General features: G+C 45.2%; 7 protein-coding genes across 9 annotated transcripts in view; 3 read left to right on the top strand and 4 right to left on the bottom strand.

The window, feature by feature from the left end:
* LOC146198808 (methyltransferase-like protein 25B) overlaps positions 1–14,371 on the bottom strand; it is a 16,855-nt gene extending 2,484 nt beyond the window's left edge. The window contains exons 1-11 of the mRNA XM_084594295.1: positions 14,249–14,371; positions 14,042–14,154; positions 13,711–13,835; positions 13,509–13,624; positions 11,390–11,554; positions 10,428–10,553; positions 9,793–9,837; positions 9,554–9,681; positions 7,309–7,445; positions 3,395–3,524; positions 1–15 (exon numbers count right to left, since the gene is read on the bottom strand). The exon at positions 1–15 is cut by the window's left edge and continues 173 nt beyond it. Of these exons, the coding sequence (XP_084450421.1) occupies positions 1–15; positions 3,395–3,524; positions 7,309–7,445; positions 9,554–9,681; positions 9,793–9,837; positions 10,428–10,553; positions 11,390–11,554; positions 13,509–13,624; positions 13,711–13,835; positions 14,042–14,154; positions 14,249–14,359 (1,211 nt within the window). The 5' untranslated portion in view covers positions 14,360–14,371. The remainder of the gene's footprint in view (positions 16–3,394; positions 3,525–7,308; positions 7,446–9,553; positions 9,682–9,792; positions 9,838–10,427; positions 10,554–11,389; positions 11,555–13,508; positions 13,625–13,710; positions 13,836–14,041; positions 14,155–14,248) is intronic.
* An 11,669-nt stretch (positions 14,372–26,040) lies between these two features.
* LOC146198809 (polyubiquitin-C-like) lies at positions 26,041–28,352 on the bottom strand. 2 transcript variants are annotated; one of them, XM_084594297.1, is made up of 2 exons: positions 28,238–28,352; positions 26,041–27,443 (listed from the first exon to the last, which is right to left on the bottom strand). In XM_084594297.1, exon 2 carries the CDS (start codon positions 27,431–27,433, stop codon positions 26,288–26,290), a length of 1,146 nt encoding a protein of 381 aa, XP_084450423.1. In that variant the 5' UTR covers positions 27,434–27,443; positions 28,238–28,352; the 3' UTR covers positions 26,041–26,287. The 2 variants fall into 2 exon arrangements, with proteins under 2 accessions (XP_084450423.1, XP_084450422.1); XM_084594296.1 differs by lacking the exon at positions 28,238–28,352 and adding an exon at positions 27,953–28,127.
* A 4,603-nt stretch (positions 28,353–32,955) lies between these two features.
* LOC146198810 (serine/threonine-protein kinase 16) lies at positions 32,956–41,094 on the bottom strand. The gene is made up of 7 exons (XM_084594299.1): positions 40,701–41,094; positions 40,388–40,622; positions 39,916–40,058; positions 36,811–36,931; positions 36,018–36,113; positions 34,410–34,534; positions 32,956–33,553 (listed from the first exon to the last, which is right to left on the bottom strand). The coding sequence occupies exons 1-7, from the start codon at positions 40,808–40,810 to the stop codon at positions 33,427–33,429; spliced, it is 957 nt and encodes a 318-aa protein (XP_084450425.1). The 5' UTR covers positions 40,811–41,094; the 3' UTR covers positions 32,956–33,426.
* A 211-nt stretch (positions 41,095–41,305) lies between these two features.
* Positions 41,306–56,013, top strand: DCTN2-p50 (dynactin subunit 2). The gene is made up of 13 exons (XM_084594300.1): positions 41,306–41,465; positions 41,633–41,707; positions 41,987–42,077; positions 43,153–43,220; positions 43,785–43,877; positions 46,280–46,440; positions 47,993–48,110; positions 49,313–49,378; positions 49,639–49,677; positions 50,308–50,457; positions 52,358–52,460; positions 54,093–54,184; positions 55,802–56,013. Exons 1-13 carry the CDS (start codon positions 41,430–41,432, stop codon positions 55,886–55,888), a joined length of 1,179 nt encoding a protein of 392 aa, XP_084450426.1. The 5' UTR covers positions 41,306–41,429; the 3' UTR covers positions 55,889–56,013.
* Positions 56,014–56,064: 51 nt separating this feature from the next.
* RpL27 (ribosomal protein L27) lies at positions 56,065–72,196 on the bottom strand. Of its 2 annotated transcripts, none has more exons than XM_084594302.1 (5): positions 72,097–72,196; positions 71,669–71,752; positions 70,656–70,825; positions 58,432–58,542; positions 56,065–56,150 (listed from the first exon to the last, which is right to left on the bottom strand). In XM_084594302.1, exons 2-5 carry the CDS (start codon positions 71,747–71,749, stop codon positions 56,102–56,104), a joined length of 411 nt encoding a protein of 136 aa, XP_084450428.1. In that variant the 5' UTR covers positions 71,750–71,752; positions 72,097–72,196; the 3' UTR covers positions 56,065–56,101. The 2 variants fall into 2 exon arrangements, with proteins under 2 accessions (XP_084450428.1, XP_084450429.1); XM_084594303.1 differs by having other exon boundaries at positions 72,014–72,105.
* An 18-nt stretch (positions 72,197–72,214) lies between these two features.
* schlank (ceramide synthase schlank) lies at positions 72,215–106,359 on the top strand. Its single transcript, XM_084594301.1, has 9 exons — positions 72,215–72,427; positions 80,669–80,899; positions 86,060–86,117; positions 86,928–86,978; positions 89,827–89,919; positions 90,763–90,891; positions 100,607–100,713; positions 101,516–101,672; positions 102,995–106,359. The coding sequence occupies exons 1-9, from the start codon at positions 72,243–72,245 to the stop codon at positions 103,109–103,111; spliced, it is 1,128 nt and encodes a 375-aa protein (XP_084450427.1). The 5' UTR covers positions 72,215–72,242; the 3' UTR covers positions 103,112–106,359.
* A 17,149-nt stretch (positions 106,360–123,508) lies between these two features.
* Positions 123,509–124,444, top strand: LOC146198814 (uncharacterized). The gene is made up of 2 exons (XM_084592657.1): positions 123,509–123,672; positions 123,849–124,444. Exon 2 carries the CDS (start codon positions 123,900–123,902, stop codon positions 124,374–124,376), a length of 477 nt encoding a protein of 158 aa, XP_084448783.1. The 5' UTR covers positions 123,509–123,672; positions 123,849–123,899; the 3' UTR covers positions 124,377–124,444.
* Positions 124,445–143,149: the final 18,705 nt, after the last annotated feature.

The raw sequence follows: 143,149 nt of genomic DNA on the forward strand, positions 1-143,149 counted from the left end.
GCCTTTTTGGCATATCTGAAAATATGGCCATGGTCTCATCAGATATCAGCAGCACACTGTGCAAGTGCCACATACATATGACAGCACCTGTTCCTCCAATAAATCAATCACCTTCCTTCACAAAGGCTTTGCAATCTTGAACTCAACTCGTTTCTATTCAATCAATGGAAGTGGATAAAGAATGGCGTGAAAGTGGCACTGTGATTCTTTCTGCGGTATGCACTGCACAATGTCACACAGAACACTGCCCTTGCTGACAAGTACAGCATAAATGCATTCAAAGTATACGAGATGGCAGCTTTCTTTTTCTCATTCAAGTAAAGTTAGCAGAAAATAATGGCACATTAGAAAATTGCACATTAGAAAGTTGCAAAAAAAAAAAAAGGCATATTTCACCACAAGCTGTTCTCCCCTTCATTTCCTTTGAATATGTTTGCCAATAACGCAAAGTCAAATCTATGCAAACCAAAAGTTGCCAGAGCAAGGTTGCTGATATGCACCATTGTACTTCTCCAACTGACCAGTCCACTAAGAGCAGGATAATATCACCGAAATTTGCACTTTCAGAATACAGCCCCACTAAGCTGCTTGTCATTTCCTCTACATCAATTTCTATTTTGCAAAATGTTGACTTGTTAAAGCTATCAAAACTATCACTGGTAGATCTTTTGTCATTCTATTATACATTAAAAGGTATATTTTAAGAATCTGATGAATTCTAATAAGTGAATTAATGTACTGCTAAACAAAAGGCTTTCCCTCACCATTTTGTAGGGAAAGGTACATGTAAAAGAATGTAATAAATTCTTTAAAAATTGAGAAACATGACAAACATCACAGCTCAAAAATATATGCATTATATTCACTCAGTGTAGACTGCAATAACTGCTTTTAACTACAGTTCTGTCAGTTAAAGCGCTGCCACAAAACCTACCGCAAGATATGCACCATTCCTTAAAAGGCATAACTTTTGCCGTTACACCTTAAGCTGTCATATCGTGTTCACATGTATAATGAATGCCCTGTTTTTCCTAAGAAAACTTTGAAAATTTTGACGGTGTGTGCATCATGTGGGTCAAAATATCCAGAAACAATCTGTAGCAGCAAAAATAAGATACACATCTACATCCACATGTGTATGAAGATATACATCTTCTAAGGAATTAAAACAAAAAGCAAGCTAGAGAAATATACACCTCATTCAGTATGAATAAACTTCTCAGTGCAACGTCAAAGTACCCCAGGTGATTGAAATTATCCGGAGCCCTCCACTATGACGTCTCTCGTAGTCTTAGTAGCTTTTGAACGTGAAACCTCATGAATCAAATCAAATTTAACTTCCAAGTAAAGCAAAACATGCTTTCCAGCTTGCGTACTCAAGGGCATGGCCGAGAAATTTTAGCCCAACTCTGCAATTAAAACTCGCCTAGCAGCCTCGTAAGTCTTTCTGAAGAGAGCACAAGTAGAGTTCACTCTAGCACAACTTATTTATTAATTTATATATTTATTTATTTATTTACTTATTTATTTTTGAGCATTAACTGCAAATCTAACCGCAACAAAATCAACAAGGGAACCCTAGATGATCTATTGGTTTCCGCTGGTTCTCAGATGTCTCGCAAAATGTTATTAATGGCAGTTTGTCTCGTATGATGAAGTGTAGTAGGCTTGACATGCAGCAGACTGAGCTTTATATTGTTATGTAGTTGTTTCTTTTTTCAGCATTCAGAAAGGGATGACTGTTCGCATTCACCACCGCATCGGCAGCTGCATGCCAAAAGAAAGGGGTGCGCATTCAAAATGTGACGGGATACAAAAACGAACTTTTTCACCACAAAGTAGAGGCAGGTACTAGTGAGGACAAAAGGAAGGAGACAAACACAGTGCCGAGTTCATCTCCTTCCCTTTGTCTGTGTCTGTCTGCGCTACATGTATGTCTCAATGGATTACACACTAGCCCAACAAAAGAGTATATACTAAAGTAGGGCCTGTGTTCATTATGTAAATGCAGTAATTTCTCCTACAGAAACATCTAGCTCACTCAAGTGACCTCAAAGATTCAATGTGTAGACATGTAGAACTCCCTACATGTATGACAGCATCACAGAGCAAGTCCACAGAGCATTTAACTTTATTCCTAACTACTACCAGGTAGGCAAATAAGAGAAAATATGGTCCATGCAGACTGTGTGTCATAAAGGGCAAAATACTTCTGCTCTTGCACCTACACAAGTCAAAAGTAAAACCACAACAAGAAATAATTTTATTTTATTTTCCAAAAAGGTCAAGTCAATTAAACAAAATTAAGTGATAGTGTTATGTTGTAATGGGATAAAATCCATGCTTCTGCTTAACAATAACTATTAAAGGAGCCACAGAACACCTGCGAAAGCTGCATAGAAAACTAATTTCAAATTAAAAAGATATATGTCAAATTCTGCTAACGTATGAATCAAAATGAGTCACATCCACAAATGTACGCCTTCTAACAAATTTAAAGCAGCCGCACAGCATCTGCAAAAGCCTTCACGCAAAACTCAATTTATATTTTAAAACATCAAATCTTCCTAATGTAAGGATCAAAATAAGTCACATCCACATGTCAGCTTTCTTGTAAGCTTGGGTCTGATAACTCCGACTGTTTTGAGTGTTGTTGCATCCCTTCTGTCCCCAGCACTACATTCTCAAACTGCGATTAATACAAAGAGGTCAGCGGAAAATCAGAACCCAGAAGACGATGATACCACAGGGATCATTAACCACATTCCAAAAACAGCAAAGATGTTCTTGCGTCCCATTCACCGTTAAAGCGTTTGGTTTATCTAACTGCTACTGGCTTCCTAAATTCATTACTATTAGTGAAATGGCAGATGAAAAGAGAAAAGAACAGGATTAGGAGCTTTACTGTTGTTTTGCATCCAGCCAAAATTAGCCACTTCACTACTAATGATGAAAATAACATGCTAGAGAGAATTAAAATATATTATAGTTTCAGTACATTCGAGTTCAACAAGTGCAACAATAAGAAAAACAAAAACCTGTTGTACCATGGCTTAACACTTTTTCTGCCCATTGGTATTGTTGTCAAAGATATAATAAATACACAAATATGGTATCTGTATCTAATGCATAAGAAATGTAAGTGAAGGAATTGAAAATTTTCCTTTGATTAGTTCAAAAATATATTAGTTCAAATTAGTTCAAGTTCCCCCAAAGCTCAATTTGCCCAATGAAACTAGGTGACAACCACTATTCAGAACCATGGCACCTAGCTGTGCTGACAAAAAACAGTTTCTAGTATTGGGAGCTGCAAGAATGATGTGCCCTTAAAGGCAAAAAAAAAAAGTTGAACATCCCCGTAAACGGTTGACAAGCAAGTTAGGCTACCACTCACTCTGCAAATGTCATGCTGGAGGCATGCTTCACACAACCCAGTCCACAGTGTCGCTGGTCGCTGTAGCGATTCACAATAAGCCTCTCCAGCAAAGCTCGGTAGCAGTGAATCTTCAGTGCCATCGGTGAATCTGTTCAGAAAGCAGCCATGGATGAACTTATGACAGTGCATAGCAATATGGTTCTCTGACTCAGACCTGCACTGGAAATAGCAATTAGGAAACAAGATAGCAAGGACAAATGAACAGCACTGTGCTCAATACCTGATGCCCAGAGTACATATAAACTTATACACAGGCCAGAGTAAAATCAGCTTGCTAAATTATACAGGGCACCCCATGAATTTAATGCTTGCCACGATCACAAAGTAATATCAGGTAGGCATTGTAATATTTACAGCAAAGCCACCGAATTACCACATACAACTAATAACTGGATTGCATTGGAGAGCTTCTTACACAGGCCAGAGCAGTTCTTGCCTTTCTTTTGGAGTGGAAAATTCCACTTACTGGAAATCGAAGAAATAAACCCGGTAGCACATCTACAAATCACGACTGGTAAAGCGTGCCGCCTATTGTTCACACAGTGTGTGCTGAGGCTAAGCAAAAGAAAATTAAACCCTTTTAAATGTCTATGAAAGTGCATAGCACCAATTTTTTTTATTAAGAAGTTTTTATTAAGAAGCAACCGGTACGAAAAAGGTATTGCTAGAAAAAAATTGTAACAGGCAACAAATCTGGAATCAAACCAAAACAAGTGCGCCAAAACAAGTGTGCTTTCCCTGGTCATCCATGTGGGCGGAGAGGAGTCACAGTCACACTTTAATGCAACAGCATTAGAATCTGCATGGGGGGAGGCTACCTTTGAATACCAACTTTGTTGTTTCTTGAGATAATTGAATGAACTTTTCAGGGTAGACTCATGGCACAGCCATTTGAATAACTGCAAAGTTTCATGAAGCTGCGCACATTGGTACTCAAATTAGAGAAGTATATCAGAATGGTTCACATGGGTTCCTTGTTCCATGCCTGGTGAACTTGCAAAATGTGTTGGCACTATGAAATTCATTATGAAGGTTCCTGAATAGGTGCCACAGGGCAAGACAGAGCCCTTTTTTTTAATTTCCCTGCCGAAAACTTTTAGCAGTGCATTGAAGTTAGTGCCACTAATTGGACTTGCATTAGCCTAATTTTGATTGTTTGTTATAAATTCCAGACTCAATAATTTGAAAAAATGAGCTTGTCTTGCCCTCGGAAATTTATTCAGGCACACAATAAAAAAAAACCAGGTGGGAATCCGATTAGCAGTTCCAGAAATATTGCGGGAATAAGCAACCATACCATGAAAAAAATTCATTCTGAGAAAATGGCCCTTGAAGTTTAAAACAGCATTTTCAAGTCTAAAGTTTGTTTTTCACTGCAGCACGTTGTGCCTCCCCCTCCCCGATTCCCTCGGAAAGTGCATTTTCATGCGAACAGCGGACGACGCTGACGACGCGTTATCGCTTGCGATGACAGACGCGATACAGGAGGCCGAGGTTGATAAGGTCGGTACAGCAGGCAGGCTTCAAACGCCGGCTCCTTACGTTGACGCGAAAGATACGCAGTTGGAAGTGGCAGCGCAGTCGGTCTAGTAGTGATGTAGCAGAAGCAGCACTAATAGAAGCGTCTCTGCGCCCGTTGACAACGCTTTTCGATAACTTCGCGATTCGGACGGCATTCACAGAACGACGACGTATGCAGTGTTTTGAACTTCTTAGCGCGCATCGTGGCCGACCGTGCAATAATCCACAAAGTGCACATAACCGTTCAAAACACGCCACCAGAATTCGTAACGAGCGATGATCACGGCGATCTCAAAATGGTGAAACGTGGTGCGATTCAGCGAGCGTACAAAGAACGCCACGCCAGCTCAGTAGCAAGCCGGAGCAGACGACGCGCCGGGGAGGGGCTACCGCGTCAGCGCGCGCAGCAGCCAATAGCAGTCGCGCGATCCCCCGCGTTCTCACGGAGCGCGCGCTTTGTCCAATCTCAGCCCGAATTCGAGACGCGGGAAGCTCAACAATCCCTGTGAGGCCCCCAATCACAAGCGAGCCACGCTTCTGCTACGCCGCGGACGCCGCCGGCGAAGGCAATATGGAAAAGGGCAAGCATTCACAAACAAAACAAGACCAAGATGGCGGTGCTCGGTTCAGCGGCAGAGAAATGGCGCGCGCGCGAAGTTTGGGTACTTTTGCCGTTCGCTCGCGACTCTGGGGCTGCCGCGCCCAGTTGTATAATTAATTTAAAGCAGTTCCGCGATGAATTAGGCGTTTATAATTATAGGAAAGGTAGTTTATAACATATACAGCCGAGATATGTACTTTTTGAAAAGCCGACTTTTTCGCGATTTTTCGACTTTCAAAGCCCGCGTCCCCCCTTAAGGGAAAAACTAGGTGGCACCCTGTGTATGTCGCAAAAATCCTTGACTGGTTGAGAGCTGTCGCAACCTTAGGATGTCACACACCCAATTTACCAACCTGCACATGGCCAGTTATCAAACATTCAGAGAATTTCACAGCAAAGTTGGCAGGTTCTCTAGCAGGTGACATGGCCTAGCGCTGACTGGTCAGCGGGGTGTGTGATGTTACAAGACAACGTAACATGGTCGAGTTGGCGGGTGCTTTGGCATGGGTTTCTGCAGGGTTGCGACATCATCCACAGAGTCACATCACCTAAACAACATTAAAAAGTGATTCTGAAGAAATGAAAGCACTTTTGCTGAACAGGGTGGCTAAGCAAAATCGAACCATTGCCCTTTGGGTCGCGAGCCGGGTCCATTGAGCAGCGTCCATTCAGAGCGATAGTTTAGCGCCCTTATGCAACTTCATGAAATATAAAGTAGACAGCAGCCACACATTACATGCCGGCAATGATTTAAAAATCAATGTTACTAAATAGTGCTTACTAAGGAATCGTCTTAAGTAGCTACTGCTAATGAGGGCTACTCACTAACAACTAATTAAGGCATTTATTTAGCATCGATGTACAATGTCCATACGGCAATACTATCTCATCAACTCCTAAGATTACTTAAGCATTCCAAAGTTTTTGTTGAGAAGGGAGAAAATAATGCTTTGCAAAAATGGCGCATACATTAGAAATTCAAGCCGAATGATCATAAATAAGGTGTCTGGACGAGCACAGCAGTCCATCTTTATACATAACACTTATCTTTTTGTGCTAGAATACATCTGAGCACAGAATAACCATATATATCTACCTTACCTTTCATAGTACTCACAGCCTTATAGGGTGGACACTGTTTGTGACGTGTGCTGACGTTTACTTTTCAATATGAACAGGAACTAGATGTAGTATGTGGTACACATAAATTAGAGAAATGCTGTTGCTACAGACACCTAGCAAAAGCAACTCTGTGAGCCTGATGTAAATTCTGGCTTTGAGGCCAGCCTTGCTGGCCAGTTTGATTCACACACATCTCGTGGCAATACACAATGACGCACTGAACAGTCACAGGAAAGTATACCCCTAGATCCAAATAAGATGATAAACTGAAAAGACATGAATGCTAGTATTGTAAATGACCTAACAGATTGAAGATCACTACCATGGCTCATGTTCTTTGAATTGCTATGACAGCATGAAGAATGTCGAAGAATGAAGAGTAGTAGTTAACAATACTGGCAAGATTCAAACCTGCCTGCAAATTGCTGACAGCAGATAATTGCACCCAAAGCATTATCAAAACAAAACTGCAGCTGCTACAGTATAGTATTTGAATACATACCTCTGTTACCTGAGCTTTTATAGCTTATTACGGGAAGTATAGGAAACAGGCCACCAGAAACAGAGCGCCACAGAGAAAGGGCATCAAGAGCATGTTCTAGAGTCACAATCGGCACAAAGACTGCACCTTTCAATTTCTTGGCATACATTTCAATAGCATGGCAGGCAACTTCTCGTGCTTGGTAGCTGAGCGTAGACCGATTCCCCATGGCACGTACATGGCTGCTCATAGGGTACGCCTGCTTCATGTCTGCTCCTTCGTGCCTGGCAATGCAACATTGGACACTTCGTTTTAGACAAGTTAAGAAAGAAAAGCAGTACAGTTCCAAACTGTATCTCACCTGCATAAACCTGTTTTATGGACGGCGCAACTACCATGCGTTGTCGTGGTTGTTTCGATTTAGGGCATTAACTGGCACATCTTACAACCCAGCACTAAATCTCAGACAACTATGTGACCTAAAGACATGTTCAGAAATGGCCAAGAACCAAAGACAACACAGGAGAACTTATGCAAAAAATGAGAAGGCTACAATTAAGTTCTCATGATCAAACATAATGATACATGATAATTTTAAACTGGCACAAAAAGAATGCAAAATCAGAACAAGGAACACACCGCAGAGAAATGCTGTTACAGATGCATTAAGCCTGAAAGCACTGTAATTGATATTATCAAAGAGAATTAACCAGCCAAAAGCTATATCCCAAGGACATTTGCTAACGTAAATACGACCATTCAAACAAAAATTTGGTTTTTCTCCAGCTACACTTTTCAGTTTCCCACTTTTTCTGATGGTCTGCAAAATCAAATCAAATCAAACTTCTATTTCGTTGCTAAAGTCGGAAGTGGGTAATGGGTATAAGCAGCATGAGTGCAGTTTCACAAGGCTTACCTGTACAGCCCCCAATACATTTTTTGCAACCAACTACTACTGGCATTTCAATGCAGACTACCGGAAGAATTCTCAGATAAAGGAATTTTCTGTATATATATATATATATATATATATATATATATATATATATACAGAAAATATATATATATATATATATATATATATATATATATATATATATATATATATATATATATATATTTTCCCCCAGTGTTATCATTCAAATCGGTGCACAATCATATACCGTGGATGGTAGGGTCCTCGTTCTGCTACGAAAAAAAAAACATCGTGTCCCATCAAAAATCTGTAGGCAGCTATTCCATTTCTCATGCAACACAAGCTACAAAACTCGAGAGATAGGAGCGATTATATCAGAAAAAAAAAACAACAGCAACTTCAGTATTCTTCCCAACTTTCGTTAACGCAGCCCCAGTAATTGTTTCTCATGGAAATACTGGTTCATGGCTTGACAGCACGGGGAGATACCACAAAAAGAATCCTCACGTAAGCATTAACTTGCAACCGACCATTCTAAGCAATGACGCTTACACCTAGTACTATTGCAAAGCAGCCGCCACAAGGGCAGCAGTCAGGTAAAATCTGGTCGACATGATCATGACGTCAAAACCACATTATCTCACATGGGAAATTCAAACACCCCGCATTTAAATAAAGCTAACAAATGGGGGGAGGATCCAAATAATGCCAAAAATCGAGAAAAAGGTTCCGCTAATGGGGGCATTTCAAACAACAGAGCTAATTCAATAAAATAGATATGTTGCCAGTTAGGGTTTTAAACTAAGCACTCTGCATGCTAGGCGGGCACACAATGCGCAGGCCATGCAGGGTCGCTGGATTGTGTTTGAGGAGCATCTAGCATATGACTAGATAACATGTGTTTGGTATGTGTACTGATGATACAGTAATACTAATTCAAACAAAAAAAATTATTTTAAATATTTTCAGAATGAAAAGGCAGTGTTCAAGGCATTCTCTAGTCTACCTTTACAGTGAAGCTTAACCGTCCTCCTTTACTTTTTATTAGAAGAAACAGTTGACATATGCTTTCCTTTCCATCGTGGACAAAATTGAAAGCAAAACAAAGAAAAGAAAAAGTTGCTGTTGTTGACAAAGGACAGAAATGCAGCATGTAGCTGTTTCTTCTAATGCACAGTTGCTTATACGTCAAAAAACTCCATATAACTAAATAACTGTTTCTTCAAATAAGAAAGCCGATTGCAGGTCAGAACTTGTGTTGTCTGTTTTATTTTTTTGTTGTTGTTGTTGTGTCCTCCTGCACTAATAAACCATAAAAGAAAAAGATCAGCCAAAGTTGCAGACTATCCATGTACTGTGGGCTCACTTAGCCCATATGGTTCTGGAGGTTGCAAAAATAGATTAAGTGTCAAAAAGAAAAAATGATGCAGAGCAATGAATAACGCTACAAACTGTGGGAAACAAAAATAATCGTACTTGCTTTCATTCAGCTTCATGTAACAGCAGCCGACAGAAACAAGACCTCTTGCAGCAGGCGAGTCAGCAAATAGCCGAATCATAGATGGCCCTAGATCCCCGCATGTATGAAGGCCAACGAATATGAACTGAAAAAAAAAAAAATATTCTATTACATGTTGCTCCAGAAACTACATCTTTATAGCTGTTAGCAATTTCGTTTTTGAAGCAGAAGAAATATTAACACTGCAGCGACTCACATTGTGCACATCTGACACTCCAGTTCCCCAAGCTTTCTTGGCCACCTTGAAGCAAGTCATACAAATAAACAGAGAAAAAGGACAGAAGTGGTTGTACTGCGCTGACTGCTGACTTCATAGTATGCACATAGCATAGAGGACTGTATAATATTTGGTTGACAAAATACAGTTAACAAGATGCTTGCTATAAAAGCACAAGTAAGAAAAAAGATGGGGGGGGGACTTTTAGCTTACACTAACTGCAACAATTCACAATCTCCACCACGGAGCTACTATATAAAACATTTTGCAGCAAGTTCTTTTTAGAAATCAACTACAAAATTGACTGAAACCACCATGCTGCAAAAAACCTGCCATTGCATTCAGAGGCTGCCACAAAGGCATTAAGAGGTCACAATCACAGGCTTCCAAGTGACATCTGAAATACATACCGTCTATGTAAAACACACAGCAGTCTTTCAAAGTTTGTATTAGCAGCAGAGATCAGCTCAAACATGACCAAAGAGCTGAGCACATCATCTCTGAAGAGACATGAGCAGCCAGTGAACTATTCCCACAACATTACAAAAAATGAACACATGAACTGAAGCCAAGGGGAAGCCAAAAAAAGAACAATTCATAGAAAAGAAAAGCACCTGTTCCAGTTCAGTGGGTGTTGTGGTCATGGAAACTTCCAATTCTACATGCTGAGGAAGGACACCAGGTGGCTCGCTTGTTTTCGACTCTTCACCTGCAGCCTTTTTCTGTACATGCAGAACTGCCTGCAAAAAAGAAAAAGTTTAGTTTTCCCATTTTCAAACATTATACAAAAGCCCAGTTTTATAAAGGGGAAATGTCTACAAATCTGGATGAATGCTGTCTCACTTGCTTACAGAATTGAGAGCACATATCACAGCCTGTGAGTAATTGAGAAGTGGTAGAGGTTAATGAATGATGTCAATCGATGAAGGGTGACATAATGTTGTCACCGAAAAAAATAATCAGTCCAATAAGATTTTTAGGTAATTAATTAAAATAACTGTTTCACATGAAAGAAAAGGCGCAGTATCTGCCACACTTGTTCTGTGGACACCTGAACCGCATGTAAGGGCAGGGAGGAAGTTGGGAGTGAGTGAAAGCGGAAAGAGAGAAAGGGGTGTCCTAGTGGATATAACGTCAAGGATGTGACGTCACGCAACCGAAAGTAGAGCCGAAAAAAGGGCATAGAAAGGGATTGGCACGCAATCTGAAAGTACTAAAGACTAAGATGGGTAAACAAGAAGTGAATTAATGTGAGGTAGATGATGTGACGTCAAGCAACCGGAAGTAGAGCAGAAAAAGGGGCATAGGAAGGGATTGGCTCGCAATTTGAAAATACCAGACACTGAAATGGGCACACAAGAAGTGAATTAAGCAACTAGGAGCAACCAACAACAGCATCCGTGCTTTCGCATTGCTCCAATGCAGATTCTGCAGTGCTCTTTAATTTTTGATGCCATTTTGTGTCAATTCTTTTACTTGAAATTTGAGAGGTATGGATTCCCTTTTCCATTTTGTGACAGCTCTCTGTGCTTAAGCTGGAAATCCTGAATGAGTAAATGTAGCCATTGGCACATACCTGGTGGTCAAAGCGCTGCGCTGATGCCAGGTGGCTGCCCACGAGATCTACAGTGGCAACACGCAGCTGCTTATCAAGCGCCAGCAAGCGAGCCAAGTGGCCCTGCCCCGACCCAACATCCAGCACGTGCTGGCAGCCACACTTCTGGGCTAGTAACTCAACCACCTGCAATGCAAGGACAACAGCAAATGCATTCTAAAGCTGGCACTGCTCTCTTGTAAGCAATGCGCAACGACCATCTCATAAGGCTGTCAAGTGCTATCAATGCCCCCTCTATTTTTAAAATGTCAACCGAATCAGCCGCTTCGAAATGGGAGCTGTTGGTACAACTCACCTCAGTTAGTTAGTCAGTTAGAGGTGGCTTTGGCGATCGCTCCACCTATCAGTTTTGGTCGCTTATTACTGTTCCTTGCGAGATGAATAAAGCGCTGCAGGTTGTCAAGTTTGTTCGTTTCGCCTACAAAAGCATCTCACTTAGACAGTTCTTTCTTTGTGTCTCACTTGTTCTGCACTTGTCTGCGTCTTTGCCTCTTCTTCGTCCGCGTCTCGCTTGCGCTGTTATTTCTTTGCATCTATTGTGCATCTATCGTGCATCTATCTTTGCATCTCTGAATCTATCAACCAACTAGCCCAACCAGACCACAAATGAATCCTCTCAGCGCTGCAGTTACAAGAGAGATGCCAAGCCGATAACTTAATTAGCCGCCAGTAAGTGCTTTGGCCTCAGCCGCAGCACCATGCATTTGAATATGGAGTTCACTTTCCGCTTCCTAAAGCAATCATAGCTCTAGGTGACCGTGGACAGAAAAAAATCTTTCTCACCGTAATGATGACAGCTTATCCTGGCAAAAGTAGAGCTGCAACCTGAAATCTATTGATACCTGGTAGTTTAAAAAAATGCCTTCTCAGAGAAGATTCACTGTGTCTTTTTTATTTCATTCTCCTACTTTCTTTACTAAACTTGATTGAATCAAAAACCAATATAGCTAAACTTATGACTGCCTTTACCCTCTGGTTTCATATTTCTGCTCAGCAGTTTCAGTGCCATTGCTGAAATGTTCCATTTTGCAGCTAAAAGTCATACATGGTCCCAACAAGCCACCAGTACCTTTCACAGTGATGCCAAACAATAAGCAGAATCATGAACAGCGCACTCCATGACACGTCAATACCTGACAGGCAGCCTGATGACCACGAGGGATGCAGAGCCCTGTCCCATGAAGAAAGAGAGAATGTTACAAAAAATTGTTTTTCCCCCTTTTTGCCATGTGGCACGGCTCGACTGGTATCTCTCCCCAACAAAGGTAAAGAAGGTGCGAAAGCTAGCCAAAGGGGAAAGTAGGAAAAAGGACAAGAGAGGGCCATGGACAATCGGATCAGCCGCACTCGGCAGGCATTTTAACAATAGAGGAGGCATTGCTTGTATAACGCTGGCACATTCACAATGATGGCATGCTCTAAGCCATTAGTTGTCTTCCTGTAGTTGTCATTTTCATCATCAATGGCCACCCACCACAGGTGTATTTATGGATCACTCATGAAGGTGGTAATTAAGAGTAGTAATCCCATTTGAAAAATGAATTTTTTGGACTATGTACATCTGGAAAAAGGGTTCAGCATATTTTTCCTGTGTATAAAATTCCTCACTGGGGTGAGACGAGGGACTTCCCCAATTACCCACCTTTAAATCAGTTCCAGCCATCCGCGGTAGCATATGACAAATGGCATATTACATCCCACTGTGGTGCTATGTGGGACCTAATGCCCTGGAGCTGCGTACCTTTAAAGAGAAATGTGACTATCATGGCCAGAAATAAATCCGATGACCTTTGACTTAGCAGGCCAGTTGCATAGCCATTGAGCCACAGTAGCAGGTAATGCCATGCTACGTCAATAATAAAGTACAGCAATGTTTCACGGGCACTATGAGTATTATCGGCTTGCAAGGGCTAGAAAAGCAGTGTTTGCTTGTTTTGAATACAACACAACATACAACAATAAAAAATTCTCATAAGCTTATATTACAGGTAACAATTCTTTAGCATGTTAATTTCTATTTGAGTGATAATCAGCACATACTTTTCATTAAAGAGTTGAAGAGTATAATGGGCTTACATACCATTGCCAACCTTGTAATCTCGTGTTGCTTCTTCAATTTGACGTGCTTCCTGAAAGCATGGCTCAAGTTCCTATTGCCATGGAGGTCAAAAGTTGGCCACTCTAGATCTTTATCATCTGCAGATCATAAAGATTCCCTTCAAAGCCGACATATACATATGTGCCATACTGCACATCTTAGCCTACAAAAATGTTTCCCTTACCAGTGCTGCTCTTAGGTGTGAGCAGAGGGACGTCGGCAGGAGATGCTACGGGGCAGCGGCTCAGCGTGAGCATCTTTGCAACTGGAGCAAGACACATGAGGGACAGGGGCCAAACAAGCCTTCCCCTGTGGTAAGCAAAAATATGGCCAATGGATTAATTAACCTGTCATTAAATATTATACAAATGTGACAAATTAGCATGCAATACAAACTGGTTCAGTCGTCGATCGTGTTGAACTACATGAGCATGAGCACACATATAAGTCGTTGATATAGTGGTCCTAATGAACAAAAAATGAAAGGCACAGCTGCGCTGGTTCGAGATACTCACTGTACAGGCACCCCAGACTCCAACCATGTGGAAAGGTCGCCTAAATCAACACCCGAAAGCACCGCCTGCCACGAAGCAGGTAGCTTGAACCACTGTTGTTCAACGAAGTAATCCTGCGAAAAGATCTCGGCGTGTAACACACCTTCTACAACAACCCTGCACACACAAAAAAGTCACAGCTGTCACCTCTGAAGGTGCTGTACTTACGAGCACGTAAGCGTCATTCAGCCAGGAGTAGTGGGAAAGAAAAGCACCCAAAAGAGAAGCATATTTCTTGACATCCTCCACATGTCGCGCATCGCAGACGAGCGGACGCATGGCAGATGAAAACAGGAACTAAGTAAAGCTGATACAGCCGTAGCCGCGCTAGGTACGCCGTGGTGTGGATATTGTTTGAGGTCAGCAGTAAGTCATTGCAAAAGTAAATAAATAGCATTTAAATATAATTTTTGTTTGTTTTTATTATTATTCTTGGTTTTTCTTTTATGAACCGTTTTTGTGGAAAACTACGCGGGTTTGCTGTTTCCACTGGTGTGGTTAGCGGGTACTTCGATTTACCATTTTGGCTTTCTGAGGGGACCCAGAGGCTTGCAATCTCTGCAACGTACCTCTGAGTCAAAATCATCTAATCTGGCAATGCCCCGATTCTCCGGGAGCTAAAGAAACTGATCCCCTTGATCAAATTACCTGGGAGTCCTACGTTCGCAGCCCAAATGCGGATGAACAAAAGATCGTCTTACGCCTGGCGGAGGAGGCTTATTCCAAGACCTTCTCTGCGGTCACGGCGCAGGAGAGCCGGCAAGGAGACCCTCCACCTGGCTGAGTCCCTGCCCCGAGGTCCATGTCGGTGCAAATAAAGTCTTCTCACTCACTCACTCACTCACTCACTCACTCACTCACTCACTCACTCACTCACTCACTCACTCACTCACTCACTCACTCACTCACTCACTCACTCACTCACTCACTCACTCACTCACTCACTCACTCCCATCATGGGCTTATTTTAAACAGTATATATGCCCATACTACTAGACTTTAGCTTAACTATATATTTAAATGTGTTCAGAAATATTGTTTCATTTCATAAAGTGAGCATCACGCCCACAATGCAATACGTTGGGTTGCATAGAAATAATGGAGCTGGCATGCTGACTGCCCACTAGCTCAGTGCGTAGCGTAGCATTAAAAGCACGGCACGCGGTGCGATTGAGGATGTCTTTTACATTATTTCAAATATTTATGCGTATCATGCTAAAATTTATACAGACCTGTGCGAACAGTATCATGAAGCTCATCTAAACAGCGCGCGCATTGCAGCCGTCACATATCACGTAAGCCATGCATGGTGCTTTGAAACTCTGCAAATAATAATAATAATAATAATAATAATAATAATAATAATAATAATAATAATAATAATAATAATAATAATAATAATAATAATAATAATAATCGGTTCACAGGAAGGGAAAGACGCAGTATCTGTCACATTTGTTTCTGTAGACACCTGTACCGCGCCGTAGGGGAAGGGCGGAAGGTGGGAGTGAAAGTGTAAAGAGAGAAAGAGGAGCCGTAGTGGAGGGCTACGGAGTAATTTCGACCACCTGGGGATCTTTAACGTGCGCTTTATAAGGCAAATTTCTGCACGAGAGGATTTATGAAAAAAAAAAAAAGCAAATTGACGAAGCAGAGCAGTGAGCACATGATATTTTTTTTTTTTTTTTTTTTTGGCGAAGTTTATTGCCTCAGGGCATAAAAGGAATGTTATGATGGATGAAGGGTGTGGTCAAATAAATGAAAAAAGGTTGGCTGATGCAATGAAATCGAGGAGTGAACGATGATGCGGTCCCAGTGTCCAAACAGCATATGACTGCGGATTATGGGGGGAGAGGCCAGCTGCCACCAGGTGCCGGATCCGCGTTGGCTTCAACGCTGGACAATCCCACAGTAGGTGATGGATGTCAGCTTCTATATTTCTTGACTTGCAGATGGGGCACCCAGGGTGTGGATATAAATACCGAAATTGTGGCCACTTTCGGATCACTGCTGGCGTTAGGGCCACCCCAACTCGAATCCTCCGAAGCGCCACCTCCTCTGCACGGGTTAGACTGCGGGGGAGGCTTACCGTACACATGATATTTAATGCGAGTGTTTTTTAAATCTTGAGTGTGACACTGTGTGACATTTTTCGACCTCATGCATGTGGAGGCAGAGAGATTAATGGAAGACAGTAGTAGACTGCGATCGATCAGCAGTACTGGAGAGCGTTTTTCCCAAGGAGGCCATAGTCCACTTTGACGCTTCCCATGCGTCTTGAAAACAGGCAGCTGCCATCATGCAAATCATTTGATGGCTGATCCTGAGGCCACTACAAAAGTGCACCGCTCTCGTATTTTTTCCAAATAAAAGCGCGCTTGCACGGATTCGCTCGTACGCATGCATAGACGTGTCAGGGATTTTCTTGCAGTCATGCAACCATAATTTGTTTTAAACTCGAAAGAACCAGTCAGTAACTCAAACACAGTAATGCTCATCTTGACAGTTGTATTTCCACCCTTATTACGGCGAAAGCTAGCCTTGCTATGTTGGCACCACATATATATAGTTGGCACCAATTACGTACGTCCGCAAAAAGTGGAAGCACGCGTTATATGACATCATCAGATGGTGGAGTTAGTAGTAATCTATGAATGCGTATGACGTGGTGCACAAACGGCCGATATATATCATGTGTCATTGTAGTTTAGGTCGTGAGTCATGATCAATCATGACTATAGACATTGTTGGGTCATACCAAAGTCATGAGTCATAGCCATGACTTGTTGATCACAAGTGCTGAGTCATGGGTCCCAAATTCGGCCAATAATTGAGTACTGAGTAATGGGTCACAGTCATATAACTCATAAATGTCCCGCTATTTCCCGTTAATGTGAGAGTGGTGGTTACTGCACAGTGTGCAGTGGTTAAAAGGGTCATAACAGCTAACGTTTGAGCATAAACTGATTATAGGATTTCACTCCTCACACGTTAAATGATAAATCTTCGAAATTTGAGCTCATTCGGTGAAGTAGATAGTTTTAAAATTAATTTTTATTATTAATATCAAAATCAGCTTTCTGGTCTGCCAACCATCGGCCGTTGACGTCAAAGCTGTTGACGTGTGTATACTTGTTGTTTTTATTATTTTGTTTTCTTGGCTTTGCCACTCCGACAGGCGGAGGCGACTCGTTAAAAAGGGGACAGCCGTCATCACCATCACGTTGGGCTGTTCGAAACTAAAAGCACACACAAAAAAAGTGTACTATCTGGTGAGGTGAAATAGGCGTGTGCACATTTTTTTGTGTGCTATTTCCAACAATAACGGCCGATCGCCCACGACAGCCGTCAGTGTTTTGTACAGTGTGCCAGTGCGTGCGTTGTGAACAGTTGCCTGGACGCAGAGCTATTGCGGATGCCCGCCCGATGTGCCGAGTGCTAAGTGACCTAAGACATATGAGGGTGGGCCTCAAGAAAACTACTGTATACTGTACCATAGTGTATATATTTCTTTTATTTTTACCTGCCCTTTTCTTTCTCCCTATCACTCACCTCTTTGATTTCCTCTACCTTCTCCTCGCTATCCCTTTATTTCCGCCGCCCCAGTTCAGGTGCTTCAGATATCAGATAGCAGATATCGGGGCTGGCAAACATCTTTTCGTTTCTTTTGTACATACAATAAATAACCACTACCACCACCACCACAAAACAATGTGTCCGAAGCGTCGGTGCCGGTCTACCGGCGTAACAAACTGTTCATTTGTTTGACATATATTCGTTTGTTTGTAAAAGCTGTTCATTTGTCGGACACATGAAACGCCGTTTGTAACGCCGTCCAACCAGAGCTCGGATTTCACCGAGGCCGTTTCATGATTCGCAGTAAGCCCCCTCGCTCTCTTTCTTTCCCCCTCTCCTACGTTGCCTACAACAGATAAACGCCCCGCCGGGGTGGTGCAGTGGTTAACTGTGCCGGAGCACGGCCGGTCTCGAGGGAGAGAGCGCGCGCTCTTTCTTACGGCCGTCTCAATCGCCGCGTGAACAATGGGAACTTTTCTCCTTGAGACACGCTCTCCGCCGCCGCAAGGGGCGCGACCTGCTCACTGTTCGCTCCGCATCTGCTTCAGTGGCGGCGGGTGGCAATTGCCTGGTTTCGCGCTGTCGCCCGCTGGTTTCGTGGTGAGAGCAGCCCCTAAATGAAAAATTACAGAAGGTAGACGCTGCAGCGGCATCCTGTCAGCGTGCTACACACGTGAATGGAGTCTTTATATTAAAAAACACTGTCGCTCAGCAAACGCTCGACAAGCATATGACATGCGGCATGGTGTCTACTTTTGTTCATTTTAATCTGAATTTTTGCCCAAGCCTGTACAAGAAGATGAATAAAAAAAGTGAATGAGCAGTGATCACATCGAAGCTTCTTCAAGGCAAACATAACAGCAACAATGGCAAAACCGTCTTTCAGCGCTAGATGAGAAACCATCGAGGTAACACCGAAGATGAAAATAATTTTATAAAAATGTAATGTAAGTTGCACAATGCTTACATGGCATAAAGTGTTAGTAGTATAACGTCAGAGTAAACAATTTTAAGTTTTGTTTTCAATTTTGCCATAATTTATAGACCAGCAAATGTTTTATGTTGTATTATAAACATTATTTTAATTTTGCAAATAAACGTTGGTTTAATGAAATGTTTACATGATATCATGATTATTTCACGAAAAAAAAAAACAGGAAATCTATTTCAAGCACTAATTCCTAGCAATATTTTCTTTCTTTTTCTAGTATGTTTTTGAACTAATAGTTCCTTGTAACTATCTGTGCAGTAATGCCTGCCTTAGAGAGCAATCGCTGCCCCATTATTTTGGTAGAATGCGTTGCTTATTACACATTCGGCACTGTTACTCAAGGGACACTCCTCAATAATGGATATAAAAGTTTTTCTCTGTGCTATTTATTCAGAGGTGACTATAGGAGTTGTATGTCGCGCTGTATTGCGCGCCCAGGCACCTAGTGTCGACACGGACGAAATCATTTCAGCTCTGCCGCAATCAGTAACCGAGGGACTGAAAGAATTGTGATGGTATCTCCTGTCATCCCATTACCCACTGTCACGTATTCTGGTTTAGCTCACGTCGATGCATGGGTACGTTGTGAAGTTAATCAGTGACTTCGGGTGTGACCCTTGTGCTATCCTTCTTGAAACCAGCGAAAGAAGCAGCCCCATGTACACTATTCTGCGAGGACAAGATTCTAGCGGACTGCATTATCAAAAACCGGAGTTTGTAGCTCTCTTGGACAAGGTTGTGTCTTTTTTTGAAAAAGCTGTCGTGCACCTACCACACACAAATGTCCTTGAAGTCCTTCAAATCTTAATCCAGCCAGCACAATTGAGAACTCACCTTTGCTGAGTTGCCCGGAAGGCATTGACAATAGCCAAGGTCCGCTTCTTTAATATGTGAGAAATTTCTCAGACTCCTTCTTGTCAATTATGCTAAGAAGGTGACAGACAGGAACGAAAGGCCAGATCGATCTTATGCGCACAAACCGTCCAGAAAGATTTTGAGACTTTAATTTTCTAGCCGCATGTACCGTTTTGATGAATGAGTGCAATGTGTTAACTTTGAAGGACATTTCTTTTATTGCTTGCTGCTCTTTTCAATTATGCATATCTGTTTATGCCCATTTCCTTGATTAAATGTTTTTTTTTATCACTGGTATTAAACTGACTACGACTGTCTACGTGTGCGTCAGTCGCGAGACTACGTATACATCTGCTGTCTTTCAACCTACTGATTTGTTTTAAACGAAGCTAGAACAGCCCACTTCACTAGACAACTGAAATTTTAACTGTATGCGTAAAGTTTTGTTCCTTACTCTGAATCTGAGACGTGCTATGAATTTTCGTCAGTGCCTCTTTTGCTCTATAAACGAAAACGGCAGCGGTTGACAGAATACTTGGAATATCCACCGAACAGTTTGCCATGCATAGCGTCAGGTCGCACTACACCTGCTTGCAGCTTTCAAAGGCACACTGCATAAAATGGTACATATAGTTTTGTGAAAAATTTAGGGCCAAAAAGTGTTGATGTAAGTGCACCCGAAACTTCATTCGACCGTGCGCGACAGCACTGACGAAGGCGCGCGCGCTCTCGCGCGCGCGCATTATTGACTATTTTATTGCTCATACACGATAAATCAGACGCTGATTACGGCTTCTCCTATAAGCCATAAGGGGTGAAATATCAGGACCTGCCGGTTGCAACCGATGCGGGCGGAGCGAAGAGCGAGCGCGCGTTTCCCTTGCGCGTGAACGGCTGTAGCGAAGGAGCAGCAGTGGGGCGGTGGCGACCCCACCGAGGCACGGCGGGCGGTGGAAACAGACCCCATTGGAGAGGCCGTAAGAAGAGAGAAACGCGCTCTCCCTTGAGACCGGCCGTGGCCGGAGTACCCTGGTTCGAACCCGACCTCGGCGGCTGCGTTTCGATCGAGGCGAAACGAAGAGGCGTCCGTGTGCTGTACGATGCTGTTGTTGTTGTTGTGGCTGTAGGAAGAGGAAAAAGAAAAATGGCTGAGGCTTAGCTTGGTTAAGCCTGGTCAGATGCGAAGCATATTGATTGCTAAACTCGGCTTTCCATGGTTACACTTGGCTAAACGTTTCTTGCTCGTATCAGTGGAGCATCTTGTCGCCGAGCCGCATGCCGAGCACGCTCCTTGGCCAAACGTTCTTCCCGCTCTTCTGGGCTCTCTGCAGCACGCCGCAGCCTTCGCTTTTCATTCCACCGCTCGGCTGCACTCCCTGGAGGCATCGCCACCTTTTGTGAGGGCCTACTGGAGGCGAGCTGTTGTTGCGGCTGTAGGAAGAAGGTAAAGAAAATGCACGGGCCTGCTACTGGCTCTAGCTGAGCTACCTCCGCTGCCTCGTGCAGATAGAATAGAATATAGAGAAGAAAGAAAAGCAAGAAGGGAAGAAAGACGCGCGCCGCAACAACAGCCGTCGTCCACCACCAGCGGTGGCGTGTGCAATGACGGCCTACAACAGATAAAAATTCGGTGCCAGGCCAGCCCCCGCCGCAAGCAGCGGTGACCCACCTGCACCAGCCCCATCAGGGCTGAGCACCCCTGAAGGGTCTCTGGAGGCGAGCGCAATTGTCTCCCCTTTTATATATTCCCCTTTATATATAAACCTGCGCTATAACACGTGGTCCGCACAGCGTGCAACCGCAACAACACCTAGGTGGTGTTGGCAACCGCAGCCGACGGCGCGAGCTGGACCCCCGTCTCTCCTCTGTCGTGACGTCAGCGTATCACGTGGTGTGACGTCACCATACCACGTGGTCCGCACGGCGTGCAACCGCAGCCGACGGCGCGAGCTGGACCCCCGTCTCTCCTCTGTCGTGACGTCAGCGTATCACGTGGTGTGACGTAGCATTCCACATTCTTTGCACGGCGTGTAACCGTCACGAAGGGCTGTGGTTTACCTCTAACAATATACTTCGCATAAAATGCACGGGCCTGCTACTGACTCTGTAGCTGAGCCACCTCCGCTGCCTCGTGCAGACAGAAGAGAAAATAGAGAAGAAAGAAAATGATGAGGGAAAGAAAGACGCGCACCGCAACAACAGTCGTCGCCCATCACCGAAGCAGTGGCGGGTGCAATGACGGCCTAGAACAGATAAACATTCAGTGGCAGGCTAGCCCCCGCCGCAAGCGGCGGTGACCTACCTGCCCCGGCCCCATCAGGGGAGTACGATGTCAGCGCACGTTAAATATCCCCAGGTGGCCGAAATTACACCATAGCCCTCCACTACGGCTCCTCTTTTTCTCTTTCCACCTTCACTCCCATCTTCCTCCCTTCCCTTACGGCGCGGTTGCGGTGTCCACAGAAAACAAGTGAGACAGTTACCCCGCCTTTCCCTTCCTATAAATAAATCAGTTTTTTTGTTACAACAGATAAAATTCGGTGGCCGGCTAGCACCGCCGCAAGCGGCTTTGATCTACCGTACCAGCCCCGTAGGGCTAGGAACTACCACCCTTAACCACCTCCCTCGCTAGAAAGACCTGGAATTTGCTAGAAGCCAGTGCAATGACGGCCTAGAACAGATAAACATTCAGTGGCAGGCTAGCCCCCGCCGCAAGCGGCGGTGACCTACCTGCCCCGGCCCCATCAGGGGAGTACGATGTCAGCGCACGTTAAATATCCCCAGGTGGTCGAAATTACACCATAGCCCTCCACTACGGCTCCTCTTTTTCTCTTTCCACCTTCACTCCCATCTTCCTCCCTTCCCTTACGGCGCGGTTGCGGTGTCCACAGAAAACAAGTGAGACAGTTACCCCGCCTTTCCCTTCTTATAAATAAATCAGTTTTTTTGTTACAACAGATAAAATTCGGTGGCCGGCTAGCACCGCCGCAAGCGGCTTTGATCTACCGTACCAGCCCCGTAGGGCTAGGAACTACCACCCTTCACCACCTCCCTCGCTAGAAAGACCTGGAATTTGCTAGAAGTCATGTTCAGCACGTGAGGCCTTCTCAATGACGCGAAGTGTGGAGGGCCAGGTATGGCCAGGTCCGCGTGGTGGGATGCACGCGTGAGTCAGTGCAACGTAACGTTGAGTCAGCGTGCCTTTTCGCTCATGGCGGCAAGGGCGAGGAGGCGCAGTGCGGTAGCCGGGATTGCGCAATCGGTCGCGCTTCAGTCGGGAAGCCGCTCGGTCTTCCCATCTGCGCCGCTTTCTCCGGCGTGCGCGCCAAAAAATGGACCACCGCGGCCTTACAGATGCTTAAAATCCAGTGTCTGGTTCATTTAACAGTAAACACATCGCACATCTCTCAATTATAGGCACTTTATTTTCGCGTTTTTCTGAAGGTTGCATGGGTAAAGAAAACGTGACATTATTTCCAATTTGTGATGCAATATTTGGAAACGTGCAACAGTGACTTCTCTCCAGATTCCACTGTGTGGGTACGTAGTACGTCTTTGTGCTGCATACCTAGCAGTGTGGTGTACTTATTGATTACACAGGAAGGAAATTAGCTCACGTGCAGGTATCACTAGCGATGTGTGGGGCAGTACAACTGATGAGCCTCTTGGTACATGCAGGATTCAACCTTGGCAGTCATAATCTCGTACCAAGAGGAAATGTCGTGGCAAACGAGTCATGAAGGTAGTTAGAGTATCCAGATAAGTTATCACTGCCCAGCATTCTTAGCAAACCCCAAAATCTTGAGGGACATTTTTGTATTCATTCCACCAGTTGCTCCTTTGTGAAGTAAACACTTATTTGAACCATGCATATATACTAGGAACAATTTCACAGGGGCTTAGCTGTAGTTAAGCCTAGGAGATTGCGAAAACAACTGCTTCGGTGACTTGAGAAGAAGCACGCATTCGTCGAGCCGCATCTTGAGCACGACGTCTGGCTCGACGCTCTTCACGTTGTTCTTCTGTCTCCGTAGCTCGCTGTCGCTTCCTGACTTTACACTGGCGAGCCGCTTTCTCCTTCTGCTTCTCAGCCAGCATGACTACAGTGGCTAGCCACTGTAGCATGACGGACTGTTGTTGTGGTTGTAGGAAGAAAGAAAAGGAAATGCACGGGCCTGCTCTGTAGCTGAGCCACCTCCATTGCCTCGCGCAGACGCAAGAGAAAATAGACAAAGAAAAAAGAAGAGTGAGAGAAAGACGCGCGCCGCAACAGCCGTCGTCCACCACCACCGAAACGGTGGCGGGTGCAATGGCGGCCTACAACAGATGCGTTCAGAAAGCTACTACTAGAAGAACAAGACATACTACACTGCACACGCTAGCTCCAATTTTCGCAAAAACAAACTCTTATAAGAACAGTTTTTTTCCCTAAAACTGTGAACGATTGGAATGAACTGCCACCAAATGTTTATGAATCAAACGACTTCCTAAAAGAACTGGAATGTCTTCTCGGAACAAAGGCTCCTTAAGTTGAACTGTGTTCTTGAATCTTGTCAATTTCATTACAGTGACCAGAGTTGAACTTTTGTCCTTTTTGCTCTGTATTGCTCTATTTTCCAATATTTTTGTTGTATTGCCCCTCCTGCTTGGGCCAACATATTGACCTGCAGTATGAGTAAATAAAATGAATAAATATTCAGTGGCAGGCTAGCCCTCGCCGCAAGCGGCGGTGACCTACCTGTCCCAGCCCCATGAGGGCCAGGATGAGCCACCCTTCACCACCTCCCCGACTGTCTTACAAGCGCTGAAATGGCCTGCTTTATACAGCGCAGCCTCCCCTCCTCTACTTACCGAAGAGAGGTGAAGTGTGCCCCGCCGGGGTGGTGCAGTGGTAAGACGCCCGACTATTGTGCCGGAGCACCCGGGTTCGAACCCGACCTCGGCGGCTGCGTTTCGATGAAGGCGAAACGAAAAGGCGTCGCGTGCTGTGCGATGTCAGCGCACGTTAAAGATCCCCAGGTGGTCGAAATTACTCCGTAGCCCTCCACTACGGCTCCTCTTTCTATCTTTCCACTTTCGCTCCCATCTTCCTCCCTTCCCTTAGGCGCGGTTGCGGTGTCCACAGAACACAAGTGAGACAGTTACCGTGCTTTTCCCTTCCTATAAATAAATCTTTTCTTTTTTCTCCAATGGAAAGGATGGATAGAATATAGGAGCGTCCCCTTTAAAACTGGTGGTAGCAGTAGCTATCATGCTCATTTTTCTCCCTATATCTTAATTATCGTTTTATATTGGTTGACTATACCATCATTCTATTTATTAAATTTTTGTTTCTACATTACTAACATTAGGTCACTTCTCTGCTTTTAAGCCACCAATCTTCCAGTCGTTTTTTGCTAGCTTCCACCGCCGGTTTATTCACCCGGCCACCGATATCTCTAAACTATATCTAAACCCCAGACGATAGACCACAGCGCACCTAGTGGGAGAAGCGCGAAACGTCCGGCGTGGCTACGAACCACGCTACGCTGATGGTTTGATTTGGTTTGTGGGGTTTAACGTCCCAAAGCTACTCAGGCTATGAGAGACGCCGTAGTGGAGGGCTCCGGAAATTTCGACCACCTGGGGTTCTTCAATGTGCACTGACATTGCGCAGCACACGGGCGCCTTGCCTTTCGCCTCCATCGAAAAGCGGCCGCCGTGGCCGGGATTCGGTCCCGCGTCTTTGGGAACAGTAGTCGAGCGCCGTAACCAGTGCGCCACCCCGGCAGGGTTCGCTATGCTGAAGAGCCGACTTGGTAGCCCAGCTCTCGCGCTGGTATGACGTCACGTGGTGTAAAGCGTAACTACCGAACTACGCTACGCTGAAGGCTCGAAACCTGGCGTAGTATTGCTTTCGCAATAAAACACCGCCATCTTGAAGTATTTCTTCCATCAGAGCACGTACACCCTGGACTGCAGCTTCAGGACCCACCCTTTTATCTGTAAAGCAAAGGCACTCTCTAAATACACATCCGATGAGTTTTAATTATAAGCAATATTATGACAAAACTCTTGCAAGCAGCTAGTTTCCATGGCACACACTGAAAACACAAGCAGCCATATCAGTTTATCCCCTTGTCATCAGCAGTGCTGCTGCAATAGCAGTTGTCAGCCTACGAGCACATCTGCACCAACCAATTGTCAACCCTGCAGGACAGGGCGATTCAGTAGTTTAGTTTGTGGGGTTTAACGTCCCAAAGCGACTCTGGCTATGAGAGACGCCATAGTGGAGGACTCCGGAAATTTCGACCACCTGGGGGTTCTTTAACGCGCACTGACATCGCACAGCACACCGGCACCTTGCTTTTCGCCTCCATCGAAAAGCGGCCGCCCAGGCAGAGATTCGATCCCGCGTCTTTGGAAACAGTATTAGAGTGCCGTAGCCACTGCACCACCCCGGCGGGGTGGTGATTCAGTAGTGGTTATGCCAGAATGCCAAGGCCAAGGCTACGAATATGCACAAAGCATCATTTGGCAAACTTTACAATAAACACACTTGAAAAATGCATCCAATTTTATTACAGCTGCATATGAAAACAAAGTGCAGGCCCTCAGAACTACTGATCATTTTGCGAGGCTGACAATAAATCAGTATAAAATAAAAAACAAAGCAACGTGGAGCCTCAAGGCGAAAGAGTGAACAAATGATCAACAGAGGATCAATGTAAAAAAAAAAAAAAAAAAAAGTCCACTAGCCATCCGGAGCTTCACAGCAATTTTGAGGATAGACAACGAAAAACAGTCTACTGGCCACCACGGAGCCTCAGGACAAGGTGAAGGGTTGACTCCTTCTGAATATTGTAGTCTGAGAGCGTGCGGCCGTCTTCAAGTTGTTTGCCAGCAAAGATGAGACGCTGCTGGTCAGGCGGGATTCCCTCCTTGTCCTGGATCTTGGCCTTGACATTTTCGATCGTGTCGCTGGGCTCGACCTCAAGCGTGATAGTCTTGCCAGTGAGAGTCTTGACGAAAATCTGCATGCCACCGCGAAGACGAAGGACGAGGTGAAGGGTCGACTCCTTCTGAATGTTGTAGTCCGACAGCGTGCGGCCGTCTTCAAGCTGCTTGCCAGCGAAGATGAGACGCTGCTGGTCAGGCGGGATACCCTCCTTGTCCTGAATCTTGGCCTTGACGTTCTCAATCGTGTCGCTGGGCTCGACCTCGAGTGTGATAGTCTTGCCAGTGAGAGTCTTGACGAAAATCTGCATGCCACCGCGCAGACGAAGGACGAGGTGAAGGGTCGACTCCTTCTGAATGTTGTAATCGGACAGCGTACGGCCGTCCTCGAGCTGCTTGCCAGCGAAGATGAGACGCTGCTGGTCAGGCGGGATGCCCTCCTTGTCCTGGATCTTGGCCTTGACGTTCTCAATCGTGTCGCTGGGCTCGACCTCGAGTGTGATAGTCTTGCCAGTGAGAGTCTTGACGAAAATCTGCATGCCACCGCGCAGACGAAGGACGAGGTGAAGGGTCGACTCCTTCTGAATGTTGTAGTCGGACAGCGTACGGCCGTCCTCGAGCTGCTTGCCAGCGAAGATGAGACGCTGCTGGTCAGGCGGGATGCCCTCCTTGTCCTGGATCTTGGCCTTGACGTTCTCAATCGTGTCGCTGGGCTCGACCTCGAGTGTGATAGTCTTGCCAGTGAGAGTCTTGACGAAAATCTGCATGCCACCGCGCAGACGAAGGACGAGGTGAAGGGTCGACTCCTTCTGAATGTTGTAGTCGGACAGCGTACGGCCGTCCTCGAGCTGCTTGCCAGCGAAGATGAGACGCTGCTGGTCAGGCGGGATGCCCTCCTTGTCCTGGATCTTGGCCTTGACGTTTTCAATCGTGTCGCTGGGCTCGACCTCGAGCGTAATGGTCTTGCCTGTGAGGGTCTTCACAAATATCTGCATGGTGGCAGATCTGGTGGGGGAACAAAAAACAGCACGGTGAGCCACGTAACTACGTAGGCCCGACAGTCCGCATTCGAAGCCTAGCAGGCGGCCTTCAGAACGTATCAGCCGCACGTAACATGATGTGCATATATTCAGTTAGAAGCAATATAAATGGCGCAATTTGACAGCCTATCGCCGACAAGGAATAAAACATTAATTTAATCCAGCGCCTCCTTACTGTTCAATCACAGCGCATTAGGCTTACGAAATCCAATGAGCTAAGCCAACTCCTTCGCACGTAACGGCGTATTCGCTTACCTGAGAGCCCAAAGATGCCACTGTGCTAGTAATGTGGAGCAGGCGAATATGCAAATCAAACCATGTAATCCAACTAACCAGATAATTTGAAGCCAGCTACTGCTGCTATCTGTGCGTGCACGATTTGGAACACTCCCGCTGGCAGGCACCACTCCACGCGAGGCTCGCGAACGTTCCGCACTTCAACTTCATCACCTAGGAACAAGGATTTGCACCTACCTGTAACGATCGAGTCTGCAACACGGCAAAAAGCGTAGTCAACGACCAGATATGGTGCTACAGCAGTTCTGTCGCGATGTGTGGTGCTTCGACAGTCAACACCGATGCGGACCGAACCGAACTGACCGAATCTCTTTGACCGAACACCACACCACCGACCCGAACTAACCGATAACTCGATTACTCCGCTGAACAGTAAATGACAAGATTTTTTGAAATTTCACCACACCAAAGAAGCCAGAAGCATCATAAACTCTACAGCTTGCAATCCGGTCTGATGCTTACCTTTTTATATAGGTATCTAGAAAAGCTTGAATACTGCACTACTTTCTATGACGGAGATAACGTTTGAACCAGGTTTGAACCGAATCACTCATGCCGTAGATCCAGCCATCCCGTGTCATCGGCGGGCGCACGACTTTGTGGGCGGGCTTTACAAACTTTTGCCAGTGGCTCAGTTTCGCAGCTGCTTCAGTGGGCCTATCCGAAACTCGCTGTGGGCATTCCTAGACACGGAGATCTGTGAAAAAAATACTTCCGCAGAGAGGTGGGCTTGGAACCAAGAATAGAAAAGGGGGCAATTTTTGCATGTCAACTTTCTTTTTAGAACAACTACATCGAGCAATACTGCGGTGTTTCAGCAAAACAAATTGCTACATTCAGTTCGCCACGGTCCTTAAAAGTTGAAGACCCACAGTTTGAATGCTTTTGCAAGTGCTTCAGCTGAGCATGTTGGCGCATATTCTTCCCGAGTTTGAATGTTCTTTGTTTTCACACAGATTTATTGTATAAGTATCAGACTTGTACACATTACAGAGAATAATAATTCTGAAATGTAATCGCAGTGGCCGATCGATTAGAGCCCCAGAAAAAAAACTTATTTATTTATTTATTTATTTATTTATTTATTTATTTATTTATTTATTTATTTATTTATTTATTTATTCATATACCCTCAGGGCCCAAAGGCATTAAAGAGGGGAGTGGGAAAGATACATTGGTACAGGGTACAGTGCAGCATAAAACAACATAGGAGAAACAATAACACGGCGAAAAGTGATCAAAAAAAAAAAAGGAGGATTGGCGCAAAAAAAAAAAGAAGCGGAAAAGCACTTGAGAAAAAAAAAACAAAAAAAAACCATTTCCGACAGTCAACAATGTCACCGAAAACAAACAAAAACAATTGACTACCATCTATAAATATAGATTACATACGGCAGTCTTAAAAGAATTTGTGTCCGTAATATCAGCAATGTGCCTAGGAAGGCACATTGCTGAACAATTACAGAAAAGAAATTGATTACTACTGCATTGCTTTCCGTGCAACCGTTATTGCCGTACACAAATTACTTGAACAACGATGCTAGAGCAGCGTGCTTGATATTTAGCTGCATGTTGTTTGTTTTCAAGAGTAATTGTTTTTCCAAGTTGTCATTGCTAGTTTTCTCGTCTTTCCTTGTGAAGATATCAGCCGCTGCGGCATAGAGCTAATACAAAAACTGTGCTGCAGTGCACACTCTCTCGTATTGTATGTGTCGGAGGGAAGAGCAGTATTATATTGTATGAACATCTTGCAGTGCCGTACTTCCTTGTTAGTTATTGGTCTGATAAGGCACTGCGGGTAAGGTCGAGCAAATTGAGAAGCTGAAAAATTATCTGTTGATGACTTCTTCAGAACACTAGACGCGGCCTGCGGTGTGAAACCATAGCATGGACGGTTCAGCCCGCTGGTCGACAGCTGGTGGAGCTCCTGTCCTCACCCTTCATATGAGTCACCTATTTAGCCTCAAATCACGTATTCACAAACGCCATCACAAATTCTTGTTTCTCGAACAGGTTGACAAACTCATAGCATAAGTGCAAAAAGAGGAAGAACCGTCGGTCACTTGCTCAGTCGTTCACGTAAAGAAATGATCGAATAGATGGCATATTACATTTGCAGAGGCACCATCAAACAGAATGGGGCAGATGCATCACATTTCTTGGGAATGAAACTGTCGTGGGAAATGGCAGCATGCCGGATGTGGCCCAAACATCATTGTGCACTATTCCACTCTGCAGCTGGTTGGAACACTTGCTCTGTCATGACAAAAAACATCTCCACTTACATCGGTGTTTACCACCAAATTCAGGTTTACAAAATTGCACTTTTGGTTGCAACTGGTTGCAGGAAAAAAAGGAAACTAATTGTCAGTAATCGATTGCAAGAAAAAGTAACTGAATTACCCAGGATGTTACTTTTCAAAAAAAAATAATCCATCAATAATATAATTACAAACAATGAAATTGACTGCAAGTAATGAGTTACTCATAATGCATTATAGATTACTCTGATGAGTACAGGAGATATCAATACCTACTGATAACAGACAAAAAGAGTTACCAACTTCCGCAGTATTTGTGCCCCATTTTTTTAGACATGTCTCAATGTCCAAACCTCTTCAAATGGAGAAGCCTGGCTGTCAGAGATGCGTTAACAGGCAGCTAAAACATTTCACCATTAAAGGATGCATTTGTGATCCTCTACTTTCCACAAGCTGCAAATCAATCTAGCCGCAGACATTGGTGCTGGTAGCCAAATGAAATAAATGTGTTCTCATAGTAATTGTTTGGATGTCAGCATAAATCCTTGCAGGTCGCTTTACCGTTTGGTTTGATGTTTATGAAGGGAGGAGGAGGTGTGTGTCCTTTAATGGCGACTAAATATCTGACTGCCTGGCAACATATATCTGGAAGTTAGGCTACACTACACGAGCAGGTTTAAGCAACGAGACAGGCCAATGCTGCGAAGTCATTAATCTTTTCAGGTTGATGTCAGCATTGCTCTTTAATTCCTATACTCTGAAGTGCATATACCTCTGAAAAAAATAACATAAATAAAGCTATCAAACCTAGAGTATTGTGCTGCACATAAATGTAGCCGTTTGTTTTCTGAAACGCCGTTCTACTTTATAGCATAGTTATTCTGAAAATTTAAAGTTGACAGACAAAAGCATTGACACAATAATACCTTTTTCTCTTGTATGCAGGGTAATCTTCATAATTTGTTTCTTCACCAGCTAGGTGAAAACGAGTGATAGTCCATCATGGGATGACGATAACAGTTATGAAAATATATCTGTCAGTGTACAAATAATAAGTGATTCACGGGAAGGGAAAGGCACAGTACCTGCCATACTTGTTCCCGTGGGCACCTGACAGCGCTGTGAGGGAAGGTGGGAGTGAAAGTGGAAAGAGAAAAACAGGAGCCATAGTGACGGGCTGCGGAATATTTTCGACCGACAGGGGATCTTGAACGTGTACAACTGCCAAAAGTAAGTAAGTGGGACACCTTGCAACATTCAGACCTAACTTAGTGGTGCATGCATCCGCAGTAACACGAGACATTTTGACATTACAATTTTCCAAAACTTAGTGGCACATCTATTACAGCAAGATTTGCTTAAGACCTGTGGATTCTGACCTGCAGAATTTTCAAGGTTGAGATTCTGGGCTTTCCAGAATGGACTAGATCTGCTGTTTTTCATAGTATCTGATTTCTTGGAGTGTTCATATAAAAAATCATTAATCTAATTATAATGAACTGCATTTAACCTTGTATGCTTGGTGCAATCATTCTCCAGCATTACTACTTGTGATAGCTTCATTGGCAGTGCATAATTACATGCAAAATGGGACTGTTGAAGTGAAAGGCTAAAACATTTTAGTCTGTGCATTCAGACGCATTCAGTGAAAACATGTTTGTTTAAAATGAAAATTTAGCTGGCATGTTTTTTTGGCCTGTTCAAATAATACTGAAAATAATGTTAGTGAAAACATTAAGGAAAACTGTTTCTATTGAAAGAGTGTAGTAAAATCTCTAAGCATAGATGCTGTTCTTGTCATCTTCAACTGTATATCTGTTTATCTACTCTTTTGGAGTCATAAAAAAAGTTTAAACTAATCAGTGTCAGACATTTCAAGCAGTCATGCTTACTTCAACTGACATTATTGCATTCATTGGGTCCTCAACAGTTAACAGTACTATCACTGCAATGGGGCATCTCAAAAGTAATGTTTCTTGCAAAACACAGGACTAAGTAGATGTTGACTCGGTTTTATGTCAGCCTTGGAGTATGATGCGGTGTTCTGGGGCACTGTGTAATAGATGCATAAGTGCTGCACATTTGAAGCCGAGCTACGTGCTTCATCTCAACACTTTGCATCAACTTTCTCATTAACGAACACATGGTAGCCATGGACGGGACTGAACATTGTGCATGTTTGATGACAAGGTAGTCTGGAGACTACAGTGAAGTGTGGTTTGCCAAAAGACACCCATTACACCCGAGTTTGACTGTGGCTGCAAAACAAAAATACTTGTGTGTAGTTCCACCTTAGCATGCAAAATAAGGAAACCCAGATAGTCGGAATTAATTCAGAGTTGTTCACTATGACAATCCCTCTTTTCAGCTTTGGTTCCATTTTTTTTTTTTTCCTTACAGCGTGGTTTGGGTGGGCATTTTATTAGTGCAGCAATTACAACACATTTCTTCTCCTCATAACCACCCCACCTGACTGTCATGTCTACCACAATGCAAGTTATCAAGGATCATATCACCATATTTTATGTGCATTTATTATTTTGTGCTTGACATTTTTAATGGACATGCTTTCTTTGTGCCGTTGGTATGATTCCTCCTCCTGCTTTCAAACAATGCCGAGCCCTTAATATTTCGTCAACAAGAGCAGCATACAGCCCTTTTCATTTTAGAGTGACACAAGTATACGGAAAAAATGATGCCTTATTTATACCGCCTAAAATATGTTATTTACATTGTAAAAATGTGCTCATGGGAAACCAAGCTGTATGTTTTTGTGTTTGTCTAGTTGCTTGAGTGCAGGAAGCTACACTGGTGTGAAAACAATTTTCATTACTTCAGCACCAGGCTGTATTTGCATTTGCAGGATTTACTTTTTTTTTTCTGTGTTGTCCTTGTTGATGGAGGTCGTAAACACAAGGATGCAAAACAAAGCTCCCTTTATTAGCATGGCTAAAAAGGGAACACAATGCGTACCGGTAGGCACAGCATTGCAACAGAAAACTGGGCAGTAATGCTCAGCAAAGGAGCAGAATGCAACACAACCGTGACACCAGCATATAAAACAAAAAAATACAGAACTAGATGCAGGCAAACATCTACCTCAACACAAGGAAAAAGTGGCTTTTGCTAAAAACACCAAAAGCACTCCAAGTGCACTTGCTCCGCTGCTTGTGTGCTGCACCATTGTCCCCCCCCCCCCCCCCCCCACCCCCCTTATCACCTCTTTATTCCATGCACCACCTGATGACATTCTTTGCACCATTCTTCCACATGCCTAGCTCAGTCAGGTGATGACACAGTCGATGCTTTTGCCATGGCACTTGTAGGAAGGGCAGCACGTGAGTGCCCTTAATGTGCGAAGCATCTTTCTGGTGACACGCTGCCTGGAGATCACACTTTGTGGTTTGCAGAAGCAGCAAGAGCTGTGACCTGCTCCAAGACGCTCTCAATGAATGGCCTCTGCAGGCAGTCCACCTCCAGCATTGTGCGGATAAGTCCGTGAAGCCCACCAGAGTACCTGAAATGTGATTTAAGAGCATGCAACAAATTAATCTAGAAGCCGAATCTTCACCTTTCTGAACGTACAAGAAATAAAAAAACTTGGATCTGAGTCCTCTAGTTATAAGCTAAACAGCTTTCTTCATACTCAGCCGCAGGCGTGAAGATAAAATCTTTGTAAAGGGGATGAGCAACTAATCTTTAACTCACTCTTCACACTCGCATCAAAACTTAGCCGCCAATCTCAAAATGAGTGCATTTTTGCGACTCACAGTAAATGATCGGAGACCAGAAGTTGAGCAGAGCAGTCTAGAAGCAACCAACACTAACCACATTCTGCTACTGAAGCAACTATATTTGTAGTTCACGTTTCTGGTTAGTCAAATGGCTGGCAATATTAACTGAAAATCTGAGCCTAAAGAAAGCACATATTCCGGTGCACAGGAGCTGAGAGAAAACATATTACATATAAGATGGGGGGGGGGGGGGGGTTCTTGTGCACTGATGTAGTTACAGTGGATGTGTGTTATGCTAACTAACGATCCTATTAAGACAAGGCAATGCGAGCTGTTTGCACCAATGTGACATGTTAAAAATTTTCAAGTGGTATGTTTCACTTCGATACACACTGTCACGTATGTTTGACTGAAACATTTCCCTGAGCAGTGGAGAGGAAGAGCCAGAAACATTTGGGGTGAGCACATAGTTTGAGCACTCAGTTTTCAATATTTTTGGCCATCGCTTGAATTTGCAGAGCCATAGCCTTGTGCTCCTCTACGTTTTAAGCATTTTACTTACAAAACAACAGAGTTTTCATTAGAACTCGCGGCTTCTAGCATAACTGACTAGTAGCACACAGGAGCTGCCAAACTTACGGGCTGTCCGAAGGAATGTCAACGTGTCCACTGAGCACAGCCAGCGCCACACTGTCGCCCCGTTCATGGGCTGAATCAAATGGCGAACGGAAGAAGCACATGGCATACAGGCAGCAGCCCAGGGACTGCAAGGACACCAATTATGCCATTATTGTGACATAGTTATGTAATACACAAGTAATGGCTATGCAAACTAATGAAGTATGTAACCATGCTCGAACAGAAGCGAAAAATGCAATCCAGTAGCTGTTATGATAAACAGTGAGGAAGGTTTATGAAAGGAAAGGCAGAGAGGCTGGCTCGCAGAAACGGCCCCCTTGCTTGCTATGCGAGAAGAAAAGTAGAAGTCCAAATGGAAGGTGTTGATGTCTTAACACAATGAGGCTGCCACTCGTCTCTTGCAGAGATTATAATGCATAATGCACAGCACATGTAGTCCACGCGTTATACAAGCACAGATGCGCATCATTTACTCGTGGTTCAGGAATGGGCTTTCATGCTCATACAACTTTGCGCACTCAAGTATGGTCACACAGTCTGCACAGTGTTAATGATACAGTTCACATAAAACTGCAGTGCTCAATAGGTCAAAACAATTGCAACGTGTATCCTAGCACCTTCTATCATTGTAACTGGGCAGCATTGATAACACTGTTCTTTAGCAGCACCTCTTCAGACATGTCATTCCAAACTAAGACTTCTGTATTCAAAACTTTGTTACTTCACGGGTTACCGTTGGTTGAACACTGCAAATAGTTAGAGCTCAAGAATGGGGATGGCAGTGAAAGGACAGCCCAGCTGTCCACAAACTTCTCAGCTGCCACTGCATTCAGTTCAGTTCAGTCGTTCAGTCGTGTCCGACTCTTCGTGACCCTATGGACCATGTCACGCCACGCTTTCCGGTTTCTTACTATCTTCCTAACGTTACATAACTTCATCTGCCACTGCATTAGATAGATAATTTAATTCCCATACGTGGCAGTGAAGCCACAATTGAGTCACAAAAGGAAACTTGCTCATGAATCTCAACACAAATGATATATAACTGAAACAATGCTTGCTATAGAATTCTGAAAGGCTTCACACCTGAACCAGAGTGCATGCATGAGACAAGATAAGACTGCCTCTACAGCAGCCAAACTTTAGCCGGGGCTTCTTAACCTTTTTTTTTTGTGTACCATCATGTGGATGTCCTAATGCCTCATTGCTCCTGGATGTATTTCATTTCTACTCTTGGATGCTCCCCACAGCTCTTTAGCGCTACAGCAAAGACCTTGTGGTTATGACTTATGAAAATCTTTAAGCATAACAGCGGGAGAATGAAGGCCATCGATAAACAACAGTTCCGCTTGCAACAAGCAATACAGTGTAAATCTTTTAAAGTAGCTACCGGACTAGACCATGTAGTATGCCCCTGTAACAGGAATGTACTTAGTGCTACACCTGTGGGAAGTGCGACTCGGGACCAGCTTTGCTGGGATACATATTACAGCTACCACTTCTACTGCATTCTTTTCGTCCGGTGTCCGAAATGAAGGGGTATCTGCTCAATTTTGGCAAACTGATGTTGGGCTGGCTGTTGTCACTCTACACTGCAGAGGCACGTACCCATATGTCAACACGCTCATCTATGGATGTGCGGCTCTCCACATTGAATAATTCTGGGGCCCGGTAGGACATGCTGCATTTTTCAGTGGCCAGGTCCTGGATGAAAACCGAAAACAAAATGTAGCCACACCTAACAATCACAAGGTCTACTGCACCTGTTGGGAGGCACATGTGTCGCTGCGCAAGTTTCTCTACTACACTAGGACACAAACTGTGTAACGCCTTAGAACAATTCCTATGTTGAATGCTTTCAGCATCATAAGTAACATAATGCAAGTGTCAGTGAATGTCCTTCAAAAAAATATATCCTGAAAGCACTACTACAGCCAGCAGAATGTTTCCCTTTTTTTATGTTCCCTCGGCCAAAAACAAGTTGCAGATATGCTCTGCTCACCGCGACTGCAACATTAAGTGACATATCTAGAGCATATCTATGAATTATCAATGCTTGCAAAGTTTAGTGTTTTAACTAGGGCCGAGCAGTATGCCACACATGCAAAAACCAATACCGTGCCATTATAATCACAAAAAATAGATAAACATACGAAAACCTGTGCACGACACTCAACATTACAATTCGATAGTTGGGATTCTTACTGTGACTTGTGGTGATATGTCAACCAAAATACGAGGTAAAATATGCCTTTATGAGGCAACCTAATCATAGCTGAATGGCTTGGAATGATGCCCAGTGTTCATAGAGAAAGTTATGAAAGAGCATTGAAAGACAACACTGCTGCAGTAACATAAAACAAAGCGAGCTACACATTAGTGCACAAGAGGGAAGTCCCACCTGTAGTGCTATGGCCTCACTAGTGCGTCCAATATCCAGCCGTGCTCTACCCATGCTGCCGAAGTCCATCCATACAGGCACATCATCATCCGCAAGTAGAACATTGGCAGGCTTCAGATCCCTGAAGCAACAGCAGCAATTTGTCACAGTTTGCAGGCGCCATAAAACAGGCAGCAGGTACGCACAAGTTCCTCACTTCAGCTCTGTAACACCTACTGGCATGCTGAGGTGCAAACTCCCTGCAGTGCTTGAGTATGTACCCGCCTGCAAATTAAGCGGATGTGTTTTGCTGTTCTGGCGTTCACTCATGTCAAATAAAGTTTTGCGGACACATCTTGCCACTCGGGCAGGAATCATCTAAACAAAAGTAACTTGAAAAACAGGCAGAGCATATTTTCTTACTGGTCAGTGGCCTTCTGCGATTTGTGCTCGTAGCACAGTCATTGAAAACCAACACACCAATTCTATGCATGGCATCACAAACAATGGAATTAGTGAATACTCAACTCAATGGTAATATAAATGACACAAATTTGCTGACTCAAAAGGCATCACTGAAACATTTTTCAATTTCATGGCAAGGGTTGTAAAGATACCAGAATATAAACTTGGAGGAAGAAGAGCCAACAAAATTGTCACACAGTGGATATGGGAGAGGCTTTTGCCCTGCAGTGGGTGTAGTCAGGTTGATGATGATGACTATGGCACTAAAAGGAGTGTGTGATGAGGGGCTAATTGGTCGGGTTAGTTGTTAGTCTACGCTCGTCCTGTCTGCCTCTTTTCTGTGTCCTGTCTCCTGCGCAGTTTTATGTCTTCGGTATAATGGCACTATAAAAGGCCTCTAAGAGAATCTTTTTTCTGACTGACGTGTTCAAAATACATCTATTGTTCTGACTCTACATGCTGAAAAATCGTCTACAAGCTTATTATAGTGTGAATGCAGTAGTCTATTGGTAACAATAAAACATGAGCAGTCGCAAACCAGTGTAAAATTGGTAGAACAGTAATGCAAAAATTATGTGCCTAGCAGCATAGTTGGTAGGTAATTAAATACTCAAGTGCAAAGAAAGCAAAGGTCCAAATTTACTAAGTTAGTGTTTGTCCATAATAAATCTTTAGGGGTTCCTGTCTTGAACTGCTACATGCAAGAATGATCAAAGAAATGAGTTAGCTATATCTTTAAATTATTGGAGTTAGCAGTATTGAAATGGATACAAGATTCCACTGTAAGAATATGGCTTGACAATTCAGAAAGCTCAGCTGAACTTGTGCAATGTTAATTCTGTATTTAAATGACAGTGAGTGAGAGTTAAGGAATAAATTAAATCCACTGATGAAAAATTCTCATTTGCCCAAGTAATCAAAAAGGATGCACAACAATGATTAGATTTAAGGTATGCACTGAGTCCGATAAACCACCTTTGTTTGTCAAAAGGCCCCAAGCTATTGTCAGCATGTTACCTGAGTTGTTGATTGGTGAAACTGTAGTAGCCAAGAAGGTTGTAGTAGTGATACTGGAGGCACATTACAGCAGTTGTCGCAACAGTGTAAATAGGAAAAACATCAGAGGTGTCAGAGACCAGGGACCAAACTACGCAACGATCACATTGCAAAACCTGTCCCAAGCCTATCAATTAGCCCCGCTCCTATGATGCATCCATCGGTCAGGATTGATCAGGAGGAGCAGGGCTATTTCCAGGAACAGACACGCCGATCAATAAAATGAAATTTGATGTAGATATTTTGGCGGCCAGAACAGGTGCCTTGTTAACAATGAAATCACATCAGAAAGGCTCGTATTTTGAAGGTTACAGTAATCACTGCAAGGACTGCGCGTAAACTGGGTTAAGATAATCATCATTTCAATTAAGCGTATGTGACGTGTGAATTTCAAGAGATTTGAGATGAAGCTGTGACATTGTCAGTTTTCCTTTTTTGACAATTCTTGCCTTGTCCCAATCAATCTCGTGTTTCTGCATGCTCTGCCAAGGTGTTATTGCCAGTGTTTTCATTCTGCATATTAAAAACATGTCACAGTTATAAGAAGTGCTTACAGCAACATGCTCGTGATGTGCAGAATGAAAGCACTCACAATAACAACTTGGCAGAACACTTAGTCACGCAGAAACACAAGATTAATTGGAGCAACATGTTTGTGATGTGTAGAACGAAAATACTCACAATAAAGCCTTGGCAGAGCACGCAGTCATGCAGAAACACAAGATTGATTGAGACAAGGCAAGAATTATAGAAAAAGAAAAACTGACTACAGCTTCATCTTGAATGTCTTGCAATACAAACAATGTCACACACGCTCAGTTGCAACGAGGGTACTATTAGCCCGATTACTCTAGCTTTTAAAGGCGAACCTTTTTGATGCAATTCCATTTTGAACAAGGCCCCCGTTCTGGGGGCCGAAATGTCAACATTAAATTTCATTTTACTGGCTGGCATCTCAGTTTTTGGAAATGTATCCCCCGTGGCCAGATGGGACTTCGCCGTACTTTTGACTTCAGGAGCAGGGCTAACTGACATAGTTTTTGAGATGTGATCATAATTCGACCCCTGGCATTACAACCTATGGACAAATATATATATAGCCATGCATGCAGACGCTTGCACTCTTTTGACAATATATATCCACATGGGCACACTTGCTTAAATTGTAGGCCAAAACAACCTGCTTTCGATTTACCATATCCATGAACTCAAACTTGTGGCTTCCTCTGTACTGCTGGAGAAGACGTTGTTCTTTCTCTGAACTAAAATACACACTATCATTACACAACCATTTGGGTCAACAATCAAAATAAAACATGTAAAATCAGTAAACCAATCTGTATACATATTCAAGACCTGGAAAACAGGGGCGCTTTAAAAGCCTTGACTTACTGATTAGTTGCTACTGCAATGCACACAAGTGTATTTGTTGCAGGAGCAGCTAGTGACTACACCTGTTTAGTTTGCAGGGTTTATAAGGGACATGACTGAATGTACGACACGAGGAATGCATACCATGTGCGCCTCATGCCGGAATTTGGAGCTAGAATTTTACGCTCGGCAGCTGCTTGGTGCCCACAGAAACACGAAGACAAACTCACACACCTGTGCGCCAGGGCGACGGGTGTGGCACTGTGGATGGCCTGTACGCCTTGGCACATGCCCGTGAAGATCTCTAGGAGCCGCGACTCAGGCATGTGATCTCGCGACCGCGCGCGCATCGTCAGCTCGTCCTGGAGCGTCCCTCTCTGCACACACAGACAATGCGTATGTATGCGAACTGCGCAACCGCTACAAAGAGAACAGAAACAGCTGTGCAGATCGTTTCCGCGGTCCTTTCGCTCAGCTAGGTTCAGACCCTTGCAGCAATTGTGTACAAAATTCTTGTTTATGAGCACACAAAAACTTTGCAATATGGAAAGCCCAAAGGCAACCTATACGGTGTAAAATATGCAAATATCGCAGCCGCAGCTAAAACCATGCAGTGGATGCTGCATGCGCTCCAACTTGTATTTCTGTTTACAATTAGACATGACAACGGCATCACCATGCTGCTTGCGTGGCTGGGCTAGCTTACTCGAAAGTAAGGCAGCAGAATGAGGACCTCGCTGGAGAACGGTTTGGATAGATCGTGGCAGGGAACCAGGGCCGCGTCCACACAGCGCACAAGATTCGGGTGGTCGAAGGACTTGTACAGCTCGGCCTCTCGCATGGCGTCCCGCTCGGACTCCCGAGTGTGGCATGGAATGCGTTTGAGTGCATACATGCGCTGGCTGTTCGCATCGTACACCAGGTCGACCACGCTAAAGCCCCTGCGCGCGAGCCGGAGTCAAAGCGTTATCTGCTGGAAGCACTGCGAAACTGGTCGTCTGCTGGATGACAATACATACCCTTCTCCAAGCCTGCTCTTGACCACATATCGTTTGCCATTGATGCAGACGCTTTCTTTAGTACATGTGCAGCCCATATTAAATAGAATGCCGAGGCCCAAACTATTCATGTCACGCTTTCAGCGGGACGTACAGCACACACCCTGATACATGATCAACAACTTGGGCGCGGATCGCGTCGGCGTACTAGTGAGAATATCGGATCGACCGTTCTCAGGACAATAACAAGTAGTATCTCGTGTCAAGCGTAGGGCCTTTGAAGGTGAGCTCGTTCCTCTGCGCCGTCACCCATCCTGCAGCCAACAAAGCAACTCCACACCGGCGCCGGTGTGTCGTCAGCTGCTCTGTGCAGCGATCCAGCTGAGCGCCCGAGCCGACGACAACTCATAACAGATGATTCAGCCAGTACGACCGGTACGACTGTTTCACTTTCCCATTCACCTTCAGTTTGCGCTTTAGTTCTGCAAATTATTTTTATATAAGTTTCTGATTTATGCGGCAATATTAAATAATTAAAAAAAATAGCCTATATTTATAAACAATGTCTATTAACAAACGGACAGCATTTTTATTTTATTATTAATCCACGCGTAACAATATGGATCTAAGCTGAGCCAAAGATGCAGCCAAAGTCAATATTATTTTGATGTGTGTGGTTGTATATTAGCATTCATTCTAAGCAAGCGGTTTAACTTTCGTTACGCCCATCTCACTACTAGCACATAAGCAATGGCAAATCCGAAATACGCCGACCTTCCTGGGATTGTGAGTAAACTAGACGACCTGCTTTGTTTTCTCTGTATTGATTAACGCCAGTGAGCTAAATCACAGATGCTACGCAGAGCGATTGATTGTGTTGACTGAAACCTTCGCCGGAGAACAACGCATCTAGAGAAAACTAAGCGTGCTGATCACTGCACTTTTGTCTGCAGGCATACGAACAGCCTGATGTTTACGAGACTGAAGATTTGCCAGAGTCGGACCAGGTGGTCTCAGACGTGGGTGTGGTGAGTGAACTGTTGATGTGCAAATCGGTTCTTGTTGCTGCTTTGGAGCGTGTTTTCGACTGCGGCAGAAGATGGTGATCGTGTTGCCTAGTTTCTAGAGGCGATCACGTAAGATTCCATTCAACCATGCATCACTGCAAAGCGAGTCTTCGTGCATAAGCTTCTCTATTGAACGTGGGGCTCTTAGGTGCAGAGATTTCTTCAGAGCGCTTCGTTACCGAATTTTTCAGAGGCGTTGCAACATTTATTTTAATGTTAGCGCTTTGTTTTTCGTTACAGGACCAATCTGAGAGCGTTAACACGCTTTCGGTTTCCGTCACAGACGCTTATGACAAGTTCAAGGGCTGCTCGGTGGATGCCTCAACTGTTGGTAAGTTCGTATGAGTATAACGACAGCTTTATCTCACATCGATGCGAATTTTGGATGCTTATATCTGCCTACCAAGTACTATTTATTCAAATGTATTGTATTATTGTATAATATGTTGTTATATTATATTACATTACGTTACATTACATTATATTATTGTGGCCTTGTAGTAGTCATGATAGATTGACATGCCTGTTCTTTGAATCAAAACTAGTTCTGAAAAACCTGCGCTTTTTCATTATGGTCAAATAAATGAAGCAAGACTGGTCTGGGTTTAACACTTCTGCCTATTCTGTGCACCGTTTTGACTTTGTTGTTTGAAACTCCAAGTTTCGCTCGAAATATTAATCAGGAACCTTCTTTCTCAAGTCACTAGGGCTCCCATCTGTTGGTTCATGAAGGCCATAAATGATAAAGTTCCTTCGTTGTTTTTGGTCTTCTAGGTTATTTAACTTCTGTTGATTGATAATGATTTCATTGAGCGAACTGCACTCTGACCATAACTGACCAAATTCCTCTCTTTGGACTGTAATGACACTGAAAATTTAATTGGTTTGATTGGATCTGTCACTGTTTTGGAGAGGGATGATTGCGAAACAGACGCGCTGTTTATTGACACTTGCAAGGCCTCTTGCATGTTTTTTAACATTTGCTCAATGTCAGGGAGCCTGGGATTCATCTCCACATTTCCAACAAGCGAGCATAGCAGGACAGTAATGAATCCACGAACCTATTATTGTTATGAAAACTGCTATATGAGCATCGCACACCGACCTGTACGAAAAGGAGCAACAGATTTATTGATGCGTCATTAATAGTTTCTCTGCATCAGCAATCTGAATGAAGTGGCATAATGCATGTGCTAAAAATTTTTATTGGAATTTAGTGAATGCTTACTGTGGCCTGAGTAAACGTAAGTCTATGCTAAGCTTAGCGTTTTGTAAATCGTTCCAAGTCATCAAAAAAGTATTACTTAATTATTGTCTCTTATTTGGTTAGGCAGCAAGAAAACGTTGCAATTGTTGTTTGCTAATCGGTGTATTTCAGCATTCTTAAAGCCCTTAAACTTCTGCAGATTTCACCGAAGGAATCTCAAGGCAGCCAAAAAAGGGCTACCATGTCACCTCAGGTGAATGGGAGATGGTGAGTGAAATGTGTGCTTAAATGACAGTCAATGTAGGGAATGCGCATGTAGATTTGATGTGACAAGCCATAGGCTGTGCTTGCTGTGGAAAGATGAGCTGCACTACACCCTCTGTGCTACCGTGATATGATGTGGATGGGAATACGCAACCAAAAATGTTGTGAACATTTTATGACAAGCAGACATAATTCTGACAGTTTTATCAAGCATGCAGTCTGCACCTCGTTCATGACAAAGAACCAATGCAAAGTTGCCATCAATTTCTGTGTTAATAAAGCAGTGGAGCTTTTTTTTTGTTGTTGTTGTTGTTTTTTTTTTTCTTTAAAAAAAAAAAAAGTCTTTACTTTAGTACAACTGAGAACAGTGATCTCACAGTGGCAGTGGAGTTATATAAGTATGCTTGATGATGCAATTGGGGTGAGCTGTCTGCTGTCCACACTGTATTGCTAATTGCTTTATGAATGCCTGCTGAGGCTGATGTAGCATGGTTGCACATTGAGCTTTTGTGACTTGCACATCATCTGTCATCTGTGGAGTACTGTAATGCATCTTGTCCTTCATAGGCTGGGGATAAGGAACCAGAAAACCTGCAGCAAAAGTACCAGAGGCTCCAGTTTGAAGTCCGTGAGCTGCTAAATGAAGTGCAGTCCATAAGGGTAAGTCTGTTTATGATCTGCAAAGTAGTTTTCTGATGTGAACTGTACATCAATTAGAGCTGATGCCAGCAAATTCTAAATGCCGGCTAAATTCTCAGTTTTTCTTATAGGATTTCTCTCTCTCTTTCGAATTATTCTGGGTGTTTTTTCCGATATGACATCTTCTACCTTGTGTGTTTCTAACATGAACGGGTTTGCTAATTTCAAGTGGCTGCCGAAGGTCATGACGAAGTATCAGAATATTGTGACAGATTAATGACAGCCGTAATGTGCTGTTTTTCTTACAATGAACAGCAAAGGCTTCGAGAAAAATAACCATCACCAGGTTTCAGCTGTTGCTGTATCACCTTATAGTATTTGCACTTTGTACATGTAGTATACCGCCGCAGTTGGCACACATCCTACTTTAATGAGGCCAAGGCATGTGGCAATGGCATTTTGTGTGCTTGGAACGCATTTGAAGATTGCACACGCAGTTTTTAACCGATGGTGGCACTTGGCGTTACCAGTGTAGGTGGCAGGATGCGCAATAATAGAGCACTTGCCATCGCTGTAAGGAATGAGCACAGATAGTTTAAAAGGAAGCAAGTTCACCTCAGTTACAACACACCAAGAAGACCAAGGGGGAAAAAAAAAAGGGAGAATAACAGTGCTGGATACAGCTTGACTCAAGTGGCTTGATGCATTAAAAGATAAGCTGTAGCACATACCTGTTTAAATGCCCACCCACGATGTCTGAAGTAGTAATGTCTCTGTACTACCGGTCTGCCTTCCTGCATGTGGGCAGACACACACACATGCACGCACACAACTATGCACACTCACATTCCCTCTCTCACTTACTCCGCCTCTATGCGCTGCATGGAGGTTCTGAGACATTTTGCACTAAATGTGCTTAACCTAGTTAACATAGAAAGACGGGCTAGTTGGTCTTGATAAGTAGAGTGCATATTTTGTCAGCATAAAATTAAAGACAGGACTAAAGGAGAAAGACAAGGGACAAACGCTGAACTTCAACTAATAGTTTAATGAACGTAACATCAATATATACAAAAATTTTACAACGCCATCACTTGAGCGCATGCTCCCAAACCTTCGCCTCTGCATTATCGTACAGATTAGAGCCTCATCACCTATGGCCACGTGTCATTCTCCTCTTTAAAAATTTCAGCTCTTTGGGTGACAGCACAACCGAGCTACTGCTAACACAATTATCACCTTGATTGTGAATCTCAAGGGCCTCAAATATCTCCCTGCTCAACTGCTGCTTGAAGCTGCGCAGCACACGTGTGTCGCTCAACGCAGGGGTGCATGATGGACTGGTAGGGCTAGGGCAACGACTGCAGTGCAAGGATAAATGACTACTCTTTACAAGGGATCCTACTGCTCTTTGGTGCTCTCGCAATCTGTCGTTTATGCACCTGCCCGTCTGTCCGACGTAGGTTTTCCCACATGACAGAGGAATCTTGTAGACTACCGCCGTTTTACAGGGGACGAAGCAGGTGTCATGCTTCTTCGTGCATGCATCAATGCCGCTCCTTTGCCCATTCACTTTAGGGCAAAGCCGCGACAACTTTTCAGGAGCAGAGAAGATGACAGGGACGCCGCACTTTCCTGCAACCTTCTTCAGACGGTGGGAGAAACCATGAATGTAAGGAACGGCAACAGGCCTTGCTTCCTGGCGTCTGGATTGTTGTGATCGCCCTCGTTCCTCACTCTCCACTTCCCGCAACAGCTTATTCGCTACCGAAGCCAGGAGTTCATTCGGGTAGCCGGCGGCTTTCAGGCGTTCGATCTGGCCCTGCACGCTGATGGTCATAAAGTGTGCACACGACTTTGCGAGAGCAGCACGTAGAGAATTAACAACGATCCCTCTTTTTACCAATTTTGAATGGGCAGAATCATACCTCAACACTTCTTTTTTCGACCGCGGCCTGTAGCTCCAACACACATTCACCTCCTTGAAGATCAAACGCACATCCAAAAACTGAAGTCCGGTGTCCTCTGGCAATTCAAAAGTAAAACGAAGCCCTTTCGAGCAAACCTGAACCTGAAACCTATTGTAATTTTATGCTGACAAAATATGCACTGTGCTTAACCTAGTTGGTCTTAATTGAACTGTGCAGCAAACAGTTATCCTTTGTTCAGAATTCTTGTGGGCATTGTGGCAAGAATATTCTCTTAGTTGGATTAAAAGCAGATGTCACAACCGTGAGGCAGCCATGAAACAGGCAATTGTAAAGTGCAGGCGAACAAATTCAGGGTGGGTGGAAAAATGTACCCATGCTAGTCTTGCCATTGTCTTCAAACAGCATGGCAAGCTTGAGGGCTTTGTTGACAACTGCAGTGTGATTATAGGTACCTCCTGGGGTTGAGTGTGATTTCGGAATGTTTCTGTGCAGGAGAGTGCGCAGGAAGGGGACCAGGGCAGCCTGGCCGAGCCAGCCCACCTGCTGCAACAGGCTGAGCTTGTGCAGAAAATGCTCCTGGACTTGGACTTGGAGCGTGTGTTGGGGGCACCGACCCTGCACGCACTCAACGACCCCCAGGCAGCCCTTCACAGGTGCACAGTTGATAAGAAGGAAGCAACCGCAGTGGCTCAGGGGTTACGGCGCTTCATTGTTGATCTCAATGATGCAGGTTTGATCCTGACTGAAGCAGCCATGTTTTGATGAGGTGAAATGTTAAGCATCCATGTATACTGCGCAATGTCAGTGCACAGTAAAAAGACCCAGGTGGTTGAAATTAATATGGAGACCTCAATTCTGGCATTCCTTATAACCTATCTTGCTGTGGGACATTGAACCCCATAATTGAAAGCAAGCCAGATTTGATACCTTATTTTGGTAATCTGCATAGTCTGTATGTTACTTACATAGTAGTCTGGTAAAGGGTTACCGAGTCAAGCTAGACTGGCAGGTTAGGGTAACATGATAGCAGATATGAAATTTTTGTTAAAAGAAAAAAAAGTTTTGGTAAGCCAGAAAATTGCGCAAAAGTGAAGTACATATGGCGTCGCCCGTCGTGGATTCCTGCAGCTGCACCTGGCATGTCTTTTGCTGGTCACAATTGCTTTATCACTTTCTTGAGTAATGCTATTGGGCTGTTAGTGGGCAAGTAATGAAGTAAGAGAAATACAGTGGGACAAATGTAGCCATGAATGTCAGGTGTCTCATAACCACAAATCAGATGATCGACAGAAAGACGAGACACCGGCATGAGTGTAAAGTCTTTCACCTTTCATTTTGAGATCTCTGGCTATGTGCAGCCATTGCACGCAGCAAGTTCAGAACCATTAGCTCTCGGCAGTGTTCACATTCGGAACTGATGTCTTTGATTATCCAGTGACCAGAACATGTCATAAAAAAAGACATAACCTTCTCCGAGTTTAGGGGTCTGTGAATTCAGGGGAATATTGGGGATCTTGTTTATGATTTTTTCACGCAGAGAAAGCATTGGTAGTGTTCCAAAACAACAGTATATCTGTGCCTAATGTAAAGCATTGCCATTTCTTTTTAGTGTCCCTTTGCACAGGTAACTAGTGCAGTAATTGCTGAAATTTTAACTTTTATAGCTGCTATTTTAGGTGACCTTATAAAAGCAGCAGCTTTCATTTATGCAATCTGCAGCATTACAATCGTTTTCCATAGCTAATTTTTATCCTACATATGGTTTATATACTTACCATCTCTTTTTCGATGGGGCAAGTGAGAAAGGCAACAGAAAAGTTAGTGTGGAAGGAAGAAAAGTTATGCAATTTCTCTGAGCCAGAAACAGGCACATTTCTGCTTGAAAAAGTATAGGAAATGATTACTTCATGCTTTGCACCATGCTTCTCCTTTTTTTATTTTCCTGTGACCTTATAGGTTCTTGAGGCTTTTGTAGCATAACACAAGTCTTAAAGTAAGGAGAGGACAATCGTATAGATGACACTAATTTGGGAATTAACATTGTGTCTTTACTTTCTCTGGTTAGTCCGTGGTGGTGACATGCTAAAGAAATTGTTGCTAGCAAGGCCACATTGCAGGCTTTTTTTCCTGTGCCAAGCATAGTGTAGGCTTGAGCCCTGTGTAGCGTAGTATCCTTGCACTGATCATGATGCTACTTCAATGCAGGACGCTGGTCAGCCAGCTGGAACGGCTGCGGGCTGGCCCACCTCCCGTTGCTCCTCACGTCCAAGAGAAGCAGCCACCAGCTGAGCCTGCTCAGGACAGCGTGCAGACTACCATCAAGGTTGGGGCAGTGATTTGTTAAGACAATTGCTCTGAAGACGGGTTGTAAGACCACTGTGTCAGGTGCCCCGAGATCCCTTTGAACTGGGCTTGCTTGCTAGATTTATTTATTCAGATGTGCCTTCAAGAGCTAAAGGCTGGAATTAGTAGGGAGGGATTGTGGCATTGTCCACATGTCATCTGTGCCATGCTAGTACACTTGTTTAGCATTCCCTTAGTGTTTGTATTGATGCTCCTCTGCCTTGCATTGCATGCACTGATTTTCATGTGCATTGTCCAGAAAAACCGATGTCGGTGTTGTGAGTGAAACATTATCGGCTTAGCCTTGGTAGGTGGTAGCTGGCAGCTGACACAACCAGACACTGATTGGTCGTAGGGTTGTGTGGCATGACACGAATACCTGATGTCGCCAATTTGTCAGGAGCTGCCAACTCGAGCTTCTCATTTCAGATGGGAGGGTGTCGGGAATCCTAACCTTTCAGGACCTTTGCATTCAGAACCCCTATGCCACTCGGACAGATTCATGCGGCTTTGCGGCGCTTGATATCTATGTTAGGTGGCCTTTCACATAATGTGGTGTGTAGCACATGACTTGTGTTAAAGGTATGTTTGAGATAACAGGGGTACAAATTCAGAGGTTAGTGAAAAGCGAGTTTTATGTTGCATGTATGTGAATGAGTATCCACAAGGGGAGCCGTGGATGGGGATGGGCCTTTATTGTCGCTTCATACCGCTAAAGGCAGAGCTATAGTGTCACCCGCAATGTTTTGCTCACTGCTATGCCCTGATTGAAATCAGAAGTGAAGATTGTGAAAATATCGCCAGTGTTAAGGACTTATTGATTACCTAAGGGTAGAACTACTGAAACGGACTTCCTTGTCGAACTCTCGTGGACATGTCAGGAATCGGGAACAAATTTGCCTTAAGTTTAAGGTCACTTTTTGAGGCAGAAAAAAGAAAAAAAAGACTTGCAAGGCTTTAGCCTTATCCTGCATTCTTTATTATTGAGTTTCATAGTATGCATTCATTTTTCAGAACGTAGTATGGGTCCTTTAAAGAGACGCACAGAAATTTAAAAAGTCTCTGTGTTGTGGCTGTCATAGACATACACTTACCGGCTTGTGCACACAACTTGAGTTCATTGACATTTGCATATTATCTTAAGAGTAATATAAATTTGATCGGGTATTCTTGTTGATGCAGGTGGCGAGCTTGGAGGAACGAATCAAGAAGCTCGAGAATTTAGTTGGAAGTGACCCCCAAAAGCTGGTAACTGCTTTCCTTCTCTCTTTCCTACTTACTTTTTTATGGCAAACTGCTGCATCTTGCTTAGAGCTGAGTAGACATTAAGAGCATGCAGTTCAGCCACATACCACTGCGCAGGCTACCTGTTCCAATGTACAGTTCTGCAGGTGCGCTTTCATTTAGCATTGTTGTGAGCATCTGGTGACGTTGTGTGCCGTAGTGCGACCGTTTGCTTTCCGGCACGTTCGGCTCATGCCGTCCCCATTCTATCATTTCCTTTCCAGTCGATGCTGACAAGTCACACGAGTGGCAGCTGCCTCACGGTGAGTGATGCACGCTGGGTGTTTACATAGCTCTGAATGAACTTTGGTTCAAACCTGCCGTTCAACCTGTGCGGGCAAATCTCTACATGTAGCACTGTGTCGTCGGTGCTGTTGCTTGGCATGCTTTGTCACCGTACTCCTCCCTCTTGCCACACATCTTTGTCACACATCATTCAAGTGCAAATCTGCATCGATGCAATGTGTGTGTTTTGAATTGCAGCAGAAGTTTGAAACGAGAGATAGAATAAGCAGACTTAAATTCTAGGCACTGGGCGAGAGAAACAAGCTGTTTTTTTTTTTTTTTGTTTTTGTTAGATGTCAGACTTACTGTTTAGCTTCTGGCAAAAATTAAGAACGAATAGACACAACCCGTGCATGACATGTCACGTGGACATTGCATGTAAGGCAGCAGAGATTCCATAGAGCTGAGCTAATAAACGGCTTCTTTATCTGTGTTTTTACTTGGCAAGTCTACGGTTGTGCCTCATGTTCTGTGGAAAATCAGCACGTGCCACCTGCCTTGACAGTTATTATTTTACCGATACATAACAATGGATGTTTCTGTGCTGCCTGTTTGGAGGTCAGGTGCGAAGCAGCAGATATGACATCATGGTGGTGTCTCTTGCGTAGGATGTTGCTCAGCTGCTGTCGTCACGGCTGCACCTACTTGAGTCGTCACACCTGGACCAGGTGGAGGCCCGGCTATCGCTGCTTTTGCAGAAAATGCAGCAGTGTGCGGAAAAGAAGACCGCTCTGGAGGAACTCGACAAAACAGGCAAAGTAAGGGGGAAAAGGAATGCGGGACTCAACCTGATGATGTTGGGGATTGTTCTGAATGCCAGCGCCTTTACAGTGGCGCTAACAATGCAAAAATTTGAGGGAAGGAATTTTCCTGCTTCCTCTCTCGTGAGTGTTTCCAGAGTAGGCATTTTTGATTAAATCTTCTATTACAAATTTTGAACGCGTCAAATTACTGTGCGGTTGTCCTATGTGATGCAAATGAGGTTTGAACGTGGGTAGTGTATGGTGTAGTTGGAGCGCCCAGCAGATTCACAGTTTGGTGCATCATCATTGCCTGCGCTGTAGGAGCACAAATGTGAAGGGCAGAATTCATTGTCCTCCTATGACTTCTCCTCTGTGACAGATCATTTTCAGCCAGAAAGAAAATTTATTATGTGCCCTCCCCATTCACAGTTAATCATATGCTATGGCTTTTCCAGAATCCTGCATGTTGATGGTGCTTGGAAGTGCATGTACACTCATCCTTACACACCCAAGAGGGCTGTAGATCTTCGGTGTGAGGAAACTGGATGGGCAGGTGGATGGGAAAAGAAATGAAGATGATTGATCTGTGCTTTCAACTGCGATTTGTGGTTATTTGCCTCTTAGGGTGCTGTGATATGATACTTTCTGACACAGTGGATGGCTGGGGGCAGAGTAAAGTACTCCTGCATACAAAACCAAACACTGCTTGCCCAGAGAGATGAGTGATGAAAATTTGCTGATGTTCAGAAGGCAAAAGATAGTAAATTTTCAGGCATTCAGCATACATACACGAAAGATGCAAGTAAGTTATGTCTTTTTGTGCTAAACTCTCTGCAAGCTTAAAAGTACACTCAAGAGTGGTGGGAAATTTATTTCGTATTTTGGGTTTCATGGTCGCAAATTGAACCTATGAAAGTAAAAATATGCTTGTACTGTTTGGCATCGCGAGACTCAACCTCACCACTCTGCGGTGGCCAATGAAATCCGGGAAGACACCCAAAGTAACCTTTATTATTGTTTTTAGATGCCACATAAAAAATATTTTGATAAAACCGCTACATATTTGTAGTTTAGGAAACATATTGAGAAACAAGCCCGAAGCAAGCAGACTATGTTCGCAAGATCATATAGTATTACTTCACTGACGGCAGAAGGGCAAGTCACCACGGGAATGCCTGCAAGGCATTTTGTTAGTTGGTTGACTCCTCTCACTATCTGCTGCGAGTGAAAGAAAAAAGGCGGGAGCTGGGATGTTCATTATCCGATTTTAATAGAGAAATCGGCCATTTGAGATATTAATTCAAAATACGCTCCTAGTGAGTAGATCGAGCTCCGGTGGTAAAAAAAATGAGCTCAAGTTCTCTTTTATGCACTTTTAAGCCCGATTAAGTCACCGGACTTACTAATCATTTTGACAGGTGTTTAGCACAGAATAGATCTGCAGAGATGCTTTGGTCCATGTTCTGGATATGCTGAATGTAGTTAAAAAGATTGACTTGGAGGAGCAGCTTTTGAAGTAACGAACTGGCTAGCAAGTGCCTCACTTGAAAGTAGACACCTGAAATGCAGCAAAAGGAATTTAGTGTGCTCTATTGCAGGCTTAGCTAATCTGCTAACTGTACATTTACTCCTGGTATTATGAACCGCTGGCTTGACCGCATCAGCATTTTGAAACTTGCATGTTATTCTTGTAAATGAGTACAACTGTCTGCATGACTTATATTCCCTACTGCATTGCTGAGTCATGCCAAATTAATGGCATGAGCAGAAAGCAGTTGATGATCAGCTGTTTTGTTGAGGCTTTTACGCCGCAGCTTGCTTGTGTGCTGGGTATTTTGCAGCGTTTTCTTCTGGAGGAAATGCACCCTTCCATTTGCTTCACACAAAAGCTGATTGTGTGCAATCTCATGTACAGGTCAATGAATTGTATGAACTGCTGAAGAAGGCAGATGCCATGGGAAATTCACTGAACCAGGTTGTAGAGCGGCTGGTTTGCCTTCAAGGCGTGCATGAGCATGGTGAGTGACATTCTGCGTATATTTTGCTGCTTCTGTGAACCACTGCAGTTTAAGTATGTTGTCTTGCTGGGCTGTAAATATCTAACAGCAGTGACGGGGTATAAGCATAGGTCTTGCTTTTTGCGACTGTGCTTATTAAATGCCTACCACGGCTTGTAAGCTGCTGCTAGTTCGGTTGTCGAGGCTATTTGTGAATAATCATTATAGAACTGTTGGTGAAGTTACACGCATTTCTGCAGTAGATGCCCATATGTGGCTTCATATGCTTTGTTGATGTGATAGAGTCGAATGCTGAGCTAGTTGGTCACACATCTCTTGGAAGAAGGAAGCAGAGCAGGTAACAGCACAAAGCATAAGAAGCACACACACGCACACAAGGACAACTGCGTGTGTGTGCTTCTTATGCTTTGTGCTGTTACCTGCTCTGCTGACTTCTTCCAAGAGATTTGTTGATGTGCTTGAGGAGATTGTGGAACACATCTTTGGGACCACTCACGTGTTTGTCTGTGCCAGCACTAGCAGCTATACTTCTTCTCACAAGCACTGTGAAAGGCAGGAGAGCCCTTGCATTTTTGCCCTCTCACTCCTGCACACTATAATAGAGAATTGTGCTTCTACTGTCACCCCCGCCAATTCGGGGGGGTGAGAGGCGCAGCGGCGCAGTGCTGCAAACATCTTGTGAGACAAAGTATAGACCATTTTGCGACACTTGCTGGTTTGACTGGGCTGTTAAGGGGGGGAAGTCGTCCACACTTCCCTGTGCCAAGATAGCAGCCCAGCTCCCCAAAATGGCAGCACCCTTCACCCCTTTGTAAAGTTGTGTATAGGCACAGATTAGTTTCATTAGCTCTCATGGTTAGTGCATCAATAAGAGTGACATAAAGCAGGCATTAGATGCTGCAAGGCATGATGGCATATTTTCTTGCAGTATGGTTTTGGTATAAGTCTGAACTTGGTTAAAACTTATGCTTGGTTAAACCAGCATCAAATTAACTGTGGTTCATTTGATAGCTTCAGATTTTGTCGTTTCAGTGGTGTGAAGTCAGCAGTTCGGTGTCGCCATCCTAGGCTTCAGAGAGATGCTGCAAGGCATGATGGCATAGATTTTCTTGCAGTACGGTTTTGGTACGAGTCTGAACTTGGTTAAATTAGGTTACACACCAGCATCAAATTAACTGTGGTTCATTTGATAGCTTCATATTTTGTCGTTTCAGTGGTGTGAAGTCAGCAGTTCGGTGTCGCCATCCTAGGCTTCAGAGATATGTGACAAGTTGGATACATAAAAAAAAAAGTTTCATAAGGACCATAGCAAACTTAAATCTGCACAGAATTGTGCAGTGTGCAGGTTGTCACCCTTATGACATGGGCCTCTCATACCCTTCTTGTCCAACATATCCACACTTAACAAATGTAGTAGGCCAAAGAGTTTTATTGCAGGCTATTGGGCGAATGTCAGAAAGTGTAATTGTATTCCGTGAGCAGTTGTGATACCCTGCCGTGTACTTTTAAAAATGGACTGAAGTAAGAACAGAAGGCCAGTCATTACGAGGGCTCTCATGCCCTGTGCACTGGCAAAATTGTGCTGCTCTTGGTAGCAAGTACTACATCACTTGTTTGTGTGGGGATTTGCAGCCTTGCAATTTTCCAAAGCAGTCTCTCAGCTGGACCTTGTGCAGCAGCACCTCTCCCTCGCGCTCAAGAGCAACGAGAAGAACCTGACAGAGGTGGGTACCTGAATTTCAGTAATTTGAAGGAAAAATTAGTCTGTATAAAACATTTATTTCACATAAAATTAAGAATTATCCACTTCTTTGGCAGAAATATTGTCCTCGATGTTAACTGTCGAATCCTGCTACGATGTAGGATGCTTAGGCAGATTCAGGTCTTATTATGAGCGGTAAAGGTTCAAACATTTGACATCCACAACAAATTTTCTGTCCCTTTCAAGTTCAAATTATTAAGGAGATTTGCATCCAAGCTATCATGGAATGATTCTTGGTTAACCAATTTGGTGTCAGTCAGGGGCTCCGGTGCCTCACACTGGCCAGAAAATGAAAACAGTAGGCAATAAAATAACAATCTAAAACATTAAGTGGCACATGCTGAATTCTGCCTAAACACTGGACTGATTTTGACCGGAACAGCGCGCACTAAGACACAGACAAGAAGAGAGACACGACACACACGAGCGCTCGTGTGTGTCGTGTCTCTCTTCTTGTCTGTGTCTTAGTGCGCGCTGTTCCGGTCAAAATGAGTTATCAACTTGCCCAAGCATCTGTTTTAACTGGACTGATGCTACTTCAGGACAGCTCAGAGTGCTACTGAAAGGGTACAACATTTAATAAATATCAGTCTCTTATCTCCACAAGGAAAAAAAAAAAAGGGTGTATTGTTCGGAGTCTTGCTCTTGGAGGTGCCGGCATCCATGCAGATGTAACGGGAATCTTTTTATATCCAAGAAGAATGTGTACCATTTGGGGACAGGGCATTGATTTTAGCTGGGAAATGAGTCAGGTGGTAACCCGTAAAGTGGACTCGTGAAGCCGACGTGTGTTTTTGGAGCTAGCTTTGCATCACAGCCCCACAGGCCACACAAGACCTGTGCTGTTCAGGTTTTACATGCATGTCTGCACTGCAGAATTGCAGTATTTAGTACTTGCTTTTAAAAAGCATTTATGCACTGTTACTAGTATATAATAAATGGTTAATTTATTTTGAATAATGGAAGTATGGTGCATGTCCTGAAGGGTTTATAAATTTCAGTGAGAATTGTGCAGTTCCTTGCTCACTTCGTTTAACGATAACATTAGTCATGCCTGTCAACAGTTTGCAATGCAGTCAGCAAAGCATTGTGTACTTGGTTAGTTTCTTACAAACACTAAAAATGTCAACACAAAAGCATATTTATTTAGTTAGAGAAGAAAAAGAGCTCGCTAAGCAGTAAGAGTTGCCAGATTTGATGGGAGCTGGTACATTTGTGGTTAGCATGACAGCCTTTGTAATGGCTAGGTTAGCCACTGATAGTGAATATAATGCAATGTGTGAATGATTCATATGTACATTCTAACCCCGCCGGGGTGGCGCAGTGGTTACGGCGCTCGACTACTGTTCCCAACGACGCGGGATCGAATCCCGGCCTCGGCGACAGCTTTTCGATGGAGGCGAAAAGCAAGGCGCCCGTGTGCTGTGCGATGTCAGTGCACGTTAAAGAATCCCAGGTGGTCGAAATTTCCGGAGTCCTCCACTACGGCGTCTCTCATAGCCTGAGTTGCTTTGAGACGTTAAACCCCACCAACCAACCAACCATATGTACATTCTTATGCGCGCTATTGGTCTTGCAGGTACAGAAGGGCTTCGCAGAGAACACAGAAACTATAATGAAGAACTTGGCCTTGCTGGAGGCGAAGATGGCTGCACTCAAAAAGTGAAGCCCAAATTCAGCATCAATGACTGGCCTGTTTCCGGTGGTTTGAACAGCACATCTTAACACAACCCTATGCTTGGTGTCTTTGGTCAAGAGAGAACAATTATTAAAGCACGCCATCCAACTCTGCACCTGTCTATAAGGAAACAGCATGGTGACACACTGCACTAAATGCAAAACTGGGGAGAAATGTACAGCTTTATTCCTTGCACACATTTTAGAAGCGCAGCTTCTGGAAGAACCACGGGTTCTTCTTTGACTTGTACCTGAAAGGGAAAATGCACAATTACAACCAGTCACAAAATCAAGCCCCGAGAACTTTCCGCGACCATATTTGTGTGAAAGTCAAAGTAATTTGGCAAATTACATGAAAATGACCAGCAAACTCAAAAGATCCATGCACCTGTAACATTTACAATGGTCCCAAAGCTGCCTACTCTGAAGAATGGTCAAAGCAGCACAGTGTGAGAGCATTGGTTAGTTTCCTAAAAGCTTTCGCAGTGCATGCAAACTATGATGACCCAGTAAAACAGCACTCATGAAGTGTAAAAAAAAGAGAGAGAGGGGAGGGGGGAGTAAGCTTCTGCACAATATATTCAACCCCCCCCCCCCCCCCCCCCCCCCCCCCCCCCCCCCGACTCATCATTCAGCACAAATCCCGCGTCGTGAAGCAACTGCGCAGCGTCGTGGGTGCTACAGACTTCCACGCATCGGCGAGGGTACTAAGTGCTTCAAGCAAATTGACAGAGTAGGTTTTCCCACTGTCGAGGCACACCACAACCACCAAACACTGAATCACAACACCGACTCCGTTGAGTGCCTTCTCGCTGTCGTGTTGCACGAAAAAAATTAAAATTCCGGAAACAGAACTGAAGCCGATTCAATAAAATGCGAGCCACAGTAGCGACAGAACGTAGTTCTCGCATCAGCATGACTACGGCTAGGCCTACATGGCAAAAACAGAAGAAGTGATCACGCTAAAAAAAAAAAAAAAAAGAAACAGGAAAAAAAAAAAAAAAAAAAAAAAAAAAAAAAAAAAAAAGCACTCCTGCAGCGACGTTGTCCGGAAACAGAAGCTGCTAGGCAAATATTGTAGCCTCGAACCAGCGTGTTTAGCTAAGGAGCAGCACGCAAGGCCGGCACCGGTTTCGAGGCTATTGAAGGAAAAAGTAAGCAAACAAGATGGCGGCGACACCGCTCAAAATGTGTGGCAGTTGGCCTGGCTGACGCTTGGAATGTCCGAAAAATCGAATAGCCTTCCTCAGAGTGTCCGAAATTTTAAGCAGAGTAATACATTGACTTTATAAGGTATGTCCTAGGGCCGGGAAAAAGTCAGAATAATCAAGCATATCCGAAAAACCGGTCGTCGACTGTATATATAAAAACACAGGCTGACTTTAGCAATCACTTGTAACAGATCAGCAGCAAACGTTCCGTTTGCTGCATTTACTTAATGCATTTACTTATTTTGACCTGATGGAATCAAATGTTGAGTCTACCACTTCGTTACGCTTCAGCAGTGATACTAATTTGGAGTCCAGATGAATGGGCATGACATTCTCGCTCAATGCATATTTACCTATTTTATTTAGATTACAGCTCAAAGCCCTCAAATAAGGGGTATTACATGATCCTTTTTGATCTTATGTCTGGCCTTATCAGATAAATTACTGAGAATTGGTTGTTTGGTCTGCCAAAAAGGTGCCTTCAGACCACAAATCTGGTGGAGATGGTCACATTTCAGTGTTGTGTGGGCTTCACATGGCTTCCCACAGACTAAAGAGCATGTATGCGCAGTGCATGCCTGCTCATTCACTTTAGGCTTTTAAGTCATCAGAGGCACATTTCCAACTAGCTTGGCATCACAACATGCATTTTCACTCCCCAAGTTGCCAGATATTGGTGCTGCATGCATTTGCCCGGGGCTTAGAAACATCATCTGGTGTGCCCACTCATGGATCAGTCAATAGCTATGCTGCAGATGTAACGACAGAAGAGAGACACCTAAGCGCTCCGGGTAGAATGTAATTTCCACACCATAGTGCAAACACTGATTATTCTTTTTTACTTAGTATTTCAGTTTTCCACACCAGTAAAAGCAATTAATCTTCCATGCACAATAAAAGTTAATGACCAAAATAAAAATAATGACTACATTTCCCAAGAAATTTATTGACAACTAGGAAGCTGCACTGTCAAATTCAACTCTACCTTTTGGAATATTAACCGAGATTCAAATAATATCAATGAACAAAGGTGGCAGCATGATGCATCCATTTTAGTGTTTTCAGAGGCACTGTCATTTCATGGGAGACTGTTCTGAAGACCATCACAATGACGCCAACACATTTACTCAAAAAATTTTATGCCTTTAGCAAGGCAAAGCATTCCATTTTTCTGTTTGTGGTGAGGGGGGTCCACGATTACTGGCCATACTACTAGACTCTGTGACCTAACATGGGGACTAAGGCCCACCTTGTTCCCTTTCCAGCCTAGATTTAGCTGCAGCATTATAGAAATGTGCAGAACATGCTGAATGCCTCTCACCTCTCCTCAAACTTGGCCTTGACCTCACGCCTTGACTTTCGCCTCTTGGCAGGATCCTTCCAGGTCTCCTTGTTGACGACGGACTTGTCAAAGGGGATCTCCACAGTGTACCTGGGGGATGCAAGCTTGAGCTTAATGACAAAGCCACCAAAGCAGCACAGTTACGCATCAACTTGTGCATAAGCTTGGCCTGTGTAGACAGCTGATCACCCTGTCCCCGTAAGGGAAACTGTGCACCACATAACAGGCACAAATATTCCAAAGCATGTCAGTCTGCGCTAACTATTTATCTTAGACTTGCATTATTGGGCGCAAGGATATACTGTGGTGCCACCTCTAGGAAGCGCCCGCATGACGAAGTAAGCAGGATAACGCACGTTGAACTGCTGCTGTAGGATGCTTTCCTAGGCAGTTCAGTTGCGCGTTGACATTACGTATATATATCTCTGCCTGGGCCTGTATAAGCTTATTTTAAGGTATGAGACCCACTCATTCAGCAAAAAAGTACTTCACCGAATCAGAGTTGTCGTAGTTGGCGAGCTTTACTACTACGACGACGCGCACCGGCTGCAGCATTTCTGCTGTTATGGAAAAAAAAAAAAAAAAAAAAAAAAAAAAAGCCACCACCACTCAATTAGTGAGATGTAAGCAGCTAGTGCACAGATAATGGGATTCCTATGCAAGAGCAGATGACTGTCAGGAGCCTGAAAGATGTTGAGCGCCTTCGCATAGCGCCGACAGAAGCGGCACCGTTCGCTTGCTCCCTTGAACGTAGTACAGCAAGCAAGTTTGACTGCGGGGATGACATGGATTAATTTTTTAGCAAATGTGAAGACATGTTCCACGCAGCGAATTCTTGCGCACTGACTACCGTCACTGACACTTTTTGGGTAGAGCGGATATTTGTTTTTCCCGTGTATAGTAGGCTTTTTTTTTTTATGCATATCTCGATCAGCACATCACAACATGCATACAATGCTCTATCTTTCGTTTATTCACGAACTCTGTCATTCGAAATTACTACAGTACTGGAGACTCTGCGTGAGACAACTCACCATGCATACCGCTGCCCGAGGCGGCAGACTCTTCTAGTTTACTTCAGTGAAACTTCCGTGTCAATGTGTCCATTCAGAATAATTTGAGACCTTCTGGCCTTCGCACGATCTCTCCTTCGATTCCATAATTCCAGCAATAGTATCGTTAGAATTCACAAGTGATGAGCACAAATTAAAATGCGCCCTCAGATTCTTCTGCCGCTCGGCAAACATTTAGCGTCAACTCTATGGACAAAATCTCTGCAGCCGAAAAGTCTGCAGCACACATCATGAAAACGATCACTTGCTGATTTGCCCATTTAAATCTTAATTAAGCGTACCTGCCAACACAGCAAGACCAAAAATCAGGAGATTTTATTCAGAACATGAAAGGGGAGGGGGGCGGGGGAGGCAGCGTTAACTTTTCATGTAGTGCCAGAAGAGTCCTATCGCAGGGCTTTTGCGGTGGCAGATTTAGCGAGCTTCAAAAATTCATCAGAATAGTTTTGTTCAAAGCATGGCTCAGACGGTATTACGAGAAAATCAAGTACCACCTTTGAAACTCTGCCAAACAGGAGTTTTCCATCAGTGTTTTGCATTTTACAGACTTTTGCCCACTGGACATCACACCTTTCTTCTTTCAGAATGACAATGTGCTCCGGAAGATTGTATGCCTGCAGCACAGCAAACTCAGCTTCCAGGGAATCCAACGCATCTTCAGCAGTCTCACTGCAGTCGTGAGGCAGCAGCTGAGGGAAGCTTTGAACAAAAAAACAAAGACTTGAGAAAGATGCTTCAGAAATAAGATTCAGGTTGGCAGTTTCGCAGTTTGGTTCTCAAAAGGAAATTTGTGCCTGATGTAGTCGCACGCAGTGCTGAAATAACTGCGCACAGAAGCAAAAGATTCTGTCTTATCATTTAAATTAAGTTTCTCGACCAACGCTTTGGTGCGACTTCCGATGACCAGGTCATTGTCTCCTTTCTGGCAGCTAATATCTTGATGTAGAACATCAAGCGGAGAAGCAGCAGCCTTTACAGCTGTCGGCAGCACAAACCTTGCCAAAAGCTCTGTGAGGAGCTGCAGTAAAACAGGCCACAGAATATGTATTTGTGGTGCCTGCGACTGCAGCTAGCAGTTAGCTTTCTCAAAAAGCGGGACCACAATTTTCAAAAAATACCCAAAAGCCAAGTTGATGTCACATGTCAAAAAATGGAGCAGTCTTTCTTCGAGAGATAAAGCAGCTTCTTTTGCAGTTTCAGATATAACTTTGGCTTTTTTTTGCAGGTAGAACATCTTTCTCCTCTGTTATTGCTTTACGCTTGTGACTCGCACCATCGGGATTTTCACCTCCTGTTGATGTGGGCCTTTGAGGAATATTGTTACGGTGAAATAGCAAAGGGGTGTTTATATACAGTGATATGGTAATGGGATCAAGGACAAGGTGAAGCCTACTAGCCCCCAGGCACCAACGCGTTTTTTCCTCTTCTCCCAGATCAGCACAATTCTTCCTCGTCGTCAGTGGCGTGACATTTCCCCCCTCTTCAGCCTAAGCCCTCTGGGCGTGTTCGTGATTTGTGCGAGGCTGGCACGGCTTCAAGCGGGCAACATGACATAGTTCGGTTTTGGCAGACCGACGACCCGATGCTGTCAGGCGGGCTATTGCATAAGTTAAATTACTGATGCGTTTGACAACCACATAAGGGCCGTCATAGTGGGCCAAGAGTTTTTGATGTAGGCCACGGCGCCGAATTGGACGCCACAGCCAGACTAAATCACCTACAGAGTATGTGACCCGCCGATGACTGGCATCGTATCGCACTTTAGAACGTTTTTGTGAAGCACCAGACCGTAATCGGGAGATTCTCAGAGCTTCTTCGGCGAGACAGAGGGTCTCAGCCAGGCAGGGGTCTTCACGGCTTGTGAAGGGCAGGATAGTATCCAGGGAGTAGCGTGGCGGTCTGGCATAGAGCAGGAAAAATGGACTGTACCCAGTCGTCTCATGCGTGGCGGTATTAAATGCATATGTGATGAAGGGTAGTATGGTGTCCCAGTTCTTATGCCCTGCGTCCACATATATGGCTAGCATGTTGATAAGCGTTCTGTTGACGCGCTCAGTCAAGCCATTTGTCTGGGGATGGTATGGCGTCGAGTGTCGGAAAGTTACGGCGCATAAACGCATGAGCTCTTCAACAACATCAGCAGTGAATTGTCGGCCCCGGTCAGTGATGACAATTCGTGGCGGCCCGTGTCGTAAGATGACTGAGTGCAGCAAGAAAAGCGACACCTGATGCGCCGTAGCAGATGGAAGAGCAGCGGTTTCACAGTAACGTGTGGGATAGTCCACGCAGATTACAATCCAGCGATTTCCATCCACGGACTTCGGAAACGGACCTACGAGGTCAATGCCTACTTGATCAAACGGTGCTGTCGGGGTCTTCACAGGGTGCAGCAAGCCAGACGGAGTTGCAGTTGGACGTTTGTGGCGTTGACATTGCTTGCAACTGGCAACATATTGTTCAACCGTCGAGTGCATTCTGGGCCAGTAAAATCTTTCTTGAGCACGGTGTAGTGTTCGAACCGATCCCAAATGCCCAGAAGTTGGATCATCATGCATAACACGCAATACGTCCGTGCACAACGTCTTGGGAACTACGAGTAGGTATCGCTGGCCGACAGGCGAATAATTCTTTTTCCATAGGAGGCCATCATGCACACAAAAACGGCTTGTAGGTACGTTGGCTTGGGCAAAGAGAGGCTGCAGACTGGTATCATTTTGCTGTTCCGTTTTGAAAACATTCGTGTCGGGGAACGCTGGCTTGAGGGTCGATATATAATTGTCGAAATCGTCGCTTTCAGGTCCAGTCGTGGCCATTGGCATCCTAGAAAGACAATCTGCGTCTGCATGACGCCTCCCACTTTTGTACACCACGGCAAAGTCATATTCCTGTAACCGGAGGGCCCAGCGTGCGAGGCGACCAAATGGGCCTCGAAGGTTCCGCAACCAACAGAGTGAATGATGGTCAGTTACGATAGTAAACGAACGTCCGCACAAATATGAACGGAAACGCTGCACAGCGAAAACTACAGCTAGGCATTCCTGTTCGGTGACTGCGTAGTTTCGCTCCGGCTTGCTCAGGGTACGACTTGCGTAAGCGATAACATGCTCTCGTTCATCGTGCCGTTGGACAAGGACTGCACCAAGACCGATTCCACTAGCGTCCGTGTGTACTTCTGTCATTGCAGTAGGATCGAAGTGACGTAGGATGGGTTTCGATATTAAAAGAAACTTCAGTTGACGAAATGACGCGTCGCAGTCTGGTGTCCAGTCAAAAGTAGAGTTTTTGTGGAGAAGGCACGTCAATGGGTAAGCAACGTCAGCAAAGCGATGTATAAAGCGTCTAAAATATGAACACAACCCTAGAAAACTATGCAACTCCTTCACTGTCTGCGGGGGTTTAAAAGACTCAACAGCGGCAGTTTTCTGGGGGTCCGGCATTACACCATCACCATTGACAAGGTGTCCTAGCACCAGCGCTTGGTCACCATTGACAAGGTGTCCTAGCACCAGCGCTTGGCGCTCTACAAAGCGGCACTTTTTGGAGTTCAGAATTAGGACGGCGTTGTGCAGACAGTTCAAGACACGTACTAGACGGTCATTGTGTTCTTGGAAGGATTTCCCAAATATGACGACATCGTCCAGATAGCAAAGACAAATGTCCCATTTTAAGCGGCGCAAAACTGTGTCCATAAAGCGTTCAAATGTTGCTGGCGCATTACACAGCCCGAATGGCATAACATTAAACTCATAAAGGCCATCTGGCATTACGAAGGCTGTTTTTTTCTTATCCGCAGGGTCCATTGGAATTTGCCAGTAGCCAGATCTGAGGTCAAGACAAGAAAAATAGGACGCACCAGAGAGGCAGTCGAGGGCATCGTCCATGCGAGGAAGAGGATAGATGTCCTTTTTCGCAACAGAATTTAGACGCCGATAATCGGCGCAGAATTGCCACGAACCGTCTTTCTTGCGCACAAGAATAATAGGGGCAGCCCAGGGGCTAGATGACTCCTGTATCACCTTCTTCCGTAGCATGTCCTCCACTTGCTCATGAATGACTTTGCGCTCAGATGGGGACACGCGATATGGCTTTTGACGAATGGGATGAGCCGAACCAGTGTCGATGCTATGATGGGTCCGATGTGCAGGGCGAGAGGTTGGTCCATCTGTTTGAGAAAAGTCAAACATAGGCGAAAAAGGTAGAAGAATACCCACAAGAGTACGGCATTGAGGTGAGCTGCGATCGGCGCTGATCATGCGGAAGATCGAAGTTTCATCAGCAGGCAGAGGTACGGTGGCACTCGTAGCATCTGTGACCAAAGCAACGACGTGGGGCGCATCGGGTCCACAGGAGGCAAGCTTCAATCCCGTTGGTAAAACTGCGGGCTCGGACGATGGATTGATGGTCCATAACGAGGCACTACCGTGATGCACGGATATCATACAGTGAGGGATAATTACATTTTTCGTCAGGCATGCTGAGTGAACTGGGTGCAACATGGCCTGGAATGAAACCTTCTCAAGAAGTGGAACGGACACGAGGACGAACATGGCAGAAAAGGGCGGAACTACTGTGTCTTCGGTAATACTAAAAACTGTTTCTTCATCACGGCCACTTTCAAAAAGTGTCTGCAGATGCGAGCCATCAAAATGAACCTCTTGACTTCGGCAGTTTACGGTAGCGCCACAAAACTTCAAGTCCATTCCTAAAATGATGTCGTGCGTAGAGTGGGGTAAGACTACGAATTCGGCTTGAAAAACTGCACCACCCACAGACACTTGCGCACTACACACACCCAGTGGTCGCAACGCCTCTCCACTCACACCACAAAACATTGAAGCACGGTTATATTCAAACATCACTTTGCGTCCCAACAAGCGCCTAAACTGATTACTCATCACAGACACAGTCGCATCCGTATCTACCAAAGCTAATGTACACATACCATAAATGAACACACTAATTTTGTTTTTGAGCATTGCAGCTGGAGGAATGTTGGCACACAGCACATTTCCAGCGGCCTCACCCCCATCGGTCGCGCTGGTTAGTTTTCCTGCTGGGGCGTCATGGAGCGCCGCCGCGGTGATGGAGAACGACGTGCACGGAAGGCGGGTGGAGGAGTAACACTTCGCTCAGATGCTGGGGAATGGTCGCGGAGATTCCCGTTTTGGATGTTGTTGAAATACCCACGGGGAGTATTGGATTGCTGCAAAACAGGGCTGTATTGCCGATTGTTGGGTACTGCTGGAGGCACCGGACGGTTATGCGTGGCGGGAACCTACTGCGGCAGTACCTGGCGATGTGACCTTCGACGCCGCAGCGGTAGCATATCGGCGGGGAAGGTAGAGAATGCTGTTGTGGATAAGAGCAAGGAACAGCTGGGCGCGTCGTAGGTCTGGCTGAATGCTCATACTGCTCAGAAATCCTGGTAGATCGAATGGAAGACCTATGTGCACTTGGGGCGACGTCATACCTTGGGGCGTCAGACATCGGCGCATTCCGGTTGGCAAACTGCACAGGAGGGTAGTCAATAGAAGCTGCAACTTCAGGAGCTTGAGCGAAAGGCTGCACTGTAATTGCTTGTGGTGGTGAAGCCGGCCGTCTGGATACCCTCTGGACAGAGACCTCAGCAGATTCGTGCAGCGGAAGTGGATTGAGCCGCAGGAGTTCTTCCCGCACGATTTGTCGGATCGTCGACGGAAGATCTAGTTGCGCATGGTCATCAAGGCTGGCCACGGTAGGCACGTTGGCCAGCCAGTAGGCACGTTGGCAATAGCAAAGGGGTGTTTATTTACAGTGATATGGTAATGGGATCAGGGACAAGGTGAAGCCTACTAGCCCCCAGGCACCAACGCGTTTTTTCCTCTTCTTCTCCCAGATCAGCACAATTCTTCCTCGTCGTCAGTGGCGTGACAATATGATAAGAATCTAAGAAGGATGGGCATCGCTTTTTTGTTTTTACCTCATTCAAGAGAAAGCTGACCAGAGGTTTCCACTGGTCAAGCATTCTAGTGAGGCACTTGCCTAAAGACAACCAACGAGTTGGCACATGTTTCAAAATTTTTCGCACCTCCATATTGTGCATGTCCTGAAATTCTGAAAGTTTGTCTTTGCGTTTGGCACTTTTCTCCAAGTAATAAAATACATCAACGAGGACCTCGTCGAACTTCACTGGCAAACACGCTGCTCCTTTCTCAGCAGCCAGATTAATCAGATGACACGGGCAGCCAACAACTAAGTTTTCTTGAGTTTCCTTTAAGACTGCAGCGCCGCCGTTTTTTCCCCTAACATAACGTTTGCATTGTCGGCGCAAAACGCAATGCAGTTGGATACAGGCACGTCAACATTTTTCAATGCCTCCAACACGAGGTTACCTATTTTTCGTCCAGTTGCCTCCCCATGAAGTTCTTGAAGGCTCATTAGCCTACTGTCGATCTTCGAGCATTCTTCTACGTAGTAGGTCACTACAATCGGGTATATCTGTGCAGCACTGTCATTGCTACCGTCCACAGCAACAGCAAAAGCATGGTGTTTCAGGGCGTTTAACATCGTGCTTTGCACCTCTGAGGCCATTTCGCCCACGATTGCAGTCGCCTTGGTGCGTCCGCATCCATATCGCTTTGCTTCCTCAGACCGCGGAAACATTTTTCGTAAAAGAGGACCAACATGGTCGCTGACACTTAGCGGCAGGTTATGTTCGATTAGGAAACCTGTAAAAAGGCACTCCGCACGTATCACACTTTTGTCGCAGTCCTTTTGCAGAAAGTTTGCTATGTTCCCTTGCTGGTCAGTGGCGTGAACGTTGCTCACATGCTTCGCTGTGGAAACATGATGTTTCAAGTCACCTTTGCCACCGTGACACACACTGACGTCGCATCCACACGTGCAAAATGCGAAATGTTCGCCTTTTCTTGACGTCACAAAACAAGGAAAGTCAGAAGTATACGATCTCAAAAACTTCTGCAAATATTTCTTTTTCGGCTTTGAGAGCGCCATGATGTCGCGAACAACACAAGGATGTCGATTGTCACACAGTGGACCGCAGACACGCTAAGCCTACACACAGCAAGCGACAGCAACGGTGCACACAAGGGAAGGCCTGAGAAAACGTGCAGCCAAACGGCACCACTGGCTTTTGCTTTGATTTGGCTTCGGCTCGCTGCTAGCCAATGATGCTGATGGCGTTGCTGCTGCCGTTGACTTTGATGGGGGCGTTACAACGCGGCTGCAGATTCTGCGCCGAGATTTTTGCAAAAATGATTTCCGCGCGGGCTGAGGCAACTTTTCAGGAGATTTAGGCTAGTGATCGTACATTCGGAAGGTGCAGTGAAAAATCGGGAGTCTTCCGACTGAATCAGGAGAGTTGGCAGGTATGATTAAGGAAGGAAAATTCTGTGAGCTTATGTTTCGGGTAGCAATGGGAGCTTTGGCCGGGTTCCCTCGCTTACGTCTGGGTACAGAGCAGCAACGGACTGTAGCAATAGCTTAAATAAGCTTCAGCAGCCTCAGTAATGAAACAAGATCATAAAGTGCAAGGTTGGCACTCTATATCAGCCCAAACTACAGCAATAAACGCGACTATTAGCTTTTAAAAAGCAAATTCAATCAAGTGCTTGCTTCAGCAGCAGTAAGAGTCACGTGATCCCACTTTCTCCCCTAGGTCGACACTAGCGCCATTCGCTCCAGTGGTGGCGCTCGCGCCCAATATATCAACAGAGTGCAAAGTCTGGCTAGTTGGAGGCTGTTCATGATGTAAATATCGTATTTATACGAATCTAGGCATTATCGCGGCTTACTTTTTTGTGTTGATCGCGTTCCGTATCACGCCCCGTTCTACAGTTTGCAAACGCTCAACAAGGGCAAACCCACTGCTCTCAATAGCACTGTAGTGGCGGCGCAGTAAATCCAATGCAGCAAGCGCTTCTTGTGAAGTCGGAATGTTCTCATCGTTTGCACGGTCAGCCTGTGCTTCGTCTGAGGGATGTTCAGAAACGTGCACAGCGATTTCGGCGTCCGTCAGTACAGCCGTGGTTGCCGCAATGTCGTTGTCACCTACAAAGTCATCTACAGTCATTGTTGTGGGCATGTCACCTCATGTCAAAAGCTCGCGGAGCCCTGCTTCTGCTTTGTCCCCATCGTCACTTGATGCGCGGGCCTCTGCTGGAACAAAAGCTGCGTGCCAAAAGCAGTTGGCAATCTTTTCGCCTTTCACGCTGTCGCATGCCGCTTTAATGCTCCCAGCAAGTCGATCGTGAAATCCTGCTTCATAAGAAGCTTCACGAGAAGAGTGTCAGTCTCCTCTTGTAAACTGCCTTTATCTTAAGCTTGGTCTAAAGGTGGATTCTGCTCTTTTTTTTCACGTTCACCGCCATCACAGCACTACGCACACCCGCACACCACACTCGACACGACGACCAACGCAGCCTCCGCCGAACGTTATGACGGCCACGCCGCTGCTAACACTAAAACCAAAAAACGCGAATGGCGCAAAAACCAAAAGAGCAAGTTGTTTCCTTCCTCCATCCAAAAAGGCAAAAAACAACATTCGATCGTGCCGCTGCCGCCGCTGCTGAAGCGGCGCTGTCGGCGATTGTGAGATGCAAGCGATTTCTTGTGACCTCCGAGATCACCTCCGTGCGCACAAACAGGCACGCGGTAGTAATCTCGGAGGCCATAGACTTCTTCGGCTGTCAACTCCCAATGCCGTCGTGGCATCTGTGGCGCTGTCAGCGCCTGCGAGGTAATCCTGAACGTTTGCTGCGCCGCATAACACACATGTAGTGCAACGAAGCCTGCCTTCTGCTATTAAAGTGAGGTAGTGCTTGTGTCGCGAAGTTCGTAATATCCATTTTATGCCGAACCGCGTTCGCTATGGGAAGTTAAAAATACATGTGTTTGACAAAAATATTTTGGAAGAGTTCGCTATATTCAATAATTCGTTATATGCGTGTTCGTTATATCGAGGTTTGACTGTACTATATTCCGTGAAGGAAAACAGAACTATCATTAACAGTACTTTCGGGCATGACGTAAATAATATTTTGGTAAAACCGCTACACAGCTGGGGTTCAGAGGTCGTATCACCAAAACAAGTCCGAAGCAAGCGGACTATGTTCACAAGAACAATTCATGTATTACCCTGGCAATGGCAATGTGGCAAGCTATCACACGACTGCCTTAAAGGCACGCCACAAGTTGGTTGGCCGTCTTACTTTCTGTGCGGTTAAAAAAAACTGAAGCCGAGCCTGGACACACGGAACAATAGTTCAATGTTTATAGAATACTCCATGAGTGTAGACAGTTTTTGCTATAAGGAGACCAGCTTAATATTCCCTTTAGTACAGCTTCGCCATTGGGGGGTGAGATCAGATTCTAGCCTTGGGTTCAGAGTTGGATACACTGGCCCCTAGGCCACGCAGGCATGCCTGTACGGTGTGGTTAAAGGCCGGTGAATACCTTTGTCACCCGCAAAAGCTTGCAGGGTCTCCAATGCATGCTGTCGAGGCTAGCTGCACTGCTGCACCAGGCACGCTTTGCGCATGTGTGTCCTTTCTTTGCATTCAGGCAAATCTGTTAGCTTGCTTCAGTGTTATGCACTTTTAACATTCACAACAGCCATCGAGGGTCATGTAATCACTGCGATAGATGATGGAGCACCTGAGCGCCTTTTGCACGACATGCAAATATTCAATAGATAAATGTTACCTTTTAAGTGCCATTTCTGGTTGCACATGTGAATATGCCACCTTCCCCCAGCATCTTTTCAGTGCTTCCTTCAGCTTCATCTTCAACACCCAAGCTCCATGCACAATGTGTAACATTTCATGCCTGGCACCGGCATGCATCCTTCAGCTAAGCATTATGACATGAAAAATTGCAGTGGCAGTAGTCGCCATGCTGTGAGGACGACAATTAATAAATAAATGATGCATATCAGTGCAGACCACTTCCACAAGCCTGCTTATACTCAAGTGAACCCAAGAACTGTTGCGTTCTCAGCAAATACTATCCCAGTTTGCATTGTGGTTCTCACACACACACACGAGCAGAGTTGAAAATGTGAAAACAAATGTCTTTTTGACCGGCCCGTCTCTTCTAAGGTAGAGCATATTTCAGTAATGTTACGCACCATGCAAAATACTCCGAGCTCCGTTGGTCATCACATTAGTAAATGCAGAAGGGTAGCAATGATTCTGCGTCACATCAGTAGCTGCGGAGTGTCAAAAATGCATCGCAGGGAAGCGAGGGACAAGAAACGCCCGACAGCAAAGATAGGACAGGCATGGCGTACAATTTCTGTGAGCCTTGACACTATGCTATGTGACGGCAGATGGCGCAGCTATGCAGTTTTGCTTTGCTCTGCCACGCAAAGGAGATCCCTCAAGCTTTTGCAGCCTACAGCACATTACGGTCCTCCTCATAAGCATGCCTCTGGCAGGTGATGGTGAGAAGCAGCGATATTTGTGAATTACATACACTAAGATAAACTAAAATCACAAGCAAACACACACGCTGTTTTAGTTCACCTTCACAACACGAGAGGCGCTTGCACAAGTGAGCATCACATTCTGCAAGCCCTCGCTGATATTTAACCTCTCAAAGGAATCAAGGCCTTTTCCCCCTCCCCGCCACGGTGGTGCAGAGGTTAGGATGCCAGACTACTGTGCTGGAGTACCCGGGTTAGATCCCGATCGCCGGTGGCTGCGTTTCATGTCAGTGCACGTTTAAGATCCCCAGGTGGTCGAAATTACTCTGGAGCCCTCCACTACACCACCCCTTTCAATGCCACCTTCCACCCTTCCCTTACGGTGCGGTTCAAGTGTTCATAGAACAAGTATGACAGATGGTGAACCACCAGGAAAGCATTGAGCACATCACCTGAAGGATAAGGGTTGCTAAAGGAGTGAACGTAGGGATGGAGCATGACACTGCCACAGAGTCTTTCACAAATTGCATTACACGCTATCGTGCAGGCATGCTTTCATCAGGCAGAGCAACGGTGAGCACATTTCTAGGCCTGGCAATCAATGGGTCCACTCTCCAGGAATTTTAAGCTTCGTTAGCAGAAGAATATAACAGCAGTTAAGTGCTCCATTTATAATGATGGGAAGGCACGCTTGGCTTGGTACTTACCGAGTGGGCATCAGGTGGTTATAGTTGTACACTTTGAGGAAGGGCTTGATTTTGCTGTACTTGGTCAGCTTCTTTTTGCCCATTTTCCTGGTCACTTTGCGTGGGTAGCGGTCAATGCCTGCCACTAGGGCATGGCCATACTGTTTGTCTGGTGTGCCGTCATCGTTGTTCTGCAAGAGGAGGACCATTCAGTGACATTAATGAAGTTTCACACCAACCTCCAGTTCAAAGCTGTAGGTGCACGATGCTGCTTTAATTAGTTACGGAAGTATAACCATCAAAATTTAGTTATTTTTCATTTTGTTAATGACAAGCAAGACATTACTGTATACAGACCTCTATGTGGTATTTGCCTAGGGTCTTTCTAGTCATCAACCAAGAAGATTCTGAGGGCATTTCGTATTATTTTTGCCTGACCAAACACCGCGACTTGCTGCTCTTTTTCTTGGGAAGACAGGTTCTAGAAGCAAAAGTGAGTCTGTTGAGACCATATACCCCAGCACAATACTACTCGTTGCGTAAAATAAGAAACCACTTTTTTATTTCCTCACATGAAAGTGTTTCATTAAATAAAATCATGCAGATTACATACACCTTTGGAATCAAAGACCGCTCGCGCTAAAGGAGTGTCAATATTTTTCGTTTCGACTGAGACCTTGACTAAGGAGTGAAACAGCCCCCTTTTTTTTAATGTCTCCACACACACTGTGCTCGAATTCAATAAAGGCTGCGAAGTATTAGGGCAAACTGGGGCCTCAGCTGATGCATTCTACAAATTCTGGCATGGTTCCATCGGAAAACTGTGAAACAGCTTTGACTAATGCAGAAACGGCTCTACACGCGGCAGACGATATAACAATTCGACTAGGCGTTGCATTAGCAAAGAAACTGCACATGTACGCATTCATAAACACGCCACTAAGCATCCATTGTAGTAGTCCGCGTATTTCTGGTACAACCGCAACATAAAACAGCTACTCCGCCGAAGGCTTCAAAACCACCATGAAGCTTACCTTAACGATGACAGCTTTCCTGCCGGCGTATTTGCCGCTCAGGATCAACACCACCTTGTTTGGTCGCATAATCTTCCCCATTTTCTGCAGTCAAAAGAGCGTTTATTACACTCCCGGTTCAAGTTCATGCAGATGATACAGGACGTAAAACTACACACACAGAAACAGGAACAACAGTAAGCAGAGAGCAATGCAACTATTACAGATAGGCGAAAACGTAATGCATTCAAAGGACACTTGGCAGCTTTCTGACGCATGCGATGCAGTTCCCCAAATCGTAAACCACACGGCATTCCGTTTCCCAAGCATGATGCGTAAAAATAATTCTCACGTAGAAATGCGTACTTAATTTAGATCAATATTTCGACGCTTAGAGGAAAATTAAATGCGCGAATTTATAGATTAAGGAAGATTCAATGGTCACTCACAGACTGTTTGGAGGCCTCCTCACGGAGATCGCCGGACGAAAAGACGGTGGCGCACCCTGGCGGATATCACGTTCTTGTCTCGCTCTAAATCTCGCACCGTCTCGCGCAGCTCGAGAGCGAACGCAGCCTTCATTTTAGAGTTGGAAATGGCGGGGGGTGTTGTGCAGCGGTTTGGGAAGTGGTTTTGGAATGAAGACGTTTGGTTGCCGCCGAACTTCACATGGGCTGACATTAAGAAGACGGATAAAATTAAGTACGCTCAGTTTGACGACCTCTACTATGGATTCCTGGTGGCCCTAGTACTTCTTGTAATACGCTATACACTTGAAAGGTAAGGCCTAAGCTCGGCTGTCTTCTAATCGGCGTTTTTTGCTCGGTGTCGCCCGACTCGGTGTTCCGCGGTGTATTGCTCTCGTTCCGATTTTGCTTGACGCGTTTTGTGGGCGAAAATGATCGGGGCGTCGTATGTTTAGAGATTTATGCATTATACAGACTAGCGCGGATGAGCAACGTCGATTTTTGTGGTCGCTTTCATCTGGGGTGTGTGAACCCACGTTTCGCCGGTTGCGTGGGGCAATGTTCGGCCCGTGTGCGGGCGGTTCGCTCTATCGGACCTTGCCTTCCCGCGTCGTTCGCGTTAGGTGCAAAATCCCGCACTCACATTGCCAAAATTCTGTAGACATGCGCTTTCAGCTCGCATCAGGCCATAGGCGGTGCCTGACTCATTCATTCCGGGATTATCGATGAGCAAGACCGCTCCTGGTGATAAGCGGAGCCGGAGACTGATCGTGATGTGTGTACCATGTTCGCTACCGTCGCTGGGGCGTGTCGTCGTGATTGGCGTGGCTACCTCCCATTTGTGCCCTTCCGTTTACCTATGCTTGACTTACTGAAAGTCATTGTTCAGAGACCGTTCTGGACGCTCCTCAACAGGTAGCACCTAGAATGGATGCTCTCTCGTAAGCGGAATAACGGGATCAAAATAAGCGAAGATGGGTTGATCAGCTAGAGCGGAACCTCTGCGCCATTCAGGCAGTTCAAACACGAAACCTTTGCTCCTGTACACAGTGCTAATTTCGTTTTGCAGTGCTTTTTATACTGATTCCCTTCATAGCAAGCGGCGCGAAAGCCTGTTTACCTGAGTCCGGAAGTAACTTACAATTTTAGCTTGTTCTTTTTGGTCTTATTCACTGTTGTGTCAAACAGCCTATGGTCTTTTGTCCCATTTCGGAGTGGGACGTTGTGTGCTGTTTTCTAGACTGATCTCTTGGGTTGCTCCCGCAGCAGCTGATGTGGGCGGAAGACAGCTCAGTTTCTCGTGACGAAATGTTTCGCCAGTTATGGGCTTCCATTTTTGTTTTTGTGTGCGTGGAGGAGTTGAATCTTAATCTGTGTGTGTGCGTGTTTTTTCAAGGTGCGCTCGGTATTTCCATTTGGGGACGAGGACATTTTACGTATCCATTGCGTCCTCGAGAAAAAAAAAAAAATGCTATGCCGCTTGTCGGAAGAAATGCGCTTGAAAGAAACGCCACGCATGTTTCAGTGGATGCGGCAATTCCGCGCGCAAATAGCAGAGCCAAATTGTCGTTGAATTGCTGCCCCGGATAATGAGTCAAGAAAAGAAAAATAAAAGAAGCCCTTCGCATAACATCCTTGTGGCCGCGCCGGCTTCCGCCTGAAGCCGGCGTCGTGCGCATTACGGCTCGTTTCGAGCAGCGCTTCAAATGCATCACGGCGATGGTGGCCGTTGTATATTAGGCGGCTCGCTGCATTTACTTCGTGGCAGACGACTTCGTCGTCGTGAGCTCTGCCTTGGCGCTGCACAAGGAATTAATGACCCGCCGGTGCGTCTGCTCGGTCGCAGGCGTGTCCTTGGCTTCTCGTCGTTGACACGGCCTTCCGTCTAAGCCCTGCCTGTTTGCGGAAATCGGGTTTCTTTCGTGGGCGAATGGTGGCGAGACCGCCTGTGGCGCGTGGACGGCGCCGAACCCGTTAGTGCCCCGGCCGCCCTATCGCGCCGTAATCAGATCGGTTCACCACTGAACGTATCTAAAGTGATTTGCTGAAAGCAGAATAGATAATGGTCCGAGCAACAGTTTAACGACCTGTCTTGAGGCGTAGAACTTATCTGTATCTGTTCTGTATTGGTTAGGTTGCTTATGGTATCTGGTCTGCAGCACCATGGTAAAATGAAGCTGGAGTGCGTCGTGGCACGTTTCTGCACACCACTTCTTTCGCCTTGACAGACTACTATCACAAAGCGTCATTCATTGTGCACCTCACGTTTTTCCTTTGCATTTTTAACGGACGAAGACTAGTCACTAGCATCTCGGACATGTTTCTTGTCGCCGGAGTGAGAGCTTGGTTAGTGCATTCACTTCGTGAGTAGATTCTGTGACAATCCCATATCTCCAGGGAATCTGGTAGTATTTAAGAATATGGCTTATTAATTATTTACAATACACTGCAATCCCTTAGATGGGCCTGGCAAGGAGGGGCAAGAACAAAATTCCAATCAAATCATAAAGCTTAGGGCACAGAACACAATAATCAGTGCATCTAAGGGCAGAAATAACCAAATCACTTTGTAAAACAATCGCAACACATAACTGTTAACAGCTATGAAGAGGGATAAGAATATAATTTAAAGCACATAGGAAGTAACACTCTCGTAAATGACAGCATGCTAAGCAGGTATAGACCAGCAGCCACTTCTAACCACGGCCGGTAGTGCACTCCCTCGAGACCAGCTGTGCTCTGTGACTCGTGGCCCTAAGAATATTGCAGCCTTGCATTCATGAGAGCACAGCATGTTTTCTTTTGCAAGGCTGGCATAGTTACCCATTGTAGCTGTGTTTACTAAGATGCCAAAAAGAGTAATGCATGGATATTATCAGTGGCAACATCGCTGTCATTTAGACTGACTTGTATCTTGACTGGAAGCGCTTATTTGTTTTTGCTTTAATGCTTTTGGGCTGTGACAGTCGGGCACAGCCGGCTTTTCCGTTCTTAGTTATTAGGTTTTAAACAGCTTTTGTTTGTGTGTGTCTGCACCAGGAACAGATTGGAATCGCACATTTGTTTTTGGTGCCATTTGAATTGCCAGGGCACCAGTAAGCATGTCTGTCAGCTAGTCATGTTTTCTGTAATTGAGCATAGTTAGCATTTACACCTTACGTGATGTTTGGGCAGAAAATACGAGAAAATGGCACTGATTTGTGTATTGCAAGGAGTTGGGTTGTTTTGGTTTAAACTGAAAAACACTGTTCAAAGTACACTAGATTTATATTTACACGAAAGCATTAAAGGCCCTGTTATGCAGAAAGTGTGGCATTGTGAGCAAAAAATTAAGGGCAGGTGACAGGTGACAGAAGTTTTCAGTAGTTGCCACTCATGGTTCCTCCATGGCAGAAAGCAGCCCACCCTTAAAACTTTATCTAAATAAAAAGCTGTCAGACTAGAACATTAAGCTCGAGAATTTTGATGCCCCTGGCTTGTTTGGCACGGTAAAATATTAAAAACTGATTTTGCATGCTGTTGAGCAGGCACATAGTTAGCAACTGATGTTTTTTTTTTTAAATTTTTATCTGTCAGTCACTCGGGCACATTTGTATTGCTTGGCTCAAGCGGGCTTTATATGCATGCCGGATGACCCTGCCGTAATATGGTGGCTTACGACTGTATTCTGATAAGCACGTGTGAGATAATAGAGGCACAAATTAAGCCCCGCCATGGGGGTGTAGTGCTTAGGGCGCTTTACTACTGTGCCCAAGGATGCGGGATCAGATCCCGGCCGCGGCGGCCACTTTTTGACAGAGGTGAATGGCTAGGCGCCCGTGTGCTGTGCGTTGTTAGTGCACATTAAAGAACCTCAGGTGGCCTAAATTTCCGGAGTCCTCCACTACTGCATCCCTCATAGCCTGAGTCGCTTTGGGACGTTAAACCCCACAAACCAAACCAGAGGCACAAATTAAGTGATTCGTGATTGAGGTAGCTGCAAACCATACATACCTGACCAAGGATGCACAAAAGGAGCTGCAGACAGGTGCCTTAACGCTATCGTGCCATACCCTTAAATTATGACTTCAATTTAACTTCAGTGTCATAGCCACTGCTCAGCTGTTAAAACCAAGTCACTTAAAATAAATTCAATTATAAATTATTTGTGGCAATTAGTGGCTGTGGCCAAACCTGTCTGTGGTTGGTAGTGCCTTATGCATCATTACAAGAATAAAATCACAGAACCAAAAATTAGGTGTCTATAGTCCTCTAACTCATCTGTAGTGTGCAAAATTTAGACAAGGAAAGAAGTTGTCACCGAGCTGCTTTCATATCATTTATCAGCTGCTAGTATGCTGCACAGCTCACTCACCCATTGTAAGTTACTGGAGTGTTATCAGGGTAGGGGGTGTATTTTTCTTTCTGATTACACAAGTGTTACATGGCATGATGCTGGCCAGCACGCCTCTGGAAAAATTGGGGCCAAGGTTTGTTATATCTAAGAGGACAGTATTATCAAATGCCTAGTCGTTCTGGGGTCATCAGCTGTTGTAGAAGCGATATTAGCAGTGGGTGGATTGAGAATTAGAGGCAGTGCTGACTGCAGCTCGTTAATTTCTATTTGCTTTCATTCATGTCAAGCACTGCGAAGAAACAATGCATGACCATGTGTTGATGAGACTAGGCTTCATGCCATTACGCTCCCCAAACATTACTTGTTTGCACTTCTTAGTGGTGTTTTATGTTGCTCTGTGGGGATGCTATTGAATTAGGAAAACCTATTTTCCAAAAGAGAGTAGCTCACCAATTTTCCACAGCTAGTATTGCTCTCATCCTTTGCTCACCATCTGTGTATGGTATCAGACAAAGCGATCGTTAACCCCTCGTAGTGCTCTAATTAGGGTGCACATGCATTATTGCTGCAGAACAGCTGTTCTGTTGCAGAGTGAAAACTAGGTGAATTAGGCCAACTGTTCATTATGATGCTGTCTACAGTTTGCCCAGTTATATGTTCTGTGGTGCTGAGCTGAAATGTGTTGTAATACCCCTTAAATGGGGCCTTTGAGGATTCAATAAATAAATAAATAAATGTGTTGTCCTCAGAGAAGAAATAACCAGTATTAAAATGTTTTACGGTCTTCCAACTCTGCGCAACTAGTCATTAAATGCAGAAGCTTACCTGCTTTTGCTTTGCTTTTTCCATTCTGCTTGCCTCGGTTTTGCAGTGCAAGGAATGACCAGTTTCATTGATTTAACTGCATGCTGTTCACATAGATTTAACTATGTGCAGTGCCTTTACTTTCATGCGCTACTTGCAGATAAATGTGTGCATCTGTCAGTACTTGCCCATTCTGTCTGCACAATGGCTGACTGTTGGGTATGTTCTTTGTGCTCGTAGGTCAGAAGAGGCTAGCGTAGACAGGTTGATTTTGGTCATGGGAAAAAGAATACTGTGTCATGTGGAATGGCTATTTCTGCAAACTGATGTGGAACTTTATCATCAAAGTTTCATTACATTGTATGCTGACAAGCTAGAGAATGTGGGCACCCTTTCGAACAGCATTGTAGCGTCACTGCTCTGAGTGGCAGGATTAGCTTTGCAGGTGCGTCATGCACACCAGTATGCAGCTGGCACTTCTATATAGAACACGAGTGTTTTATCATTGTTTGTTAATGGTTTGGCTGTATCGACCATTCTTTTTTTTTTTTTTTCTTTCGGAAGCCAGGTCTCTGATGTCAGTTTGCTCGAGGGTATTTTTTTTTTTTTTTTTTTTTTCATTTTTGTATGCTTCTGGCAATAAGCGTTTGACGTGCTCTGGATGGCAGGTGTCAGTCAATTGCGTGTGGGCGGGTGTGATGTACCATTTTTCTCTCTAAATTCTGCTTGCAAGAAACACGTGGTTCTACACAACTTCATTCCTGTGCAGCTCACCTGTGTGGATCCACGCATGACTATGGAGGCTGCATCCTATCATATTTCAGGGCTCCCATGGTGCAGCTTCTCTGCATCGGGATGCTTTAGGCATCTTGTGTGGGTTCATCATCTTGTGCAGAAGCTTTTTTTCCCTCCCTTTGACTTGATTGGACAACTAGTCATGCTTTTTTTTTTGTGGAACTAAGTGTTTTCGAATTCGCTTGTAAAGTTAGGACACACGGTTGAAGCTGACTGTTATGACTTATGGATCTGTGGCAGCAGCAGATGACATGAAAACATTTGGACCTTTATTGGATGCACAGATGTTTTCTAATTGGTATACAGCCTCCTGGATTTTTAATGGTATTGTCTGTTGAGAATTTGTGTTTACACTAGCTCTTGTTCATTTTCTCCCTTGTCACTGTCGCAAGGTGCTGAAATGACTGTAAAAAAAAAAGCTAGGACGTATATCATGTGCATGTTTAAAAGATGCCATTGTGATGCACTGAGGATGGTTCAGGTTCAGTGTAATACTTTGTGCATGCTGACAAACTTCCTTCAGGAACTGTGCATCACATTGATGCGTTGATGCGTCTTAGTCATGCACAGGCTTTATTCATGCAAATGCAGAGTGTGTATTTCACGTGGAGTGAGCAATGTTGTGAACTCCACTCGCACTCGAGTTCAGTTTGTGCATTTACATGAACTCTTGCCAATTTCCCCAGTTGCTGCTGTTATGAGCCACTGACACGCCACACAGTTGACTGTCATACAATACGCTATAAATCTTCAAGGGCGTGCATTGTGCAAGGCATCCAGAAAATATGCCATGGCCTTTTCAGTAGCCTTAGAAGAAGATTAAAAGATTGTATTGCTACAAATTCCTCTGGTTGTTGTGATCGACAACCATGGCAGCACCATTAATTTTTGCATCAGAAAGTTGGGCTTTATGAGGTACACAGTGTTGTAATGTAGGTCATTGTGCATCCTCGCGGGCTTCAGAAACACTTTCAACAGATTGTGCAGCTTGTCAGGCTCACGATCAGGAATTGGGAGCTGCACCCTGGAGTGTAGTGTACTTAATAGTCATTCAAAGCTGTTCAGAAAAAACTGCGCACAATGACGAGAGCAGACAAGGCACAGTGCTTCTGCTGGTGGTCTGTTTTGCCTCTATATGTAAAACCCTTCAGTTTGTGTTGACCTTATCTTACATGATGGGGTTATTCTTTCTCGTCGCTTGCACAAAATCAGGTCTGAAAACTGCCTCAACTTATCACTTTGGTAGAGCCTATTTCAAAAGTCTAGGTTCTCTATGTAGTATCTGGTACATGAAAAACTTGCCTCCTTGCCATCCTTGCCATCCTTGCACTTTTGTGGTATGGTAAAGGAATTACTGCATATTTTTTTTTAATGTCATTTCGAATATCATCCTATTTGATTCGCTGCAAGAACCAAAAAAGTGCAGGTTCAAAATTATCCTGAAGTTTGCATGCCATCGCAGGCATTTGAGTAGGTTTTGAATCACTGGTACAAAGAAATGCCATAGTTCTCTTAGGTGTGTTTTGAAAAATTGGGCTACTCCGATGTGCGACATGTTGTCCTGATTGCAGTCTGCAGAAAGGAAGCTCACCTCCACAGTGCGGTTCGTTGGTGGGGCGCTTTTTGTAATGCTTATACATAGCTTTAGAGATCATATAATGGGCCATGGTTTAGCTAGGTTTAGTAAAACTTTGCCAGTATGCCAATCCTTGAAGTCTGGCTCATAAATTGCTTTTTCAGTGGCTAGGACCTGGGACAAAGTTTTCGCATCTGCTGAAACACAACTGAGTTTATCCGATGTCATCACTTTGTATACTTAATATGTGATCATGTAGCATCCACCTAGAACAGATTGGTAATGTCTATTCTCACTTGTGACTTCATGGGGTTATAATGCCGACTTTTCTCATCACAGCTAATGCTTTGGTGTTACTTGTGTTACTAGGAAATATTTGCCACATGTAGTGAATGATTATTTGATTCCTGTTTGTTTTCAATTTTGAAAAATTGTCTTTGCAGGCCTCTAATTATGTGGCTTGGTAAAAGAAAACATCACTCGAAGCTATGGCAGTAGTTGAGCTGATAGCCAATATTGACATAAATGTGTTGCAGATCTGTAAAAGTGTATTACTCGTAGCATCCTCACAGATTTCATTTAGTCACACAGTGCATTTTTGCATTTAACATCTCGCAAACTGCCTTAACACCAAGGGGTGCCCTATCAAAGCAGCAACAACAGGCTTCTCCATCTTGCGGGGATGTTAGATTTGTTGGTGAAAGTCAGCGCTGGTGTCTGCGCACAGGCCCGTGTTTTCTTTTTCACTCTGCAAGTATTATTTTGGAATTGGAAGATCTGCCGTCTTTTTGCAGGCTTTTGTTTGTTAGCCTTGATTCGTTTTGACTGAACCAAGACCCAGGTGGTTGAAATTTCCGGAGTCCTCCATTACGGCGTCTCTCATAGCCAGAGTCACTTTGGGACGTTAAACCCCACGAACCAAATCAAAACTTGCACGTAGCCACATTTTAGCTTTGTTTTTGGTTGTTGCCTCTTGTTTTTTTTGGTGCCGTAGTGGCAGTTGTGACTTGACCAAGCTTGTGTGCCTCCCTCTGTCCCTGCAGGCTGGTGTTTACTCCATTGGGCGTGCGCTTGGGCCTAAAGCAGCGAGTTCGCAAGGCCCCTGACAACCATGTGCTGGAGAAGGCTTATCTCACCAATGGCAAGATGGGGTCTCAGCAGGTGCAGGGGCTTGCTCGGCAGCTCGAGTGGACCGAGCGCCGTGTTCAGCGCTGGATTCGACAGCGCGTACTCCAGGAGAAACCCTGCACCCTGGACAAGTTCACTGAGAGCACGTACGTCTGCTGCTAAATGTGTGTCTGCATGGACGCAGAGCTGGAAGCATGCCTATAGCTTGGAGGCATTGCTGCCTACTAGTTTCTTCCTTGCTCCTGGCACCTTCATTGATGCTGGCAAAACATTGGGCTTCAGTTGTGCTTGGAGCATCACTTAAGAGCAGTGAGCACCTTTAGCAGCTATGGTGTCTTTAGCTATATAGATTTTGGGGTTTGGATACTGGATTTGTGTGAGTCTATGCAGTTTTGTGTTCACTTAAAGAACACTGATCTTGCTGTCGCAATTAACTTTTTGCTGGACGTAGCGATGAGGGGGTTGCGAGGTTACCTATCTGGTAGCTTTTAACCTTGATTTTATAGCACGTCTCATGGTGGCAATGGTGAAGCTAGCGATTCTGCTACTTCAAGGGCTCCTAGGACATTTCCTGAAAGTTTAGTAGACTTCCCCCCCCACCTCTGCCTCAAGTAAAAAAATCTCCTGATCTTTAATCTTACCAGGTTGGCAGGTGCGATATTGATATTGCCCATTATAATCAATCACTTTATGTTCCTGCCTCTTATGTGATGAGAGAAGTTTGAAATGTGATGGGAAAACTTGGAGGAACCAAAGAAGTTGGAAAGTCTAGCTTGCTGAACACCTTGTCCAGTAACATTGCATAATACACTTCTGCTATTGCTTTGCCCGCCTGTAGATAGTAAGAAATTTTTTGTTGCCTCAATGAACTGGCTGTTAGCTTCCTAACTGACAAGACTGTCCTCTTTTATTTTATTTCTTTATTTTGTTGCTTTTTTTAAAGTCTTGTACGCGTTACAGAGTATAAGTAGCCAATTGCCATTGCTCCATTTGAAATGTAACCGATTACAGTGGTCATTTATTGCCCCAGAAAAGTAACTGGATAATTACAGAACAGTGATCGGTTACTTTTTTCGAGCCTTATATCCATGACACAGAACTCTCTCAAACAACGATGAACTAGCGTGAATGGCTTGAAATTTCTTTTTGTATGTTGTTAATATTCAACAGCAGGTGTTTTTCAAAGCTGTTAAGCGCTAGATGGTAGGGCGGTGTTATACTGCACAGACACCTTGCACATCCGCTCATAGTTGCACAATGCTTTCATGCGAGGTTTTTCATCTTCTCTGGAGCACCATCTTTCGTTGTTGGCGCTGTGAAAAGGCGATGCAAGTGAGGCCACTTAAAAGCTGAAAAAAAAAATCCTCTATATACTACAACAAACATGCCATTTTTTCAATGTTCATAATTTCGGCTATACGGTCGTGTGTCGTTGCTATGACCTTCTTTAATATGGAAAATTTATATTATAGACCATGTTTTCAGGGACCAAACATTTGCAATTTATTTCCTTTTTGCTAATATGAAATGAGCTGCCTGGACAATAGACAAGGAGTAATATACACAGAACCCATTGAGGCCAATTTATTTCCATCCAGTTAATAAGGAGAGCGATAAAAAAATCTTCATTGCCCCAAGCTGATGTTTAATTTTTGTGTTTTGAGTGCAAGATACTAGAATACAGTAAAATATTGCGCATTACTGAGTGATTTTTTGTGGATTCAGGTTTTACAGTGCAAAACTAGCCAATCAGTGCACTTGCTGTTTTCCTTATTGCAAGAATGGCTGTGAAAAAAACTATCTGCTGCTATCTATATAGCAATGGCTCCTGGGAAATTAGCATTTGCAGTGAAAGATAACCCGTTTATGAGTCACCGTGAAGCATCTCATACACCTCTGCTCATCGAGTTGTACCACTTTATTTCAGGCATAATGGTGGCCTGTACAATAGGTTTGTTGACCCCAAAATTGCCTAGCTTCACTGGCCACTACACACGAAAGCAGTCTTTTTCTATTTATCTTTTCTTAACGTTATTTCGGGCTAATCGATTTATGGGCAGTTCTTCTAGGAAACTAAAGTGTCCATGCTTACTAGGCATGACTTTGTTGCAAACGTAACTGTCAACAACAAATCTTTAAAAAGTTTTTTTTTTGTATATTGAATTGGCTAGGCACTACTTGTTTGAAGAAGTATCCCTAAATAATCCAAGCTACACCAAGAATGAAGACCTTGGAGATCGCAACACTCCAGGCAGCCATGCACGCTGTTTTGCGGCCCAACAATTTGATGGTCACATCGTCATGGATACTTCACCCCTGTAGCCTTTTCTTTATTTTTATTCTTTTTGCATATAATTGATCACTGGTGCTAAATTAAGCAAAATAATTGAATCCCCCAGAACATACCATTTCAAAAGTAATCAATTGATTACAAAATTACAGCAAAATATAATTACGTTTATTCAATTACACAAAATCAATTGGGTACAACTGTGCTTTCTTCAGACATCTGCTTTGACTGTGGTGTCGATTCAGGTGTGTTGCTGAATCCATGTTTTGGCCATGGTCATGAATAAATGCAGAAGATGCTGTGGGTTGTGTAGTTTTTTAGTGTTTTATATTAAGTAAAAGCTCGTTAATTCAAATTCCACGGGGCCGCCAGGCCAGTTCGAATTAACCAAAATTCGAACTAATGAAAGTGAGCAAAAATGAAGGCGTTTGATGCCCGGGGGGCACGAAAAACATTTATTTAGCAAAAAAGTCTGTTATCATCTTCTGCTTCTTCTCTCTGAGGGCTACCGTACTCACTCGGTCTTCTAGCATGCGAATGCGACGCAGGGAGTCTTCTTCCCCCTCTTCAAAGCTGAAGAAAAGGCGCGCGACATTCAGCGCTCCCATAACTTCTGCCGCGGATGGACGCACGGGCTCTTGCTCCTCGTCGTCGTCCTCGTCTTCTGCCTCTTCTGGGACAGACTGCTCCCCAACAATTTCAGCGACAATGTCCTCATCACTTAGGGCACCGCACACTGCTGCATCGCTGTCTACTCCAACGTAATCATCAAAACTGACTTCCTGCAGCACAGCACGCACAGCCGCAGGCAGAGGCTCCGGACTCCCATCGTCGCCACTTTCTTTCATACTTCCGGCAGCAAAGCCACAGTGGTGGAAGCAGTTTGCAATTGTGGACGGCGTGACCTGCTCCCATGCACGCACCAACATGTGCATTGCTGTGAGCAATGTGATGGTGCTGGTCTTCTGGTTTCCAGTGCACAAAGTCATGCGCTCGATCATGTGGCGCCTATAGAAACATTTGATGTTTCTGATCACCCCCTGATCCATCGGCTGCAAGGCCGCAGTCGTGTTGGCGGGCAAAAAGACGAGCCTTGTGGCTTTCAGCTCGGCGTCGACTTCGTGTGCCGAGCAGTTATCCACAATGAGGAGAACTTGACGCTTCCCTAGCTCCATCCTCCGATCGAATTTCAAGAGCCATTTTTTAAACAATTCGCCCGTCATCCACGCCTTGCTGTTGGCAGAGTATTCCGTCGGCAGCGTCCTAATGTTCTTGAAACATCTAGGCTTATGTGCCTTGCCGACAACAAAGAGGGACCTTCTCCGTCCCGGTCATATTAGCGGCGACCAGAACAGTAATCCGCTCTTTGCTTCGCTTGCCGCCAGCGCAGCTGTCCCCTTTAAATGTTACTGTTCTGTCGGGCTGGAGCTTATAAAACAAAGCCGTCTCATCAGCATTGAATATATCATGTGCCGAGTAGCTTTCTAAGTACTGCTGCAGAGCACCGCTTTGCCACGTGGCACAAGTTTCTGCATCCACTTCTTTGGCTTCTCCAGACAACACCCGGAAGACAAGATTATGTCTGTCTCTAAAGCGGTGAAACCATCCTTCGGAGGCGACAAAATCTTCCACATTCAAGCGCAGGGCGAAATCGGCCGCCTTCGCCATGATAATTGGGCCACTCAGTGGAATGTCAGCGCTTCTCATTTCTTTCACCCACGTGATCACAGCGGTCTCAATTTCCGGATACTTGGCTAACCGAAGCCTTTTTCTGTTGCTGGCGAAATCTTCGGCTTCATAGGCATCCTCGATGGCCTTCCTATTTCGGACGTACGTCGACAACGTGCTGGGTGGAATCCCGTGCTTTTTCACGATTTCCACTTTGCTGGCCTTCCGTTCATCCACCTCGCGTAAAATAGCCGCTTTCTCCTTCACCGTCTTGGCACAGTATTTCCCACGCGAACACATCTCGCGGACACAAGCTCACAACAAGCGGCGTGCAAAACGAGGGCTCAGGAAATGCAACACGAAACCGTGGTCGATAACACTAAAACGTTGTTCCTCGAAGGAGTCGCGGCAGGAAAGACTGTTTAGTGCTTGTTCCAGCACCCTAGCGGCGCCCCGATGGTTGTGCCATCTATCGTTCTGCCGTGAAAGCTTCCAACGATGGTTCGAATTATGGGTGGTGGCGCCAATTTTTGAGTGAATTGACGAGCTGTTACGCGCATAGACTTCTATGCACTGCGGACCGGACCACGATGACTATTTCGAATTATCCAAAATTTCGAATTAACGAGTTGTGAATTAACGAGCTTTCACTGTATTTTGCAGTTTGTGCAGGGTTTTGTGCACTCGTTCACTAGAGGTGTTCATGCTGTTGGCAGTCACAAGCACTGTCATTCAGAACTTGTGTGCAATAATACCATATATTATCTGAAGTGTTAACTCAACTAGCCATCCAGAGCATTTATTACTTTAGGTGCATGCCCTCTCATATTGAGATCTGTTATCCAAGAGCAAACCACTTTCAGCACGTGCGTGCAGTTCACCTAAATTTTGCCCAACTAGCCCTTTCCATCCACAGCCATCCATTTACCCTTAAGTAGCAGTTTATTTTCTGTATACGAAAATGTTGCAAGAGACCTGACATGCCAACTCTCTCTCTACGATGCGGGAAATGCAGCATGGCTGATGTGCGGCAGGAGTGAAATTGAAGAGTAACCGTTGCTGTCGCGTATAGAAGTTCACCAAACTTACCGTACAACTCTCGCATGCATGTCTAGCATTACATTTCTTTGAATGACTTTTGTACTACCATTTCTTGCTCTCTCTCGCATGTGGTGTTGCTTTGCCAGCTAAACGGTAAAGTGTCTGCATGATTCGAGGAGTGTAGATATATTCCTGAAGTTGTTTAAATAGGGACTTCTATCTCGTAATGAAATGAATGAAAAACAAGGCTGGGTTTCTGAACAGTGACTATTCCTCACAAAACTTTTCTGCCCTTTCTCTGTTACAGGTGGAGGTTCACATTTTACTTCAGCATATTTTGCTATGGCTTGTACACACTTTCAGATGTAAGTGGCCATTTCGTTGGTGCTCTCAGCATAGTAATGAAATGTGAATAGCATGGGCCAGCTACTGGTTCTATGCTTTCATTAAGGTGCCTGCTCACAGAGCATGCCGTATGGATCTCGCAGAAACATTGTTCATGCCCCCAGAGTTTCTTTAATGCTTTATTCATTATGGTAGGAATGGTACTGGGAGCAGCGTTTCGTTGATATTTACTCAATATCCCTAGGTTAGCTAGAGGCAGTTTTGTTCTGTGGTGCATATATGTTCAATGAACAGAAAACTGGAGAATGTTAAGATATGGAACTTACTGCAGCGTGCACTAATATGCTTTTTGAAATGGCAAATTTGTTTAACGGTACTGTTATTGAGCTCCCAAATTATGTCCTCAGTTCAGCTTGTAAGTGCAAGAATATGCATTTAACAATGTTTATAGGTGTATGTGAAATTCACTGTCTCTTAACGAGTGACATGCATATAGTGCCTAGTCGGTACTCGTATGACATTTTTTTTTGCTACATCTCATGTGTTAGGGCTAGTTGTGGAAGGCAATTTAGCATATGTGAGACCAGTCCATTCCACAACGTGACACAGTAGTAGTTACTGTCCAAAGCTGCAAGTTTGGACAGCACAGAAAATGGCCTCATAGTGCTTTTGTATTGAATAATTTTTTGTGGCTTTTTTTAGCTGGCATGCTAATTGTATTTCTTGTGACCAAGAAGTGCACACCTGATGATAATGATGAAAACATTTTATTGAAAAGAAAAAGGGAGGGGGATTTATAATCAAGCCTTCTTTTTTTTCTTCCTTTATAGAAGCCATGGTTGTATGACACCATGCACTGTTGGTATGACTTTCCTCATCACGTGAGTAATTTTCAACGCTCTCCGTGAAAAGTAGTTGCAATCTTTTTTTTTTTTTTTTTGTTTCTGAATTTTTGCATGCATATATTTTCTTTTGTACCTACCAGTACAGTATGGGAAGTGTTTTTGCAGGCACAGTGAAAGCTCGTTATTTCAAAGTGAAATAGTTCTATTTTCCGGATAATTCAAACTTTGACTTGATGCAGACAAACCGCGTAGATGTTTTAATAAACCCATTAATTAAAAGGCAAGTTAGTTCCACCACAGGTAATTCAAACTGCATGCCTCTGTGCCTGAGCGGCCTTAGTCCCAGCATATGTCCAAAGAAACACTGCAACTATAAGGCGGTGTATTCATGACTGGGTTGTCTCCATAACAAGGAGAGTAAAACAGTAAAACCAAACTGGCACGGTGGCTGCATGCGATGGATATTCATAGGGGGTGGCCAAGGCGGCGGCTGCCAGCTCTTTTCCATGTGACCTTCGAAACCTTCAGCTGAAAGCTTAATTTGGCTCTCCATTAATTTTGCAATATATATGTCTTACTGTTGGCATGGTCCCAGCCAACGCCCATGTAATGTGGTGGTGTCAGATGCAGCGGGTGTTACGCCAGTTATTGGTACAATAAACGATCGTCAAAACAACTCCTCAAACCTGAACGCTTGCGCTGCATGCTGCGGAATCGGTTTTGCACCTCTAAGATGCCTAAGAATGGATGGCCTTTTCTTCGAGAACCGGCTGACTACTTGCTGGCCCTTACCGTTTTCAAACAGTTTTGCTTTGACGCTCCTGACAGTGTGCACACAGTAAGCACTGGAATTAGCTGTGAAAAAGCTTTTTTACCACATTGCTCGTCGTCAAACTGTCTGGAACAAGTTTTATACCAGAGAGAAGGCCCTGGAAACTTTTTTTTTTTTGCATATATGTGCTGCAGTGAATTTTTTGCGAAACAACATGCGCAACTACTCGCAGTGTGCAGAGACCCTCAACCTCAGGTTAATGATTTGCTGTTTGACAGACAAGAATCCCTTTTTCAATTCAGTGTCATTTTTTAGTGGTACCTGTAAGTTTTAATGCGACAGCGTTAAAACGCTCTAGCGTTAAGGGCGCCGTGTCGCAGAAAAGTCGGTGTCGTTGGCGGCGGCCGCCGTCCCGCATCGTCCGGCGTTGGCCGTGAGCGAAAAATCCCAGAAGCATTAATAAATAAAAACGAGTAGGAAAAATCGCCGACCTGAGGAATCGAACATGGGCCTCCAGGGTAACCACTCTGTCACGCCAGCTAAATGGTTTGAAATGGGCAAAGGCACGTCTATTGATTGCGGCATTCTCAGAAATGTCCCTTAGAGAAGTGTATTGTGGTGTATAATAATAATTATGAGCTTGTAAATTACGGAATTACAGAACACGCAGTTAAGCGAGAGGCAAATTACTTTTCCGCTGTACTTCCTCTTCGCTTGGCGTGCACGTAGCGCCATCATGCATGTGGCGCACGGAATAAGATAGACAGGGCACGGCCTTAGAGATCATCGCGCCGGCTCGGATCGGCAACAATGTTGCCGACGAACTACGACTGCAACTTGAGGCCCACGCGTTTCGACAAGGGGTCAGAATCACGTTTCAGAACAAGTAATTACCAAACAGTCATGCTTTGGACAAGTTAACGAGTGTTGTGTCATGTGAACTACGTCTTTGTGTCACTCAAAAGTGCGACAAGCAAATGAGCAGACGGTGCGAACGGGGCGCGATAACGGTATCGCGTTCCGTTCTTAAAGGCGAAGCTTAAGCGTCCTTCAAATTTTATTGTTGACTGTGTGTGCTATGTACGTACAGGATCACCCACTTCTTGTTATAACACAGTCATTGCTTTCAAAACAACATTGAGTTTGATGCAGGCACATGTCGAAGCAAAGCGATGAAAGCATAGAGGGACCTGGAAAGGGTGCCTCGCATTGCCTGCTGCTTAGTTCTATTGCATGGTCGGGTTGGACACAGTGGCGCTTTGAAAGCTGTGACCATGTTACAGTTAGAAGTGGACGACCCTGTACGTCCTGCTGTGCCTGTTGTTCTGTGTCCATTTTGAATGCATATCAGGCATACTCATTGGGGCACCCTTTTCTAAATAGCCACACAAATGTGTCATTGAAATAACTGCCGCTCGACCCACGACACAGTGGTTCACTTTATATGTAGGAGTGATTTTATTGCTTTTGATAACTCAAACCTTATGCCCTTGGAATGTTGGGAGGTATATTATGAAGTTTTTTTTTATCTTTGTAAACAAACTTACTTGTTGGAATCTAAATTTTGAACCTTATTACAGATGGTATGTGCTGTTACTCAGCTGTTAATGAAATTGTACGGATAGTCTCCTCACTATATCCAAATTAACAAGGAATTTGTGCCTACTTACTAAATATTGTCTCCACTTTGACTGCTTTGTCAACGGCTTATGTGACTTAGCTTAACCCTCTGCAAGTGAAGGGAAGAGGGAGATTAGGTCCAGGCTGAAGGTAAAGGTTAACTGAATGTTGAATTTTTAGTTTTTAGTCATGACTAGCGCAAAGAAGAGCAGTGCTCAAGGTGGCATTACACACTTATGTTGCCTGTAGACTCGTGTTGCTTGTTATGGTTGACAGACGAGTGTTTCTAAGCTTTGAGAGGGGTATTGCAGGAGCTATAAAGATGTATAGCTTGGCCTCAGACACTGTACGTGCAGCAGTGCATGTTGACTGTGCTTTCCTGCATTAAATTCGCTTTCCCACACTTCTTGCTGCGTTATTGTCAGAAATGTCACGATCGTGCTGGTTAGTTGTGATATGTGATTTGTCCTACGTTTTTCTTCCATGCTGTAGTCAGTCACCAATGACCTCTGGTGGTACTACATGATTGAGCTGGGCTTCTACGTGTCTCTCACCATGTCCCAGTTCATAGACACCAAGCGCAAGGTAAATGCTAATTTTTTTTCTTCTTACTCTGCGATTAGTTCCGATATAACACTGGCCGAGGTAGCTGCACTTTGGGAGCGATGCAAAAAAAATGCATGTTTTATGCTAATTGAGTGCATGTTCATTAAGTATCTCTGGTGACCTGTTTACCCAGAGACTTCCATTGTGCTGTTCTGCACGGCTGGAGTGCAGTTTAAGCACATTCAAATACTCAGACCACCAGTTGTGCACTTGGAATGGGAGGCATTCATGGTGTAAAGTGCGTATGGGCAAATCTAGGGCATTATTACTGCCTGAGATAGGGTGTGCCGTTCTGAGAAATGGCAATCTTGTCCACACTGGCTGGCCACAATTCACGCTAGTGTAGGTTCAGCATTGCATATGCTGTCCGTGGGCAGTGGGAGTGCTGGTTTGCTGCCCGATGCTCACAGCTCAGCTGGCCTCACTTCACTGTGCAAATGCTCTCACTGCAAAGGCATTACTGCCTTCCTGAACAGAAATGGCAGTCGTTGATTTTAGCTGTCATACTCACTGCACTTCCACAATACAGAATTTCAGCTTTCCAGCCACTTACTAGCACTCACCTTAGGTGAGAGTTGACCATAATACTTCATGCTCGCTGTGCAGCTGTATGGAATGCATGGCAAGCTATTTCTAATTCCATGTGTTTTCAGTTTTACCAGGAATGAAATGTACATTTCATTTATTGTGTGCAGAAGTTATGGACGACAAGCTTTTGTGTGGTCCTGATTTAACTCGCTGGTTCAGAGTGACGCGCTTTATCATAGGGATGTTGCTGTATTGGATGCGACTGAGGAAATGCTGGGTGTATTTCTTATGCAGGACTTTTGGCAAATGTTCGTACACCACATCCTGACCATAGTGCTGCTGTCGCTGTCATGGGCTTGCAACCTGCACCGCATCGGCAGTCTGGTGCTCATTGTGCACGACTTTGCTGACGTGCCACTTGAGGTGAGGACATGGAATGGCCCTCTGTCCAGTTCCTTTCAGCGCTTATCTATATCAGAGGCTATCGGTACTTACTACAGTCGAACCCGGATATATTGAAGGGGGTCGCGAAATAATTCGATATACAGAAATCTGCTTAAGACGCCACTTGTGATCATGAAATATGATACTGTATTTGTCGCGTAATGAACCCACTTGCATAATGAACACAACTTCCACTTTTGCCCCCTAGAATTTGAAAAGAAAAAGCGTTCAGTTCCTTAGTTTTGGCTGTCACATCCACAGCTCATTTATTGGCAGCGCGCCAAGATGCTGCGCAGCGATAATGTCGACATGTATATTTTTTTACTATACTTTTGATAGATTCTGCGGTAGCAGGGAGCGAACTTGACAGAGTGCCCGTGATGGCTTGATTGCACAAGCCTCGTCGATTTATCATGCTGCGCTTGGGGCGGGCGCAGTCCACTGCCACAAAATTATTGAAAGGCGTGATAGCTCCAAATGCCGTTTGAAGCGAACAGTGCTAAAAGCCGGTGTCATGATCGCAGCTGACCGCATGCTTTCGTTGATTCATAGATGCAAGACCTGACGACTCTCTCAAAAGAAAACAAAAATGCTGCTTCTTAACGTCCGCAGCGGCCATAGCATACGCTACGCCGCACATTCAGCAGGACTGCAAGAATGAACCACCCTCGCAAAAAAAAGTTAGCCGCCACACGCAGAGCGTTCATAACACACACTGGAGAAAACGTTTGCCACGGGCTGAGCTGGCTTGTCCGCTCATGCGTAGTGCGTGCTGCTGTGAACGAAGACCGGGAAAGAGAGAAATGGGAGAGATAAAGCTGGGCAGAGGAGTGGGCGCACCCTTGCGCTTCGTTTTATCGCGCTTTCCCCTCTCCCGAACACCATGGCTTCATTGGTTCCTTCTCGTTCCTTCACGCACATGGTTGTGCTGGCGCACGCTGCAGCGATCACCGCATATGCGTGCATCTTTGGGAAAGGGTGCGGCGCTTCCCAAGATCAGCCGTCGCTGAACTGTGCCCTCTCATTCCTTCCGCGCGTGGCTTGGAAACGTCGCACAGCGAACTGCTGAAGGTGATGTGATCATCTTTGGGGAATGCGCACCGTCCAATGCGTGGTGCGGTGTTCGATATATCAAACGACCGGTGAAACTGAATTCGATATACGACGCAGCTTTCCTATACTTTTACATGGGGTTTTCAAGGGGATATTTTGTGAGTTTGATGTAATCAAAATTCGAATTATCCGGGTTCAATATATCCTTGTTCGACTGTATTGGTCATGGAGAAGCTTTTCCGAAATCCTACGGGCAAGCTCTGTTCTCTGCCAACCATGTCTCTGTGCTGATGAGGACAAAGGTGCACTGGGCTCTCATCAGGGAAGACAGCCACCCAGTGTTAATGACATAACATGGGTGACATGAGGAACTGCAGTGCAATTTGTGCACTTCATTCTGCACGACATTTGCCCTACCACGGTGGCTCAGTCGTCACGGCACTTGACTGCTAAACCTAAGCATGCGTGAAGAAGTCTCGTCTGTGGTGGCCGCTCTTCGATGGCGGTGTAACGCAAGGTGCCTTGCGTAGTGTGCGATGTCAGTACACCGTAAATAATTCCAGGTGACTGAAATTTCCGGACCCCTTCGCTACTGTGTCCCTCATAACTCGAGTTGCTTTGGGACGTTAAAACCTATAAACTGTAAACAAATCTGTTTGATGTCTGTGGTATGCTGGGTTTGAGTTGGAACCAGGTGCAGAAAAATGGGTGAAAGTATATGTTCATCAAGCTCAGTGAGGGCTGAAATTGGTTAATACCACAGCAGAAAACCAGAAGGTTAACATTAAAGTATTTTATATTATCGTTTATAAGGTGACTCTCCAACTTACAAGCAAAAAAAAAGGTTTGACCATAAATATAGGTCGACACTTAAACAGTGCTGTGGCCATAGCTTGTCAATAAACTTATCAGCAAACAGTTATTCAAAGACATTTACATACATGAAATGTCTCTTACGATTCGTCGTCGCTCACGAGAAGGACACAGGTGCTTCCGCTGACCGTTGGAAGCGGTGAAGAAATGCCGCACATGGGGAACACCACAGCGACCAGTGTTGATTGGCAGCAGAGGTGGGCAGCCTCATGAGATTGGCCACCTTTTTTCAAAGCTAGATCAAGATTACAGATAGAGTGAAACTAAAAATATAGATCTAAGAATCCTTCCTTTATTTGCCATTGGAGGCTGCAGCTGCCCATCATGCTGACAAATGCCCAGTGTCGTTCTGTTGCTGCCTTGATTTGTGGGCAGCCTGATGGGATTGCCCACCTCTGGTTGGCAGTCTATATCTAGTGTCTTTGAAGCGCACGCCTTCGCTTCAGTGGGACTGTAGCAAACACTCAGGCCCTTGCTTCTTTGGTCGTGAACCCAGTCTCGAACCACCATCATCCAGACTTCGATCTATGAAAGGAACAGCATGTAGTAGCGCGTGCAAAGATTATGCTTCTTTTTTATCTCCAATCCTTTGCGCATTTTTCTGACACGTGAAATTTCCACCCTACTGCGATATTATTTTCTATGTCTGCATAGATGGTCACTTGCCACTTGAAAACCGCGTTGTAGTATTGTTGCCTAAGCTGCGGCGGCATGTTGGAGTCTGCCAGGCACACAAGCCACGCAGTCAGAATGCAGAAATGGTGACTAGGCATGAAAAAAATGCACAGATGTTTCTGAGAGCATGTGACTAGTGACATATGATTGGATTGGATCAGAGCCACGGCATTGCCAATTTTTTTGTGGGATTTCCACATTTTTGTCTACAAAACATTTCTGTTGTATGAAAAGAAATTTAGGGTACATGTACCTTAAAGGCCTCGCCTTCAAGAAAACAGGTCCGCAAGCCATGGTCTCGCCCGACGAGTGACAAATCCAGCCTTTCTAAAAACACCAGTCTATTCCGGATAAAATTAAAAGCATTCAATAAAAAGAAAGAGCATCTAGTGCCACTGCACTGGAAACATGCTGTCCAGGAGCGCGACAATGGACCACCAAGAATAAAACAGAACAAGGGGCAGGGCTTTACTGCGGCAAGACAAAACACACTGCATACGAATAGGGCGAGTGATAGGGCCAAGGCGTTAACAGTGATGCAAGAAACATTGCTGCGTGGCAGCTACACACGCAAATATGCCTAAGTCATTCTGCAGGCACTGCTTCTCTCTTAGTCTGGCAAGTCTTCATTCTTTCGTCTGTGTACATCCTGCTAGCCCATGATGCTTTCTCGCCGCCCCTCGCTGGCCTCCCGCCTGGCAAAAGCCTCGTGCCTTGCTTCCGATGTGCTTATCTACACTCGCCTCTGCTCCGATAACATGCCACCCTCTCGAATGGGCAGATGCGCACTCGCACTTCCCGAGCAAACACCAACACAAGTAGGAAAAAGCGCGCTCGGTTTGAAAACAGCAAAAGCGGCCGCAGGTCCCCACAACCTTGAGATAAATTAGTTTTCTAAGCAGCTCATATTCATATGTCTGACAACTATTGCAGAATAATGCAGCTCGGCCGATACGATACTTTGACTCCACGTGGCTCTGCGCATAGGTCAAATTTACAGCTCCGTGCGTAGGTAGACTTCTGTTATAGTCTCCCAAACTTTGGGAGGTCACTTTTCCGAAAAAAAAACGTAGACTTATAATCGGCAGTATACGGTACCTAAATGTTCATGTCTGAAAAAAAAAGTGGTGACACTTGTGCAGTCTATGATGCTGTCGTGTTGCAGTGAGGAGAGGGACACTGCCTCAGCTTGGGGAAAACAGTACACCTGTGCTGTTTCAGTTATGCAGTGAAAGCCTTTCTGACCTTTTGACGAACATAACATGGCAAATGTTGAGATTGGTTGCCTGATCGCAATATCATAAAAATTGTGATCATTTGCTTAGAACCCTTGCAGCACAACTGATACAGAGAAAGTGGAGCAGAGCCAGTTGCATGCTGCATTACCTAGCAAGCTTCGCTTCGCTGCCAGGGTTACACCTTTGACATGTATGGGTGATTCCTCTGTCCACATTAGGCACACGCACAGACAGACCGAGGCAGAGTGTCAAACAAAGGGGTTTTATTCCTCACATAATGTCTGTGGCTGAGGTCAGGGAGATTCCGGTCGGCAGCAGACCGGCTACGTGCTAGGAAGCAACAGCAAGAACAAAGCATGAAGACCTGCGAGGCGACAGTGCGCCTCGCTTTTATGCACATCGCAGGAAGACCGGTTTTTCCTGCCTGCGTGGGAGAGGGAAGGAGCAAACGGGGGCTGTGATGGGGAGTGCAGGAAAAGGCCCGAGATATGAATATATGCGTGAGCTCTACACATGGGACCTGAGTATGCTGGAATTTTGCATTTGACTTTTTGTAGCGAAGGCTACACTACGCTAACCTTCGTGCATTTCGCGGTGCCTGAAAAAGAGCGGCAGTGCGCATGCGCCATTACGATGGCAGCCAGTTGCACCGTTCCACAGGTGTTCCGCTGCTGCGTTCGCTTACAGGGAGGAGGAGGATGGTAGCGGCATCCCAGCAGATGCGCACGCTGGCGTGGGGAGAAGGGTAGTTTCTTCACTGTGCATGCGTGCGCCGCCGCTGAGAGCTGACAGAGTGGAGCAGGAAAGTGTCTGCCAGCATGGCATGCGCAGGGCATTGAAGTGGATTCTGCCTAGAACACTGGTGAACTTCGAATACTGTTCAGAGACATTTACTCATGCTTGAAACACCTCTTACCAGTCATCGTTGCTTGCAAGAAGTACGCTGTCACGGTCATCGGGATCACTTGAGCGGCTGCTGCTGCTGGCCGTCAGGAGCAATGCTGAGATGGCAAATGCCCTAGAGACTACATCGCTTGGCAGTCCATGTCAGGCTTTATTGACCTATTGATTGACCTATTGTGCTGTTTCCCTCAATGAAGCGCATTTCAATCGCCCATTCTGTGTCTTTGGGTTTTCCTGCCGGATCTAGTCATGCGATGCGAGGTTTAAAGGCTTTGTTCAGCGCCAAATCTAGTGGCTAAGGGTCAGCCCCACCATAATAACAATAGTCACATCCAGCATCCGCTACCGCTTTCCTCACTCAGTTGGTCATTGACTTGCAGTCACTGACTTAGTTGACAATACACCAACGAAGCAAAACGCAAAAATGGTGACTAGGCATGAAAGATGCGCAAAGACTTCTGAAAGCGCGTGATTGGTCATGTAGCTTGAGATTGGATTGTATTAGATCTGCGGCACGGTGTTGCCAATGTTTACATGGAATGCCTGTGGTTCTTCTGCAAAGCATTTTGGCTGTACTGAAACAAAAATTTTGTAGCTTTGTATTTTAGATTAATAAATTTTTTTTTTTTTAAGCAGCCGCTTTCATGCCTTGTCTGACTGTTGCAGAATTATACATGAACACGTGATATTACCTGTAGCTCGGCCGAAACTACAGTAGAACCTCGGTGATAAGAATCTCTAGGGGTCGCGAAAAAATTTGTATCATCCAAACATTCGTATCATCAAAACGAATGAAAATAAGTTGCAGAAGCATAGGAAAGGCAGTCGCGCATATCTGTTTACGTCCGATAAGGTTTATTACGGTCACGCGATCACAGCTTCGCTACTTGCGGCGGACACAGCGCGTCAGGCAATCGCGACGTTGGCGATGCATGGGATGCATGCCTTCGCGGACTTCTCGCAGCGCGTACATCACGACAAAAGATGGTGACGTGGCGCCGCAAACTGCTCGCGATACGCACAGCGCGACAGCGCTCGCGAAGTCACAATGTGCAACTCGTGCGCCGACTACTCACGGCCGCGCGCCGCTGGAAACTTTTCGCAGTGTGGAAAACGATCATTATGCCGGCAATGTGCGATCCGCCCACTTCCGTGTACTTCTCGCAGCGCGTACAGCATGACTGGAGATGGCGACATGCGGGCCGCACGGCTCTGCAAACTGCTCGTGGATCGCGATCGCCGGTTTGTGCACGCTCGCCGCATACGCCGCTGCCAGCTACGGCGGTTGCGACGTCTGTGGTTTGTGAGCCACGTGCTACTGAAAGCTTTTCGCGGCGTGCACCCGACAGAAAATCTCGACATCAGCGAGGTGTGGATCACGCGTCACCACAACCTGCTCGTGATGCGTACATACGGCACGGCTGGCCATCGCGGAGTCAACGATGTGCAGGTGGTGTGTAGTGCTCAAGGTTGCGGTTGCAGTTTGCGCGTTCGTATCATCCGTTGTGGCGCGGAAGTGTGTTCGCACCATCCGAAATTTTGCACATTGTACACAATGCACTCTGGCCGGGGAATTTTGCAAATTCGTAACAACCGGATTCGTATAACCGAGATTTTACTGTACTTCGAAAGCAAGGTCAACTTATAATTAGTACTATAAGGTAACCGCAGCTCGGCCGAAACTGTTGACTTACAGTTGGCAATATACGAGCGCTAGCCACTCCTGCGAGCACATGTCAACACTGTGCACTTCTCAGCAGTGTGTCCCCTCGCCACTCCTACCCAGCGCTGCATAGAGACAAGATAGGTGCGCTTGTAAGCAAAGCTAGCGCTGTCTGAGGTGGCTGCTAGAGTGCAGCTTCAAGATTTCAGATCCTGCAACAGCCATAAGAATGGCAAAAGCTGATATGGATATGAGTTATGGCGGCCTTCAGGCTTTTCAATAAATAGTCTAATGGTAAACTTAAATGTTACCTATATGATATTAGTTGACCAGCCTGCTTGTTAGCATGTTATATAGCCTTACTCCGATTCACATTACTGCTGACAGTGATCTGGGAAAGAAAGTGCTCTTATTTCTAAAGATGTCTGTCACTTACTGGTTGAACACTGTATGAAAGGGTAAGTAAAAAAAAAAATTTAGTACTTGCAAAACGATTCTCTGCACGAACATTGCTGACCCATTTATTTAATACTCGCCAGCTGCATACTCATCATTCAACTCATCTTTGCACTTCACCAATAATTCGGCGTGGTTCATGGCCTGTTTTGATTTTTCGTGCTGCTTGGTCAGCAAAATAAATTTTATGCAGGTAACTTCTCTCAGCTGGCAGTTAGTGTTGGGACTTAGCTTAAAGGTCTCTAGACTCGGTTCTTGCCTAAGGCTTGTACATTCTTTTAGTATATTTCCACTGACATGATTCCGACCAAGGTGGGTAGCAAACGGGGAAAACTGGGAATGTCGGGGGAAATTTTATGCAGTGAGAAAAATCTGGGAAATGTCAGGGAAACCATCAAACATTTCGTCAAGTCAGGGAAAATAGCACGATATATTCTGCAGTGCATTTTCATTTTAAGCTGGTGCACACCAAATATGTTATTCATGCAGATTGTTTTTTGTGCTGTCTCGCCTGTGCACGACCACTGTGGTGGCCGCGTCGTAGGACAAGGCCCGATATATGTAATACTTTAACGCTAATGCATGGCTAAGCTGCCACAATATAGCCAATATGCACTTGAGGTGGGTATTTAATAAAATGTGCAGAAGTGTCGTGGGAGAGTAGTATGCTACAAAAAGCAGGAATAACTGTGCTGGCAGCGGCCGACAAGTGAGCGCACGGACCCAACCCATGTTAGATTGGATTGGCTCGGCTTTTTGCGAGGTTGGCGGCTCGCGGGCTCTGAGGCTGGCATCGGTGGCATTTTCAGTAAACTTTTGATGTTTTTAACGGCCATTAAACTAATAACAGCCTTTTTTGTAAATTGCAGAATATGATTTATAAATAGCTTTTAGTAGTGAATTAGCAGTCTATGCTCATTATCATCAGCAGCTACATTTTTGAGCCTCTTCGCTCGTCAGGGAATTTGAACTGAAATCAGGGAAAACCTGGAAAAGTCGGGGATTTCGAAAATAGAGGTTTGCTAGACACCCTGCCGACTATACAGCTGGTTAAGCACGGACCAAACTATGAAAGGTTGCTCTTATGATGTAAAAATTAGGGGTGTGCATAATATTCAAAACTGAATTGTTTGCGAATATAGTAGTATTTACTATTTGTGCCAAAATTTTACTGCTCGTTCCTTTTAGATGTTCAGAAGTTAATAGTATCCTCATCCGAACTTGCCACTTGACATCACAGCTGTCCAGTGTGGCAATGTTAACTTGGTAGTATTTTATTGTGGAATCGATTGCCAGCACGTTGCGGTAGCATGCTTTGCACAAAATGTTGCCAGCCATCGAGAACTGCCGCAGAGTGGCCGCTGCATCTTTGCTGATCAAACAGCACATCAGTGTACCCAAACATCTAACCACAGGGCAGGACAGCTGGCTGGCAGTACAATATGTGCACACACGAAAGCGTCCTAGTTTTACTTTTTGTCAGAATCTAGAAATGGCATATCTTAGGCCAACGAAGCACACAAAAAAAAGGACATGCAAAAGCACAATGCACATACTGGGGCAGCGTGGTTTTTGCTTTCACAGCTTAATGACAGCAATTAGATGGTTTTAATTTGGACTTGCAATCTGGCAAAACAGATCTGTGAGGGCTCATTCTTTGAATAACAGTTGCATTCAGTGAAAAAAGTAATATCACAGTTCGAACAAATACTATCGAACCTCAGTGTAACAAAGTTTGTGATGCATCAAAGTTTGTTTCAGTTTCTTGTTCCCATTGTAATGCATTATTTTTTTCCATGATTTAACAAAGTAGGCACAACAAAGTTTTTGCGAGCATAGCAAGTGAACTTGGGTAAACAAAACTGTATTCCCTGAAAAAAAAAAAAAAAAAAATGCAAAATGTGAAAAGTGTTTGTACAGGCAATGCAGGTAAACAATTTTTTGCGTCGCAGTGCCCCGGGTGTACAGACATTCAAATAGCACACATGATGCTCAGACATTTAGAGTGACGTCTAGAGCATCCATTTTATTCCCTAAGACGCTGGGGCAGTCATTTCATTCTCTCGTGAGCATTTTTGTGTGAGATATGGTCTTGCGGTGTGCTACAATGATAGTGTATGCCAAGCAGGTCACTTTAGTTTGTTTTACAAGATTTTCAGTGCCAAATTTTATATATTAATCCTCGTTTCTTGGATATTGTAGTGCTCAGTTTATACTCTGTGTAAGGCAAGATTTTTTCATTTCCACCGTAATCTCATCGCATATTTTGATCGGGGTTCTTTTCCTTTAAAATTTCATGTGTAGTTATCTCGTGTGGTGGCACACCATCTTTGTGGTATATGCTGCACCGGCCCATTAGGCAGATAGAAAGAAAAAAGAAATTAACTTTTCACATACAAAAAAAAAGCCAAATTTTGCTACCATCTTAATAAAATCTTTCTGTAGGGCATTGCATAGTTGAAGCTTGCAACCAGTAAGTATAACTTGCAAAAATGGTGGATATTGTCTTTCACACATTTATGCAACTGTGATAACCTGAATATCTAGAGAAATAACAGTGGAAAAACAGTTCGATTTAGCCGAAATATAAGCTTCAAAAACTGTGAATCCTGCTTGTAATTGCGACATTAATGCTCAGAAGCGATCACAAATGTTCTACATCTGTTGTGTACAGTTTGTCACGCTGCATGTAGGTGCAGGCATCATGTTTCATTTATGAATAACTGGGTTACGTGGCAATTGTTGGTAGGCGGCTGTTGAAGTGGCTGCGGGTGCATATGCAGGCTGCCAGCATGCATGACACCTAATGCTTTCTCTTCCTCCTGCTGCGCAGGCAGCCAAAATGGCGAAGTATGTGAAGCGGCAGCGCCTTGCAGATGCCACCTTCGCTGTGTTCACGATCTGCTGGCTGGTGTCTAGGCTCGGTCTTTACCCATACAGGTCAGAATGCTCAGTCTCCCCTTTGCAGTGACAGCTTTGTGGTGGGCCTTCTCTGGGGTAAACAGTGTCTTGGTTAACATACTATATATCACAGTAAAATAACCTGCATTCTACTGCTTGATATGAAAAGTATTGTGTGGATGGGTCTTCGTCTGAGTTTGCCCGTGCGTTCATAGCCTAAAGTGAGTGGTAGGGCTGTAGCCTGTCTGAAGTAAATTGTGGTGTCGTGGCCTAAAGTTGTGATGCTGTGGCTGACTGCTAATTTTGGGGCCGTAGTGTAAAGCCAGTTTCGGTGCCGTAGCCTAAAGCTAGTTTCATGCTATAGCCTAAAACTAGTTTCGGTGCCTGAGCCAAATTAGTTGTGGGCCATGATCTAAAGTCGCCAATCGGAGCTCTCTGCAATGTTCGGTCTGCTCTTTGGATTCGTGGATTCTTGGGAGGGAAATTTGAAAGTTCTGGGACTTTTGATATGGTGTGATCATTCAATGGAGGAAGTCTGAGTAGAGAATGGCACCACTTAACGCTCATTAGAGTAAAGACAGAACTGAATGTCTAGGTAGCACCATGAACTTTTGACAAAGTGTGGAAGAGTATGCAAAGCACAGAAATTGTGTACTAAACTTTTTGCGAATGAGAATAACACTGCGGGGCACCCGCATACTACGTATGGGTTTCCTCACTCCTAATCTACTCATCCTATGACCCAGCCATCAAAACGTATGCAGAGTTCATTTCTTTTTTTTTTTTTTTTTTTGTAACTCTAGTCCCTGCAGTCAACTTATCACAATTTCTTTCTTTGCAGGGTGATCTACTACACCATGTTTGAAGCAGTAAAGGTGATCGAGATGTTTGCTGCCTACTACATCTTCAACACACTGCTGACCGCCCTGCAGTTCCTGCACATAGTCTGGACTTGGATGATTGCTCGAATGGCGCTGCAGGCTATTACAAGCAATGGGGTGAGTTGGCAAGCCTTATTGGGTGCTGCCCTAGCTCTTTGCATTGTCCACAAGTGAAAATGGGACACTCAACAGCTACTAAACTCAAGAAATAGGGGATGCATTAGTGTAACTTTTGTAACATTGATGTAGTCACTGCCCGGTTTCAGGGTTCTGTGATTTTGAAATGCATTACGCAGATGTCTTAGCCTCTTATTGTGAACCTACAACCAGGAACAAATTTTCATGTGCCGCACTTTTTGATAATTTTCCTCACTTTTTTTTCTTGCCTTTTGTCCTGAGTCAGTTGTTTATTCTTGGTACCATGAGTGGTTCAAGAATGCGTGCTGTTTGTTGTTATTTGTACTACCTGTTGTATAGTTTTCATTGCGACACAGTAGCGCTGTGATTATATGAATTCCCAGGGACCATGCAATCCGCCATGAAATCCGGGTGTTATATAATCGGGAAATCTCATAGAACTGATCACTCGCATTTTAAACATACCCGTTGCTCTGACTGTAATTTTTTTTCTATTGTTTTGGAGTTGGAGGTCTAAACATGAGTGAAAACTGGCGGAAGAAAACAAATGCTTACAAAAGTAAAAAAAAGCAGAGAGGATCCGTTGTCAAACAATATAGCTTGACTCAGACAGGGAAGGGATTCTCTCGCAGATATTGTTGGCTGCCTGGTTTCCTTGAGAGTACCTGCTTTAATGCTTCAAAAATGGGGTGCGCATATGATTAGATTTCATGAACAGGCCTGAAAGAAAGCTCTACATAGCCAAAAATGGGCAATATGTATATGCCTGCATAGTCTCATAAATGTTGACCCCCGAACTGAAATCATAAAAAGCGACCTTTAAAATCTGAGCAGACGCTGGGGGCACATAAGGGGACACATAGTCAGGGTTTTGTGGCAGTCTTGCAGGCGGAAACAGAAATCAGGAAAATTGGGAAATCAGGAAATTGAGAACAGAAATCTGCAAGTTCTAGAGCAGGGACCTTGGGCCAATCAGCATCACTTGCTAGCCCCTTGGTGAAGTCAGTGGGTCAGCAAAATACCTTTATTTTAATAAATTTTGCCATAGTCCTTGGTATGTTATTGTTTCCTGGTACTAGTTCATTTTTCTGTTTAATATGTACACCTTTTCCGGCATTCATTTAAAAAATGTGTACAGGTTCTTCTTTGATGAGGTTATGTGGGATGCAGTTATATTTTTTAGGCTTGATCAATTTTCGGTTGAAGGAATAAAACCTTTAAGAGATGGTAGGCCTAGACGCACGTACATATTTCTGTAAGTCGTGCACGTTTGGTGAAGTGGTTTGGTGGAACTCATGCAGGTCAAGGACTTGCGCAGTGATGACGAGTCAAGCAGTCAGGAGGATGAAAAGCCCCCTCAGCAGAACAGCCACGATTCCGGCGACTTCAAGCGGCACAAGAGCCGTAAAGCCGACTAGAGCCGAGCCAAGGAGCAAGAAAAGGGCCATGCACGATCCCCCGTGACAACTGCCGGCACGCATTGACACTTGCAGCTCTGTACCCCCTTCACTTGCCCCCACAACCAGTGCTTACTTATGCTCTTCATCTTTGTAGACTCTTGGTGCAAACAAATTTAGTGGGAAGGGGCAGGTTTTTAGGTGATACTCGGAAGGACTCAGGGCCACAGGGTGAGAATAAGAACCATGCATGTGTCTCTCTCTTGTCTGCACACGGCGTGGGGGATCTGCTACTTCCTTCTGCCTGATTGCAACCACGCTGCAAAAGCAAAAGGTCACTCCTTTTGCAGCTGCCTAGAGGTCCACACTCAGTTGGACTGGCCAGCCTACCCTAGGAAGATTGGGATGCAAGTCTCTATAATTGTAGGTTTTGCTTGTAAGGCTAATTTACAGTTTACCAGGCATGAATGAGCTGGGCTGTAGGTACTGGAATGAGACGTCTTCAGCATATGAAGGCATATGGACAGCTTGCAAGAAGCTTGCCACTGCTTGCCAGAAGCCATGAGGATGTGAGTCTTGATAATGCTGAAGATCGCAAGGAGAGAACCACCTGAATGATAGGGCTTGCTTTATTCTTTTTTTAGGGACAAACTATACAACAAATTACAGTCACTCTTCATAGAGTAGGCAACCTTTTGTTTGTTGTGTACCTGGATCTTTCTGATCACTGTGTAGCAACAAATGCCTACAAACGTGTGAACTCTGCCCGTGGTGGGCTCAGTTTACAGGCGTCAGGTTGGCCCTTTGCTCTCGCAGCGTGGTTCTCCTATGTCCTGTCTGGGTTTCCCTCTTGTGTTGGGTTGCTCGGCTGGCAAGTCTGCTCACCTCTCTCCCGCCGTACGCGCGAAACTACTCTGGTCACTCCTCTGTGCAGCCACCTCTTTGCTGGGTGTGTGGGCATAACTAAGTAAGCAAATTGTGTGGTGATGTACGGTCCACTGTGGTCGGTGCCACGTGGTAAATGCACAGCCACACGAGCAACCTTCTCTTAATGTTGATCTGCTTTACTCTTGGATGCAACCACGGCATGTGGTACCAAGTGAACACAGTCATTTGTCATGGCGTTTGGTTGCCTAATCTGGGAGGGAAGCGTGCCGAGGAAATTAGTCGCAGAGTAGTGGCTGTTGGCTTTCTAGAGACAGGCACCGCGGATGGTGCGGTGCGGCTTGAGCAGGGAGCAGTATGTGACAAGCCGTGTGCAGGCCCGCGGGGTGGCCCCTCTTGCTGCCAGGAGAGGTGGGCCATCCCGATTCTTTGTCTTTTGTTTTCGGTTCTCAGTGCTGCTGCATCGTGGGTAGGAAGGTTTTCTTGCGTAGCATCGGTAGTCGGAGCAGTGGGCTTCCCTCATGCAAGCGGCATCTTGGCTTTGCCATGATGTTTCCAGCCCTGGCACGTGATTGCATGATGTGTAGCATGGGCACAAATGGCTTGTAGGAAATTCTCGCTTGGAGTTGGAGATCCAATGGCACTCATTGTCATCGTCAGGTTTGGCTAGTGGGAAAAGTGAAATGAGTTAAACTATGGTCTCTCAAAATCATACCATTTGGGTGCTGAGGCCGGAGGACCCGAACGAAGGTGTTGCGGCTGCATGTCTTGACACTGAAGCCAGTGCCTGTGTGTGAACTTACCACGGAGGCGGGCTTGGGGAATAGCACTGTTAACAGATGAGCCTAGTGGTCGCTCCCACTGTAGGGTTTTTCTGTGATGCTGCTTGCATGATGCTTGCTCCCCGCTCCATTAGTGTTGGTAGGACGGCATGCTCGAGACGGGCTTCTACGTGCCTAGTGCAGCAGGATTCTCTTAAGTTTCTCTTACTGTGGCAGCACACATCTTCAGAAACCCAGGGGGTACAGTGCAGTGCCCTGCAGCAACTGCCAAGGCACTCCAAGGGTTTCGGCACTGTCTGAGATCTGGTATGTTTTGTTCTAGCCTTAGAGTTGCACGTGGCCCTGGGTGGAAGGGAGGATGAAAGCTGTAATGTTCGACCTGGCTCTGTAAGCCCGTCAAAGGTGCCCTGTCTGGCCTGTTCTGCGAGCCTAGAGCCTACAATGGCCTCCAGGCCCTTCGCTGAGGCTGGTTCTTGAAAGGAATTAATGAGGGATACGGAGACACTGTCGCAAGAGTCGTTCTTATCATGGCAGCAGCTTGCAAGAATGGTTGTGCCCTGTACTGTGCAGTTATGTTTTTTGTCCTGTGTTTTTCTCCCTGCCTGTTATTTTTTTTTTCTTGTCATTTAGTAGCAATGCTTCTGTCGTTGTCTAGCATAGTGGAGAATTGGAACCAAAGAGTATTTTTGTATTTCTGCTGCTGCAACACATTGTACTTTCTTCTTACCTGCTTTCTTGCCTTAGTGTTATTTGATGCATCGCGTACGTGCAGACGCCGTGACGTGCGTGTTTATGCTCTTTTGCGTACGAGTGCTTCCGGCGGATGGATTGTCCTGCCAGTTTTGTTGTGCATAGCTCCTGTAGGACATTGCAACTATAGTGTTCGACCCTTATATGTTGCTGCCGCTGTCACTGGCGACGGTGGCAATAGTGCTAGGTCGTGCCACGCGCCGCGCCTCGGCCCCGGTGGCTGGCTGCGGCGCGATGCGCGCACTGGAGTGTTCTTCGCCGCGGGGGAATGCGTGCGTGTAGTTCCTTTTCTGCCATGCCTGTTGTACACACCACGGTCGCCCAGAGGGGACTGGAAGGCCCGCTGGGTACGTCACATTGCGGACCATGACTGTTCGACAGAAAATGCTGCATGCGTCCTAGCAGAGAGCGGTCGCAGTGTTTGCACCTGCCGCTTGCAGTGATTGTGGTGGTGGTGGTCGGTAGTGGCGGACCGTCAGGAGCAGCACCTTGGTTGTCAGTTAGGTGCACCCCAACAGCGTTTTGCCGCGCTACACGAAGCGCTCCATGCGTGGTGTCATCGCTTGCGTAGCTCCGCCGGTTACTTCGTTCGTGACCGGTTACGAAATTGAACATCCCTTCTTGCGCAGGAATGCGCTGAAGAAAAGTTGTGCATGTTACTGTATGGTGCGAAGCTGATGGGCAGAAATGACGTGGCCAAGATGCGGAGCTGCGCTGGCTGTAGCAAAAAGTGTGGTCCGGACAAGCATTCCTGCGTCAGACGCGTTTTGTTTTGTACCGCGGGTTCGCCGTTTGCTGCACGCCCCCCAGCTGTGGAAGGCGTCTTGGAATAAAGGCGTTCCCTATAACGGCGGTTGGCTGGGCGTGTCAGAGTGCCTCGACAACACTGCAATGGTTTAGCAGCAGAAAGGCAACCTGAAATGGGTTGCGCAGACGCGGGAGTTCTCGCGGATGACCATAACTGGTCTATTACAACTTCCACACCCCTTTGGCAACTGTTTTGACACTTTTATACAGGCTTTCATGTCGCCCGAGCAAACTGCTTGCTCGTTCTTGTTAATTTTACTGTTAATTTTGCCCCCCTGCTGTTCCGCAGGGGAGGCCCGCGCTATCAGAGCTGCATCGCGAAGTGTGTTACGAATGGGCTATCAAAGGTGAGGAAATTCCGTCTCCTCGCCTAGAGTTTTGGAATTTTAATGCGTAACATGGCTATGTAGGTGGGTTTCGCGTGGGCATGACCTTCTAAGATCTGTGAAAGGAAAAAGAGGAACTAGTTGGTATATTGAAAAAATGATCAGTTTCACGATGCTGGGCGTAGCGCAATTCGTTAAAGCGGTCGGCGCGGGATGGAAGGTATGGAGGTTCGATTCGTTGTAGAGACGTTTGATTTTTAACTGTTACTCTGTAGACAAGCATTATGATGTGAGTTTCATGATGGCGGGCGTGGCGCAGTTGTGAAGGAAAGGTAAGGTTTCGAAGTAGCCGGGAGGGGCAAGTCGACACCTAAAGGGGGTCACGTGGTAGTTGAACTTGCGGTCGCGGTAAAGGACGTGATTTGCCTGCACGAATGGGTGGGTATGGTTGGAAAGTGTTTAAAGAGGCAATCAACCAACTGCAGTAAATTCAGAGAGCAGTGCAGAAATGCGAAAGCCTGAGCTCTGCTGCTGCACGCGGTATATCACGCATCCCTTGTCGAACACCACCAGCGGTCTGTTGAGCGCATTAATATGTTCACCGCCGGTTTGTAGGAAAGGAAGGCGCGGTATCTGCGGAATCCCGCTGACATATCGCGACAACGCAGCAACTCTCAGGCTTGCGCATTTCTCCAGTGCAGGTTCTGCAGTGATCTCGGGAAAAAATGTTTGCATGCGCTAACCGAAGCCTGTAGTCCTTAGTTCTTCGAGGGCCTCTGAAACAGTACTTGCGGTAATATTGTCACGACCCAAAGAGCCCCAGACGTGTGAGTAGGCGCTGTGCGGGCGCAGAGCGACTTGCAGGCAGACCTACGAAGCGTTCTCCAAATATTCGAACAAGGTCCGGCCCGACCGCTCTCCACGCTCCAACAACCTACTTCGTCGTAGTTGCGGTTGCGGCCCAGCGCCGATGCCGCGCGGTGCTAGGCATGTTGCCATTAATCTCCCCCTGAAAGAAGAAAAAAAAATAAAAAAAAATCGCCTCGATGCGAAAAGAGATGCAAAAAAGACGGAAAAAAGAAGCACACAATCGTTGCACAAAGAAGCATTACACAGCCTGGGCAAGATGGTACACGGAGAGCTGGTAAACACAGCGTCGATGACGCTCAGTCCCGCGAAAAGTAAGGCTTGAGCCTCACCACGTGCACGACTTCGAGCCGATGAGCCACTGTCGTAGTTCCGTCAGGCACAACTTCGTAGTCCACGTTGCTTAGGCGGCGGATGAATTCGTACGGGCCAAAATACCGATGCAGGATCTTTTCACACAGGCCCTTGCGACGCACAGGTGTCCACATCCACTAGTGAACGTCACTGTGGCGAAGGTTGTAATGTCGGGCATCGGCAGCTTGTCCCTTGAAGTGCAAGCGGGCTAGCTGGCGTGCTTGTTCCACGAATTGGCCAGCGTAGGAGATTGTCTTCGTCAGCACATGGTAGCCTGGCGTCTAACATCATGCGCACCTCCCTACCATACACGAACGTGTTCCCTGCCTCGATTTTAAGCGAAGGTGATGTAAGGCCCACGTCTCGTGTTCAACATCGACATCTGCCATGGTCTTATTGAGCCGTTCTGTTAGGCCATTCTTTTGTGGGTGGTAAGCGGTAGTTTTTCGATGGTCAGTTTGGCTCAGTGTCAGGATATCCCGTAAGTGCTGAGCGGTGAATGCGTTTTTCTGGTCAGTGATGATGGTCGGCGGGGCGCCCTGTCGAAGAACTATGTCGTGCATAAAGAACTCGGCCACTTCGGCCGCAGTACCGCGCACAAGGGCCTTCGTCTCGGCGAAGCGGGTCAAGTAGTCCGTGGCAACTACGGTCCACTTGTGGCCGGTCGATGACAGAGGAAAGGGCCCAAGGAGGTCTATGCCCACTTTGTCGAATGGTATTTGTAGGGGTTCGATGAACAAGCATGCCGGGAGGTGGAAGCGCAGGTTTCTTAGCCGCCGGCATTGCCGGCACGTTCGCACGTAATGCTTGACGTTGGACATAAGCTGTGGCCTGTAATAATTTTGGCGGACTCTAGAGAGAGTGCGCGTGTCATGACATGCAAGATGGACTTCATTTCGTAGATCGGATGGTACGACGAGCAGGTAAGTTTTTGCACTGGACGCAGAATTCTTTTTGTAAATGACCCTTCCGGAAACGGAAGGATCCACGAGCTAGGTGCCGGTGCATAACCGGGTGCCCCTCTTCGAGATGATCGATACGCAGTCGCAGCTCGGGGTCGGCACGCTGTCTGGACATGAGGTCAGAAGTAAGCACGTCCGATAGCTTCCTATAGGAAGTTATCGTCGTTCGCGGTGTCTTACGGAGGGGATTCGACGGGTAAGTGCGCGTGACAGATCTGTGTGCTTCCGACCGGACTCTTGATGGCGAACTCGAATTCTTGCAATCGTAATGCCCAATGCCCAACGAGCTAAGCGGCCGCAAGAGTCTTCCAAATTCTTCATTCAATGCAAGGAGTGATAATCTGTGACTACACGAAATAGCCTTCCATAAATTTGGCACTACGGTCGAAACTTAGCGGTGGCCAACACTACCGCCAAACATTCTTTTTCTGCGGTAAATTAGTTCGACTCGGCGCGCAAAAGGGCACGGTTAAGGATAGAAATTCAAAGAATACTAAACCAGGCGCACATAATAAGTAGAATCAGTTACGCGGCGCCCTACTTTCGCATCAAGGTCAGAGAGAAGAGAAACACTCCGATCAAAAGATGCGTTGAGAAGGTGCTTGGGCTGCACATGGCCGGGCAACTCGACCGAGCGACTGTTCGAATTCGGGGTGCACCACACGCGAGTGGAATTGGTGAAGATAGTGCGAGTCTCCTATAGTTGCAGGTACTGAGTGCGACCGAAGCGGTCAGAATGACCCTTGCAAAAGCAGGACTTGGCTCAGAGGGATCTAAATGAATGTCGTAATTAGTAGAGAAAGCAGGAACGCCTTGGTATCCCCCCCCCCCCCCTCCCTCCATTTCAAACATGCATCCAGAATATAACGTTGAAAGAATAAGGGCAAAACGGAGCCGAAAAAAATTGGCAGTGGCTTAGCTTGGTTAAGCCTGGTAATTGCGAAAGCAATAGCTCTGGCTATGCCTAGGTTCAGCTGGTGGTATAGCTGGTTGTGGGGCTTGTGGTTATGCTTATGGTTATGCAGTGATTCACTCTGGCCACGGCATATGGTTCAACTATTGTTTATTGCGGGGTGCTACCTGGTTATTCTATGTATAAAACTAGTAGCGAGGCAAGGAGTGCCATGGCTGCAACGATATAATTGGTTGTGGGTGAGGTTAAGGCAGAATGTACAACTGCCGCTCCGGCACCGGCTGCAACGACATTCTTTACGCCAGCAGAAATAAAAGCATCCCTGGAGACTGCGTTGTTTCCACCTGCCGCTAGGCCACCTCCTATAGTATCCAACGTTGCACCCCGGCGGTAGCTGCGGCTACATAATTCTTCTTAGCTTTAGGAGCATGTGGCACAACTGCAGCTCCGCTCCGGCTTAACTCTCGGTGTGTAAGGGCGTACCCAAGGAGGTTATATATAACCTTCTTGGGCGTACCTAAAGTATGGTGGCTAGAAGCCTAAAGCCCCTTGATAGTTTGAAAGTTACGCCAACGTTTGAACTTTGCCGCCGCCGTGCTGCCTCCTCCCCTCCTCCTCGCCCCTTGCGTAACCCTTCGCTGAAGCCCAGCTCTCCGCCCGATTTCCTGAGCGACGATTGGTCTCCCTGCCGTTGCCCTTGGAAACCAACGCGCGTCCGGCGTTTTCTTGTGTTTTCTTTTTCCTTTGCACCATTTTTCTCCTATTCTCGGCGAGCGAATATTGCGCGCTGTGCTTTTATTGCAGCGTGCAAGCTCTATGCCGTGCTGTTGCGCGTACAACTGCAGCAAGCGGCCTGAAGATGGTTATGCGGTATTCATGATACCTCAAGGCAAGCGTGACGGCTTGCGCAAGAGTCAATGGATTCACAAGATTAGTCGAAAGAAGTTTATTCCTAGAAAGAACAGGGTTGTTTGCGACGTAATGCGCCTTTCTCACTCCCCGAAATAACGCGTCACCTGACGCTGCGTTTTCGATTCCTGCTTGCTCAATATTTTTGCGGCGGCAACATGTTCATTGTATAAAAATAAGGTTGTCCTCTGCAGCATGCTGAATATTCTGCGAGGCTCCAAGGCTCCATCATTTCACACGCTGTCAACTTCTGTAGTCAGAAGTACGGCACTATAATCTGCTTTTTGCTGTCATTGATAAGTGGAAAAGTGCAGTCTCTCGATTGCATTTGTCGCGATTATGCTAGGATCCCTGGCCTCCTTCACTAAAAATCAAAATTGCGGCTTGTAGAGAAGCTAGTCTTTCCAGCTTGTACTTGTAGTGTGCGTCGGTTACTCAGGAGCAATGAATGCCGGCCCTGAAAAACTCTTTGGCAAGTAAACCCGAGGTATTGCGGGTAATCTGCACTAGTTAGGTCGTACGGCATTTTTTTTTTTTTCAATTCTTGAATGTGTCTTGCCATGCTTCGACGCACGCGTGGGTTAAAAAGTATGCGTTCGTTTTATCAGGGATACGGCCAATGTGCAGGGGGTGTTCACATGATCACACACGCTTCACTTTGATCATGACTACTATACTCCGTTTCATACATCAGGTGCAACGCGGCGAAAGCTGCGCAAATAGTCCGCAAGAAAAAAAAAAGGAGGCGTATCACTACGCGCTCGTTTTGTGGCCGAGTGGTTCCTGCGGAAACGAGCATACACGTTTGCAATAACTTGCTTCGCATGCCTAGACATCTTCGCAGTGCGGATCTTGTAAGAAAAAATTCGTTCCGAAAAACCATTTTCTCAAAAAGATGCGCAACGCGGAAGGCACAGCCAGCGCCATCTAGTGGCACAGCTAGCAAGGTTGCAGGGCAGCGAAAACGCGACACAAACGAAAACGACATAAAAAAACATACAATTTCACCGAATCCGATCCTTGCTCCCTAAAAAAGGTGCTCTTCATGAAGTTGACGGCAAATGTAAGATGCATTAAGCTTGCAGACAAAATAACTATTATTTCCTCTTGTCAAGAGCAGGCACTATTTTTCATCGCGGATGCGGAGAGCGCAAACAAGAGCTGTAGCTTTGGCAATGTTGCACTTGATGTATGAAACAGAGTATAGGCGTTGGCAGGTTACCTTCGCTTTAAAAGGTGGAGTTCTAAAACCGCGATTCCACGTATTCATTTACTGCGAGAAACGTTTTCCCATCGATGTCAAATCAGCCGGAATCATTGCATCAATTTTCTGTATTTACGAAACTTAAACAATCAATAATGATTATAGTTATGATGTAAACATTTTTTTTTCACCTAGCCTGAGTGATTAACTCGTCGCTCTATATTCTAGCTAGATTTCACTAAAGACCGCTTTGAGCCGCCAATATTACACGAACTCGAGAAAAAAAAAAAACAGGCCCAACGCAGTTCCATCAATTTTCTCTCACCGACCTGTCCTGAAGCAAAGGAAGCCTCCTCGACAGAGACATGAACCGTCAGTTATTTCTGTGGCTTGCTCTTTTCCCACATCCATTTATGAGAAAATAAGAAAGTATAAGAACTAAAAGTCAATGTATAATTGTCTCGTCAGATATTATGAGATAATAGAGATATGACTGACAACGTAAGTCAATGAAAATTGAAGTATATAAATGGGTCATGGGATGACATCAGATTAAATAGTAACGGTTATGAATAGTGATAGCTAATGATGGTGACTGTCACGGATATTAATAGTAAATGATTGTAATAGGCCCGGATAGTGAGGTGATAGTGTTCGTTGCGAATAGTGACAGTTATGATAGGTCACTTGACGGCATTAGTATATATAGTGATAGATATGATAGCGATAGTTAATGAATTGGCAGTTATATGCTTTCTCATTTCCGCACGTTGCAGACTTATGTGCTGTTTTTTTATTTGATTGTTGCGTTCAATGAAATTACGCTCTTTTACAAAGCGCATGAGGCCACAGCATGCTTGCCCCAGAACTTCAGTGTGTCGGCAATAGGGCCCACCACTTCTCCCAGTGTACCCTGCTCTCTTTTAACCACACGCGAGGTCAGTGAGTGACCACGTACTCACAAAATTATTTAATTGCTTCATCAGCATCATATCAAGACAGCCGTGGCAAACCTGTTCCTTGCCTCGAAGCGGCAAGGAACAGCTCAAAGTTTGGTTTTATACAAAATTAACTAATTAACGCAGATTATTGCGGATCGCTAACTAGCACAGTGCCATTACACTTGGCTAAGCTTTCCAACGGTATACGGTTCGATGTTGCAGCTAAAATTTAGATTTTAATTGCAATTTACTAAATATCAATTATTTTGGTCCAGTAATTGATCAGAATACATGTAGAATTAACCAATAATCCAATCTCATGGTTGATCACGTGACATATACTATGCTTAGACAGATAGCTTGACAGTCCTGCTTTGACCTTCTCTGATCTTGAAGTTCAAAGCGCCAGTCTGGATCGTTTTCCGAAGTTTTACCGCGGTGAAAGATTTCACGCTCTAAAAAAAAAACACAAAGTCAGAGGCAGTACTAGATTAGGTGCACAAAGTAAAACACCTTATCATGTGACTTAAAAAGTGTCTGCAGCACAGAACTCGCCTGAAAGCATTGTTTATCAGTATTCCCCATTCAAACAGTTCTCTGAAGAAACCAATCAATTCATGAACGTTACTTTCGGCATTCTCAATGCTTTTCTCGCAATTTTTCAAAAGTTTTGTGCACTCCTGGAGCGCAGACCTGGCCCAAAAGCTCGCGCTTCACTCACTGCTGCGGCCGGCCGGCGGGCGCCAAGGAGAAAAAGCGTGTCGTGCGCAGCGTTCGCCGCCGCCGCGCGAGGAGAATCGAGAAGGAAAGCGCGGCGCGGAGGAGAGTGTCGCTACTTTCAAATTATCAAGGGATTTTAGGCGTACCCGAACCGGCGCCCCAAACGTCGTTCTAAATAGTCTCACAACAGTCTCAGGGATCACGTCACTCCGGCTGTAGCGCTCCCTCACGGAGGGAGCGGGAGTTAGGCCGCGGCTGGTAGCTACCGCCTCGCGAGCCGACGGCGCGAGTTGGGGCCCCTGTTTTTGCGGCAGATGGGATGACGTCATTAAGGCTGTAGCGCCTCTCGTGGAAGGAGCGGGAGTTAGGCCGCGGTTGGTAGCTACCGCCTTGCGAGTTGACGGCGCGAGTTGGGGCCCCTGTTTTTGCGCAGCTGTGCTTGGCGGCGCGCCAAAGGTCACGCTAAAGGCCAATGGTATAGCTACCGCCTCGCTACGCGAAGGGCTGAAAAGTGAAAGCAGTATTGCTTTCGCAATAATATCTAGAGCAAAGGATTGAAAATTTGGAAGTGAAATAAGTATCCTATGCCGATGCGGCGAGTGCCTCAGCAGGTGCGGCGGTAACCTCGGATACAGGCCACAACATATATAGTGCGGAGGAAGTTGCGACGACGCTCGCTTGCTTAGGAACAGAAGCCAAAGGTTCCGAAAGTAAGTCCGGACACCATAATTCCTTTCCAAATACCCCTCGAAACCTCAGGTGCAGTACGAACTGACATTAAAAAAATGTCAGGTGCAGTACGAATTTTAAGCCCGTAAAGTTTACAGGCTATTGACGGACGATACTGGTTGGACCTGTAGTCGGAATAAACTTGGCACGACGATAGTAGCTCATGGTAGCGTTTATTGTTTTCAAGCTAAGCTTCAACAATTAAAGTAACGTTTTAATGGGTTCTTCCGACCACTAAAAAGGTGTTCAAACACATTCAGCATTTTTCCCATTCGCGGTTACCGAACCAGTATTCGTTTTTTTTTTCTTCATCGTTTGGTGTTAGCATTCGGTCTCGCTTTCACACGCTGTCAACTGTCAAGGCACAGCGTCTTCCGCGTCCACTGAGTCCCCGCTTTTTATGCGCAGCCAGGAATATGGACAAGAAGCGCAACATCCTCGGACCTCGGACTGCGTCTCCGCAGTGGAATCGCTTGTCTGACAGCGCCACGTGGTCACTGGCTTTGGCAATTGGCTGCAGCGCAGTGATCTACATCGGCCACGGGCCCTGGATGCACTCGCCTCGGCAGCAGCAGGCTTGTGGACCGGCTACGCTATGGTCCTGATATTTGTCATCGCCTTGGACTCCTCCAGCCCCATGTGAAGTACATTCGCGAGTTCATCACAATGGTTGCCATCATGCCGGCCATTTTGTACTCCATCAATCCCATCATGACAGTACGTGCTCACGCTTTCTTTGCTTGGCTTGTCCATCGGCCCCATAGCCATGTTGGATGGCCTAAAATATAAAATACAGACCTTGAACGTAGCATGCAGCTTATGCAGACGCAAGCCGAGGATTGAGTAGCTCGACTGTCAACCTCGCTTTCAGTGTTTCGCATGGATTGTTTTATTGAAGTGATATCACACACTGTCACTATTGGTGGCAAGACTATATTTTCAAACAATCGTTGAATTGGTATGTTTGTATCAGGATATGTCGTCGAAGAATTCGAGTCCGTGGTCATCTGCAATGTTTCCTTCGCATATTATTATACCTGGTTTTTGCGATCACCTTTTGTTTACCTTGTTCAATTCCAGTCTCGATGCTACATTACGCCACTTTGCCTTTCCTACTCGCGCTGAGTTACAGAGAAATCAATAAGTAAATCTGACACTCTGTCTTGGAAACTGAACACGAAACGGATGCACACTCATGACCTAAACTATGTATCTCCCTCAACTGGTGATTTTTTTATTAGGCCATACAAAATAAAATGACTGATAGGAGAAGGTTGATACGGGGAATCAAGAGCATCATAAGAGACCCAAGAACTGAAACACGACAAGGCATTTGCAAATGACCACTTGTGCTGTCACCGGCGTCATTCATTTTGTTTGGCTGTTCTTACTCTGAAAGCTTGGAAGCCTTGTCTGTGGTTAGGTTTCTTCATGTTAATCTGGAAGCTTCCTTACTGAGGAGCCCTTAGCAAACCCGTCCTCGGTGCTTCCTCTGAGCAAGGTAGCTATCAGCTGCCTTCATGCGCCCTCATCGAGCTCCACGCCCTGTGAGAAGTACTTCACCTCACTACTGCCACTCGCGCGCGCGACGAAACGCGAGCGACGCGATACAGGCTGTACCGGCGGTGTGACGCATGAGTGTGGGAGCGTGGGCGCAGTCGCGCAGTAAGGAAGAAAATGGCAGAGTGGGCAGGCAGCTACAGCTACGCGGGTGACTGCAGCGATTTTTTTTTTTACCCGTGCGTGTGAATGTGCCTTCGATGAAGCGTACGTTTATCCCCCTACAGCCACGTCACTTCGCGATAAATCCCATGGAAGTCTGCTCGGAAGAAGAATTCGCGTTTCTGTTCCGATTTAGTAAGGCGTCCGTGCTAGCCATCTTGGCGGAGCTGCAGATGAAGGCCAACACCGACCTTCCACCGCTGCTGAAGGTGCCTATCGCGCTTCGCATCTACGGCACCGATGCTATGCAGACTATGATCGGTGGCTTCGTCAATGTTTCGCAGCAGTCCGTGTCGCGCTGCGTTTGGGAAGTCACACAAGCCGTATGCTCACGCCTGTTCCCAAAGTATGTGCAGCTTCCCAAAGAAGCAGAGGCCAAGGGAGTCGTGGCTCGTTTTTGCAAAATTGGCCGGTTTCCTGACGTCACTGGGTGCATTGATTGCACTCACGTCCCCATGGACAGTCCTGGCTCTGAAATTCCAGGGAGAACTTCGCAACTGCTGTTTATTCCAATTGATCCAGTTATGAAAAATGGATTGACTATTGATCTGTTGTTAGCTGTAATTATTGTAAAATTTTCAACGAGTTGAAGTAGATCCAACTCAAACGATATGTCTATCATCATAATCGAAGTGCCATAATCAATGATAGCTTTGAAACCTCTCTATATTCAAAATATTTCTTACCTGTTGCACGCTACAAATACGTCACTACCGTCATCCATCTCGCTGCGATGTCTGGACATTTTGTGTTCATGTATGCCACGCGCTTGGTCAAACTGCACTGTCTGTGCGCAGAGCAGCTTTATGTATGTGGAAGCATTCAGGCCTCAAACTATAGACGGCAGCTCTTGGAATTAACCTTGTAAGGCCAGAAACAGTGTAAACTTTATCGGTGCTGTATTACCTGATTATCGTTAACGGACATCGTCAGGGAAATAATCTTCGAATGCTGTCCTGTAGTTGCGGCACGCTCCACATGCGGAGTGCTGCAGGTTATTGTTAAACAAGTCGAGCTATACTAGCTACTCTTGTTTGTTTCAAGTGCTTGTAATAGTGGATTCAGCGGCGGACCACAGGCCTGTTCCGACGACATATGTGATGTCAAGCTTCTGGTTCATCAGGCTGCCGCATGGCCCGCATGATTGTAGCACGGCGATAAGCCACGCGCATTTTTGATTGGGTAATAGCGCCCCAGTTTTTACCTTTTTTGTTGCCATTTGTCCTTGTTTACCGTTTACTTGAGCTCTTGGTATAGACAGCTATACTGATGCCCGAAAACGGAGACGGCCACTCCTTTTCAGTTCAGTTCAGGCGTTCAGTCGTGTCCGACTCTTCGTGACCCTATGGACCATGTCACGCCACGCTTTCCGGTCTCTCACTATCTTCTTAACATCACATAGCTTCATCTGCAATGCCTCGAGAATGCCATCTAACCATCGCGTTCGCTGCCTACCCCTTCTCCGGCGACCCTCAACCTTTCCCAACATCAAATCTTTCTCCAGCGACTCCTCTCTTCTCATCAGATGACCAAAGTAGCTGAGCTTTAACTTTAGAATTTCACCCTCCAATGAGCAGTCAGGGTTTATGGTCGACAATATCGACTGATTTGATCTTCTGGCAGTCCAAGGAACTCTTAAGAGTCTTCGCCAGCACCACAATTCAAACGCGTCAATTCTTCGGCGGTCAGCCTTTTTCACAGTCCAACTCTCGCATCCATACATCACAACTGGAAAGACCATAGCACGGGTTATACGGATCTTGGTTGGCAGACTAATGTCTCTGCTCTTTACTAGGCGGTCAAGGCTAACCATTGCTCTCTTTCCCAGAAGCAGGCGTCTCCTAATTTCATGGCTGCAGTCTCCTTCCGAGGTAATCTTGGCGCCCAAGAACAGAAAATCTGTCACAGCCTCCACTTCTTGTCCATTGATGCTCCAGGACTTGATAGGGCAAGACGCCATGATCTTCGTCTTTTTAATGTTCAGTTTAAGCCCAAACTTCTCACTCTCTTCTTGTACGCGCATCAGAAGTCTCTTGAGATCCAATTCACTTTCTGCCATTAAAGTGGCATCATCCGCATATCTAAGGTTGTTGATGCGTTTTCCAGCGATCTTCACTCCAGCTGAAGACTCGTCCAGACCGGCCTTCCTCATGATGCACTCTGCATATAGGTTAAATAGGCAGGGCGACAGTATGCAGCCTTGCCTCACCCCTTTCTCAATCGGAAACCAATCAGTAAGACCATGCCCAGTTCTGACTGTGGCCTCTTGCCCTTCATAAAGGTTCCTGAGGAGACAGATGAGGTGAATTGGAACTCCCATCTCTTGGAGAGCTTGCCACAATCTGCTGTGATCTACGCAGTCAAACGCTTTCGCATAATCAATAAAGCAGAAGTAAATGGGTTTCTGGAACTCTCTTGCTTTTTCCATGATCCAGCGAAGGTTGGCAATTTGGTCTCTAGTTCCTCTGCCCTTGCGAAACCCAGCTTGCACGTCCGGAAGCTCCCGATCCACATACTGCTGCAGCCTACCTTGCAGGATTTTTAACATCACCTTGCTAGCATGCGAAATAAGCGCGATCGTGCGGTAGTTGGAACAATCTTTGGCACTGCCTTTCTTTGGAATGGGGATGTAAACTGACCTCCTCCAATCCTGTGGCCACTGCAGGGTTGTCCAAATCTTTTGACATAATGTATGCAATGTAAAATCGTCCTTAGAACTGACAGAAAGAACACAAAATACAATTCACTCGTCAGATTCAGATATGCTAACGTGTAGTGGAAAATAAACAATAAGCAGAACAGTCGTAGTAACAGTGAAGGAAAAACAAAACACAAAATGACCGGTAAAAAAAGACAAGTCCACTTGTCGACACGTTGGCTCGGCTTGCGAACTGAGTCTCGCCCTCTATCCCGAGTGATCTTTATTCATACCGTTCAGGTATCTTGCTTTTACGCGTCTAGGATAGAAACCCTAGACGCGTAAAAGTTTCACATAACACTGTTTTAAAGCAGACAATTGAAAGGCGTGTTAGACGTCTACTTCACATGCGCTGAATCTAAAATCAAACACTAGAACACAAGTGGAATCACCCTTTAGGTACGTAATGTAACTAGTGAACGGCGGCAGTTATAAACGTTCGCCTATTGCTAACCAGGGGCAGGTACTGTTAAAAACAAACAGAGAACAAAAAACATGCTAAGGTTATGTCATTGAATTTCAAACAAAAACAACAAACAGGGCCGCAGTACTCAGGTATATCTAAAAAGGAGGTACTTTACACTCTTCCCGCCGTTGAAAAATGCGCGCAACCAGCGGCAACCTGCAAGTGTGCGTCCGGAAGAGTGTCTGTCAGCTCCCATGATCCCCCGTAAAGGAAATGGTAATGTTTGTTTCTCAAGAAACAATTAAGGAATGCAGCATATGACAAGTTCGCTTAACCGCCAGCTGAGTGCAAACCCACAGGTTACAAAGACAAATCGTTGCGTGCGTGTATGCGGGCTGGGCAAGGTGTCTGAAGCAGAAGCAGAGGATTAGTAAGTGAAACAACTGCACACACACGGTGATCAACCATTGTCAGTGGTTTAATAAGTGTGAATAGTCAAAGGCATGTTTTGGCCCAACCGGTGACATGATTTCTGCGCTGCTTCCTCGTGTGGGCAACACGCATAGAGCGGACAATTTGCGTCATTCTTGTGCAAGACGGTCGAGTAGTGTGCTCCAATAAATGAAAAAAAAAAAAACAGAAATCAGGGAGGAGCCGATAGTTTTCGTGCACAGTGTTCTTTTCTTTTTTTTCTAGCGTGTGGGTCTACGTTCTAATCAAGCTATTTGGCAGAATGTCTCTTTATTTGGAGCCTGATGCGCTGCTCGAACACTTTACACAAGGGTGGCACATATACTGGGTGTTCTGCGACCACATATGCACTGCTGTACTTCGCAGTATCCATGCCAATGGTAGAAGACGATGGTGCCAACTTACCTTCAGGTGCAATTGAAGCCACAACGCCTCCCTGAACGGCTGGCTCGTGGAAAATGACTCGGTCAGCTAGGAGCACATGACCACGCCGGATATCTTAGAAAGCGACGTGATAGGCTATGATAGACGTGTGATATAGGCGTGTGATAGGCGTGTCATCCACAACGAACATTTGAAATAAATAAACGCCACTTTATATCTGACTGTTCGTGCGTTTTATTTTAATTGTAAAAGGCAAATACATCCACTACGAACTTTGGTTACAGCGAACACACTCCGCGTGGCTGTCAAGTTCGTTATAAGCGGGTTTTACTTCACTTGACTTTGAATTACCCTAAATGGTATCGCGGTCTTCGATGGAAGCCATTCGCTCGGTACGATCGCTCGTAACGCTTCTGTCGATCATAGGAAATAATAGCTTCTAAAGATTAAAATGCTGTTGTCAGGGTAGGCAAGTCTTCCGCTAAGATTTAAAAGTGTCATGATCTGCACGTTACAATGTATTTGACTTATATATCTTCATCGTACTGGCCGCGTACATTTGGTGGGTTGCTCTGCTCTCTCGTTTATGCAAAAAGTTATTCATGTTAGCCGTTACAGGTCGCAAGCAGTAATTACATTGCGAGACTTTTGGAATCGAGTTTAGAAATAGGGGCAATGGCGTGAGCTCGTCAGGCTGCTGCATCATTCTCATTGTTTCAAGGAATAAGGCAGTGAATTGTTATCCACTGGAAATTTACAATATTCTTCTGCATTGTGACCTCCGAAAATTGTTTACGTTTCCTACACCCATGTAGATAGTCTTACACGTTATCGAATAAGGGTTTTCGAGACCTTTTAGCAGGACATTGATGATTACGGTATACAAGTATATTGTTCCAGATAAAATTGATTTCTGCACCCTTGTTAGTACTTTCGGGCTTCTCGGTCAGCAAAATGCGCATTTGTTTTAGAGAAGATTGGTTTTACGAACCTTGCCGCCAGCCAATTCAAAATCGTGACGTCATTAGCTAACGAAAATGTTGCACTTCCATAGATTTATAGTGAATGGCGGTATTGCGCAGCCTTTTGGACCATTGCTAAAAATCTATGTAGGCGCATTCGTTTTACCTGCGAAACTGGCCTATGGTGGCGACACTCGTACTTCCTTTTTTTTTTATTTTTTTCTGGCATACAAAAGCTCATTTTATTGCGAGAATGATCTCTGTGATCAGTATGGAGCAATATATGGATGCAGGCCGACGGCGATTTCTTCTCAACGCTCAATTAACGCGATATTTGTGTGTTGCAAAAGACTACCACCTATACGTGGATCTTGTATTGAATATATTAGGTGTAAGATCTTAATATAAAGGCTGTAAAAAAAAAAAAAAAAAGACGGGTCCGGTCCGCGGCCCCCTTTTTTTTCTCCGTTTTTTTTTTTTTTTTTTTTTTTTTTTAACGGCTCAGAGAGGCCAACAAACAGCATCACAGGTGCACAGCTGTAGATGTGGAGTGTGGGAAGGGTCATCGGTGTCATCGGTGGCACAGCTCGTGAATTCTTGAGGATGAGGGGCAGTGAACCATGGCGAAGTTAGCTTGCCCAGTCAGACCCAGCCCGGCTCCTTCTCTTCTTTTCTCCGAATATTCCCTTACAGTGGAAGGGCAGGCATATTTTCAGGGGGTATGCGTGCAGTGTTGACTTGCTTTAGCCGCAGTAGATAGGCGAGAACAATTTGTGGACGCAGTTGCCGCATGCACTTGGTCGGCGCTGACGAACCGTACGGCTTCAACCGGATGGCGTCCCGTCCCAGGTGAGAAAAAGGAAGAAAGCTACATTGTGTATACAGGGTAACTGTGTCAGTCGAAGTGTTCATCTTGGATGTCGTGGGTGAACAGGAAGAAGGGGGGGGGGGGGGGAGGGCGCATCACTTGTTTACTGGCCAGAAAAGCTGTAGTTTTTTGCTGGCTCAGTGGCTTGGCACGGACAAAGAGTCTGTCAGCTTCCCTTTCCTGCTTAGAACCTGCTCAAGAAGGGCTGGTCCACAAGCTCGCGGAAGGTGCGCCAGCCTTCACAAGGCTTGAATCTTTTGGCTACGAGAGAAAGCATGCACTCGCAGTGGGATGAACACACGCTCTGCACCGAGGCTAGTGGTACTTCTTTCTGGTACCACGACTGTACGACCGCACCAGTGAAGTTTGGAAGTGCCTCGTGATTGCTCGTTCTTGCTGCGACTTCATTAATATCTTTTGGTTTATTTAACCTTATCCACTGAGCTAGCAAGGCAGCGTTGCATTTCCCTGGACTAACCAATTACGCCGTCACCGATTTGCCAAGGTAAGCACCTGGGGCTGATTGCCACACCGCTGCCCATCTTCTAGCGCCACCAAGTGGCCGAATGTCTTGGCGCATGGCTGAGCGTCGTCCTCGTCTGTCTCGAGCTTTGCTTGATTAAAAAAGGGCAGTTCGGTTGTTCTTCTGTTTGCTACGAGTGTTGGTGACAATATTTAAGACAAAAAGTCTATCCAATCGGAAACGGGAACATCCGCGTTTCTTTAACCTTTTAGCTGTTGATTATAAACGCTATGGTAGCTCATGAACCGTTTAGGTCTTGCACGACCCACGACCTACTTACACCACTGAGGGATTAGGTAAGTACGCCTGCTCACACAGACGTCTCAATTGCTTTCATATTTGAGACAAAACCTCAGCATAAATCTGAGCGCTTTACTATAATGCTCATCGCCTGTATACCCGTTCTGCATTGTGGAAAGTATGTCTGCTATGCTTGAGGTTTCAGCATTTGGTTCGTCATGTCGGAGACTCAAATAGCAATAAAATGCAAAACTACAAAAAAACAACAACAACAACAACAAAAAACGATACAGCGGTACGACAGCTCGCAAAATAAAAATAAAAAATAAAAATAAATTTGGAGGCATTGCATGACGCGACAACGTTAAGAAAGTGTGGTAGGGTAAATTGTTAACCTTAATTTTTTGTTTACATTTCAAGACCTGCCGCATATTTTTACACGAAATTTTGTGTGCTGGGCATTCTTTTTGGTATAGCACTTGCACTAATATAGTTTGGTATAACATTTGCACTGCAGCCCTTTTTACCTTTTGATTGGTAGACTACAACTTTACGCCGGAGTAAAATAAATCAATGCCTCTTTACCAAAAAACAACTAGAAAATTATCACGTTTAATTTTGCTCAATAATTACAAATGCTAGTGGCCTCAAGATAAGTTTATTAAAATTGGACTTTGAATTCCTATTAGAACAAAAATATATTGTCCTCCATCGTCATGTGCCGCGAGCGACCTCCATACTTTATTTTTTAGGGATATTATTTTCAAAGTTGTCAGGTGTTCTAGAGTCGGACTGTTTGCATGAGATTGAAGTATAACATGCTCATATTTCAGAGCAATCAAACCGACAGTGTTTGAGAAAAGGTAATGAAATTAAAAAAATAAAGCCGTTTCTATATAAAAAAAAAAAAAATAAAAAGACTATCCGAGTTCTGAGCTCTCCTGAGCACTTCTATGTCATGTGGGGAAGCGCTGTCACACATCTCGGCGACCAATGAGCACACAGCCGTGTCACCTGTTGTCTACCACCTGCCAAATGCATCCTCACGTCGCAGCGCCGAAGTCAACGGCGATACCGGAGTTTGTGGAGTTTGCCTTCAACACTTTCGTCTTAATCTGACGTTCGGACCGTAAAGATTCGGCAACCGCCACAAATACAGGTATTATCAATGTTAACCTACGAAGTTATGTAAACCTTGTCGCAGTGTATGCAGGCAGCTAGACCGACACGCACATTTGGATCTCTTAACGCTTCTATGACTTGCCGCCATTGTTGTGTGTGTGGGCTATCATTGGGAACAAACCTTTCGCTTACAGAAACAACTTTCTTACGCAGGCTGGAAGCAGCACAATTAAACAGCTCAAGACTCTGGGACTGAGCGCAGCGATGGCTTGGCGCGGCTACGTGGCGGACGAAGCGGCAGCCTTGAAGCGCTTCGTGGGTGATGTCATGGCGGACGGAGTGGCAGCCGTGAAGCGCTTCGTGGGTGACGTCATGGAAGACTTTCGCCACGGCATTCCCAGGTGGCTCTGGATTGAGCATTTGCACTCCGCCTTCATCATCCTAGTCTCTCTTGCACTGCTAAGGCATTGTGAAGAGCGGGCTGCCGTACTGTTATGCTTTGTAAATGGCATGTCTTTGTTGCGAAAGTTCTATCTTCGATACGAGGTGCAATTTGGCAGCTTCAGCTCGACGTTCGCCGTCGTGACCGCAGTGTTGTACTTCACCCTGCTTGCACAGGCTCCGGCGAATGAGGTGAACAGTTGTATTGCGGTCTTCCTCTACATCGTCAACGTGTTCACATTCTTATGTCGGCTGGAGGTGGAGGTTGACAATGAATGGCGTGAACACGCCGGAGGTTAGGTAGCATGCCTGTAAGTTTGTCGTCGTGCGTTAAACATGTATTTTTTTTTTTCATGGAAATTCATTAATCTCACAGTGGCAACAGCCCCTCACCCCACCCCCCATTATGTTTCTTCGGTGGGGGGGGGGGGGGGGGGGAGGGTGCATAAAGTGTCAATAAAATGATGAATGCATTTTGTTTCTCTAGGCTGGCTCGTTCGCACGTTCGCATAGGGGGGTATAGGAGCCCCGGGCTGTTGTACAGAGCAAGCGAAGCATGCGATAACTGCAGGAAGCCGCTCCAGCGCTGCGACCTCAAACGTACTCTGTAGCGTCAAACTGAGCTGCGGATAAAGATCCATAAAGAACATAAGGCTAACTCCTTTCATTGCATTCATTGGACTCTCCTTAATTGTGTCTATTTGTTGTATTTATTGCGTGAAAGTTGTACGTCCAGCTCACAAAGATGTTCACTTGGCCACGCTTACACCGTGAGCTTCCTTCAATTAGAGGAGTTCCCGCCGCGGTGGCGCAGTGGTTAAGACGTTCGACATCTGTATCTAAGAATGCGGGATCAAATTCCGGTCACGGCGGCTGCTTTTCGATTGAGGCGAAAATCAAGGCACCCGCGTGCTGTGGGGTGTTACCGTACGTTAAAGAATCCCCCGTGGCCGAAATTTCCCGAACCCTTCACTACGGCATCTCTCAGGACCCGAGGAGCTCTAGGGCGTTAAACCTCATAAACTAAGCCTATTAAAGCAATGGAGGTCCTTAGAATGAAACATGGTTATTAGTGCTACAGGGGATCATCTGAAGGGGTTGAAACGCCAAATTATGACGCTACAGAAAGCATGTTAGGGGCTTGACTTGTGTGTATAATCACCCACGGTGAAGTACTGGGCACTACAAACGCTTAGCATATATTTTAATGGACCTTTTTCAAGTAGCGCTACTGCGCATGCGCGAAACCTCCTCGGCCGTCATTTTCGCCGGGATGCACGTACTTTTCCAGCAAAAGATACCCCTCGCTTCAATGAGGCGACGAACTGCTGCACAATAATTGCGTGCAGTGCTAGCATCTTCTAGGCCTTCGGAATGGAGGCATTATATTGTCCCCACCTCACCCAGCCTGCCTCAACAGGTAAGAAAGGGCCAGTTTCGACAGCTTCCTGTTGTCATTGTCATGGTTTAACGGAGGGGGGGGGGGGGGGAGGGAGAGGGGCGTTAGTGCATCAAGGTATGTTTGGTATGTACACAGATGACACAAGCATCTCTGCATAAGACTAGGCAAGACCAACCCTGCACTCAACATCTGTATGAAAAATAAGCCCACCCCGGTACTGGGAACGAATTTCCGCACAAATTCTCGGTAACCCGTCCCGTCATTCGTACTTCGCCTGGCGGCCGCAAGAGAGGTGCGCTACTGAAAAAAAGGTCCATTCGGCTCCGAGGAGCCGTTAAATGCCTTTTCACATGATCTAGATCATCGGCGCTACTTTGTTCAGGCGAGCTTTAAGCTCAGTTTTCTCCGTCACGCGTGATTCAAGGAGGAGGCGGAAAATGAGGAGGAAAGGCAGGGAGGTTAACCAGTAAAAGCAACCGGTTTGCTACCCTGCACTGGGGGAAGGGACGTGATTCAAATGCGGTGAGAAAGCCGGCGTAGAGAGTTTCAGTTCCGGAACTACGTACGCCTCCAAAAACCGCCACACTTTGAGCCTAGGCACTGAAATTTCGCTAAGTTTGTGCCACGCCGGCGACACTGCGATATAGAAACGCTACCAGTTCTGCAGTAGTTGTTCTCATATCTTCGTTTTCCTCTCTATTCAGTGATTCAGGTTCTTTCCTGTGAATGTTTGCGTCATTGAGAGTAGTGCACTTATTCAAGCGGCGTTTGGTGTGCGGTCTTATGTGTTCAGTGGGCGCTGATATTGCCGAGGTGTTGACGACTCACAAGTCACATGTGTGCTACCAGAGAGTTCTCAAGCGGAACGCTTTGAATTCTATTGCTCTCAAAATGTGTGTATAGCATTTTCTTAGAGTGCACTAGCGCATGTTCTGCATAGTAGGGGATTATTTATTTACACAAAATACTTCTGTTGGTAAATAATTTCTGCAGTTCAGAGACGGTTTTAGAAGCAGCTGGGCCATTGTCGCTAATAAAATAAAAAAAAATGTCATAAGTGTAAAGCCCAGTGGCGGCATGAACACCGTAAGTTATTGGTAAAGGACTGCCTGTCTCGCAAAATATATGCTCCATGTTATACCCATTATGCATTGGATGGCATAACTACCAGCCGTATAAACATTAGTGCAAACCATGCGTATTTGTTTACACTTTCCTTCTTTCTCTCTTTGCTCAAAGAGTCTGCAGTGATATGTGTCCATCTAGCATTGCCGTATGGAGACCGGATACATGCGGATAATTTACGTACATGCGGGTAATTTACGGCATTTTATACCTTCGTATAGTCTCAACAACCTTTTTTTTTTTTTTCAGCGGACAGAAAGGGTATGTCATGCGCCACGTATGCGCGACAATTGTTTTTGGGCTAGTTGGCTTGATTCCATGCTTGCGAGGCTCAGCGCAAAAAGACGAAGTACAAGAACAAGAAGGATGACAGGACGAAGCGCTGAACTTTTTATTTCGAAAACGAAGCGAACCAGTATTTAAGAGGTGCCCTATCAGGCCATGTGACCACGAAAATCATAAGTGTGAATCTTCATGGGCCAAACTAAATACGACATAAACATCAGGTACAGTGAAGTGAGGGCAAGAACGCGTGTGTCTAAAGCGAGTAAACGCAGGTTCAGAACCAGGCACAAAATGTTAAGATATCTTAGTACTCCTGAAACTAACTCTGGTAAAATGTTGTAAAAGCTGAACTTTTATTGCAAGAAGGTAGACCAAAGCACTGAAAACAAACATAAATTCACCAGGAAGGAGAAAATAAAAGATCGCTAAAAACATGACAGTACGCATTTAAAAAAAAAACAAAAAACAAAAAAAAAAACTTGATGAACAATGAAGGGGGCAAGAACTAAAGCAGCAAACCACGAAAAACTAGAAAGGGAAGTAAAATGAATAGAAAACCAATAGAAAACCAATAGAAAAGCGAGTTAATACAGGAAAAAGCAGCAAGGAAAGTAAAGTAAAATCTCTGAACGATGTTAAAAACTGTGGAAAACAACAATCAGTTTGAAGAGTGTAGTTAAAATCTAAAATTTCGTGTTGGAAAGGCCAACCTTTAGGGTAAAAACAAACATTAAGGCATGCTGACTCCCTGATCATTCAAATGGAGAATGCTGGCAGCTTCTACAATCTCATCGGTCAGATTATTGCCGTGTTTCCCATTCATTGCGGTTCTTTCGAAGTCAAGCAAGCAAGCAAGCTGATTTCAAAACTCTGCAGTCGCGGGAATGAATGCCAAAATGGCGTTTCTTTCGCTTCACATTGTTATCGTGTTCTTTCAGTCTCTCATTCAAATACCGACCCGTCTCACCACAATACTTTTTGCCCCACGAGACACGAATCGAGTAGATGACGAGTGGTGCAGTGGTGCGGCACTCCTCTCTCGTTTCCTTTCATTCACGCGGTTGCATAGACCGGATAACCGCTCAGGAGCACTGAAAACAAACCTAGTTCAACGCCTATTTATTTACAAATTGTTCTTAGGTTATGGGCAACATTATGCTTATAAGGCATAGCAACCAATTTCTCTGCATGTTTAACTTTCTTTTGCCGGTCCCGTTTAAAATTTTTTACCGCACTATATTTCGCGCATGAACTCTGCAGGAAGGGAAAATCAAATTCCTACACCACGAAGCATAAAGCAAAACCCGTCACTATATTTATGCCGCAGATATTTCTACAGAAAATATGTTCAAGAACTGCTTTCTGTGCTGCTTCTGCGATATTATGTCGCTTCAATAAACAGTAGGACTGTAAGTTAAAAAACAACAACGCCTTACAATCGCACTACACGTCCTCAACGCGTCGCTATCAAGACCTTTTCGTTTATCGCTGCTTGACTATATGTAGACACTCATTGAAGCTGTCAGTGAATGCCTCTATGGGCCCAGTTTAGCAGCTCGTCCAAATTCCATTCAGCTCTGCTTTGTTTATCCTGTCTCTCGGACGACACACGTAGCCTATGCCAATATTTTCAATTCAAATAATCTAAGCAGGTCAGTTTGGGCACATCATGAAATCCACTCTATCCTTCTCCTGTCAATTCCTCTGAAGGGTGGAAGAGTATTTGTGTCGTCGTTTTGTGTGCAACAGTGGAACGACATCTGCGATAGTCTAGATGAGCAATTAAGCTCCTTCACCACCTGGAAACTATTGAGACACCTCCTGGACCCCGACAATACCAAAGCTGAGACCAGAAGAAAAATGCAAAGGCTAACACACAATTTCCAGGGGTCGGAGGAGGATATGATCAACCAGATAAAAGAAAGGTACATAGGGGAAACAAACACCGAAACATTCTCTGACTATAGCGGCGAAAGCAATGAGGAGCTAGACCAACCAAACACCGTCAGAGAGGTCCAAGCTGCCTTAAACAAGCTCAGCGGAATAACCGCGGCTGGCCCAGATGGGGTCAACAATAAGATGCTTAGAAACCGTGATGATAACTCCCTCCAGCAACTAACAGCATTCATTCAAAAGCGTTGATACCGGAAGGGGGGGGGGGGATGCACGGGGAGTGGAGGAAAGCAATTCTAGTCTTTATCCCCAAACCAGGAAGAGCTCACACTAAAGAACCTTAGACCAATATCTTTACCTTCCTGTGTAGGCAAGCCCATGGAGCCCGTCATACAGAATAGACTCAGTGAGTACTTGGACGGTAAGGAAATCTACCCAGACAGCATGCTTGGATTCAGGCAACAACTATCCACAAACGACGTCATGCTACAGCCCAAAGAACAAGTACTGGAAAGGAAGACTAGCGACTCGAGAGTCATAGTGGGACTGGACGTCAGCAAAGCGTTTGACAACGTCAAACACCAAGCGATCCTGTCACACCTCAATCATCTAAACGTAGGAAGCAAGCTATACAACTACATCAAAAGTTTCCTCACGGGTCGAACCGTGAACATAGAAATAGGGGGCACAACAAGAGATAACATTAGGCTAGGCAACAAAGGAACACCGCAGAAATCGGTGCTATCCCCTACTCTTTTTAACATTGCAATATAGAGGGCCTCTGCCACACTCTCTACGCTGACGACCTCACCCTTTCGGTCGACAGAGGGGGGAGCGATGGCCAAATAGAAGACACCCTACAAAGGGCAATCTGGGAAACGGAAAGCTATCTGAGACCCAGAGGGCTAAAATGCTCGCCGGAGAAATCGGAGATGCTAATAATGAGCCAACAAAAGGTCAATATCCAGCTCCTGGACAACAACACCCCGGTCCCAATGGTGGACAAGATTAGGATACTGGATATGTGGATACAACAAAGTGCAAGAAACACCGAAACAATAAACAGACTAGAAGCCATGGCTACCAACCAAATTTGCAGGCTTTTTTCAAGAGGATAGCGAACAAAAACGCTGGAATGAAGGAGGCGAACCTACTTAGGCTTGTCCACTCTTTTATCATTAGCCGGATCACCTCCGCTGTTCCGTACTTAAAGACAACTAAAACAGAGAGACAAGGTAGACATCCTTATCAAGAAAGGTGTCAAAGCAGCCCTAGGTTTATCAGCGTGCACATCAACCGAGACGATCCTCAACCTAGGAGTGTCGGAAATATGCGAGGTGAAACTCACGGCACAATATATCAGCCTAACTAGCAGCAAAACATGCAGATCCATCCTTAGGAAGCTGGGCTGCTAAAACCCAGAATCGCGATATCCAAAAGAAATTGCCAACAAGTTAAGAATACCCCCTATCCCAAGAAACATGTACCCTATACACAACGAGGAACGCAGGAGAAGCAGAGTCCAAAGACTCGCGAAGCTCTCTCCTCCAAAAACAAGGGGTAGTGTAACCGGTGCGGCAGAGTACCCAGAAGGGCACTACGCTGCAGTTGTAGTGAGCGACAAAGGCGAGCTAAACTTGAGCTGTAGCGTAAGACACTCGTCACCAGAGGATGCAGAGATGGCGGCGATTGCTGGCAATCACAAATACATCAAGCAGAATAATTATCACCGATCCTCAAACTGCAATCAAAGCCTATGACAATGGTAAGGCGTCCAAAGAGGCCGGCAAAATTCTGCAAGCAGGCAAGGAGAACGTATCTAACGACCTAATTAACATAATATGGGCACCCGCCCATAGTGGACTCACAGGGAATGAGATCGCCAACGAGGTCGCCTAAGGACTCACACACTGGGCCCCAGCGCGGGCAGACTATTCCTTCTCCAAAAAGCGAGACTTAACCACATACAGAGAAATTCTAGAACACTGCAGAATAACCAGAAGAACCCTCCCTCTTCCCCATAGATCTCTCACAAAGAAGTAAGAAATATCTGGCGAAAACTGCAGACGGGTACCTTACGAAACCCGTACATTCTACACAAATGGCATACTGAGGTGCACTCTTCAAAATGCGAAAACTGTGAAAGCATAGCGACCCTAAATCACATGCTCTGGGCTTGCCCAGCGCTAAACGACCTACATGAAAGCAAAGGGTCATGGGAATCCTTCCTTCATAGCCAGGAAGAACAAGTCCAAAAACAAGTGATCGGTCAAGTCCAGGCTGCTGCCGGAAGCCAGCTGATTCCGGCAGATGTCTAGGGGGGGGGGGGGGGGGGGGCGATAGACGGTGAAAGAGGGAGCTGCCTTGCACCCGATCACCCATACTCTCTGACGGCTGCAAAGAAAGTGCTTTCCCTCTCTTTCTCTCTCCGTAAAATAAAGGAGTGCAGGTAGGGACGCCATAGAAAAACATGCTTACGTAAAGAGCGGACACTCCAGGCCCTGCGGTCGAGCTACTACACTGCGGCCAGCACCCCGAGCAGGTGGTCAGACCGCTAATTTCATCTTTCGAGATTTTAGGCATGCGATTTAGCTCTGTTTCCGTTTCGGTTTCGATAGCAATGTTTTCGACTCTCATTAACCTTTGGCTATTAAAATATTCAACTACATCGTCTAAGTGGAGCGCAAGGGATTTAATATTTCATTTTTAAGGATGCCATACATATAAACGTAATAAACTCTCGGATCGCAAAGTTTTACATAAAACTAAGCTTCTCGAAGAGCTTACGCAAGCTGGATTAGTTCATGCAGTTTGGAATAATGGAATCAGACCTGTTCTTTCTTTAATTCTTTTTTTTTTTTTGCCGTCAATCAGCCGAAATTTTTTCAGCTGCGCGTATAGCAAGGAGTGGTTTCACAAAAAGTTTATTTTTTTTTCTTGTTTACAATTTAATCTGTACAGAAAAAAATACTGGATCACACGCTCTTTATAAAATGCATCATAATGCGAAAAGCAAAAAGAAGTTATGGTAAAGCAGGTTGCACCATGTCACGAACAAAAGAAAAATATTGCACATACGCTCTGCGTGTCATAGTAACAGTAGAACAGTCGTAGTAACAGTGAAGGAAAAACAAAACACTGAATGATCAGTAAAAAAGACAAGTCCACCTGTCGACACGTTGGCTCGGCTTGCGAATTGAGTCTCCCCCTCTACCACGGTTCAGTGCTCTTTCATGATGTGCAGCCATCTTCTTTCGATCGTCTATCTTAGAAGCGTGAAAGTGTTACATAAACTGCTTGTTAGACAACTACTTAACAAGCGGGGAATCTAAATCAAATACTAGAGCACGAGTGGAATAACTCTTTAAGTACGCAATGTACCAGTGCAATATAGTTAATTTGAACTGCAGCAGTTATAAACGTTCGCCCATTACTAACCAGGGGCAGGCACTTAAAAAAAAACTAACAAACCAAAATAAAAACACGTTGTGCTAAGGGTATGTCACCTAATGTAAAACAAAAACAAAAAAACGGAGCCGCAAACTCAGGTGTAACTAGCAAACAGGCACTTCACACTCTTTCCGCTGTCGGCAACCTGCAAGTGTGCATCCGGAAGAGTGTCTGTAATCTCCCATGACCCCCCGTAAAGGAAATGATAATATTGATTTCTCAAGAAACAATTAAGGAAGGCAGCTAATGACAAGTTCGCTTAACCACCAGCTGAGAGCAAACCGACCGGTTACAAAGACAAATCGTTGCGTGCCTGTATGCCGGCTGCGCAAGATGTCGGAAGCAGAAGCAGAGGAGTGGTAAGTGAAACAACTGCACGTAGACCGTGATCAACCTTTGGCAGTGGTTTAATAAGTGTGAATACCAGTCACGGGATATGTTTTGGCCCAACCGGTGACGTGGATTCTACGCTGCTTCCTCGTGTGGGCAGCGGCCATAGAGCAGACAATCTCCGTCATCCTTGAACAGAGCGGTCGAGTAGTGCGCACCAATCAATAAAAAAAAATATCAAGGAGCAGCCGACAGTTTTTGTGTAAAGTGTGTTTCCTTCTAGCATGTGGGGCTACGTTCCAATCAAGCTATTCGGCGGGATGTGTCTTTATTTGGGGCCCGATGCACTACTCGAAAACTACCCAAGGGTGGCACATATACTGAGCGTTATGCGACCACAGATGCACTGCTGCGCTTCGCACCAGCATCCATGTCAGTGATAGAAGACGATGGTGCCAACTTAACTCCAGGTGCAATGGAAGCCTCAACGCCTCTTTGAACGGCTGGTTGGTGGAAAATGCCTCGGTTAGGAGAACACGACCGCGCTGGATATCTTAGAAAGCGACGAGATAGGTTGAACCACATGGTTGAACTTTCAAGAGGCAGTCATCAATGAACATTTGAAATAAACGCCACATTTAGGTCAGTGTATGTTTTTTAATCGTAAAATGAAAATGCATCCGCTACGAACTTAGTTACAGCAAACACATTCCCCTTGGCCTTCAAGTTCGTCATAAGCGAGTTTTACTTCACTCAACCTTGAATTACCCTCAATGATATCGCGGTCTTCGATGAAAACCGTTCGCTCGGTACGATCGCTCGGTACGATCGCTCGGTACGATCGCTCGTTGTAGCGCTTCCGTTCGTCATAGCAAATAATCACTTCTTATGATTAAAATGCCTTTGTCAGTGTAGGCAAGTCTTCCGCTAAGTTTTAAAACTTCCATGATCTGCACTCTCCAATGTATTTGACTCATATATCTTCATCGTACTGGCCGCACACATTTCGTGGACTGTTCTACTCTCCCGTTTATGCAAAAAGTGATTCACGTAACCTGTTACAAATCGCAAGTGGTAATTACATTAAGATACTTTTATAATAGACTTTAGAAATAGCAGCAATGGCGTGAGGTCGTCAAACCGCTGTGGCATCCTCATTGTCTCAAGGAATAAGGTAATGAATTGGTATCCGCTCGAAAGTTACATCATGCTTCTGCATTGCGACCTCAGGAAATTGTTTACGTGGTTCGTACATCCATATACATAGTCTTCCACGGTACTGACCAGGAGTTGTCGAGACATTTTAGCTGGACGTTGATGACTATGCTATACAACTGTTGTTCCAGATAAAATTGATTTCTGGACTCTTGTTACTACTTTCATGCTTCTTCATCAGCAAGATGAGCATTTGTTTTTCAGAAAATTGGTTTAAGAGTCATTAGCTGACGAAAATAATGCGCTACCACAGCTTCAAAGTGAATGGCGGTGTAGCGCAGTCTTTTGGATCAGCGCTAAAAAATAGATGTAGACGGATGCATTTTACTTGCGAAATCGACCCATGGTGGCGACACCCGTACTTCATTTTTTTTTCGATTTTTTTTCTCACATGTGAAGGCTCATTCTGCGGAAAGAATGTTCTCTTTATCAGTATGATGTAATATGCAATATATGGATGCAGGCCGACATAAAGTTGCTAAAGACTACCACCCATACGTGGATCTTGTATTGAATATTTTAGGTGTAGTATCTTATTATAAATGCTGTAAAAAAAAAAAAAAAAAGAAAAACCAGTCCAGTCCGCGGTCCTTTTTTTGCCCTACGTTTTTTTTTTTTTTTTTTTTCTCAGGGCTCAGAGAGGATAACGAACAGCGTCACAGATGCACACCTGTAGTTGTAGAGTGGGGGAAGGGTCATGGGTGTCATAGCTCGTGTGCTCTTGAAGGGCATTGAACCAGGCGAAGTTAGCGCTTGCCGAGCCAGGCAGCCCGGCTCCCTCTCTTCTTTTCTCGGAAAATTCTTTTACAGTGGAAGGGTCGGTACATTTTCGAGGGGGTATGCGCTCTGTGTTGGCTTCGCTTAGAATAAATAGGCGTGAATGGCTTGTGGATGAAATTTACACGCTGCACTTTGTTCAAGGACATTGACGTCAACCCGGTGGCGTCCTGTCACAGGGGAGAAAGCTGCATTGTGCGGATCGACATTGTGTCTGTTGAAGCTTTCGTCTGTGGGCAGCGTGGGGGAACACCCCTCGTTTACTGGCTAGGATAGCCGCCGATTTTTGGGTGGACCAGGGACTTGGCACGGACAAAAGCCCGTCCGCTTCCCTGCTCAAGAACAGCCGGTACACAAAATCGCGGAAAGTGCGCCAGCCTTCACATGGCTTGACTCTCTTGGCTACGAGAGAAAGCATGCACTCACAGTGCGACGAACACACGCTCTGCACCGAGGCAAGTGGTACTTCTTTCTGGTACCACGACTGTACGACCCCGCCAGTGAAGTTTGGATGTGCCTCGTTGTGATTGCTCGTTCTTGCTGCGGCTTCATTATAAACTTTTGGTTTATTTAACCTTAACCACTGAGCTAGCAAGGCAGCGTTGCATTTCGCTGGACCAACCAATTACGCCGTCACCGATTTGCCAAGGTAAGCACCTGGGGCCGATTGTCTGCCGAGTATATTTAAGACGAAAAATCTCTCCAACGGGAAAGGGGAACATCTACGTTTCTTTGGCCTTTTAGCTGCTGATTATAAACGTGATGCTAACTGACGAAACGTTTAGGTCTTGCACGACCCAAACCTACTTATACCACCGAGGGAAAGTGTGAATACGCCTGCTCACAGCGCCGTCACATTGCCTTCATATTTGAGGAGAAAACAGCGCGAACCAGAGCGTTTTACTATAATGCTCATCGCCTGTATCCGGTCTGCATTGTGGAAAGTATGTCAGCTATGCTTGAGGCTCCAACATGATGTTCAGGGCGTCGTGACTAAAGAAGCAATACACTACAAAACTGCAAAAAAGAAAGAAAAGAAAAACGGTGCAGTGGTAAGACAGCGCCCTAAAAAAACAAAAAAGGAAATGGAGGGTAAATGGGTGAGTCTTGATTTCTGCTTTACATTTGAAAAACTGCGGCATATTTTTACGTGAAATTTTTTGTCTGTGCTGGGCATTCTTTTTGGTATAGTATTTACACTGGTATAGTTTGGTATAGTAGTTGCACTGCAGCCCTTTTTACCTTCAGGGATACGTACTACAATTTCACGCCGGAGTAAAAAAAAACAACAAATCTATGTCTCTTTACTAGAAATATACAACGAGAAAAGTATCACGTTTAACTTTTGCCCACTAATTCCACATGCTAGTCTCCTCAACGTCAGCCTAATAAAATTGAACCTTTGCCTTCATATTAGAGCAAACAATATTGTCCTCCATCGTCAATGGTCGCGAGAGAGACCTTCACACTTATTTTAGGGATATTATTTTCAAAGTTGTGAAGTGTTTTAGACTCGGACTATTTATATGAAATTCAAGTATAAGAAACGAATATTTCAGAGTAATCTGACAAACAGTTTTTGAGATAACGTAATCAAATTTCACAAAAATTCAATAAAGCGGTTCCCATTTCAAGAAGGAAACTATCCGAGTTCTCAGATCTCCTAAGCCCTGCTATGTCATGTGGTGAAGAGCGTCACACATCTCAGCGACCAATGAGCACACAGCCGTGTCACCTGTTTTCTACCACCTGCCAAATGCATCCTCACGTCGCAGCGCCGAAGTCAACGGCGATACCGGAGTTTGTGAAGAACGGGGCCTTCAACACTTTCGTCTTAATTTGACGTTCTGACCGTAAAGAATCGACAACCGCCACAAATACAGGCATTATCAATGTTAACCTACGAAGTTTGTAACCCTTGTCGCAGTGTATGCTGGCAGCTAGACCTCCACGCCATTTGGATTTCTTAACGCTTCTATGACTTGCCGCCATTGCTGTGTGTGTGGGCTATCGTTGGGAACAAACCTTTCGCTTACAGAAACAACTTCTTACGCAGGCTGGAAGCAGCACACTTAAACAACTCAAGGCTCTGGGACTGATCGCAGCGATGGCTTGGCGCGACCACGTGGCGGACGGAGCGGCAGCCGTGAAGCGCTTCGTGGGCGACGTCATGGAGGACTTTAGCTACGGCATTCCCAGGTGGCTCTGGATTGAGCATTTGCACTCCACCTGTATCACCCTGCTCTCTCTTGAGCTGCTAAGGCACTGCGAAGAGCGGGCTGCCGTACAGTTGTGTCGTTTGAATGGAATATCTTTGTTCCGACAGCTCTATCTTCGATACGAGGCGGAATTTGGCAGCTTCAGCGCGACATTCGCCGTCGTGACCGCAGTGCTGTACGTCATCCAGCTCGTACAGGCTCCCGTGGATGTTTTGAACAATTGTATGGCGGTCGTCATCGTCTTCTTCAACTTGCTCTTCTGGACCCCATTCCTATATCGGCTGGAGGTGGATGTTGCTGACGAATGGCGTGAACACACGGGAGGTTAGGTAGTTTGCCTGTAAGTTTGTCTTCGCGCGTTAAACCTGTAATTTTTGTTTAATGATAATACATTATTTACAAAGAGCGGCAACAGGGCCCCCAATTTGTTTCATAAGGGGGGGGGGGGGTATAAAGTAACAATAAAATAATGAATGCATTTTGTTTCCCTCGGTTGGCTCGTTCGCACGTTCGCATTGCTGGGGCCCCGGCTGTTGCACAGAGCAAGTGGAGCATGCGATAACTGCAGGAAACCGATCGCTTTGACCTCAAAAGCATCTCTGTAGAGTCAAACTGAACTGCGGATTAAGGTCCATAAAGAACATAAGGCTAACTCCTTTCATTGCATTGATTGGACTCGTATCTATTTTTGTATTTGTTGTGTGAAAATTGTAAGTCCGGCACGCAAAGATGTTTACTTGGCCACGCTGACACCGCGAGCTGGCTTAAATTAAAGGATTGCCGGCGCGGTGGAGCAGCGGTTAAGGCGTTCCACTGCTGTACTAAGGATTAGGGGTCAAATTCCGGCCACGGCGGCTGCTTTTCAATGGATGCGAAAATCAAGGCACCACGTGCTGTGTGATGTCACTGTATACGTTAAAGAATTCCAGGTGGCCGAAATTTCCCGAGTCCTTCGCTACGTCTTTTCTCAGAACCTGAGCAGCTCTAGGAAGTTAAACCGCATAAATCAAACCGATTAAAGTAATGGAGGTCCTTAGGATTAAATTAAATTAAATTGGTTCACAGGAAGGGAAAGGCGCAGTAACTGTCACACTTGCTCTGTGGACACCCGAACCGCGCCGTAAGGGAAGGGAGGAAGGTGGGAATCAAAGTGGAAAGAGAGAAAGAGGAGCCGTAGTGGAGGGCTACGGAGTAATTTCGACCACCTGGGGATCTTTAACGTTATTAGTGCTACAGGATACCCACTGAAAGGGTTAAAATGCCAAATTATAAAGCTCTAGAAAGCACGTTAGGGGCTTGATATGTGTTTAGGATCACACAGGGTCAAGCACTGGGCACAACAAACGCCTAACATATATTTTAGACATATATTTTAATTCGGCTCCAAGAAGCCGGTAAATGCTTTTTCACACAATTTAGACCCTCGGCGCTATTTTGTTCTGGAGAGCTCCAAGCGTAGTTTTGTCCGTGAGGCGTTATTCAAATGCCGTAAATAAGACGGCGTAGAGAGACGCCGGCAACGTTTATAGACTCTTTTCAATTCCAGAACTGCGCCTCCATTAACGGCCGCGCTTTGAATCTAGGCACTGAGTTGACGCTGCGGTCAAGTTTGCGCCGCGCCGGCCAGACTGCGATATAGAAGCGTTGCCAGTTCTGCAGCAGTTGTGCTCATTTATCGTGTTTTCTTGCTATCCAGAGATCCAGATTTTTTTCTGTGAATGTTTGTGCGCCATTGAGAGGGGTACGCTTAACTCCAGCGGTGTTTGCTGTTCGGTCTTGTGAGTTCAGTGTGGCTGGGCGCTCATATTGCCGATATGTCGACGAGCCACAAGTCACGTATGTGCTACCAGATAGTTTTTTCTCAAGCGCCACGATTTGAATTATATTGCTCTAAAAATGTGTGTAGTAGCTTCCTTAGAGTGAACTAGGACTGGTCAACGACACGGTAACTTGTTCAGCGTTGCAGTCGACACGTTGAGTGAGTTGGTGAGGTTTTTGTCAGTAGCTCGCTGGTCACAAATAACAGCCTTCACTGTTATTTCTATATCTTTGAGCAGTTCAAACAGAGTAAGGCCAGGCGTCTACAACATATATGTTGTAGACGCATGCCGAAATGTGTTGGCAAATGGCTTAACCTATTTTTTGAAATGCCAGACAGAAGGAATACCATGGCCTTGCCCACTGTTAATAATGTTCTTTCGATTCCATCATCTGTAAATTCATGAACGACATCTTGCGTAACACCATAGGCAAGATTTTTCTTCAGCATTAATTCGTCAAATATTATATACCAGACGAGATCACCTTGGCTCCACGATTCTGTTTAGGAAGATATGGTGAGAAGTATTCCAGGAATACCTTCAGGGCTCATTTTGACGTTGCTCAGCCATCGTCTCAAAGAACGCTGCATGGGAGGTGTGCAAGAAGCGGTATGCTCGTGGGCCGCGAAAGTGCCAGGGCAGGGCGGAATTCTTTAGCCACAAAGAGAACCGCTTTACTCTGTCCTTTGGCTGCATCCTCACGTGACAGGAAATAAACCTCATTCGTTACACGAGGCAGAATGCACTCTAGAGCTTCTGAAAGGGTCGATGGCGCTGTGAATTCCATTTTGCGCAGGTGTGATATTGTCTTTTTATACTTGGACACTTTGGCCTGAAGTCGCCTGATCACATCACTCGGTGAGTCGCGGAAGTTGCGTGGGTGAGCTGCATTCATAACAGGCTGAAAGAAATAAATTATATAAGAATTCATTTTTCACCTAGTCTGAAGAGTTTATGTAAAATGCTCCACGAAATTTATCACTCATACAAAAAGTCCTTGTTGCAGTATTAAGGCGCATGAACTGCTTTTTGTCGCATTTCAGGGTCACTCACATGTATATAAACGTTAATTAGAATGTCATTTGCATGCAGCGGGCATTTTTTACACATAATGACATACGCCGTCTGTAGAAAGCATGTAAAATTAATGATATCAAATATAATCGCAAGCGTATGTCGAACGTACGCAGAGTCAACAGGCGCCTCGGCCAGGCGTAATATCTTTACCTTTTGGTCCTCTCTGTAAGTACTAGAAAGAAATTAACTGGACTTGAGCAACATGCGAAATGCCACATCTGGGATAGAAAGTCTTTTTGTAGCAACCCAGAACATTTGAGCTAGAAAGTGTCTTAAATTATTATATGTATATGCTGTAAATCCCGACTAAAACGTCACGAAGGTGTGCTTTTAAGCAAACCACCATTCATCTTTATCATTACGTTATTTTGATTCATTGCTTAAATTCGAAAGAATTTATAGTTTTTTTAATTGTTTTTTTTTTGTTTTCAGAGCACATTGTACAAAAAAGAAACTGTCCTGCCTCCTGGGATGCTAGTTGCAGGCATGGTTTGGTTTTTTAACGGGTTGAAAGAAAAAAAAAAAACAACTCTATTTTTGTGGGCCGAACCAAGTACAAAAGATCGAGAGTTGGTTTAGTCTTACGATGACATCAGTGCTTCTAAATAAACGACAAGCAATAGCACAGTGGTTTGCCCTCTGTCATTCTTCGTCATCGCATTTCGGGCTGCTAGAGTGAAGGTAATGAAATGAATATATAGTTGTATGATCTTTCTCGGCAACTACAGAATGTGTTTGGGTCCGGAGATGATGATGTTGCTGTCGTGGGCTTTCGGGCAACAATGTCTGATACAAGTGAAGAAGTAACAGTCAGCGGTTCCTAGCACGACAGTAAAAAGGACATTTTTATGTGTACTGCTGCGAATTTGTCGTAAGTTTGCATGTAGAGTATGCAACAGCCATTCACAGAACACAAGGATCTCAGCAATTGTGAATTTCTGCTCGTTTACGGCAAATTGGTCCTAATTAAATGAATTCCTATGGAGGTCGCAGTAAGTAGCACAAACCGAAATTTAACATCAAACTATGTTCACACACTAAGTCGTGTTTTGACCTGACTATTGCAAACCTCATGTGTCGCAAATTATTTCTACATCTGTATACATAATGAACGTGCACAATTTCACTACTTCAGATTTTAAGGCTGTACCTTTAGTTATTAGATCGGCAACAATTTCTGCATCCAATGCATGGTTATCTTGAATAGGCCCTGATTTACGAGACTGTAGAGGACTGGGTTCGCTCGAAACAGGGCTCAAGCATGCCGATGACGATTTTTCCGATGAAGCGACTACTGCGACTGTGTGTTAGGATCCAATACCTGCGAAAGCACCGGTGAAGCGGACTTTAGAGTCGAGTAAAGGAACAGTTCTTTACGTCAATAACAAGCCCTGTATTAGCGTACATACAAAATTGGAGTGCCAGATGTTTCAGGTAACGTTAAAGAAACATGGACAAACCACTGACGAATACACATTTGATGTACCTTCAACCAATGAGACAAACATTAAATTGTTCATGCAGTCACCTTGAGTTACCAAGAGTAGTACTTTTAGTTAACTCCTTTGTTACGTTTATCGAAGCACGATTTTAGATCATTCTTTAAAGGTCGAATCTTCTTTAATGTGGCAGAGCGTGCTGAGAAACCGAATGTCCGAAGTTATCGCGGCTATCCCTATACATGTTTCTTCAAAACATGTGAAAGAAACAACACAAGTCTACCCTCACTGGTGGCAGCTGCAGATGGGGATAGAGAACTATTGCAGGAAGTGCTTGGGCTCGAGAGGAGGGAGGAGGGTGGTCATGACTCGGTTACTGCGGCATTAGAACTTGTATATATAGTACCTGCGAAAGTTGTACAAGGTTTTGCAAAACTATATACCTTATCGAGAAATGTAGTGTGATTTTAATAGCTGGGATTCGATCGAATGGGTCCTGTAGTAAGCTAACTTTAGTAAGTTTCTTAACACGCTTGAAAAACAAAAAACAAAAACAGTTTCCAATGATTATGGCACCATAAAGAAACGAAATCCTCTTCACAAGAGCTAACTTCTAAGAGCGGTGACACTCTTATGCCTTACTTTCATTTTTGGACATTTAAGAACAACAAACTAAATGTTTTGAGCAGTGCATAAATACGTCAGAAACGCCGGAGATAATATAATCTCAAACTAGAGTTTCAGTTAATCTCAAGCTTGCCGCATGGCGGCTTGAGTTGCATATCTGTCAATAAAAATCACGACTCGCAAAAGAAAAGGGCTGAGACAACATGATGCCGAAGTGTCAAACAAAGTTCCCAACTTGAGGCATTCTTCGGCACACACGCTTTTGTCCTTGCATTTGTGATTGATGGATGATGCCAGGTGAGACGGCTACTCTAGCGACGCCCAGTTTCATTATCATGGCGGTAACGGATGCGGCCGGGGGACGTTGTCCGTTTATGCCAGTTTATTTGCTTCTGCTCTGCCTTACTGAGCGCCTTTTCTGCACTAAACGCAGGCGTGACTAGATACAGTAGACGGGTTGGCGTCCGTGGGCCAATCCGCTCTTTGTATTATACTGTGTTTAACCTGCAATACTATCTCGGGTTTCCCTCTACACGGCTTCAGTTTCTCATGTTTCACCGTGCGCGTGTCATCGTGTTTCGAAGGCAGGATTCTGAAGATGTAAGTTTTGAATGCGACGACGATGTTTTGACAGTTGCTACAATAAAACGTCAAGAAAGGAGTTGGTTTTAAAGCAAAGTTGCCTCCCGCAGTGGTGGGCCAGTGGTTAAGACGCTCGGCTACTGAACGGGAGTTCCTGGGCTCGAACCCGGCCGCGTTTATATGTAGGCAAAACGCAAATGTGTCCGTGTGTTGTGCGATGTCGATGCAAGGTAAATATTTCCAGCTTCCAACACACACACACACACACACACACACACACACACACACACACACACACACACACACACACACACACACACACACACACACACACACACACACACACACACACACACACACACACACACACACACACACACACACACACACACACACACACACACACACACACACACACACACACACACACACACACACACACACACACACACACACACACACACACACACACACACACACACACACACACACACACACACACACACACACACACACACACACACACACACACACACACACACACACACACACACACACACACACACACACACACACACACACACACACACACACACACACACACACACACACACACACACACACACACACACACACACACACACACACACACACACACACACACACACACACACACACACACACACACACACACACACACACACACACACACACACACACACACACACACACACACACACACACACACACACACACACACACACACACACACACACACACACACACACACACACACACACACACACACACACACACACACACACACACACAC

This window comes from Amblyomma maculatum, chromosome 2 (assembly GCF_055883805.1).
Source record: "Amblyomma maculatum isolate TAMU_Amacu chromosome 2, ASM5588380v1, whole genome shotgun sequence".
In the NCBI taxonomy this organism is placed as follows: Eukaryota; Metazoa; Arthropoda; class Arachnida; order Ixodida; family Ixodidae; genus Amblyomma; species Amblyomma maculatum.

Excerpts from the sequence above, each read along its gene's own strand:
- DCTN2-p50 (XM_084594300.1), top strand. The coding sequence starts at position 41,430 with ATGGCAAATCCGAAATACGCCGACCTTCCTGGGATT. Across the intron at positions 46,441-47,992 it reads CCCCAGGCAGCCCTTCACAG|GACGCTGGTCAGCCAGCTGG; the intron begins GTGCACAGTTGA and ends ACTTCAATGCAG. Across the intron at positions 52,461-54,092 it reads TCAAGGCGTGCATGAGCATG|CCTTGCAATTTTCCAAAGCA; the intron begins GTGAGTGACATT and ends GGGGATTTGCAG.
- RpL27 (XM_084594302.1), bottom strand. The coding sequence starts at position 71,749 with ATGGGGAAGATTATGCGACCAAACAAGGTGGTGTTGATCCTGAGCGGC. Across the intron at positions 70,826-71,668 it reads GGAAAGCTGTCATCGTTAAG|AACAACGATGACGGCACACC; the intron begins GTAAGCTTCATG and ends CTCCTCTTGCAG. Across the intron at positions 56,151-58,431 it reads AAGGCCAAGTTTGAGGAGAG|GTACAAGTCAAAGAAGAACC; the intron begins GTGAGAGGCATT and ends TTTCCCTTTCAG.
- schlank (XM_084594301.1), top strand. The coding sequence starts at position 72,243 with ATGGCGGGGGGTGTTGTGCAGCGGTTTGGGAAGTGGTTTTGGAATGAA. Across the intron at positions 80,900-86,059 it reads GACAAGTTCACTGAGAGCAC|GTGGAGGTTCACATTTTACT; the intron begins GTACGTCTGCTG and ends TCTCTGTTACAG. Across the intron at positions 86,118-86,927 it reads GCTTGTACACACTTTCAGAT|AAGCCATGGTTGTATGACAC; the intron begins GTAAGTGGCCAT and ends CTTCCTTTATAG.
- LOC146198814 (XM_084592657.1), top strand. The coding sequence starts at position 123,900 with ATGGCTTGGCGCGGCTACGTGGCGGACGAAGCGGCAGCCTTGAAGCGC.
- LOC146198809 (XM_084594297.1), bottom strand. The coding sequence starts at position 27,433 with ATGCAGATATTTGTGAAGACCCTCACAGGCAAGACCATTACGCTCGAG.
- LOC146198810 (XM_084594299.1), bottom strand. The coding sequence starts at position 40,810 with ATGAATAGTTTGGGCCTCGGCATTCTATTTAATATGGGCTGCACATGT. Across the intron at positions 40,059-40,387 it reads TTCTGCTGCCTTACTTTCGA|AGAGGGACGCTCCAGGACGA; the intron begins GTAAGCTAGCCC and ends CTGTGTGTGCAG. Across the intron at positions 36,114-36,810 it reads GTGAGGCCATAGCACTACAG|GACCTGGCCACTGAAAAATG; the intron begins GTGGGACTTCCC and ends GTTTTCATCCAG.